Raw genomic sequence first — 143238 nt, forward strand, 5'->3', positions numbered from 1 at the left:
TCCTGATGCTGGGAGGGATTGGGGGCAGGAGTAGAAGGGGGCGACAGAGGGTGAGATGGCTGGATGGCATCACCAACTGGATAAGACATAAGTTTGGGTAAACTCCGGGAGTTGGTGATGGACAGGGAGGCCTGGTGTGCTGCAGTTCACAGGGTTGCAAAGAGTAGGACATGACTGAACGACTGAACTGAACTGAACTGAAGAGTTACCAGTTAAAAAATATCCCTGGCTGGTTTTCTGAGGCACAGAAGGGAATATTCAATCTGAAGAAAAGACCAGCATGGCTGGACAGGAAAAACTAAGGGCACAGTATACCAGGCTGATGAAACATGTAGAAATTACATTGTACAGCCTTGTGGGCTTTGTTAAAGATTTCAATCTCTTTTCTAAAACTTATTTGGGTATTCTTGAAGCAAACAATTAATGGTCATGTATCACTCCCCTATTATACTTTTCTCCACCCTAGCAGCCTTGTGGAGTGGTACTAAGTTCCTTCTTGCTGAGGGGTATTTAAGCAAGTTGAGAAGTTGAGCAGATATCCCTGTCTGATGAGGTCCCTGTGTGGCATCTGCCACTCCTCTGCAGCTCCCACTGTGCCATCCACCGAATCAGGCAGGGTTCTTCAGAAGGAACCAGGATCTGGGACTTCCCTGGTCCAGCAGCTAAGACGCTGAGTTCCCAGGGCAGGGGGCCTCGGTTCGGTCCCTGGTCAGGGAACTAGATTCCCCCATGCCTCAACTAAGACCTGGTACAGCCAAATAATTAAATAAATAAAAATAGATGTTATTTTTTAAAAGGGATTTATAACAAGTAGTATAAGGGTTATGGAATCATGGAGAAATGGACTGTGAGTTGTGTTTCCGGGAAGACCACAAAGCCACCCCATGTTACTGGGCCACCAAGAAAACTGCTGCCCTGTCATAATGAAGCTGCTGCCAGTTGAAACTGGAAGCAGCTGCTGTATTTGTTAACTCAAACCACACGCATCGGGGAATTAGACATCACGTGACCTGCCCCTGTCCCCCTGCACCTCAGCTGCAAATTCAAGGCCTGCACAAATGCATTGGGTCAGCAGAACCTAAATCACAACCAGAGCCTAGCTTGAGGGGAGGCTGGGGAAAGGCATTTTAAGTCTGTAGTTTCTGCAATAGGGAAAACCTGCTGGAAGGGGGGTTGAAAGAGATTTTGAGCATATAATTCATGGTGTTCATCACACCACGTATCAAAACAATAAAAGTGAGATCCCTGCTTTTGAAAATCTTCCAGTTCTCACTTTAGCTCTTTAAAATCCTGTCCTTATCTAGCGCCACCAAGAACTTCCCTGGTGGCTCAGATGGTAAAGCATCTGTCTACAATGCGGGAGACCTGGGTTCAATCCCTGGGTTGGGAAGATCCCCTGGAGAAGGAAATGGCAATCCACTCCAGTACTATTGCCTGGAGAATCCCATGGACAGAGGAGCCTGATAGGCTACAGTCCATGGGGTCGCAAAGAGTCGGACACGACTGAGCGACTTCACTTACCTAGTGCCACTCTCCTTGTCTTCCCATGGTCTTTTCCCCTATCAAGAATCAAGTCACTGTAAAAGTGTCTATTTCTCCACTTCTTTTGCATTTGGCCAAATCATGTCCTGGCCTTTCTATCCATCTATTCCTTGCTTTAGTAACATTAGAAGCTGTAAGAGGGCAAGTTCTTCATCACAAATGAGCTTTGTCAGAAGCTAGCACTGTGTAATGTAAATACACATGCTTACTATACAAATATTATTTGTCTAATTAAGTTTCTCTATAAGGAAGCCACTCCTGTTTGAGAATACTTAAAAGGAAGCAGAAGTAATGTAATTGGGATGAGCTACTCTGAGCATCCAGACTTCCCTGGTGGCTCAGATGATAAAGCATCTGTCTACAGTGTGGGAAATCCGGCTTCAATCCCTGGGTTGGGAATTTCCTCTGGAGAAGGAAATGGCAATCCACTCCAGTACTCTTGCTTGGAAAATCCCATGGACAGAGGAGCTTGTTAGGCTACAGTCCATGGGGTCACAAAGAGTTGGACATAACTGAGCAACTTCACTTTCACTGAGCATCCAGCTTAAGGACCAGAGGAGGGAGATACTTCAAACGTCTCTGTTCCTATATTATTTTCTGTAACTATTTGGACAGTGCTTTTATAACTCTAATTTTCTTTGTATTTCCCTTACCTAAGGCTGCTTTCGTGATCAGGCTATGTCTAGATAGAACTTCGAGTCTCAGAATTCTGTGTAAGTCTTGTTCTGGTGCTGGGCACAGAGATGGTGATATCTAGGTAAGGAAAATGTTCAGTTCAGTTCAGTTGCTCAGTCATGTATGACTCTTTGCAACCCCATGGACAGCAGCACACCAGGCTTCCCTGTCCAACACCAACTCCTGGAGCTTGCTCTACCTCATGTCCATCAAGTTGGTTATGCCATCCAACCATCTCATCTTCTGTTGTCCCCTCTCCTCCTGCCTTCAATCATTCCCAGCATCAGGGTCTTTTCCAATGAGTCAGTTCTTTGCATCAGGTGGCCAAAGTATTGGAGTTTCAGCCTCAGCATCAGTCCTTCCAATGAAATTCAGGACTCATTTCCTTTAGGATGCACTGGTTGGATCTCCTTACTATCCAAGGGACTCTCAAGAGTCTTCTCCAACACCACAGTTCAAAAGCATAAACTCTTTGGCGCTCAGCTTTCTTATACTCCAACTCTCACATGCATACATGACTACTGGAAAAACCATAGCTTTGAGTAGATGGGCCTTTGTTGGCAAAGTAATGTCTCTGCTTTTTAATATGCTGTCTAGGTTGGTCATTGCTTTTCTTCCAAGGAGCAAGTGTCTTTTAATTTCATGGCTGCAGTCAACATCTGCAGTGATTTTGGAGCCCAAAAATATAGTCTGTCACTGTTTCCATTGTTTCTCCATCTATTTGCCATGAAATGAAGGGACCGGATGCCATAATCTTAGTTTTCTTAATGTTGAGTTTTAAGCCAAGTTTTTCACTCTCCTCTTTCACTTTCATCAAGAGGTTCTTTGGTTCTTCTTCACTTTTTGCCATAAGGGTGGTGTCATCTGCGTATATGAGGTTATTGATATTTCTCCCGGCAATCTTGATTCCAGCTTGTACTTCATCCAGCCTGGCATTTCCTATGATGTACTCTTTCCAACATCAGGAAAATGTTAGGTGTATCTAAATCCATCTGGATACTTCTGAGCTCAAGCGGATACATTCTTCACATTGAAATTTTCCAATCAGGAAACGAGTTCCCTGTAGGAAATAACTGAGGACCAACAGCCCCACAATGGGAGTGAAGATACCATGGGCAGGCTTGTCACTATATCCTTATGGTAACTCTGCATAATAAGGGATGCATGGGTGGAAGATAATGAGAAAGGACTAAGTGTTAGGGGTCATAGAGAGGCCAGGAATGTATTGGCTGCACCCCAAATCCTGCACTCAAGACTGGTCTCTATCTTCTGTTACCTTGGGACCCCAGAGGAGCCTTGGGTACAAGCAGTGAGTGAGTGAAGGTCGTTCAATCCTGTCTGACTCTTTGTGACCCTATGGACTATACAGTCCATGGAATTCTCTAGTCCAGAATACTGGAGTGGGTAGCCTTTCCCTTCTCCAGGGGATTTTCCCAACCCAGGGATAGAACCCAAGTCTCCCACACTGCAGGCAGATTCTTTACCAACTGAGCCACAAGGGAAGCTGAAGAATACTGGAGTGGGTAGCCTATCCCTTCTCCAGCACATCTTCATGACCCAGGAACTGAACCATGGTCTCCTGCATCGTGGGCGGATTCTTTACCAACTGAGCTAAAATTGTTATTATTATAACTTCTATTTTACAGAAGAAGATATTGAGATTTACAGATTACAAATGTCTAGGATTACACAAAATAGTAGTTGAAAAACCTAAATATAATAAGGAAGACTTTGTTTGGGCAACGTATTTCAGCGCTTTTATTCTTTTGCCTACTATTTACCTCTACATTTCTACATAATACACTTATACTGTTATTTCAGCTTTAGATACTATATATGACTCTATGAAGACCTACAAGACCTTTTAGAACTAATAACCAAAAAAGATGTCTTTTTCATTATAGGGGACTGGAATGCAAAAGTAGGAAGTCAAGAAACACCTGGAGTAACAGGCAAATTTGGCCTTGGAGTACAGAATGAAGCAGGGCAAAGGCTAATAGAGTTTTGCCAAGAGAATGCACTGGTCATGGCAAACACCCTCTTCCAACAACACAAGAGAAGACTCTACATATGGACATCACCAGATGGTCAACACCGAAATCAGATTGATCATATTCTTTGCAGCCAAAGATGGAGAAGCTCTATACAGTCAGCAAAAACAAGACCGGGAGCTGACTGTGGCTCAGATCATGAACTCCTTATTGCCAAATTCAGACTCAGATTGAAGAAAGTTGGGAAAACCACTAGACCATTCAGGTATGACCTAAATCAAATCCCTTATGATTATACAGTGGAAGTGAGAAATAGATTTAAGGGACTAGATCTGATAGACAGAGTGCCTGATGAACTATGGATGGAGGTTTGTGACATTCTACAGGAGACAGGGATCAAGACCATCCCCAAGAAAAATAAATGCAAAAAAGCAAAATGGCTGTCTGAGGAGGCCTTACAAATAGCTGTGAAAAGAAGAGAGGTGAAAAGCAAAGGAGAAAAGGAAAGATATAAGCATCTGAATGCAGAATTCCAAAGAATAGCACGGGGAGATAAGAAAGCCTTCCTCAGTGACCAGTGCAAAGAAATAGAGGAAAATAATAGAATGGGAAAGACTAGAGATCTCTTCAAGAAAATTAGAGATTCCAAGGGAAAGTTTCATGCAAAGATGGGCTCAATAAAGGACAGAAATGGCATGGACCTAACAGAAGCAGGAGATATTAAGAAGTGGCAAGAATACACAGAAGAACCGTACAAAAAAGATCTTCACAACTCAGATAATGAAAATGATGTGATCACTCGCCTAGAGCCAGACATCCTGGAATGTGAAGTCAAGTGGGCCTTAGGAAGCATCACTATGAACAAAGCTAGTGGAGGTGATGGAATTCCAGCAGAGCTATTTCAAATCCTGCAAGATGATGCTGTGAAAGTGTTGCACTCAATATGTCAGCAAATTTGGAAACCTCAGCAGTGGCCACAGGATTGGAAAAGGTCAGTTTTCATTCCCATCCCAAAGAAAGGCAATGCCAAAGAATGCTCAAACTACCGCACAATTGCACTCATCTCACACGCTAGTAAAGTAATGCTCAAAATTCTCCAAGCCAGGCTTCAGCAATATGTGAACCATGGACTTCCAGATGTTCAAGCTGGTTTTAGAAAAGGCAGAGAAACCAGAGATCAAATTGCCAACATCAGCTGGCTCATGGAAAAAGCAAGAGAGTTCCAGAAAAACATCTATTTCTGTTTTACTGACTATGCCAAAGCCTTTGACTGTGTGGATCACAACAAACTGTGGAAAATTCTGAAAGAGGTGGAAATACCAGACCACCTGATCTGCCTCTTGAGAAACCTATATGCAGGTCAGGAAACAACAGTTAGAACTGGACATGGAACAACAGACTGGTTCCAAATAGGAAAAGGAGTACGTCAAGGCTGTATATTGTCATCCTGCTTATTTAACTTCTATGCAGAATACATCATGAGAAACACTGGGATGGAAGAAATACAAGCTGGAATCAAGATTGCCAGGAGAAATATCAATAACCTCAGATATGCAGATGACACCACCCTCATGGCAGAAAGTGAAGAACTAAAGAGCCTCTTGATGAAAGTAAAAGAGGAGAGTGAAAAAGTTGGCTTAAAGCTCAACATTCAGAAAACAAAGATCATGGCATCTGGTCCCATCACTTGATGGCAAATAGATGGGGAAACAGTGGAAACAGTGTCAGACTTTATTTTTCTGGGCTCCAAAATCAGTGCAGATGGTAATTGCAGCCATGAAATTAAAAGACGCTTACTCCTTGGAAGGAAAGTTATGACCAATCTAGACAACATATTAAAAAGCAGAGACATTACTTTGCCAACAAAGGTCTGTCTAGTCAAGGCTATGGTTTTCCCAGTAGTCATGTATGGATGTGAGAGTTGGACTATAAAGAAAGCTGAGCACCAAAGAATTGATGCTTTTGAACTGTGGTGTTGGAGAAGACTTTTGAGAGTCCCTTGGATGGCAAGGAGGTCCAACCAGTCCATCCTAAAGGAGATCAGTCCTGGGTGTTCATTGGAAGGGCTGATGCTGAAGCTGAAATTCAATCCTTTGGCCACCTGATGCGAAGAGCTGACTCAATTGAAAAGTCCCTGATGCTGGGAAAGTTTGAGGGCAGGAGGAGAAGGGGACGACAGAGGATGACATGGTTGGATGGCATCACTGACTCAACGGACATGAGTTTGGGTGAACTCCGGGAGTTGGCAATGGACAGGGAGGCCTGGTGTGCTGCAGTCCATGGGGTCGCAAAGAGTCGGCCACGACTGAGCGACTAAACTGAACTGACTTGTCTTCCTAGTAGGGCAGATGAGAATTTATTTTTGTAAACCTCTACAAATTTCCCCTTTCCACAGCCTTTCAACACGGTTATTTGGAGTTTAAATATAACATTACTATTATATTGTTACAGTTCTGTAAAATACTGTTCACAGCTTAACCATAAAGTATGCCAAAAATATGTACACATTTTTTCCATAATTAGTAATAAGTTCATTTTTCAGTAACAACATTAGTGAGATGTGAGTCACATAAAATACAATTAATGTGTACAATTTTACTGTTTTTAAATAGATTCATAGAGTTGTGCAACCTTTTCTACAGACAATTTTAGGCCAGTTTAACCACATCAAAACGAAACCTCCTGCTACATGTATATGGATAGGTGAGTCTCTTCGCTGTTACCTGAAACTATCACAACAATTGTTTGTTAATTGGTTATATTCCAATGCAAAAGAAAATGTTTTTAAGAAAAAAAAAAAGAAACCTCTTGGGATCTCCTGGATGGCCTAGTAACTAAGCAGGGGGCCAGGGTTCAATCCCTGATCAGGAAACTAGATTCCATATGCAGCAACTAAAGATTCCCAGTGCTGCAATGAAGACTGAAAATCCCACAGCCAAATTCCTCAAAACTGTTGACAAGTGTTTGTTTCTTTTTGCCTATCTTCTATTCATGTCTCTCAGTTTCTCTCTAGTCTTTTTATATCATAGATCAGTTTTCAAATGCCACAAATTATTTGATATGCCTTCTTTTACAGCGTGAAACTCCCTGCACTTAGAGTATGGACTGGACTTAGGGACTCACTTCTAACACCTGGAATAAGGCGGGAGGGATGGTGTGTGATCCGTGAATCATGTGCTCTGGCAAGTCAGCTGTGGCTTTGTGAGAATACATCAGGCAGCCTGTGAAGAGGCCCATGTAGTTACCTTCGAAGAGGAGGATACAGTGGGACAGCTTTCCCAGCTTGATGGCTTTGCTACTGTTATGGTGAGTGAAGTCGCTCAGTCGTGTCCGACTCTTTGCAACCCCATAGTCTGTAGCCTACCAGGCTCCTCTGTCCATGGGATTTTCCAGGCAAGAGTACTGGAGTGGGTTGCCATTTCTTTCTCCAGAGGATCTTCCCGACCCAGGGATCGAACCCACGTCTCCCGCGTTGTAGGCAGACGCTTTACCGACTGAGCCACAGTTAAACAATGTTGCCTCGGGCTTCTTGAAGCTGCTTTTTCTGCCCTGCTGTTGCTATCTCCCACTTTATCTGGACCTTCTCTCGCCTTTGCTCGTAGTATCTCTGTGCTACTCAATTTATTTACTTGAATAATTTAAAGAATTATTTCTGGCTGCACAGGGTCTTCGTTGCTATGCATGGGCTTCCTCTAGTTGTGGCGAGCCAGGGCTGCTCTCTAATTGCAGTGCGCAGGCTTCTCGTTGCAGCGGCTTCCCTTGTTGCGGGGCATGGGCTCTAGGCAACACAGGCTCAGTGGTTGCAGCTCTCAGGGTCTAGAGCACAGGCTCAGTAGTTGTGGCGCACAGGCGTGGTTGCCCCACAGCATGTGGAATCTACCCTGTATCCCCTGAACTGGCAGACAGATTCTTAACCGCTGGACCACCAGGGAAGTCCTGTGCTACTCCGTTTAGATTCTACCACCACAGATCCTTCTCTGTGAAGGACTCTGTCCTGGAAAGGAGATTCAGTTGGTTAGTTCTGAGATTTATCTGGACCCAGATTGTCCCATACCATCTAACCTTTCCTTTGCCTTCACCCTTAGAGCCCAGCTCTGGCACTGTTCCCAGAAAAAAAAAAAACAATTTTCTTTCTATACCAAGTGGGCATATTCAGCATTCAGCGTAAGTGCCTTTGGCAGTTTGATTCGAGTTTGCTGTTGTTCAGTGTCACCCCAGGACCCTTAGCCTGCTTTCTGCTTCCTCTTGCCCACTTGCTGATACCCTGTAGGTCTCACTGACGTCAGTTGATCAGCCCTTTCCTTGTATTTCAGAGTTCACAGGATATCGTACTACTTTCATAGTAGATGACGGTCATGCATTTGTTGTGATGATGTTATTGTTGAAGGATTAACTTGTTGTTTTATTCTGCTTTTTCCATTTATCCTTAATCTTGCGTGATTGTCTGCTCAGTCATGTCCCACTCTTTTGCGACCCCATGAACTGTAGGATTAGGTAGATTCAAAACTACAGGATGTCACTTTAATCTAGCACAGAAACTATCTCATTTTTAATTTCTAAAATTTCCTTTGTCCCCTGGAGCTCCCCTCTCGTTCATCTTCTGATTCTTGGTTTATGGACCCAAGAACTCTCAAAGTATAATAGCGATTCTAAAAAAATTCTTCTCCTTACACTGTCCTTATTTTCTCCAAGTTTCCTTTTTGTTACTGTTTCTGCGTCTCATTTTCTTCTCAGAGCCTTTCTTCAACTACCTCGAGCTCTTTGGCCCAACCCAAGCGTATACAGCATGAAGTGTGTGCGCTCACTCGTGCCCAATTCTTTGCAGCCCTGTGGACTGTAGCCCACCAGGCTCCTCTGTCCATGGGATTTCCCAGGTAAGAATACTGAAGTGGGTTGCCGTTTCCTCCTCCAGGGGAACAGAATGAAGGGCTGTGTGTATATACATAATAGAGTATTGGCTGCTCATGTCTGATTCTTTGTGACCCCATGGTCTGCAGCCTGCCAGGCTTCTCTATTCACAGTATTCTCTAGGCAAGAATACTGGAGTGGATAGCCGTTCCCTTCTTCAGGGGATTTTCCTGACGCAGGGAATGAACCCAGGTCTCCTGCACTGCAGGCAGATTCTTTACCGTATGAGCCAGCAGGGAAGCCCATAGGATGTGTCCATCAGTGGGCTTCTCTGTAATTGCTTGGACAGCTTCAGCTTCATTTAGTTAAGGGACTTTATCTACACAATCAATATCTGTGGGGTTCTTCTCTTGGGTTGGTCAGTTTCCTACATAGGTGTCCTTCCACCTACCTCCACTGGGTGGGGGAAGAGGGTGACTAAGTTTGGTTGCCAGTGTGTTCTTAGAGGACCTACAGGGGAAATAAGGAGAGATCTCATTTTTCTGTACATAGACTTTATTCAACCTCTGTATCCAATAAGGTACTCAAAACATGACCAGAGTCTCTGAATCCAGATCCTTTGTGTTTCAACTGGTTCTGAAAATAAACTTTGTCTATTCCAGGTTGGGAAAAAGAGCAGTCTTCGGTCTGCCCTGGGGTGAGAAATGGAATTGGATAGTTTAACTTCTTACACTTTTAAACTAATCATACTCTTTTCACCGCTACCCATACCCATGTCTTTCTTCAGAGTTACCTGGTACAATTGCTGGTACCCTTACTGAACCTTTGGGTTTCTGAAATTTGAAAAACTATAAACTATTTACCCCAGCCTTTGCAGGGAATTAAGTATAAAGTCAGGTAAACGCATCTTCATGCTCTCTAGATTCCAAAATTTTGTTGGCATCTATCCAGTTTTCTATATCCATACAGATTTCTTGAGACCATCCCCATGGAAAAGAAATGCAAAAAAGCAAAATGGCTGTCTCGGGAGGCCTTACAAATAGCTGTGAAAAGAAGAGAGGTGAAAAGCAAAGGAGAAAAGGAAAGATATACCCATTTGAATGCAGAGTTCCAGAGAATAGCACGGAGAGATAAGAAAGCCTTCTTCAGTGACCAGTGCAAAGGAATAGAGGAAAAGAACAGAATGGGAAAGACTAGAGATCTCTTCAAGAAAATTAGAGATACCAAGGAAATATTTCATGCAAAGATGGGCTCGATAAAGGACAGAAATGGTATGGACCTAACAGAAGCAGAAGATATTAAGAAGAGGTGGCAAGAATACACAGAAGAACTGTACAAAAAAGATCTTCATGACCCAGATAATCATGATGATGTGATCACTAATCTAGAGCCAGACATCTTGGAATGTGAAGTCAAGTGGGCCTTAGAAAGCATCACTACGAGCACAGCTAGTGGAGGTGATGGAATTCCAGTTGAGTTGTTTCAAATTCTGAAAGATGATGCTGTGAAAGTGCTGCACTCAATATGCCAGCAAGTTTGGAAAACTCAGCAGTGGCCACAGGACTGGAAAAGGTCAGTTTTCATTCCAATCTCAAAGAAAGGCAATGCCAAAGAATGCTCAAACTACCACACAATTGCACTCATCTCACATGCTAATAAAGTAATGCTCAAAATTCTCCAAGCCAGACTTCAGCAATATGTGAACCATGAACTCCCTGATGTTCAAGCTGGTTTTAGAAAAGGCAGAGGAACCAGAGATCAAATTGCCAACATCCCCTGGATCATGGAAAAAGCAAGAGAGTTCCAGAAAAACATCTGTTTCTGCTTTATTGACTATGCCAAAGCCTTTGACTGTGTGGATCACAAGAACCTGTGGAAAATTCTGAAAGAGATGGGAATACCAGACCACGTGACCTGCCTCTTGAGAAATCTGTATGCAGGTCAGGAAGCAACAGTTAGAACTGGACATGGAACAACAGACTGGTTTCAAATAGGAAAAGGAGTACATCAAGGCTGTATATTTTCACCCTGCTTATTTAACTTATATGCAGAGTACATCATGAGAAACGCTGGACTGGAAGAAACACAAGCTGGAATCAAGATGGCCGGGAGAAATATCAATAACCTCAGATATGCAGATGACACCACCCTTATGGCAGAAAGTGAAGAGGAGCTAAAAAGCCTCTTGATGAAAGTGAAAATGGAGAGTGAAAAAGTTGGCTTAAAGCTCAACATTCAGAAAATGAAGATCATGGCATCTAGTCCCATCACTTCATGGGAAATAGATGGGGAAACAGTAGAAACAGTGTCAGACTTTATTTTTTTGGGCTCCAAAATCAGTGCAGATGGTGATTGCAGCCATGAAATTAAAAGACGCTTACTCCTTGGAAGAAAAGTTATGACCAACCTAGATAGCATATTCAAAAGCAGACATTGCTTTGCCGACTAAGGTCCGTCTAGTCAAGGCTATGGTTTTTCCTGGTGTCATGTATGGACGTGAGTTGGACTGTGAAGAAGGCTGAGCACCGAAGAATTGATGTGTTTAAACTGTGGTGTTGGAGAAGACTCTTGAGAGTCCCTTGGACTGCAAGGAGATCCAACCAGTCCATTCTGAAGGAGATCAGCCCTGGGATTTCTTTGGAAGGAATGATGCTAAAGCTGAAGCTCCAGTACTTTGGCCACCTCATGTGAAGAGCTGACTCATTGGAAAAGACTCTGATGCTGGGAGGGATTGGCGGGCAGGAGGAGAAGGGGATGACAGAGGATGAGATGGCTGGATGGCATCACCGACTCGATGGACGTGAGTCTGAGTAAACTCTGGGAGTTGGTGATGGACAGGGAGGCCTGGCGTGCTGCGATTCATGGGGTCGCAAAGAGTCAGACACGACTGAGCGACTGAACTGAACTGTGTTTTTTAAAATCCTAACATGGGTAAACACAAGTTTACCTTTGCCATCTTTTTTTTTTTTAATAAATTTTCTTTTCTGTTATTATTTGCAAAACATATCACATTGTAATCTTTTAAATTTTTGTTTATTTTTAATGGAAGATAGTTGCTTTACAATATTGTGTTGTTTCTGCAATATATCAACGTGAATCAACCATAGGTACACATATGTCCTCTCCCTTTTGCCACCTTTTTAATAGAAGTGTTGTCATCCTTTTTAGTAAATCCCTTTCCTTGCTTAAGTTCATTGAGAATAGTATTATTAACCAATACTAGAAATGTATCTACAATAATACGTTTTCAAGACAAGAGTTCTGAACAGGGCTGAAGTAATAGGCCCGTTAGACAAGTGACCTAAGATACCGTGTGCCACCAGAATGCTTTAGAACTGAGTGACTGAGTCAGCTTTTTAAAATTACCTAGGAGTTTTATTTTGTATTTCTTAAAACCCATTTAGACATTTGGATTTTTGAAAATTATGCCATACTTGTAAATACATAAGGAGAAAACAGCAAAAAGTAATTAAAGCATTTTTAAAACATTTAGAGTCAGCCTTCTGAATTAAAATAAATTTTAATTTAAAAAATTTTAAAAACTCACAAAACAAAATTTAACATCTTAACCATTTCAAAATCTGCAGTTCAGTAGTGTTAAATATATTCACATTGCTGAACGACTGATCTCCAGAAATATTTTACCTTACAAAAATAAAACCTTGTACGCATTAAGATAACCCCCAATTTTCCTCTCCCCCAAGTCCTGGCAACCACTGTTCTACAATCTGTTTCTATACATTTGATTCCTCTATATATGTCATGCAAGGAGAATCATATAGTATTTGCCTTTTTGTGATTGGCTTTTTCCTCTTACATTCTCAGACTTCATTCATGTTGTAGTATGTGTCATGCTTTTTAATGAAATAAGTTTGGGGAAGAAAGAAAAACACATTTCCCCTTAACAAGCAACACTGAAAGTATGATTCACTCTAAAAACGTTGGATCAAAATTTTAAGGCCTTTGAAAGCATTCCTTGAAAATTTTAAATAAATGTTAAGCCAAAACCTAAGGATGGACAAAAGAAGAAAAAGATATTCCTCACTTTTGCAAAAATAAATGAAAATCACTTAAAAGTAAGAGAAATAATGTGTTAAATATGTATTATCCGTGGGGTTTCATGGCAAATAGCCTCACCAACTGATAATACAGTAAATTATCAACAATAATTACTCAACTAAATGCCAGCCATTGGTTTTCCCAAAGAGCTTTTAAGTGAATGCCTCTGATTCTGGGAGAAGAGGCAAAACCTCAGTTTTCTTTTGTGGCTATAGTCTAATTATGCTATGATCTGAAAAGTTGCCCAAATTCAGTTTCCAGGGTTTGTTTACCTTCACAGTGTAAAACCCAGCACAGAGATGAGGGGGAAGCCAGAGTTTGAGTTGCCTGAGTTGCTGTGAGAAAGCCTGAGAACGTTCAAGTTTGTATATAGAGAGGAATTTCCCAAAGACATTTTGAAAACATTTCTAAGCATGAGCATGGTAAAATGCTGCTCAGCCCACAGTGTATCAAGAAATAGGCGGGTGCTTTCCCCTTTACTCTCACAAGCCCGCCTTCCTCATACTTGGAATTTTTCTGGCTCCCTGTTAGCTCTCAGCAGCTCTCTTCTCCTTTCTGCTTTCCTCGTCCCCCACTGTGTGCTGTTTCCTCTGTGTAGTTTCTAGCCCTTCCTGGCTCCCGGCCCTTCCGTTCTGCTCTGTAGTGTCCCGTGGACACAGAGAGCCCAGCAGGGCCTCACCAGCTGGGCGGGGTTTCATGTGGGTAAATGACCACATCCTGGAGCACCATCCAGCAGTGTTTTCTTAAGACTTTGGAGTTGAAGTCACAACATTTAAGGAGGGGGAAGAAAAGGGGAAGCATTTACTGGGATGGCTCTCCAGAGAATGGCTGTGTATGTGCCTCCAAAAGGTGAGATTGAGCGAAAGTGACCACGGAGGTAAGCCTTGGGTGGGTGCCAGAGAAGCAGTAAAAGGAAAAGGGCCCTTGGGTCATGGTGGAATTGAAATGGGCAGGCATGGCTGCAGGTTGTGGCTGGATTCACAGGCTAAAGGTCTCTCCCACCTAACCTTCTGAGGCTTGGTCAGCTGTGGGGCTGTAGCTGGACAACTGTCTGGTCCCATGGCTGTCTGTTCCTGTGTAAACCTGGGCTGAATCCTGCTCTGGTTTGAAAAGACAAAAAAAAAACAAAAACAAACAAAAACAAAAAAAACCCTAGCTGTTACTTCTAAAATAGTACTCCAGGGGACTTCCCTGGCGGTCTAGTGGTTAAGACTCCAAGCTTCCACTGCAGGGGGCATGGGTTCCATCCCTGATCAGGGCCAAAAATAAATAAATGAAATAAAGTAGTACTCTAGGTATTAAGAACATTCCATCCCCTAGGCATGGAGGTAGGCTCTGCAAGGTCATTGAAGATCCCCTGTGTGCAAAATGTTTCTTGAACCATTCTGGAATGTAGTATTACAGAAAGACCCATTTTATAGGGAGGGAGCCATGAACATTGTTATTTCAAGAATATCTATTAGGCCCTAGCCTGAGGACAGAATGTAAACTTTAATAGCAGAATCTAAAATTCCATTTATAGTTTTATCCCTTTAGTTTAAGTCTTTAGTACTTAATTGCTTTGCACAGTTGTATCTGACTCTCTGTGGCCCCATGGACTGTAGCCTGCCAGATTCTTCTGTCCATGGGATTTTCCAGGCAAGAATACTGGAGTGGGTTGCCATTTCTTACTCCAGGGGATCTTTCCTACCCAGGGATGGAACCTGTATCTCTCTTGGGTTTTCTGCATTGATAGGCATATTCTTTACCACTAGCACCACCTGGGAAACCCTGTTTCAGTCTTTAATCCTCCCTTTAAAATGTAAGGAGATCCCAGGAGGGACGATAGATTAAACCTTCATGAATCTTGAGCCTGAAGTGACAGCAGACCCACCCCTAACCTCCATCCCCCACATCCCTTGCTCCAGGCACCCAGAATCCACTCTTAGAGGCAACCCCAGGCTCCTTTATGTCTTCATACCTGGAAGCTTTTGAGCCTGATTTTTCCTACCTGGGACACTTCTCCTTCTCTCTTTTTAACTATCTCAAAATCGAGGTAATGTCACTCATTGCTCAGAGTTATGCTCCAAGCCAGGCTTAGTCCAGTGGTGGGTTCCCTAACCACAGGGGTCTCTTCTCCCTGACGGCCCTTGTCCCAGGGTAATTGTTGGCATACAGAGCCATCTTTCTACCAGGTTAAGGATTAAGTAATGTGAGGTGTGTCTTGTTGGTCACTGACCCTCTTGTGTCAAGAACAGTATCTTGCCCAGAGTACGTTCACTTCGTGGAGTGAATTAATTCCTGACTGCCAATGTGTTTTTATGGAAACAAGTGCAGGGCTGAGTAGTGAAAGTGAAAATGCCAAGAGATGCACCTGGAGTCCCTGAAGCAGTCTCCTCTGGGTGACAGTTTGCAAAGGGCCAGGGAGCTTAGAGGCATGCCAACTTCTATACAATCTCTCTCAGAAGGTAACTATGACTGCTGAAATTTAAAAGGTATCGACACATTCAATGCACTTGTCGAAGAGGTGTTTAAAGAATCGTTTCTCACAATAAAATAGGGCAAAGTTTCAAACTCAAATTTGCTTTGGATTTGTTGAATATTTTAAATAATTTGCTCATTTTACTTTTAATTATCAAAAGTAATTATGTCGCAGAAAGGTTTAGAGAAAAATACCCAGTTTCATTTTAACACAAAGTGCTATCTCTTCAAGATTCTTTTCAGATTCTTTTCACATGCATATATTTATGGTCAACCAACCAGTCAACAAATATTGAGTACCTCCTACGTGCCAGTCGCTTATTAGAAATATAGCCACGCAAAAGAGAACCTTATGTACACAAGGGACAAAAAGCAGGCATACTTTTTGTGTGATAAGTCGTATGAAGACCAATAAGCAATATAAGGAGATAGCAAATGATGGGCTGGGGTAATTTTAGATGCAGTTGGCAGGAAGGCGTTTCTGATTTAGTAACAGAAACTCTTGAGCTGAGATCTGAAAGGCAGCCACGTAGAATGAATGAAGCCAGCCATATGGATATTTTAGGGAGCAGCTTTCCAGGCAAAGGGATCTGTAAATGCAAAGGCCCAATATGCGAGTGAGCCTGGAGTGCTTGAGAGCTGGCCAGGAGGTTAGGGATGCTGAAGCAGGATGAGAGATGGATAGAGGATGAGGGGAGTAGGGGACTAGTCAGGGAGGCAGCAGAGGCCAAACAGACATGGCTTTGTACAATTAGAAGAGCTTATAAAAGCCTCCTGAGCTTACATGGAGCTGTGATCCTCCTTCTGGGATTAATTATACTGTTCAGTGCTCACATGGTTACATGACGTTCATATGCCTACTTTTGACAGTGGCATAATATTCCATTCCATGCTTATGGCATAATTACTAAGTTCTTTTTTGCCCTTTGGTGAGTATCTTTGGCTTTCCCAGTCCCTTGTTTTCTCCTTCACTGTGTTACACTAAATAGCTGAAAGTTCCCAGCACAGAGATTACAAATTCAAGGGTTATGAAAATATTGCCACCCTCTCTCTAAAGTCATGACATATACAGTGTCATCAGTATATTATTAGAGTAAGTGTATTTTAAAAACATTTATACTTTTCGTGCAAACGCATGTAAAAGAGAGAACAGTATGAGTCCCCATGATTACCTCCCTCTAACAATTATCAACCCATGGCCAGTCTTATTTCATTTATACTTACCCCCACATCTGTCAGATTATTTGTTCCACTTTACCTGTGAGCAGTATCACTTTACCTGTGAGCAGTTTGAATACATTTTTGAAAGTAGAAAATTAAGAAGTCTGTCTTTAAAAGAAGGTAATCAGAAGGTTGTTGCTATTTGTTCTAAAGTATGATTTGGAGCTTTGGGAACATGGTTAATGGATACCCATGTAGTACTGCCCAGTCATGTCTGACTTTTTTGCAACCCCATGGACTGTAGCCAGCCGGGCTCCTCTGTCCATGGGATTCCACAGGCAAACACACTGGATTGGGTTGCCATTTCCTTCTCCAGGGGATCTTCCCAACCCAGGGATCAAACCTGCATCTCCTCTGTCAGCAAGTGGGTTCTTTACCACTGAGCCAGTGGATACCTATTATCATGATTAAATTAACAGTGCGGTCAGCTGGTTATCTCAGCTGGCGAACACCAGCCCCTCAAGATGTACGTGGCGTCTCCATGTTCATTTCTCCCCAAACTCAGTGGCCCCAGGAGTTACATGAATTGTCCCCCAAGTGGCTCTGGGACCTAGCTGGTCCTCTCTGTTGCTGTCCTGGCTTTCTTGTCTATTGCCTGGACTGCTGCTGCTGTTTCCTACCTGGTTTCTCTCCTCCTGGTCTTGCTCTCTTGCCAGCCTGTCCCCCACACTTCTGCCGGGTGCTCTTTCTAAACCACAGATGTCTTCCACCGGTTTGAAATTCTTCACTGAGTCAGTCTTGCCTTGAAGAGAAAGACTATATTCTCAAGTATGATCTTCATGGTGTTTGTGGTAAGCTGAATATCTCTTCATGGCCTCTGCCTTCCCCCAACCTCACATTCCTCCTCTACTGCTGATATTGTGATTTACCTGCAGTTTCCTGATCTGGCCACATTCCCCCAGAGCAGGTCCCTGTGCCAAAAAAGACCTTCCCTGTGTCTCTACCCTCCCTCTGCACCCCTCCCCCACTTATCCCTCCCTCCTGACCACCCACCTGGCTGACTCCAACTCATCTTTAAGGCGCAATTTATTTCACTTAGACTTCCCTGGTGGCTCAGACAGTGAAGAACTTGCCCGCAATGCGGGAGACCTGGGTTTGATCCCTGGGTTGGAAAGATCCCCTGGAGAAGGAAATGGCAACCCAATTCAGTATTCTTGCCTGGAGAATCCCATGGACAGAGAAGCCTGGTGGGCTACAGTCCATGGGGTTGCAAAGAGTCGGACATGACTGAGCGACTAATACTTTCACTTGGAAGCTTGCCAAGGCCCATCCCAAGAACTGAAGCACTTACTGTCTCTACCCTGGGCCACCTGGCACCCCTGCTGGCCTCCACCCTTGTACTTCTCTGTACTGTGACCGTGGCTCTTTCATCTGTCTCCTCCATCAGACAGGTAGCTCCTTGTTAACAGGAACTTGTTATCTTGATTCCCTGTACCGCACCACCCACGTTACAAACACACAATCATGTTTTACGAGAGCATTAGGATTCTTGGTTGTAAACAACAGAAGCCAACCTCTCCAGGTTTAGCTTGGAAAAGAACCTAATGAGAAGATCCTGCTTGGCTCACAGAATCTCCTGGAGAAGCAAGAACGTGGTTCAGCAGAACAGCAGCTAGAACAGGCCCTGAATGGCTCCACAGAGCCGCTCACATGTGGTCACTTTGCCCCCTCCACGGAGTGCCAGCCCTCCTCTAGCAACAGCCAACCTGTAGCAGATCTGACTCATTTGTTATATATACTGAGCTGTCACCTAAGATATTTTTTGAAGGAAGAGTTTCATAGATTCAAAAAAACATACATATGGTCTGTAAGGCGATGTGTGGGGGCCTCAAAAATGGGTACTCATATTTATACTTAGGTGTTTTGATAAATATTTATCATCTTGATTTTGGTAATTGAGGAACTATAAAGCTAGTATTCATTCATTCACTCATCTAGCTATCTGTTCATTCAACAATGTTTAAAAAGTATGTATCATGTCAAAGGTATTGTAGAGTCCCATCTTCCTGGGAAGGTTCAGCAACTTTAAGTCACTACACTCCTGATAAGTGAACCAGGTGGGAATTATAATTTCCATTTTATAGATGAGTAAACCAAGGCTCAGAGAAGTTAAATGACTTGCTTACCTGATGGTCACACGAGTTGATCTAGGTTTTCCAGTTGTGCTGCCTTGGACTTGCCAATCAATCATATAAAATATATATTACAGAGCACCCACGTAGGGTGTGGTCTGCAAAGGGATTTCAGAATCTGTCAGTTGGTTGGTTGTTGGGCTGCACCCCACTGGCCTGCAAATCTTGTAGTTGCCTAGACTTAAGACCAAAGAAAAAGCCTGGTGACAGCAACAGAGACATCAGTGTTCATTGGTTAGGGGCATCTTACCCAAAGGTCCTGGAGTCACACCCCACCATGTGTGACAGACAACGGGCAGAACATGGCAGCAGTCTTTGATATTCACCAGGAGGAGGAGGTTACCATTTATAGGGGAGGTGGGCTCATCAGTAACCAGGGAAACCAGCAGCTGGGGCAGGGGGCAAGCAGGCAGGCAGTTACTAATTAAGTCCTGTAATTAAGAGGATTGGATAGTCATGTGAGGGAAGCAGGGCCTGGTCAAGTAGGGGATGGATAGAGATCAAGAGAACAACCATCCTTAAAGGCCTGACCATACATACATCATTGGTGGTGGTGACCTTGGAGAAACAATTTATTTGGTCAGGTAAGTGTGGCAACCAGAATGTAGAGGACTAATTGGTAACAGTGTTGAAGAAGTGGGGCCAGCAAGCACACTCCTCTCTTTTCAAACATTTGACAGTAAAGGAAATGATTGACAGAACAGTGGCTTGAGGAGACAACAACAAAAAAAGAAGGCTTGGTGAAGCTGGAACTTGAGCATGGTTGTAGGTTGAAGCTACAGAGATAAAAAAGCTAAAAGACAAAAAGGAACGCAACAAGACACAATGCAGAGAAAAAAATTTAAGCACAAATATTTAAAAAGCACACACACATAATGGGCTTTGGAGCAGATTGTTCTGGGTTCAAATTCTGACTCTGCCGCTGACCAATTAATAGTCTGAGTCTCGGCTTCCAAATCTATGAGACAGTGTGCTTACGACTCCTTGCATCAAGTGTACACAAAATGTTCTGTCCTCACTGGCATAGAAGAGGCAGTCTGTCCTCGTCCCCCTCATCCATAACTCTCCTATGATCCACCCCAAATTAGGGTTGTCAGAAAAAGAAAAATACCTGCATTATTTGGGATGTACTTTTACTAAACAATGATTCTTTGTTTACCAGAAGTTTAAGGTTAACTGGACATGGTATTTTTGTTTTTCTTAAATCTGCAACCCTACCCAAAATAAAATACCTTGTATATAGCTTACTATAATAAAAATTGAAGGCCAGAGTGAAGAGGTAAACGGTGGGTGGATGATGCTGCCTCTTACTGGTAGAATGTGGCAACACCAAACATCCTAGGTTGGCCTGTAGGCGGTTTTCTTAAGAATGGCAAGCCACTAGACCCGCTGCAGAAGAGAGATGGAGTCTATTATCCTGCTAATATTTTAGTCTAAATTTACTAGTATGGTAATGCTGCTATCTTTTCATTTTCACCGGTGCCAATATATTTCTTTTTCTCTATATGATTTGTATACTTTTTTGTCAGGGTTAGTAGAGTATTACTGTACACTTGGAACTTATGCTTTCCTATTGGATTCCAGTATGCATACTGTTTGTATATGTTTTATTTATTTATTTGGCCTCACCACATGGCATGCAGGATTTAAGTTCCTTGACAAGGGATTGAACCTATGCCCCCTGTGGTGGGAGCGTGGACTATTAACTATTGCACCAACAGGGAAGTCCCTAATTAAAGTCACTGTCTGTACATGCTTATGCATTTTGTCTTACAAAAGTACAGTATGTCCTACATGTGGCTTACATGTTGACACATGCAGTAGTAGACAATAAAATTAATTATTAATTAATAAAATCAATATAGTCCATGGAGTCACAAAGAGTCAGAAGCATAAGTTCCAAATGTACAGTAATACTCTACTAACCCTGACAAAAAAGTAACACACACACACAAAATTATAGCTTTTTATTTTTATTTAATCTTTTTAAATGTTAGTGACATAGTGCAGCATTATTACAGAGGAACTTGGCAAGAGTGTCACATATGTCCCTAAAAAAAAAAAAAAGTACCTAGTAACAAAGACAAATGAGGTTTTCTGAATATATTCTCTGGCAGGAGTTGAGAAAATACAAAAGCTCTTGTAGGCACTACTGTCTGGATTTATTAGTTGAAGGGTCTAGGAAATGAGCAGCAAGTGCTCCACTTGCTCCTTTTAGCCATCTGAGGCTCATCAGGGGGGACTGCAATGTTCCCCCTCCTCGTCTGTCCTGTTAGGAGGCCAGCATGTGGGCACCTCCCCCAGCAGTGCGTTCACCAAAGATGTCTATGCATCCTTCCACCAGAGCTGTCTTAAACATGGTGCTAACAAGTTTACCGCTTCGTCTAGGAACATGATTCAGTCTCCATGCAAGAAGCTCAGGTCAGGCCATGAAAGAAAAGCCCCTGAGTTCCTCAGGCTCCACTGTAGGAAAAGGGTCCCTAGAGCAGCCAGTGTTGAGCACCAGCCACAGGGACAGAGGTCAGGTTTTGTCCCCTTCTGAGTTGAGGTTTCACAAAGGACTAGTTCACAGTTGTCTGTCTTCTCATGTGTCTCATCTTTATACTGTCATTCATAGCAAAGTCTTCTTTATTCTTATCATACAGCCAAGACTCTCACTTCAGAAACAGAACTGAGATCCAGGATGGAGGAAAATGAGCGGTTTCTGCAGAAGCTAGGCAGAAAGGCTGTCAACAAGTGTCTAGATCTGAACAACTGCAGACTGACAACAGCGGATGTGAGGGAGACGGGTCTGTATGGAGTCGACCTTATCCAGAGGCACAGAGGGCACAGAGGGCTGAGATGAGCAGGCAAAGCGCTGCATCCTCACTTGGTAACCTGAGGTCTGCAGGGTGGCCTAGAGAATTCGGGAAGAGCAGCTACATTGCTGTTTAAAAAAAAAAAAAAAGTCAATTGATTCTTCCTCAAGTCTCAAAGATTTGAGCCCAAATTTAGGTGGGAGGTTTGTTTTTTCCTGAACAATTTTACCTCTCTACTAATTACCTCTAACTCTCTGAAACTCATCTCCTCCTATATATGATATAAACTCGTCCATAAAAGTAAGCCCTGCTGGGAATTTAAAGGGGCATCATGTTGTTATCTGTGGGATGAAAAGTATCATTCCTAGGGATTATTGCTCACACTTTTTTTTTTACACAAAAGAACAACTACTGTTTGTGACACTCTAGCAAGAGTTTGATTGCAAACAACCTTCTCAACAACACCATCATCACCTTCTTAAAGATTCTCTTTTTTCGGACATCTTAAGTCAAGTAATTAATCACATTAAATGTGTCTACCAACAGAGGAATCAAAAGAACTGCATTTTGAGTGAGGAGGGGTGGGCTGGGGCTGTCCTTCACTATTTTAATTAAAATCCATGCCATTACATTTGAGACAGATCTCTTAACAGGAAACTGTAACCGTGCCTGTGATTCTCAAATGCCTATGTACGGGTCAGAATCTTGCAGAACCTGTGGAAATGCATACACTTGAGTCCAACCCAAACCCACTGAACTGAAATCTTCCAGAGCACGTCCCAGGAATCCTAGTTTTTTGCCTTCTAATGTGTTCAATAGACTTTCATACTTTGTAACACTTAAGATCATGGTAAACAAAATTAAATTGCTGAAGTGCTTTGGGCTTCCCTGATCATGGAAAAAGCAAGGGAGTTCCAGGAAAACACTTATTTCTGCTTTATTGACTATGCCAAAGCCTTCAACTGTGTGGATCACAATGAACTGTGGAAAATTCTGAAAGAGATGGGAATACCAGACCACCTAACCTGCCTCTTGAGAAACCTGTATACAGGTCAGGAGGCAACAGTTAGAACTGGACATGGAACAACAGACAGTTCCAAACAGGAAAAGGAGTACGTCAAGGCTGTATATTGTCACCCTGCTTATTTAACTTATATGCAGAGTACATCATGAGAAACATTCCAGCACAGCTGGAATCAAGATTGCCAGGAGAAATATCAATAACCTCAGATAGGCAGCTGATACCACCCTTATGGCAGAAAGTGAAGAGGAACTAAAATGCCTCTTGAAGAAAGTGAAAGAAGAGAGTGAAAAAGTTGGCTTAAAGCTCAACATTCAGAAAACGAAGATCATGGCATCTGGTCCCATCACTACATGGGAAATAAATGGGGAAACAGTGGAAACAGTGTCAGACTTTATTTTGGGGGGCTCCAAAATCAATGCAGATGGTGATTGCAGCCATGAAATTAAAAGACGCTTACTCCTTGGAAGAAAAGTTATGACCAACCTAGATAGCATATTGAAAAGCTGAGACATTACTTTGCCAACAAAGGTCCATCTAGTCAAGGCTATGGTTTTTCCTGTGGTTATGTATGGATGTGAGAGTTGGACTGTGAAGAAGGCTGAGCGCTGAAGAATTGATGCTTTTGAACTGTGGTGTTGGAGAAGACTCTTGAGAGTCCCTTGGACTGCAAGGAGATCCAACCAGTCCATTCTGAAGGAGATCAATCCTGGGTGTTCTTTGGAAGGAATGATGCTAAAGCTGAAACTCCAGTACTTTGGCCACCTCATGAGAAGAGTTGACTCATTGGAAAACACTCTGATGCTGGGAGGGATTGGCGGGCAGGAGGAAAAGGGGATGACAGAGGATGAGATGGCTGGATGGCATCACCGACTTGATGGGCGTGAGTTTGAGTGAACTCCGGGAGATGGTGATGGACAGGAAGGCCTGGCGTGCTGCAATTCATGGGGTCACAAAGAGTCGGACACGACTGAGCAACTGAACTGAACTGAACTGAACTGATGACTCAGACAGTAAAGAATCTGCCTGTAATGTGGGGGACCTGGGTTCCATCCCTGGGCTGGGAAGATTCCCTGGAGAAGGAAATGGCAACCCACTCTTGCCTGGAGAATCTCAAGGACAGAGGAGCCTGGTGGACAATAGTACATGTAGTCACAAAGAGTAGGACATGACCGAGTGACTAACACTTTGAACGCTGGTAAAAAAAAAAAAAAAAACTATAAACGTATTTTTTTTGCCCCTAAGTGTGTCTTCAGAATTTCTTCAGAATGGTGGAAGGTCAGAAATTGCTGCGCCTGTAACTCTAGAAGCTCACTATGTGATGTCTAACTGCTGCCACTATTTTGACATCCAAGACAACCATTTAAAAGCAAGCAAGCAAAGACACCTTCCAGCCTTGACTTTGGCATTTCCACTCAAGTCTTGTTGCCTCAGGAGATAAAGATAACCTCAGAGAATTTTGTTCACAGAGAGTAATTTCATTTTTCATGAGCAATGGAGGAGACTCAGAGAAGGTTCTGGTCAGGCTTTGTGCTTGTCTAAACCGCCACATGTTGGCCCATGTAGGTATAAAAGGAGGTTTGTAAGACGGTGATACCCAGGTGATCTAGATAAGAAAAAATAGTTAATGGGCACTGTCTGAGCAGTCCTGGCCAATGGAGTGCTCCCCGGGCCTTCGGCCTGAGGGTCCAATAGAATGACAGGGTGATGGTTGTTAGAGGGTTTGCAAAATAAAAGGACCAGTTTACACACTGTAGTGACGGCAGTAGTAACAGTGGTAGCTGAATTGCCGTTTCCACCACAGTAAAGGAGTTCTTATGGAATCTCACAGAAACACCACTGCCTCTTCAGAATGCAGTTATTTGGCAGAAATCAAAAAGGTCCCAAGAAATAGGATATCACGTCGTAATATCACGACGTCTCCAGTTGCACACCTGAGGGAGCCCTGCTGTGCGGAAAGTCAGCCCATCCATCCTCCTTCTATCCTGTTACAGAGCAACAGGCAGTATAGATGAATGCTGTTTACTACAAATCACAAATTCCACATATAAATCTGTCTTTTCTTGTGTTCACTTCTAGTTGCTTTGCTGCCTTCTCTCCCAGACTTGGAAAAACTGGATATTTCCTGGAATGATGTCATAGGCGGAAACCTCCATGTACTCACCCAGCAAATGCATCTTGTCAGCAAGTTAAAAATCCTGAGGCTGAGTAGTTGCAGACTTACCGCTGATGATGTTCGGGCACTGGGTATGATGAATGCTTCCCTTGAGAGAGTGCTTGCCTGGAAGGATCTCTGCAATCCAAACCCTCAAGGGCAAATCACCTGGGTGCCCACTCCCCTTGGAGTCCCGTGGACGAGGATGAGAGCGCTGTCCCTACAGGATGCAATGCTGTGTTGAGCATTTGCGTACTTTCTAGAGAACTGTGTAACCGGCACCCAGAATTGCGCTAAGCCCTGGGAGAAAGAGGGGAACAGGCTGACCAAGCCTCTGGTCTCAGGGAGTTTAAATGGAAATAATAATTGCAAAATTTGCTCTCTCTGGATCTGTTACCTCATCTGTAACACAGAGAAGTTGGGATAGATAAATTAAGATCCTTTCCAATCTCAAAATACTTTTCTCTTTTCCCATTCCTATTTTTTAAAAATTGATCAAAACAAGATTTTTCAAATAAAAGCAATGGTTTAAGTAGAACCAGAACCTCAATTAAGTTAGTTTTGTATGTTGAACGTTGAATAACCTAAAATGTAGGCTAAAATTTGCCATGCTGCTAACCCAGCTGCTTTACTGGAATGCTTGCTGATTTTAGATGCCAGACATACTTTTTTAGTCTTCTTTTCATCGCAAGTCTTTATTTCAATTATGTATTTTGATCATTTACATCTCAGCAAAGATTTCTGTAAAAGCAACAAAATTTATGCCAATGTCTTTTCTCTAAACTGGAGGAGGAAATGGCAATCCACCCCAGTACTGTCAGAAATATCCCATGGACAGAGGAGCTCGGTGGGCTACAATCCATAGGGGTCACAGAGTCAGACACGACTGGGTGTGCACAGATGCACTTCTCTCTAATCATTCCCTAGAAAATGGCCAGATCCTAGTTCAAATCCTGGTCCCACTTCTAACTACTTTTGTGACCATGGACAAAACAACCCTCCCGAGCCTCAGTTTTATTATCTCTGAAATGGGGATAATATCCACCTCAAAAAATTGTGAGGATTAAATAATTTTTATAAAGTACCTACTACATGCTTGACACATAGTAGGCACTCAATAATTGATAATTCCTTCTTTCCCTACTTCCCCATCCAAAATTACCTTTCTGTGGTTTTCTATGATCAATTTAGCCTCACAGGTTAGCAGCTGGTTATCATGTAGCAGAGTCTCAAATTTAACATACTGTTACTCAGGCATGAAAAGAAGTATAGTTTCTTTTTTTTTTTTTTTTTGACTAATCTAATCTTTTTCATGATCCTCCAACCTTAAGGAACCAGAAATTGAATTTTCTTTTTTTAATGTTTAAATTTATTTATTTTAATTTTATTTTTGTAGGCACTGGGTCTTCGTTGCACAGACTTTTCTCTAGTTGTGGCAAGCGGGTCTACTCTCTAGTTGCAGTGCGTGAATTTCTCACTGTGGTGGCTTCTCTTGTTGAGGAGCACAGGCTTTAGGGTGCTCAGGCTTCAGTAGTTGTGGCATAGGAGCTTAGTTGCCCTGAAGCATGTGGAATCTTCCCTGACTAGCAATCGAACCAGTGTCCCCTGCATTTCAAGGAAGATTCTTTACCACAGACCACAAGGGAAACCCAGCAAGTGGAATTTCTACCCTGGGACTCACTCCAAACTCATCTCGTCCAGGAGAGCGTCTGCAACCTCGTCACTGATGTTTTGTGTCCTTTTCCCTCTCGTCAAGAATTTATCCTCTCTGGAAGGACTTCTATATCCTCTTTACCAGGAGGAGCTTTCTTATCATCCATACTCTACTTAGCCTTAATGGCAGATGGGGCATAAGAAGGGTAGGAGAGTAAATGGTTTATTGTTCAGTTCAGTTCAGTCGATCAGTCGTGTCTGACTCTTTGCGACCCCATGAATCGCAGCACGCCAGGCCTCCCTATCCATCACCGACTCCCAGAGTTCACTCAGACTCACGTCCATTAAGTCAGTGATGCCATCCAGCTGTCTCATCCTCTGTCATCCCCTTCTTCTCCTGCCCTCAATCCCTCCCAGCATCAGAGTCTTTTCCAATGAGTCAACTCTTTGTATGAGGTGGCCAAAGTACTGGAGTTTCAGCTTTAGCATCACTCCTTCCAAAGAACACCCAGGACTGATCTCCTTTAGAATGGACTGGTTGGATCTCCTTGCAGTCCAAGGGACTCTCAAGAATCTTCCCCAACACCACAGTTCAAAAGCATCAATTCTTCGGTGCTCAGCTTTCTTTATTGTTAAGAAAACATAAATCAGGAGTCATCCCAACATTATTACACCTGTTAAAATTGCTTAGTGCAGGATGGCAAGTGTACAGTGCTCCAATATTAGATGGACTGCAGACAATCATGCCCTTTCTCCCTGATCCTGGGCATGCCTCAGGGCTGTTCAAAGCCTCACCCCATTGACTGGCAATGGCATACAAAATGACACCTGTTTAGTGGCTTATTTTGTTAAAATTCCTGAAGAATTTGCATGTTTAAGTGGGGCTCGCGTACTCCAAAAACCTTAAAGTGAAAGTTGCTCAGTCATGTCCAACTCTTTGCAACCCCATAGACTGTATAGTCCATGGAATTCTCCAGGCCAGAATACTAGAGTGGGTAGGCTTAAAGCTCAACATTCAGAAAATGAAGATCATGGCATCTGGTCCCATCACTTCATGGGAAATAGATGGGAAACAGTAGAAACAGCGTCAGACTTTATTTTGGGGGGCTCCAAAATCACTGCAGATGGTGATTGCAACCATGAAATTAAAAGACGCTTACTCCTTGGAAGAAAAGTTATAACCAACCGAGATAGTATATTCAAAAGCAGAGACATTACTTTGCCAACAAAGGTCCGTCTAGTCAAGGCTATGGTTTCTCCTGTGGTCATGTATGGATGTGAGAGTTGGACTGTGAAGAAGGCTGAGCACTGAAAAATTGATGCGTTTGAACTATGGTGTTGGTGAAGACTCTTGAGAGTCCCTTGGACTGCAAGGAGATCCAACCAGTCCATTCTGAAGGAGATCAACCCTGGGATTTCTTTGGAAGGAATGATGCTAAAGCTGAAACTCCAGTACTTTGGCCACCTCATGCGAAGAGTTGACTCATTGGAAAAGACTCTGATGCTGGGAGGGATTGGGGGCAGGAGGAGAAGGGACGACCCAGGATGAGATGGCTGGATGGCATCACCGACTCGATGGACATGAGTCTGAGTGAACTCTGGGAGATGGTGATGGACAGGGAGGCCTGGTGTGCTGCAATTCATGGGGTCGCAAGGAGTCGGACATGACTGAGCGACTGAACTGAACTGAACTAGCCTTTTCCTTCTCCTGGGGATCTTCCCAACCCAGGGATCAAACCCAGGTATCCCGCATTGCAGGTGAATTCTTTACCAGCTGAGCCACAAGGGAAGCCTGAAAAACCTTAAACCATAGAATAAGTAATCAGTGGCAGAAGTTCACGCCCAGTATCCAGCAGTAGAATATAGGTTTCTGGACTCAGTGGACCTTCCAACACTCTTAATTGGTGTTCAGATTGACTCCACATGTTGAGAAAGTATATTTTCCGTGTGTGCAGCTCACCATTCTGTTCTGCCCCCAAAGCAATGACAATCATTCCTAAGGGCTGACTCCTCATTCTCTCCCAGCTTCCACTCTGTAGCCCTCAAGTGTATCCTGTGTGAAGTGGTCCCAGAAATGTTAAGTTTCATCCCTGCTCACTGCATCCTTCTTTACCCCAGGGCTGTCATAAGCTGCTTGCATTCCAAGGCATCATGAGCTGCTAATGCCTAGTGCTCTCTTACTCATTCCTCCCTGCCATGGTTGGATCAGTTGTATGTGATATTCTTGATGTCAGAGTGAGCTTTTCCTCTGTGATGGCCAGTGCCCTGCTTTTGCTTCTACCTCTGGCTGAAATATAACAGTGGTTATGTTGGGGAATAAAATTATGGGCGATTTAAATTTTCGTGTTTTATTTTCTAAATCTTTTATATTTCTACCTCTGGACAAGCTTCTCAGCAATAATGATCCCTAAAGAGGGTGGATGAGAGAAAGTAGATGGACTGGTAGAAATATTTACTACCATAAAAACGATTTGGTAAAATCATGGTGGCTCAGGTAAAGAATCTGTCTGCAATGCAGGAGACCTGGGTTTGATTCCTGGATCAGGAAGATCCCCTGGAGAAGGGAATGGCAACCTACTACAATATTCTTGTCTGGAGAATCCCACATACAGAGGAGCCTGGCGGGCTACAGTCCATAGGGTTGCAAAGAGTTGGATACAACTGAGTGACTAAGACAGACACACACCCCTTACCAACAAGCGGATTTTTTTTTCCCACAATTTTTGCTTATGAGCATGGCTTCAGAACTCTGGCTATGCCTAGAAGCTCACCCTGCTGGTCGTGGGTAGGAACTGGGTCCTTTTCTCCTCCCTGTTCCCCGGCATCTAACCAGGACCTGGCCCGGCTTCAATACTTTATAAATGATGGTTGTATTGACTTTCAAATGAACTCCCTGCTTTGTGAACCTGGCAACCAACCTGATCTTTGGACCTTTTTTTTTTTTTTTTTAAAACAGGAGAAGCACTTAAAGTGCTGCCTGAACTTGAAGAGTTGAATTTGTCTTGGAACAGTAAAGTGGGAGGAAACTTGCCTCTGATCCTCCAGACGTTGCAAGAAGGGAGCAAGATACAAACACTTGAGCTCGTGGACTGTACACTCACATCAGAAGATGGGGTGTTTGTGGGTAAGTAGAATTTGGTAGAGTCTTTCCCAGGAACAATGTGAAGATGCCCATAATGGGAGAGCTTGGGAGTTGACATTGGGTGTGTTTCCTCTCACCCCAAATTGAAAAAGTAGCTCACTATATCCCAGGTCACATGAAGATGTAACACTCTCCCCATCACAGCCCCCGCCTGCCCCAACTTTCATGCCCACATCTGCTTTTTTGGCTGTGCTGGGTCTTCATTGCTCCAAGTGAGCTTTCTCTAGTTGTGGTGGGTGGGGCTACTCTTTTTGCGGAGCACTGGCTCTAGGGTGTATGGACTCAGCAGTTACAGCTTGTGGGCTCCAGAGCACTGGCTTTAGTATTAATCGTTGCAAGCTTAGTTGCCCCATGGCATATGAAATCTTCCCAGACCAGGGATGGAACTCGTGTCCCCTGCATTGCTGACAGATTCTTAACCACTGAACTGCCAGAGAAGTCCCACACCCTGCATCTTTACTGAGTTGTTCTTTGGATTTCTTTCCTTCCAGGTCAGTTGCTACCTAGACTGCAAAACCTTGAAGTACTAGATCTTTCTATTAACAGAAATATCGGTGGCAGTCTCAGTAGTATTGCTCATGGACTAAAAAGTACCTCAAACCTGAAAGTCTTGAAGTTACATTCGTGTGGATTGTCACAAAAGAGTGTCAAGCTACTGGGTGAGTTAGCAATGACTGAAGCTTCTATATAATTTTATTTTACGTTTAATTTTTTAAGCTGTTAGGAAATATAACAAACTAGAAACAGAGGTTAGGTTGGGGAATGAGATCATGGGTAATTTAAAATTAAAAGTTTTATTGATTTTCCAAGTCTTAACAGTGAGCATGTATTTTTACAATTACAAAACTAAATGGCCAGCTCCGAAAAGGCCAGGGTATTTTAGATTTGAGAGAGACAGTGAGCAAAATAAAAGTGTGCTACTAAAGCTCTCCATTTCTCTCTTACTTTTGAAATTACCAGCATTATTTTATGCTTAGTAGTAGGAGGGAATTGGTGCTGATAAAAATAACTTCAGTGACATCTGTAGTTAAAATTTGCTCTGCTATATAGAGTACCCCCATTACATGAGAATATAAAGTGCCATGTATTTTTATCCTTGAACCTTCTAGAGCCTGTCCTATCCTTCTCCTTGGCAGTTTAAGTCTAGAATGCTGCTAATGTATCGGTGCTGAAGGATAGTAGAGGAAGGACCATTAGTTGCAGAAATCTGAGCAAAATCACTAGCAATCAATGCAGGTCATAGGGAGAGTGTTCGAAGCCATTGTCAGGTCCAAAGGGGCTAGTGGTACAAAGCAGACTGTTATCCCTCCACTTGGGCTTTTGTCATCACAGTGCATCTATTTTCTTAGTCTCCCTTCTCCACGTCTGCCCCCTGCCCTGCTCTGCTCCTGCCGACTGTCCTGTAATATGTCAGAGTGGGATTTTGACCTTCTTTGTAGATGCCGCCTTTAGATATTTGTGTGAGCTGAGGACACTAGACCTTTCCTGCAACAAGGAGCTGGGTGGAGGGTTTGAAGACACCACAGGGCTGGCCACACTGGAGCACCTGGAGGGGCTGGATCTTCGCCAGTGCTCACTGACGGCTGACGACGTGTTGTCCCTGAGTGAGTAGGTGCTGCAGAGCTGAGGGAGTGCTCTCAGAGCCTTGGCATATGTTTGGGAAACTGGTAAATCTGAGATGTACTGTTTATGAAGTTACTGGGAGGATCACATCATAAAAGTTCTGTGAATGTCCCCATATAGTATTTGGCAAATATTAGGTGCCCAATAAATGTTGTTGTTCAGTTGCTAAGTCATGTCCAGCTCTTTGCAACCCCATGGACTGCAGTAGGCCAGGCTTCCCTGTCCTTCACTATCTCTTGGAGTTTGCTCAGACTCATCTCCACTGAGTTGGTGAATGTTAGTGAATCTAAACTCCTATAGACATCTGTGAAGGAGGAAGAAATTTTGAATTCCTAGGGCTGTTTAGAAATGAATCTATTAATATCACAAAGCATATTACAAAGAAGGATGTATAGGGAAAGCCAAAACGAAGGGTGTTGAGGCACTCTCTCTCGCAGGTTATGCCAAGACACTTAGATAAGGTGAAGTTACAGAAGCTCAGTGGATAGTGCATAATTACAATTTTAGGTCACTACCTTTACTTTCCTACCACAGATATAGTCCTGTTACAGGTAACGTATATGCAATTTCCCCTAACAGCAAGCACAGCCATAGAGATTAAGGGTTTTATTCATCTGCAGCCACAATAAACCTTCAGAATACATCCTGAGTCTGACCATGGCTCACTGTTTAGACCTCTACTCTCCTGCTCCAGCCCACTGTCAGTTCATGCCTAAATTATTGCAAGAGTCTAGATAGCTTTCCTGCTCCTCTGTCACTCTGACTGCAATCTCTATTTCTTTCCCGTATCAACTTCTCCAGCTACACTGTGCTGACTCCCACGCACACCAGCCATGCTCTGCTTTCTCTCTGAACGATGGGCTCCTCCTAGGTAGCGATGGTTTTCTTCAGTATCTCTCTACCGCTTGTGCACAAGTTCTGGCACAGAGCTGGCACCCAGCAAATGCTTGTTGAATGTGTGATTGAACGAATCAATCAATAAAGAACGAGAAAAAGAAAATTTTTGTCATTTTTCGTATAATTGGGGGAAGAAAACAGCAAAATAGGTCTTTGGGTCTAATATCAATCTTTTAGCCCTGCTAATTTGTTTCTTAGACTCTTATCCCTCAATTTGGGAAATTGAGGTGAGTTCAAGTCTTTCATGAAGATTTTAAAATAGTAAACAATAACTTTTTGAGCTTCAAATGGAAATTGTGATGGATCAGCATCTCTTTTACTTATGAGTGTCATACCTGCGGAGACACTCCTGAATTATCAGTCCATCAGATTCCAAATAATGAATTTCCCCTGCTACAACTGAATAACACAAACTTCATATCTCATCTTGCTGCTCAGATGAAAATTAAAGTGCTAGAGGACTTGAATTGTTACCACTAGTGCAACCAAGAGATTAGCCTCTATTATCTGGAGGCCACCAATAGAGTAAATAGCCCCAGAAAGGTAATGGTTATTTAATAAGAATTGCATGGTCCTCCTCCTTAATTTTAAAAAGGCGGAATTGAAAATACATCCTGTTTTCTACCTTGTGATATTAAAGAATTGAACATTCTTTTATCTGATCATTCTCAATGGCTTCAAAGAAAGGGAATTATGGATCACTTAGCCAATGACATCTGATTAATCATCTAATTGTTCGAGGCCCTGTGCTGCAGGCTAAGGGAAATTCAGAGTCAGGGGCTTCAGTTTGTGGGGGCGGAAATAAACCAAATACATGGTGAAGATCCCCTGGAGAAGGAAATGGCAACCCGCTTCCGTTTTCTTGCCTGGGAAATCTCATGGACAGAGGAGCCTGGCAGGCTACAGTTCATGGAGTCACAAAGAGTCGGACGCGACTGAAGTGACTTAGTACACATGGTGAATACAACGTGCTGTGGGCATCAGACGAGGGAGAAATGGTTGCATCTGCGGGGATCACAAGTACCTGCCCTCTTTTTTCCTTTCCTTCCCCTTCCTTTCTCCTGTCCTTCTCTCCTTCCACTAACATTTGAGCCTCAGATTTCTAGACTCTGATGCACATTCTGGGCAGGAAGAAGCCTCTACACACAGAGCTCACCTTCAGTGAGGGAGGGCAGAAGATTTGCGAATGAACAATAGATACGCAAACAAGTCATGTAACAGGGGTGCTGGGAGGAAAAGAGAATAGGGCGCTGTGATTGTGACCACAGGATTCCTGTGGCTTTGGTGGCCCTGGAAGGCTCTGAGGAGGTGAGTCAGCCCCACAGGGGTCCCAGGAAACTATATTTCCCACACTGGGAAGAACTAAGGCAAAGGCCTGAAAGCATGAAAAGCAGCAGAAAGACAGGGAAACGGGTCCCTCCTGGCACAGCAGGGGCCCTCAGGACCCCACTCTGGTGCTGTCACCAACAGACATCTGGTTATTATTATTATATTTTAACCAATGTACATACCTTAATTTTTTAAAAAAAATGTAGCCACATGTGGGATCTTAGTTCCCCAACCCGGATTGAACTAGGCCTCCCTGCATTGGAAGTGTGCAGTCCCGACTATTGGGCTGCCAGGGAAGTCCCAACAGACATCTGTTCTGACTGCTTGATTTCATTGCCTTCCTAGTACTCCTGACTTATATTCTGAGGAAAGAATGATCATATCAAACATTAACTGAGCAGTTACTGTGTGCCAGGCACTGTACCAGGCACTTTATATATACCAAGTCACTTTATCTTCCCATTGTCTCTATGGAGTAGTTATTGTTATTATCATCGAGAAAACTGAGGCTCAGAGAAGTTAAGCAATTACCCAAAGTCACACTGTTCTTTAGCAACAAACAGGATGAGAACCCAGTTTCCTCTGTCTCCGAAGTCTTTGCTCTTTACTTCCAGCCTGGAGAGAGGCTTAGAGAAGAGCCCAAACTGCATGCTGGGGAAAGTGGCTGGTGTGTGTGGGGAGGAACGGTGTGTAAGGAAGGGCAGGGGTCACATAAGCAAGACTCATGCTTGTTGATCAAGAAGACTGTGGCACCTCCCGAGACCCTTTGTGAGATGCTGCCTAAGCCATGTCACTCTTGATGTTTCAACAGCTCAGGTTATCCCTTTACTCGCGAGTCTTCAGGAATTGGATTTATCTGCCAACAAAGAGATGGGCAGCTATTCTGAAAACCTACTCAGCAGGCTCCGATTTTTACCAGTGTTGAAGTCATTGATAATCAGCAACTGTGCTTTGGAGAGTGAGACTTTTACTGCCCTGGGTAAGCGATTCTCCGGGTCCCTGCAGACACTGGCACAGTAACACCCGAGAGGGAGGCCTCTGTTTCCCTCCAAGTGAATTTCATTCCAAGGCTCAGCCATAGGCATATTGAAGTATCAATCTGTCCTCTTTTCAGGAAATATGCTCTTTTAAAAGTGACTTTCAAGGCCACATGGATGATTTCTGGCTTTTGAAAATTTAACCTTTAACATTTAAAGTATGCAGACTTGACCCTTTGTATCCAGGGGTTCCAAATCCGTGGATTCAACGAACAACAGGTCAAAAATAATTTGGAAAAAATTTCCAGAAAGCTCCAAAAAGCAAAACTTGAATTTGCCTCATTCAGGCAACTGTTTATATAGATAGAATTTGTATTGTGTTAGGTATTATATAGGTGGTGCTAGTGGTAAAGAACCCACCAACCAATGCAGGAGACATAAGAGTTGTGAGTTCGATCTCTGAGTTGGGAAGATACCCTGCAGGAGGTCATGGCAACCCACTCCAGTGTTCTTGCCTGGAGAAACCCATGGACAGGGGAGCCTGGTGGGCTACAGTCCATAGGGTTGAAAAGAGTTGGACACAACTGAAGTGACTTAGCACAGCACAGAAATGATTTAAAGTATATATATGGGAGGATGTGCATATATTATGTGCAAATACTATGCCACTTTACATAAGGGACTTCAGTATGGATGGGTTATGGAAACAATATCCCTGTCTATACGGAGGGGTGGCTGTATGACCAACTTTGGAGGTTCACATTTGTAGCACCTTGTAATTCCACTGAGGTCAATATAAATTGGGATTGCTGTGAGTCTGATGGGCCATCAGAAGGCATAAGTCTTTTCAATTATAGCTACACAATCAAAGAATCATAATCAAGTAGATATTACACTAAATTGCATCATGTGACATGAATCTACAGATAGTCCCTGACTTACAATGATTTAACTTAAGAGTTTTTGACTTTAAGATGATGTAAGGGCTTCTCTCGGAGAAGGCAATGGCACCCCACGCCAGTACTCTTGCCTGGAAAATCCCACTGACAGAGGAGCCTGGTGGACTGCAGTCCATGGGGTCACAAAGAGTCGGACACGACTGAGCGACTTCACTTTCACTTTTCACTTTCATGCATTGGAGAAGGAAATGGCAACCCACTCCAGTGTTCTTGTCTGGAGAATCCCAGGGACGGGGGAGCCTGGTGGGCTGCCGTCTATGGGGTCGCACAGAGTCGGACATGACTGAAGTGACTTAGCAGCAGCAGCAGCAGCAAGGGCTTCTCTCGTAGCTCAGCTGGTAAAAAAAATCCGCCTGCAATGTGGGAGACCTGGGTTTGATCTCTGGGTTGGGAAGATCCCCTAGAGAAGGGAACAGTTACCCACTCCAGTATTCTTGCCTGGAGAATTCCATGGACTATATAGTTTGTGGGGCTGCAAAGAGTCGTACATGACTGAATGACTTTTACTTTCTAAAAGCAATATACATTCACTAGAAATCACACTTAGAATTTTGATCTTCCCCTGGGCTAGTGATACATAATGTGGTATGATACTCTCTCGTGCCATCATAAAGGCAAACTTAACAACCTCTCTGTACCCAGACAACTCTGTTTTTCGCTTTCAGTATAGTATTCAATAAATAACATGAAATATCCAACACTTAAGTATAAAATAGGGTTTGTGTAAGATGATTTTGCCCAACTGTGGATGAATATAAGTGTTCTGAGAATGTTTAGGTAGGTTGTGTGCGTGTTTGCTAAGTCACTTCAGTTGTGTCCAACTCTTTGCAACCCCATGGACTGTTGTAGCCCACCAGGTTAGGCAAAGCTATACTGATGACCTAGGTGTATTAAATTCATTTTTTACTTAAGATATTTTCAACTTATCAGGATGCTGCTGCTGCTGCTAAGTCTCTTTAGTCGTGTCCAACTCTTAGCGACCCCATGGACTGCAGCCTACCAGCCTCCGTCGTCCATGGGATTTTCCAGGCAAGAGTACTGGAGTGGGGTGCCATTGCCTTCTCCATATCAGGATGCAATCCCACCATAAGTCTAGGAAGATCTGTTTTATTCCATTTGAATTAAGAAGTAAACCAACAATAAAAAAGAAGTAAATCAAGTAAATATATACATATTTCTGTATGTCATTTTAGAAGAAAAAGTTCAATTTCTTATTGATAGGTCTCTATCATATGAGTGGGAGGGGTGTTCTTATTAGATATTTTAAAAAGAATATATATCTACCCCTCAAACATTTCTTAGAAACGAAATGTAAAATGTAATTAATGACTATACCTTGTGAATAAGTTGCTCTGGTTAGTTTTAATGTTAGGGGGAACTGAGAACTAGGCAGAAAATCTTTCAATTTCCTTCAAACATCTTTCCAAGACACACTATTTCCCTTCCTTGTTTCTGTAACTGCAGTTAAATAAACACAATACATTTTGGTGTTTCAGAGTTCTAGGAAGGTTTGGCCTTGTCTCAGTTTCAGAAGCCACTGGGATATGTAAAACCAGGACACACTCTGGAAATCTTGACTAGATGAGAAAACTGTTTCTCTCTCTCTCCTTCTTAAACCTGAGATGAAGGAAAGAAATGCCAGTTGATAGTGAATTAACCATTTAACCAGGGGCTTCCCTGGTGGCTCAGATGGTAAAGCGTCTGCCTGCAATGTGGGAGATCTGGGTTTGATTCCTGGGTTGGGAAGATCCCCTGGAGAAGGAAATGGCAATCCACTCCAGCACTCTTGCCTGGAAAATCCCATGGATGGAGGAGCCTGATAGGCTACAGTCCATGGGGTCGCAAAGAGTCGGACACAACTGAGTGACTTCACTCACTCAACCATTTAACCAAGTTTTACTTTTCTATAGTTTCCAAAATATCTTCCAGATGAAAATAGACAACATAAATTGAATCCATGCATTTCAGGCAGGAGAAACAAGGAATTGTGGAGGGCTTCCCTGGTGGCTCAGACGGTAAAGCGTCTGCCCGCAATGCGGGAGACCTGAGTTCGATCCCTGGGTCAGGAAGATCCCCTGGAGAAGGAAATGGCAACCCACTCCAGTACTCTTGCCTGGAAAATTCCATGGGCAGAGGAACCTTGTAAACTACAGTCCATGGGGTCGCAAAGAGTCGGGCACGACTGAGCGACGTCACTTCACTTCTTCACTGCCCACACCCAGAAATGATGTCCCTCTTTCACCCAATTTAATCCAAAGACTGCTGGATCTCAGGACTCCCCTAGTGGTCCCTGGGCTAAAATTCCACACTCCAATGCAGGGGACCCACTGACCGACTAGGGTCGATCCCTAGTCAGGAACTAGATCCCACATGCTGCAACTAAGACGTCTCTGAAAGTGAAAGTGCTAGTTGCTCAGTCATGTCTGACTCTTTGTGACTGCATAGACGTAGCTCACTAGGTTCCTCTGTCCAAGGGGATTCTCCAGGCAAGAATACTGGAGTGGGTCTTCCAGGGGATCTTCTCAACCCAGGGATCGAACCCAGGTCTCCCGCATTGCAGGCGGTTTCTTTACCATCTGAGCCACCAGGGAAGCCCACAACTGTCTTAACTCAGTGATAATATGTTGCCCTAGCCTAAGTTGCTCTCGTTCAAAGTTTATGACCTCTAAGGAAGTCTAAGTTATTGCTATTCTTATCGCTGTCAATTTCAGCTGAAGCCTCCATTCACCTCCCTGCTCTGAAAATAGTCAACCTTTCTTGGAATAAGTGTATTGGCGGCAACCTGAAGCTGCTCCTGGAGATGCTAAAGCTTTCAACGTCTCTTCAAGTGCTGAGGCTGAGCAGCTGTTCCCTGGTGACAGAGGACATGGCTCTCCTGGGTTTGTATCTTCTGGTTCCAAAGCTGTCCTGACACTGAGCCCAGTGTGCCCGCCCTGCCAGCCTGGGGGAAGGAAGGTGGAGGAGGCAATGAGGCCTGGAGTTAAGCCCTCTGTGCACCTTCCCTGCTCCCTGACATCTGCTTGGGAGAAAGCTGGTTTGTGATCAGTCACTTCAGTCATGTTCAACTCTTTGCAACCCCATGGACTATAGCCCAACAGGCTCCTCTGTCCATGGCATTCTCCAGCAAGAACACTGCAGTGGGTTCCCATGCCCTCCTGCAGGGGATCTTCCCAACCCAGGGATCGAAACTGCCCCTCCTGTATCTCCTGCATTGCAGGTAGATTCTTTACCCACTGAGCCACCTGGGAAGCTAAATAGACACAGGAATTCTAAAACCAAATACACAGTAGAGACTGGTTCATAAAATGAGATGGAGGAATTCCTTGTGGTCCAGTGATTAGGACTTCATGCTTTCACTTCTGAGTGTGCAGGTTCTATTCCTAGCTGGGGAACGAAGATCCTGCAAGTCACCAGGTGCAGCCAACCATTAAAAACAAGAAAAAGGAGATAGATACAGATATGGTGGTGAAAGGAGGATTATCTGACATAGAATAGAATGTTGGAGCTGGATGTGGATGGGCAAGGCTCCTTGTCCTTGGGAGGGCTGTGCATGCGTGGATTTTGTTTACGCCTATTCCTGGCTTTGCTCAGCTGGGTGTAGTTTTTTCTGTTCACCTGGTGTTTCCTGTGGATGAATTATGTGTAAGCAAACAAGAAATTCGTGTTACATTCACACTGTTCTCTGATATTTCAATCTAGTTGGAATAAATACGTGTTTTCAAAACAAGTGTTATGGCCAAACACTGTAATTAGAAGATGGGCACAAATCACTGTGATTTTATTTTGGATTTCCCTAATGACTAATGAGGGCTTCCCAGGTGGTGCTAGTGGTAAAGAATCCGCCTGCCAATACAGGAGACACAAAAAACATGGGTTCAATCCCTGGGTCGGGAAGATCCCTTGAAGAAGGAAATGGCAACCCACTCCAGTATTCTTTCCTGGAGAAACCCATGGACAGAGGAATCTGGCAGGCTACAGTCCCTGGGGTTTCAAACTGGTCAATTGATTTTTGACAAAAATGCAAAAGCAATTCAGTGAGTCTTTTCAACTAACAGTGCTTCATTAACTGAGCTATCATACACAAAAATATTAACTTCAGCCTATATCTCACAACTTGGACAAAAATAACTTAATATGGATAAGTAAAATGTAACTGTAAAACCTTAGAATAAAATATAGGAAAAATACTTGGGAACTTGAATTTTGCAAAAAGTTTTTAAGATATAACACAGAAAGCTCCGCCCACCAAATTAGCAAATTGATAAACAGATCTTTATTAAAACTGTGAGTTATGCTGTGAAAAAGGTACTGTTAAGGGGGTGAGAGGAAAATGTAGGTAAGTTCTTTATCACTGAGCCACCAGGGAAGCCTCCATGGGTCTATGCATCTGTTCTTTTACCAGTTTCATACTGGCTTGGTTACTAAAGCTTTATAGTAAGCCTTGATGGAAATGGAGCATCCTGCCCAGTCTGGAAGCCATGATGTGTGACAAATGATTGAAGGACCAGGGTATGTTTAGTCCTAACAGGGGGACATTTGAGGGGACCTGTTGTCCAACACTGCATGGTTGGCATGTGGAAGGAGCTGAGATTCCCAGAAGATAGGCAGTGGCAAGGTCAGATGGGGCCCAGAGGCATGGCTTCCTCCAGCTGAGAGCTGCTTCCCTCTGCTGGGGCAGCCTGAAAGGCGTTTCAGGCAGATTTGGGCTGGTCCCCCTTAGAGAAGCTGTGAGAGGGATTTTTCTCTGATCATCCATCTAGAGGTTGAAAGAGGAGCCCTCCAGGGTCCCTTCCAGCTCTGAGAGTCTGCTCATCTCATCTTTTTAATCCATTCCTGCTTTTGGCTGAAAAGGGAAGCACATGTCGTCTGCTCTGGCTGTCCCTCCTTGCTCCTTTTCTTAGCTTCCTCATTAACAGTTATTTATTAAGAGCAATTTTAGGTAGCACTGTGATACTACCTAATGTGTACTATTCAAAGGAAAAATTGACCCATGTGTGAAAGGTTCTAACTGACCCATGAATTAGAAATTATCCAAGTATATTTTGTCCATGGAAAGTACTCAAATAGCTGTTGAATGAAAAGTGAGTAAATAAACAATGAATAATGAAACAGCATTAAACAGCAAGAAGACTATTCACAAATGATCCTGAGTTAAAGCCAGTGAGTAGTCACTCCTCACATTTAATTAGAGAAAGTCTGCAGCAAGAGCTGGGGCTCCAGGAGAGCAGACAGCATGAACTCAACCAGAAAAGACATTCTTTGGGTTGGAATTTGGAAGGAGAAAAAAATTCATTTTCAAGCTGTACATGGAATGCAGAGAGGTGTTACTAGAGTAATTTCAAATGCCCTGAAAAAAACTGCTAGCTAATAACATTCTATTACTTAGTGCCACTCTTATTACGAATCCTGGAGCTAGTGTGTTGTGTTATTGGAAGTGAGAAACAGTTGCACTCGAATGTGTTCTTGGCTTTTAGCAGAGTGATTTTGTTTTTCAGCATCGGTAATTCAGACAGGTCACCTGGCCAGGCTGCAGAAGCTGGACCTGAGTTATAACGACAGCATCTGTGAGGCAGGATGGACTGTCTTCTGCGAAAACCTGTGGCTCCTCAAGGAATTAACTGAGCTGGATATCAGCCTTCGGCCATCAACTTTTAGGAGATGCGGGCAATGGTTTAGATACTTGCTAAGTGCCGTGACCAAACTTCCCAAGATCACTGAGGTAGCAATGAAGAGGTGGCTTCTCCCAGCTTCACAGGAGGAGGAACTACAAGGCTTTGACCAAGATCACAGAAGCAGTGTTCACTTTGACCATGGTGGGTTTCAGTAAGCTGACTTTCCAAGGCTCGACTAAGCTACATGTCACCCAAAGGAAGAAGAAAAGAACGTGAGTGAATCCTGGTGAAGTCAAAGGAATACCAGCTTGTAGGCTGTTTAACATGATTTATGTTACAAGAGCTTTGTAAATATATGTTTAGGATAATCTAATATGAACATGCCTTTATGCTCTATTTTATGAAACAAGGGTGACATTTTTCAATGGGCTTTCATTTGTTTGGATATATAGTTAGTTCACTTTCTATTTAGAAGGCCTGACAAAATGTTTAGATTCCAGTAACACATTTCCTTTTTTTCTTTCCCTAGAATTTTCTGCCTCTTTTACTAAATGTTTTAAATATAAGGGTGTGTCTTTATGTGAGTATGTAAAATGTGAAAGGCACTAACTGTGGAACATTTTCATGTTATCTTTATCATTATATCTGTCTCAATGTGGTCTGATGGAAATGTAATTTTCATCAGAAAGAATGCTCTTCAGTTGTTTATTGTTTTATGTTCTCTTGCCTTTTATCTCAGATACAAACCATGAATACAAATAACGGTCACTGACATACAGATCTTCATGAAAAGTGATCAAAAATTCAAAACCCAGTATCAAAAATGTGCCTTGTTGAAATAAAGTAAAATATTTTGTTGCTAAAATAAACAAATTAACATATTATTAATACCTCTGAGCATTTCTTTGACATGGAATTTGCCTCATAAAACCTATTTAATTCATTAATTAAAGTTCCTGTGTTGCTGTCGGTGATTTGGGGAATTTCTGGTTTTCTCTTCCTACAGCATGAAATTCATTGCATGGCAGAGGGATCTGCTCACACATTTCTATTCTGATATATTCTAATCAGATCATGTTTTGCTTTCTTCTTGCTACAGTAATAATTCTTATTATAATCATTGCTTGAAGGACATGTTGAATTTGAAATCAATGTTATTCCAACAGAAAAAGTCATCAGGGTGAGGAGGTCTTGATTAGTATAAATGGGGATGTTTTAGGTAATGATTCTTCACTTCTCTGAGTAAATGTTCGGAGCAACTTTATTCAAACTAGCCCAAACATGGAAACAGAGAAACACCTTTCAATGGGTGAATGGTGAGCAAACTATGCAATACTACTCAGCAACCAGAAAGGAATGAACAATTGCTTCGTGCACCACTTGGATGGACTGGAAGTGAATTATGCAAAATAAAAGGCCAGCCCCCAAATGTTACTTACTATGTGATTCCATTTATATGATCCTCCTGAAATAACAAAATTACAGGTCAGGGACTGGAAGAGAGACAGGTGGTAGGTGGGACTAAGAGTAATAGCACAGTGGTGATAGAACAGTTCTATCTTGATTGTAGTGGTGGCTACACAAAAGCTACATGTAAGAAAATTGCACTGGACTACACACACACACACACACACAAACAAGTGACAAGTGCATGTATAAGTGATGGAATCTGAATAAGCTCCGTGGATGGTACTGATGTCCATTCCCATAGTCATGGAGGGTGTCAACACTGAGGAAGGCTGAAGGGTGCATGGACCTTTCTGTACGTTTCTTTGGAACGTGCTATGAATTGTTTCGTAAGTAAGAGTTTTAAAAGCAGACGTGATAGTGTAGTGAACCTTCATGTAACTACCACATGCTTTCACAATTCCCAGTTTATGGCTGATCTTGGTTCATTTTAGGGCTTCCCCAGTGGCTCAGACAGTAAAGCATCTGCCTGCAATGCAGGAGACCTGGGTTCAGTCCCTGGGTAGGGAAGATCCCCTGGAGAAGGAAATGGCAACCCACTCCTGGAAAATAATCCCACGGACAGAGGAGCTTGGTGGGCTACAGTCTATGGGGTCGTAAAGAGTCGGACATGACTGAGGGACTAAGCACACATATTGGTTCATTTGGATCATCTACACTTACCTCTCTCTGATATTATTCTGAAGCAATTCCCAGACATCAAAGCATTTTATCCATAAACAATTCAGTAAAAGAACCTTTATTTTTATATGTAACTGTAACTGTGAGTAATTTTTGTATGATAGGCATCTAATTCCTAGAGATTTTGCCTTCTTAATCCACCAGGTTTCATTACCTCAATTCATACATTTATAGAATTATTATTTTTTCTTTACAGGTTTTCCTTTTACATCTTTCTTTCCTTTCTTATCTTTTGGAGAATTCTTTCCCTTCTTTTGCAATTTTAGCAGTTCTTCAAATTTCCCAAGTCCTCTGCGTACCATCATTCCACGCCACCAAGCCTGAATCTGAAAATAAGAACAGCAGCAGCTCATATCACAATGCACTGGAGACGGTTACAGCTCTTTGTTCTGGTATGCAATCTGTGATTTTCAAAATATGGAGAATGGAATATAGCTAGAACTCTAAACCTTATCTTCCCTCTTTCTCAGTTGGCCAGTCATCCAGGCAAAGGATTTTTAAAGTGTTTGGTGCTTTTACATGCCAGGCATGGTTCTAGGGAAACAGCAGTTGAATTACCAGTATCACTGAGTCGGTGGAGCTCACATTCCAGTGAGGGGAAAAGACAATAAACAAGAAGCACGTGACTGTATAATTGACAGATGGTGCCAAGCGCCGCGGAGGTGACAGGGCACAGCTAGGGAAATGGGTGTGCCGGTACTCTGCCTTCTCTCTTGTTCTGGGACCACCTGTGCTCCCACCTACAGGTAATTGTCATTTGTTCTATTTTTTAAAATTTAACTTATTTTATATTGGGGACTAGCCAATTACTATTGTGATAGCTATAGGTAAACAATGAAGGGACTCAGCCAAACGTATACAAATATCCATTCTCCCCTAAATTCCCCTCCCACCCAGGCTGCCAAATAATATTGAGCAGAGTCCCCTGTGCTATTCAGCCCTCACTTGCTCTTGAGATCTTCTTTCCTAATACCCACTCAGGAACATCCCTTCTCTAGTAGACGCTTCATACCTGCCAGTGGCTCCCCATTTCTCTCAGAATAAAACTCAAGTCCTGGTCTCTTGCCTTCTGAGACAGCCCACGCTTTCTCTGTGGAGTGTTTCTCCCAAGGTCTTTTTCCCCTTTTGAGACCAACAGTATTTTGTCTGTGGAATGTGTATACGTGTGTGCTCAGTCAGTTCAGTCCTGTCCAGCTCTTTGCAACCTTGCGGACTGTAGCCCACCAGGCTCCTCTATCCGTGGGATTCTCCAGGCAGGAATACTGGAGTGGGTTGCTGTGTTCTTCTCCAGGGGATCTTCCCAACCCAGGGATTGAACCTGGGTCTCTTGTATCTCCTGCATTGGCAGATGGATTCTTTACCACTGCACCACCTGGAATGTGTATCTCTCTAAATAAATCCACTTCTTAAAAACACAAACAAAACCCCAAAATTCAAGTCCTTGCATTTGCTTACAAAGCCCTATCAATTTTCCCGCACCCTCCGGACCTCTTCACTCTCCCCTTGCTCACTCACTGCAGCCGTGCAGGCCTCTTTGCTGCTCAGATGCACGTAGGCACCATCTCAGCTCAGGGCCTCAGGCTTTGCTGCTTTCTCTGCCTGGAACACTCTTCCTAATATTCAGATGGTTCATGCCTCCACTTCTTCAAGAACCTGCTTGATTGTCGTTGCCATGAACTGAGCTATGTTTCCCCCAGTTCATGTGTTGAAGTCTTAAACCCCAGTGTTCTGGTATTTGGAGACTGGGCCTTGTAAGGTAATGAGGTTTAGATAAACTCCTAAGGCTGAGGTTCTCATGACGGAATCAGCGCTCTTACAAGAAGAGACAGACAGCTTGCTGTCTCTGTCATAGGAGGACACAGTGAAATGGCAGCATCTGTGAGGTGGGAAGGGAAGCTCTCACCATGCTGGCACCATGATCCTGGACTTCAAGCCTCCAGAATGTGAGAAAATAAATTTCTGTTGTTCAAGCCACCCAGTCTATGATATATTGTAATAATTGTCGAGACAGTCAATTTCCCAAAGAATCCTACACTGACCATCTCATTAAACTGAAACCACTATAAACCTTTTTTAAAAAAAGATACAAGTGAGCTTATTTACAAAACAGAAATAGATTCCCAGACTTAGAAACCAAACTTATGGTTACCAGAGGAGAAGGGTCGGGGGGAGAGATAGATTGGAAGTTTGGGATGGGCGTGTACACACTGCATATTTAAAATGGATAACCAACAAGGACCTACTGTGTAGCACAGGGAACTCTGCTCAGTGTTATGTAACAACCTAAATGGGAAAAGAATTTGAAAAAGGATATTAACACATGTATGTGTATAACTGAATCACTTTTCTGTAGACCTGAGATTAACACATTATTAATCAACTAGGCCCCGATATAAAATAAAAATTAAAAAAAAGGAAGAAGAAGCTAATAGAGCAAGATCAGATGGAAGGAGACTAAATAGATTAAGTGGCTACTTTAGTAGTCCAGTGAAATGGAAGAGCAGTCTGAACCCTACCAGGTATTCCTATCTAAATACATGTTTTGATCAAAAAATAAAATAAAACCCCTATAATACACACACACACACAACTTCTGGCAACCTCAGTTCCCCTTAGCTTGAACTTTTTTCCAATACACTTAAATAACCTTCTAACATATGATTATGTTAGAAACAACATAATCACTTTCTAACATCACTTAGAAATAACTTTCTAATATATATTATGTGTTACACTTCATGTTCTTACTCTCACCACATGAAGCTTTAAGCAATATGAGGACAGAAATATTTGCCCATTTTGTTCAGTATTGTATTTCCAGTGCCTAGAACAGTGCCGGGTACATAGTTGCAGCTCAATAAATATTTGTTGAATGAATGAATGAACGAGGTGGGTAGAGGTATGCTGTTTTATATAAGGGGGCTTGAGGACAGGTGTATGGATACTTGAATAGAGACTGAACTAAGTGAGGGCCACAGTCTTGCCCACACCCGGTGGGAAGCACCTCTGGACAGAGAGGCGGGAGCACGCATGAGCCTTGGAGTAAAGCGAAAATGGGAAGGATGAGATGGAGCCTGCAAGCGGCAGACCAGCTAAGGCGGTGACTTTCCAGGGAAGGAGCAGTGCCCAGGAGAGGGATTCCAGAAACTCGCAAGGCTTTTTGTGTGTTAAGACTCAACAGAGTTCAATTGTGTGCCACTTACTCTGGTCCACAGAGACTTTCCAAGCTTGTGCAGGCTTGGATGGGTTGGAAGCAACTCATTTCCAGAGCTTCAACTCTCACCCGTCCCCCTCCCTAAAATGTGTCTGCGGAGGAACACAACTGCTGACCCTCCAGTCCCACCGCGAGTCCCACCGCCCCTTCCCAACTGCCCGTTTGGCAGCCCTTCATCCATTTGAATCTGACCAGGGTGGGTTGCCCAAGACTCCAAAAACCTCGGGGTCACTGAAAAAGGGGTAATTCAAAATAGCAGTATTGATGTTGGCTCTAAGGACTGGGTAACCAATCCTTTATAAGAGAGGTGGTTTCCAGCTCTTTGCCTTCAAGAAAATTGAAGTTGATTTGTCAGTTGAGAGCCTACTATCTAATTTCGGGGAGCTATATCTGGAAGTTCAGAGATGTGTGAAGCACTGCCATTTAAAGCAAAACAATACAGGCAAACAAATTGTTTCCATTCTTTTCCTTGTCAACTTATGAATTTGAACAAGCTTTCTCAATAGTTCCTCTGTAAATTAAAAAATAGGAATGGAACTGATGCCAAACCCTATTTCATTCTAGCAATAAGTAATATTCATGCAAGGACATATAAACTCTTAAAAGTCCTTTGGACTGCAAGGAGATCAAACCAGTTAATCCTAAAGGAAATAAACCCTGAATATTCACTGGAAGGACTGATGCTGAAGCTGAAGCTCTAATACTTTGGCCACCTGATGTAAAGAACTGACTCATTGGAAAAGACTCAGATGCTGGGAAAGACTGAAGGCAAAAGGAGCAGAGGACAGCAGAAGATGAGATAGTTAGATAGCACCATCAACTCAATGGACATGACTTTGAGTAAGCCCTGGGAGATAATAAAGGACAGGGAAGCCTGCCTTGCTGCAGTCCATGGGGTCACAAAGAGTTGGACACAACTTAGCAATTGAACAACAACAACATATAAACTATGTGAAAAAAATCTTTCCAAAAATCCTATGTATCAAATAATTGAATACCAAATTTTATACTAGATTTTATATTGCTTTGGTCAATTTTATACTACTACTAATTGCACAAAGACTCAATCCAGAATGTTAAAATGCTATGATCATAGAAAAAAAGTTTAATTTACATAAAACTTTTGTAGCCTAGAAATATGAAAGGTGATCTATAAATTATTTAGATTATATATATACACACACATATTAAGGTCAATTCTAAAGGAAAAGTGGAATGGAAATACATGTTCAAGAAAAAAAATAAATGACAAAATTTTTGCCTGTAGAGTAAGAGTTTGTTCAAATATTTTGTAAATTGATGTTTACTGATATCAAAGTAAATCCTTTGCAATGACTAAACTTAATGGCACAAAAAGGTCTAATATCAATTTTAAAATGTGCAAGGGGGTACATTGTTCAAAATACTTCTAGGAAGTATCCTAAAAGTAGTAAGTAATTTCATTCTTCCAGTGTAGTCATCCCTGAGTATATACATACTAAAATTAATATTTCAATATAAACTTCTTTTGTATTACAGTTTGGGCATTATTTTGATTTATTAAAATTATGTTTATGGTAGTTTATGTTATCTATGAGTCTAATTTTAAAAGAGTAAGGGAAGTTTCACATAATACTTATTAGAGAAGGGAGGGTGTTGTTAGGTCTGATTTGATTGAGGGCTATTGATAAAGGTTCTTACAGACCAAAGACTAATTTTTATTCGGGGTAAAATGGAGAGTTGTTGATTTCAGCAAAGTACAGCAAGATCTGACCTAGGTTTCAACAGCGTAGGTCTGACTGCTCAGTAGAAGAATATATATGGAAAAAAAAAAAGAGAGAGAAGAATATATACGGTAGGGGAAGCAGGCAAGTAACAAGGGACACTAGTTGGAGGGCTAATGCAGTCATCTGGGTGTGAGATGCTGCAGGCTTGGACCAGCCGAATGGAGAATACTGAATACTGATTGTAATGGACACATTCCTGGGCTCTGGGGTATCCTTCTGTCTCCACCGGCTTAGTGGGCAATGAGGATCTTAACCCTTTGATGCTATGTTGGTGGCAGAGCAGAACTCTGGCCTCTAGACCTGTGCTCCACAATGCTTTCATTTTTAACTTTTCAGTCTTATCTGAGTTAACATAAGCCTTTCACTCCAGTGACTAGTCCAACAGTTTTAGATCATTTGGGGGTTTGAAGTTTTGGTTTCTTTTGCCTGTTTGTTGGCTTCTTATCTGACAAAGAGAAAAGAAACAGAAAAGACCAAAAAAAAAAAAAAGCAAGCTAGGATTTTTGTTTAAAAATCTCTTGCTTAGGCCTGGGGATGTAAAAGTATTCAATAAGTAAGAATCACAATTCTCAAAATGTAGATGTGTAAAGAGCAGCCCTATAGAATAATCTGGAAAGTTTAGCAATACCCTACTCCGAGCAACTGTGATTATGTTATCCAAAATCATTGCTTATTTTACCTTTGTTGCCAATTCTTTCATATTTCTCCTTTCTTTAAGGTATTCCCACACAGCCTCAGTGCCTTTGGTACACACTGACATTGGGGGCTCTTCCATGGGGTTGCCCGTTAGTGTCAGAACTTTCAGATTCACTAGACTATCCAAATTCTCCGGAAGATAAGTGATCAAGTTGTCCTCGAACCGTAATTCTTTCAAAGCTGAAATTATTTTTTAAAAAATAATGAATTTGTCTTAAAAACTAGCAAAATTAAAGCATACGTTGCTTAGTCCAAACACTTTGAAATGTTTATTTCCTGTTAGACCATGTAACCAAAAAATTTAATGTTTTATAACAACTCAGAGTTGTTGAAGTCAGTGTAAATAAGCGTCAGAGACAGGAAAATAGTAGATACTAAAAAATGTTGAGAATGTTCCATTCCTCCAGAGATTAAAGACAGAATCAGGAGATGACTAAGGAGTGTCACAGATCCAACCCTGTGGCCGTGCTTTTTTTTCCATTTATCTTTTGCTGCGCTGGGTCTTGGTTGCGGCATGTGGGCTTGCTCTTGCTGCAACCAGTGGGAGCTACACCCTGGTTGTGGTGTCTGGGCTTCTCATTGCAGTGTCTTCTCTTGCTGCAGAGCACTGGCTGGAGGGAGCTTGGGTTTCAGTAGTTGTGGTACATGGGCATACTTGTTTGTGGGATCTTCCCAGACCAGGAATTGATACCGTGACTCCTGCACCGACAGGTGGATTCTTAACCACGAGACCACCAGGGAAGTCCTGCTGCTAATCTTAGAATGTCCCATGAGTAGGCAACAGAATCCACTCATATTCCTTCATCTTTCTTTCATTAAATAGTCACAGTTTGAAAATATATCTATAAACCTGAAGATTCGGCACAATATGGCAAAGAAACATTTTTAAAAATCTGGTTCTAGGAGGATCTCAGCAAAAACCTGTTTAGGTTTAGCCTAGTGGAAAATCTTTGCATATTCAAATATGAATGATGTATGATTTTTCATGGCAATCAAATAGGTCCACTCCCAATCCCCCCAGCCCCAACTGCCTTGCTAATTTTATTACTCTGGGTCAATCCTTTTCCTTTCTTTTGTAAGTGACTTAGTGATCTAATGCAAATTTACTACAGGACCCCCAAGCCCAAATTCTGGCAGATAATAGGTATTCAGTAAGTTCTGGTTCACAGTATAATGGCTATGAGGATGAATGCCAATCTTCATAGCAGTTGATATTTTCTTTTCAATTCCCAATAAACTAACTGCCTTTGTGAGGCTTTTAGCTGTACCAATCAGGTACCTTGCCTTCCCTGTATCACCAACTAAGAAGCTCTGCAAGGAGATTACGGGGTAGGTCTAAGCTCTCAACATTGAAAAGTGAAGTTGCTCAGTCATGTCTGACTCTTTGCGACCCCATGGACTGTAGCCTACCAGGCTCCTCCGTCCATGGGATTTTCCAGGCAGGAGTAGTGGAGTGAGTAGCCATTTCCTTCCCCAGGGGATCTTTCCAACCCAGGGATTGAACCAAGGTCTCTCACATTGTAGGCAGAAGCTTTTACCATCTGAGCCACCAGGGAAATCTCCTCAACATTGAGACTGATCTTTAGTAGTATAAGGATGCCTTCCATCATGGGAAATGCTAGTCAAAGTCCACTGGGTTGTAGATCTACAAAGATTTCTCACCTTGTGCTTGGCAAATAGCATCCGGGAGTTGCTTAATTAGATTGCAGTGGCAATCAAGAATTTCCAAGTTAGGCATTGATCCCAAGGATACAGGCAGGTACTCGAGATGATTGTTCTCAATATACAGCTCTTTAAGATTCTGAATAACAGAAGAGTATGTTATCATACCATAATAAAAGAATTATAGTAACTAGAATCACCTGTGAGTTCCCATGTTCTTTCAATGGGAATATTATTCATTAGGATTAAGGCGAAAGCACATTTAAAGAGTCATCAAAAAAATATAATTATTCTTGAGATAAGCCATTAGTCATGGTTCCCAGGTATGTAGGGAAAAGAGAACATGGGAATCTAGTGTTTATTTGTTTCACTAGAACTTAATGCAGAAAAACAATTTGGATCATTTAACTACAAATATAATTTGTTCCCTTTTAATAGCTAATTATCTGTGGCAGTTGCTATAGAACTGCAATTGCCTCAGTTATCAATCCAACATCGTCCATGTGGAAGTAGCCAAAATGTACAGAGAATAGGTTGACTATTTTCAGATTCACTGGGTAAAAATTCAATGTTTGCATTTCACCCTAAGATTCTGGAGAGAGTGGCATGACACGTACAAGGAGCAAACTGATGAAAGGAGTTCTGTGAACACAGAGCAAAGGAATGAAGAATTAGGAAGAGGTGAGAAGGACCTGTGCTGTGCCTGTCATTACTCAGGTCCATGACTGGGAGCTATGTAGTGGCTTACAGCTACTTTATTATTATTAAAAGTGTAGCACCAGGAACATGAAAAAATCATGCTTTAAAGCATGCATACATAAAGACACATTGGTATAGCTACTTTGAATAATGTTATGTTGCTTTGCTGGGGTTTAGTGCTGTGGACCCATCTTCAGCATGAACCTGTTGCAATGGTTAAATAAACCATGATATGCTTTCCACCATGCAGGAAGGGGAATCAGACTCTCTCATGCAAAATGCAGATTCCTGGCCATATCATCTATATGACACTTTAACTTCAAAGTAGTACAACTTTCAGAGAATACTTTTAAAAAGTGGAAATTAACTGGAGAGTGGTATGGCTCAATTTTTTAAATAAAACATGCCAAGCCACACAGAAGGAATGAGTATGCCCTGACATATCCAAGACCAGTCACAATAAAATGTTCTTCAAGTGTGGATCCTGTGGTTGTTCAGGAAGACAGTGGAAGCCTCAAAGTGTAATAATGACTTCTTGTTGGGAGCTAGAAATCTAGTATAGATGATTCCACATGCAACCTGTGAGAATACAACCATGTTTTCTCAGTATTAGCCAAGGAATCGGTGGGCGTATACTTCTTTGCCTGCTCATTTGGGGAGGCTTACCTCTAGTCTCTCAATGCATTCTGGCAGATGGGTAAGTTTGGCTCCCTCATCTTGGCCAATGTATAACTTCTCTAAAGATGCTAAAGAAAGGATCTCTTTCGGAAATGAAGAGAACTGATTTCCCGTTAGTCCAAGAATCTTCAGTTTTGAAAGTAAACCGAAGTCTGAAGGTAACTGGAAATATTTCAAAAAGATGTTTCAGATCAGGATTATTTTTAGAAGAAAATAAATTGGGCTTTTAGTTTTGAGGAAGATTTTTTTTAAAGGGAGCAATTTAGCATCTCCTGCAGATGCAAAGCTGGCCCATATGTTTGCATCTATAGTATTTGTACTTGTAGATCCAAAGTCTGGAGTTCTATTTTTTTCCCCAACCTCTGTGCACTTTACTTTCATGCTCTGGATAAAGTTAGAGCAATTTTTAACCTATGTTATTGCAAATTTTTCAACTATGGTGTAGCAAATGCTTGACACTACTGAAAGAAAAAGTACAAAGCTTATTAGTATATTATTAACTATAATATTCATAATTAATTCAGTTATTGGCACTGATCAATTTAGTGATGTGATGTCCATCCTAAAAGGCTTTAGGTCAGCAATTTTGAAACTTTAGTTAAAATACCAGTTGGAAGGAAACAATGAAGACCATTATAATTATATCTTCTGCCCTGCAGTGAATCCCAAGGCTATGTGTATTAGGCAGGCATTGCACAGATTCTCAGACTTTCAGAGTTGGAAGGCCTTAAAAAGCTCCCTGTTCTTACCCTCTACTATGGTGGTTGGATATGTTCCATAGCTAGCCATCCAGCTCTTATTTAAACACTACGTCCTGGGATGAAAAGATCATTGGATGAAGGCCACTCGGATTTCCTTCTCCTGTCAAAATCTGTGTCACTAATCCATCCCCTATTGACATCTGGCTGGCCCTCTGGAACCACATGGAAAATCTCATTCTTTAAATACACGACACAATCACCCTACTGAATAAGTTACATAGATACCTATTTTCTTGTAGGAAAAAAAGGCCCAACTCTGAATGTTAATAACTTAATTCATTTTGAAACACTTCTGTTACCTGGCTCTATTCTTCACTGGGCAACCTTTCCTCACAGGTCCCTGCTTAAACCTTGGCTTTTCCTTCCACCCATTCCATAACCTGCCATTCTATTTTTCATGAGAATGGTTAGTAGAGTTCAGCTCAACCCAAACTCTCCCTAAATGGGTGGAATAGGTAAATAATTAGTGAATAGATTATCCCCATAGTAGGCTTTCTTTTGACCTATAGGCAAAAGTTTCAAACACTTGGAATAAACTGTAAGACATTTTCCTCTTTGTTATGTAAGGTGAGGGCTCATTTTTTAAAAAAAGTTATAAAACATTTTCAGTTTTATTTACATCTAGAAAAAGAAAACTCAGAACAAGTCAATGTCCAGAGAAACTGATGTTTAAGCTTTCCTTCTTGGCTATTTCAAAATTCTTCAACAGGCCCTTAGATTCCTTCAGTGCAAAGCATCTGCATTTAGTGCAGTCCTAAATAACAGGGAAAGACTTATCAACCTAACCACTTCATTATAACCCAGTTATTTCATTCATATTGCTATATTCTCAGCCCAGAGGATTAGCATTTACTTTTTCAAAAGCCCACTGAATATCTAAAGATTTTTTCCCCAGGATATTCAAGAGCCAATAATTAATACCATCATAGTCATATTATAGCAGAAATAAATTTGCATGTACAGAAAGCCTGCAGAGCATCAGGTGAGAACAATTATTGCTGACAGTATAACTGAGCTGTAGCCATTCTGAAACCTGAGTTTTCTGCCTTAATAGTGTGAATGTAAAATGCTGCCTGCCAAATCAGTAAACAAAGGGTACAGCAACCATTGAGCCACTGCAGCCACTGGACCATGAACCCTGAGGGGACTCAGGATGGGAAGAACAGAATACTGCCCTTAGATAGCTAAGGCTCATATCAAAAGAATGATTTCAATGACGTCATTGAAATACATGATTTCAATGAACCCAGACTCTTGCATCTTCCCATATATAGAAAAGTACTGAATTCATTAACTTGAGAATTTGGTTTTCTTTAGGGATGAATGTTTTTGTTTTGTTTTTATTTCTTGACTGCACCTGGTCTTAGCTGTGGCATGTGGGATCTAGTTCCCCAACCAGGGATTGAACCTGGGCCCCCTGCATTGGGAGCACAGAGTCTTAACCACTAAACTACCAGGGAAGTCAGAATTTGTTAATTAATTTCTTTAATTAACAGTTAAATCATTTGAAGTTCTGACTACGTGTTCTTTGTTGTGAAAAGTCCTACATCTCCTGGCTCCTCCCTTATCTCTGTGGAGCAGTCCCTCTGAGCAATCTGAGAGGCTGCTTTCTGGGCTTAAGTCCTCAGTTCTGTCCACCAAATAAAACACAGTTCTCAACTTTTAGGTTGTGCATCACTTTTTCAGTCAACAATAGGAATGGACCATACACATAAAATCCATCGAGGTATACATGAAAAGTCAGCTATTTTTGCCTCCAACCAGGCATGAAAAAGCTACTGTCTAGGCTTCAAGTGCCAAAAAATCCATCCGGTAAATTTGGGGGTGGAAGAGAGAAGAAGCTGGCTTAAAGGCCATGTGTCATTAGAGAGAGAAATGATTGGGAGGTTCCTAGAGGGACTGGAATAATAGGAAATTCAGAAAGGAAGACAAAAAACACAGTAATACCATCATAAGAACTGAAGAATCATAAGCACTGGTATATGGAAATTTCCATGTTCAACATAATAACACTGAACATATCCATGTTTTGGTGCAGTCTGACTTGCAGTAAAGCTTGGTATTGGATGAGGCTAATCTTTGGTGATGGACACGGAGGCCTGGCGTGCTGCGGTTCATGGGGTAGCAAAGAGTAGGACACAACTGAGCGACTGAACTGAACTGAATCTTTGCTAATCACACACACATCTGTGTGTGATTCTCTCCTCCACCCAGACCTCTTAAAAAGTCTCACAGGAGAGGATTAGGTATCATGCATGACTCAATAGGATTTAAGTGAACTGTGTTATACTTCCCAAGGGCACTTTATATTCTGATACTTTCACTCCCACTATGGAATGACAGACTGTGCTCACTGTAACAGGAATTTTTACATCGGAAGAGTTGGGGATGGGCAGAGGGCTTCTCATAGAACCTCTAAAATCCTCCAAGATGGGTTGCTACCTATAATAAGTTGAAATTAAGTACTAGATTCTCTTCCTAAATCTTAAAGTAATCATCAAAATATTTACTTCCAGTTTTGAAACTAACAATAAGGAAAACAAAACAAAAAAATCCCAAAGTTCTAAAAGTTGAAAATCAAGTAAAAGATTCAAAAAGAACAAAAATCAACTTTAAAGCTAGGACTTTTATAATGTAATGAGATACACATTGAGAGTGTTGCTCACAACCAGGAAAAACAGACATGATATTTGGTTAGCGTTGTTGGTTTCTAAACCTTCCATTCTTTCTCTCCAGAATAGTCTTTTGCTTTTAACAGAACTCTGTTCTTTCAAATTTGCAAATATTAAAAAACAATAAGGGGCTTTCCTGGTGGTCCAGAGGTTAAGAATCTGCCTTTCCATGTCGGGGACATAAAATATGTGTTATATGTTGTGTATGTAGTTTTGTGTGATTAAAGATTTCTATGTGGCACAATATTCTGCAATTAGGTGCCTTACTTTTTAATAAACATCACAATTTTGAGATCTATCTACATTGGCACATATAACTCCCATTCACTTAAATTATTGTATAGTATTCCATTTTATAAATATACCACAATTTACTTGCAAACTCCTCTCCCAACTGACATTCACATTATTGCCCATAAGCCATGATTATCAACAATACTATGATGAATATCTGCACACACCACCCTGCACACACATGGGGACTGCACACACAGCTTCTCTGGGGACTAATCCGGTTTTGTAGATATCTGATTTTGGAACATTAGGGCCTAAGGTTGCATGTGTCGGAACTCTGGAAGATGAACCCTGCAGTCCAATGCTATGGACTGGTTTTCTGACTCTATCAGGTACAGGTATATGGCCTTGACACATTAAAAGCCCCATGCCTCATTCTCCTCCTGTATCATTGAGGATAATATCACTCACATCAAAAAATCATTGTGAGTAATGGTTGCAATTTAAGAAAAAAATCATGCAGGAAGTCACAGGATCTCAGGAAGGAAAGCAGAGTGTGATAAGATAATATGACTGTATTACAAATGTATAAATTAATCTTCCTCCCAATAATCAATAACTCCAGTCTTATGAGAAAAAATTCAAACAAATTCCAATAATGGTGTTTTTCTTTCTGGCTTACTTCACTCTGTATAATCGGCTCCAGTTTCATCCATCTCAACAGAACTGATTCAAATGAATTCTTTTTAACGGCTGAGTAATACTCCATTGTGTATATGTACCACAGCTTTCTTATCCATTCATCTGCTGATGGACATAGACTGAATCGCCAGTCTATGTCTGACGCAGGATGCAGCATGCTTGGGGCTGGTGCATGGGGATGACCCAGAAAGATGTTATGGGGAGGGAGGTGGGAGGGGGGTTCATGTTTGGGAATGCATGTAAGAATTAAAGATTTAAAAAAAAAAAATTCCAATAATGGGGGCATCCTACAGCATACCTTGCCAGTACACCTCAATACTGGCAAGGTCATCAGATACAAGGAAAGCCTGAAAAACTCTCATAGCCAAGAAGAGCTGAGATGCAAAAACTAAATGTAATGTAGAAACCTGGATGGAATTCTGAAGGGAAAAAGATTAGATCAAAACTAAGGAAACATGAAAAAAGCAACAGAGTTCCAGAAAAACATCTATTTCTGCTTTATTGACTATGCCAAAGCCTTTGACTGTGTGGATCACTGGAAAATTCTGAAAGAGATGGGAATACAGACCACCTGACCTGCCTCTTGAGAAATCTGTATGCAGGTCAGGAAGCAACAGTTAGAACTGGACATGGAACAACAGACTGGTTCCAAATAGGAAAAGGAGTACATCAAGGCTGTATATTGTCACCCTGCTTATTTAACTTATATGCAGAGTACATCATGAGAAACAGCTGGGCTGGAAGAAGCACAAGCTGGAATCAAGATTACTGGGAGAAATATCCATAACCTCAGATATGCAGATGATACCACCCTTATGGCAGAAAGTGAAGAGGAACTAAAGAGCATCTTGATGAAAGCGAAAGAGGAGAGTGAAAAAGTAGGCTTAAAGCTCAACATTCAGAAAACGAAGATCATGGCATCTGGTCCCATCACTTCATGGCAAATAGATGGGGAAACAGTGGAAACAGTGTCAGACTTTATTTTTGGGGGCTCCAAAATCACTGCAGATGGTGACCTCAGCCATGAAATTAAAAGACGCTTGCTCCTTGGGAGAAAAGTTATGACCAACCTAGATAGCATATTCAAAAGCAGAGATATTACTTTGCCGACTAAGGTCCGTCTAGTCAAGGCTATGGTTTTTCCTCTGATCATGTATGGATGTGAGAGTTGGACTGTGAAGAAGGCTGAGTGCCGAGGAATTGATGCTTTTGAATTGTGGTGTTGGAGAAGACTCTTGAGAGTCCCTTGGACTGCAAGGAGATCCAACCAGTCCATTCTGAAGGAAATCAGCCCTGGGATTTCTTTGGAGGGAATGATGCTGAAGCTGAAACTCCGGTACTTTGGCCACTTCATGCGAAAAGCTGACTCATCGGAAAAGACTCTGATGCTGGGAGGGATTGGGGGCAGGAGGAGAAGGGGATGACAGAGGATGAGATGGCTGGATGGCATCACTGACTCGATGGACCCGAGTCTGAGTGAACTCTGGGAGTTGGTGATGGACAGGGAGGCCTGGCGTGCTGCGATTCACGGGATCGCAAAGAGTTGGACACGACTGAGCGACTGAACTGAAGGAAACATGGATAAATTGTGGACTTCAGTGAATAAAAGTGTATCAATATTGGTTTATTAATTGTAACAAATGTACCATAGTAATCTAAGATGTTAATTGTTGGGGAATCTCAGTGTGGAATATATGAAAATTCTCTGAAATATGTTCTCGATTTTACTATAATCTGAAGCTATCCTAAAAAAGAAAGACTTTAAATAAAAAGTCATTGTGAAGGTTAAATGTGATAATACACAAAAAAGCATTTAGCTCAGTGACTGGCACCTACATACTGCAAATAAACATCAGCTACCATTATGATTACTACTGCTATTCAGGCAGGAAAGGTAATATGAATGATGACCTTGGAGAGATCTGTCAATCCCGATTTTCACTCATCAACTCAGCTCGAATTTTCTGATTTTAGACTCGGAACCACACCAACGCAGGGCCGGGCAGCACAGTGACAGCGGGAGAGGAGTCAGTACCTGGCATATCTTATTATCGTCCAGGGCCAAGACCTCCAGGTTCTTCAGTGAACAGATCTGCAACGGACAATGTTCCAGAAAGTTCTGGCTGAGGTCGAGGAACCGCAGGTTAACCAGGCGCCGGAAGGAGCGGCGCAGCACCCGCAGGCCGGTGTTGCGCAGGTAGAGCAGGAACAGCGAGGTCCACCTGCAGAGGAGGCGCGGCATCTTTTCCAGGTGGTTCCCACTCAGGCCCACCTCCGTCATCTGCACGAGCTCGCCCAAGGTGTGCGGGAGGGTGTGGAGGCGGTTGTAAGAGAGGTCCAGCACTGATAGCCTGGTGCACCGGCCCAGCGACTCCGGGAGAACAGCTAGGCTGTTGTAGGCCACGTAGAACTTCTTCAGCTTCGTCAGGTTCCCGATCTCTTCCGGGATGACCGTGAGCTTGTTCTCATCCAGGTCGATGATCTCCAGGTTATAGAGACCACACAGCTCCAGAGGGAACGCTGCAAATTGGTTATGCTTCAGGTGGATTTCCCTCAGTTTGGTCTGGTTCACTATTTCCTTGGGTAGAGATTTCAGGCGGTTTCCGGCCAGTCCGAGCAGCTCGAGATGGTGAAGGAGTTTGCAGATGACTACGGGGATGTCCGCTAGGTCGGTGTGGTAGAGGCGGAGCTCGCGGAGCTGGCGGATGCCACTAAGCACAGGCAGGGACGAGGCTTCCAGCGGGTTGTCGCTCAGATCCAGGCCCTCTAGGTTGCTCAGCCTTCCCATCTCCGGGCATAGATTCTTCAGTTTGTTCTTGTTCAGGTAGAGAACCCTGATCTTCCTTAAATGCTGAATATCCTTGGGGATTTCTGCAATCAGGTTGTTTTCCAAATGCACTTCCTCTAATTCTCTTAATGCTAAAATGTCTGCTGGAATAGTAAGCAAGCTCTGATTTGAAGCGTCAATGAAAAATATCCTATCAGAGACCTGTTGTGGATCACTTTTCTGCTGAATTCTAGATGAATGTTCGCCTTTTGTGCTGTCACTTGACATTATTCTGATGGAAAGTTCAAATATTCAAAATCTGAAATATTGTGAAAAGAAAAATGTATCAGAGTTTTACCTGTCACCAGATTTAGTATCCTTAAGAGAAACAAAATTAAAATCTAGTTGATGAGTGCTCACCGTGACACAACATAAAAGGTAGGGTTTTGTGTTTCATGTTGGAAGATAAATCGAAGTGTAGATTCCTCTTTCTCCTAACCTAGGTTGACTCATATTAAGAAAGGACAGTCTGGTTTGTCTGATTTCAGTTTTTAGAAATGCATATTTTGATTCTATTTTCAGGTTGGAGGTATAGAAGGCTGCAAAAATCATTGCTCTAAAACACTGAGAAAACACTAGGATAAATAGCATTTTAAAATATTGCATTTAGGGGAGTTCCCTGGTGGTCTAGAGGAGAGAATTCCAGGTTTTCACTGCCATGACCCAGGTCCAATTCCTGGGTGGGGAACTGATATCTTGCAAGCCATGCAGCCAAAAAAAACAAAACAAAAATAGCATTTTCCCTTAAATCCGGCATAAAGTTGTAGATGTAAAGGCCAACATAATTAAATTCAAGAGATGAACTGTACTTCTAAATCAGGAGAGACCAGTGGGCACTTTCGTGCCTGGTGGAACTTTTAAGTTTTAGGACTGGAAGGTGGATGATCAGGCTTTCTGTAGGCATAGGTAACAGCCATGTGTGAGTTGGTATGATGGATTAGAATATGTGAAACCAAGGGTAGTTATCAGTTAGATCCATTAAACTATAACTTGCTTAATAAATAAAAAACTAACCTGTCTTCACTGACCAAGCTCACTTTGTTTTGTTTTTTAACAAAAAGCATTGTGTAGCCTAAATAATGTTAACAGACCCTTCACCACCACTATGGATAGTATCTCTCACCAAGAGTCTTGAGATGTTTGCCCAGTTTGTTTTTCAGGAACTTGGAGTCAGCTGTCCAGTTGGCACCCCAGCCAGTTAAGACTGGTTGGCAGTATTGACCATGTATCTGGGTATGTGTGTTTGGTCGGTGACCATTTGCCATCAGAAACTCGAGAACTCTGCCCCCAGAATGAGCTAATGCCACCAAATTCTGAGCATGTATCCCAGTTGTGCCTGCACAGAAGGACAATTATCTCACTTTTTAAAATCTACAATCACCTTTCCCCATGCTCCCCATACCTCAGGCCACCCTGCTTCTTTGTCTCATAAATATCCTGAGTCCCTTGTCTTTGGGGAGGTGGATTTGTGATTTGTTCTTTCACCTCACTTGACTGATTCACAATAAACCATTTTTTGCTGCAAACCTCCACCTCTCATTGTTTGGCTTGCTTTGTTCTCAGGCAAATGAACCTGGCTTGGTAACAATAGGTCCTCAGGGTTGCAAAAGACTTAGTGACTAAACCAAACCAAGCCCTTGGTTATGAATACATGTACACACACAGCCTAAGGGGGAAGGCAGGAAGGACTATGACATGATGGTGGCTGGGTTGATTGTGGCATCTCTGACTTGCCTTCTAGGGTGGGGTCTTTTCTGCTGGAGGACTAGACCTCCCATCCGGCATAGAGGCCCAGTCAAGACGGAGAGGGGTGAATTCCCAGCCCCACACTTAATGTTTTTGCTCCTTGCAGCATAGCAGTGTGTGATTCAGATCCTTGTTTCTATATACCTAGCCCCCCAAATGGAGAAGGCAATGGCACCCCACTCCAGTACTCTTGCCTGGAAAATCCCACGGACAGAGGAGCCTGGTAGGCTGCAGACCGTGGGGTCACGAAGAGTCGTATATGACTGAGCAACTTCACTTTCACTTTTCACTTTCATGCACTGGAGAAGGAAATGGCAATCCACTCCAGTGTTCTTGCCTGGAGAATCCCAGGGACGGTGGAGCCTGGTAGGCTGCCGTCTATGGGGCTGCACAGAGTTGTACACGACTGAAGCCACTTAGCAGCAGCAGCAGCAGCCCCCCAAAGAGTTATGAGATGGTGTGGCTCTTATTTAAAGAAAGAAGACGTGGAATTCCCTGGTGGTCCAGTGATTATAGGACTACTTGCTTTCAGTGCCATGCACCTGGGTTTGATCCCCTGTTAGGGTTTGATCCCCCAGTCAGGGAATCCCACAAGCCACATGGCCAAAAAAGAGAGATGATGTATCATGGACTAAATTATGTCTAGGACTAGTTGTCTCTAACATTTTTGTCTTTATCTAACAGTGTAGAGTCCTGCAGGTTAAAATCTCATTTCCTAAAGACAAATGACTGACAGTGCTGATGGCTTTTAGGCAATCGACGGTATTCAGACTGAGGTGATAATATAAATAAAAATAAGAAATTATAAATAAAAGAGAAATAGAGAATACCAAGGACAGTTACTTGTTCTAGGTTTTACTTTACCTATTTAATCCTCACAAGAACTCTAAGGAGGTACTGTTACAATCCCTGTTTCACAAGTAAAGAAACCACCGAAAGGCTCTTCTCAAGACACAGCAGGAAGTGGAAGAAGGAGCAACGGCATTTGACTGAACCTCAGTCACTTCCTCACCTGGGTTTGTAACAATCATTTGTTCTCCAGAAACCTGGTTTTAATTAAAATCTTCTTGGATGTGAAGGTTCAGGCTTGATTTTTCTATTTCAGTTTTCCAACAGAGCTATCTGGGGGAAATTTGTGTGCACTGGCCGCTCTAATTAAGGTTAGTTAGCACAAGTATGTCTGGGCTTCCAGACACATAAAAGAACTTATTTCTCTTAACATTCATCCTGTTCCATGTTGTGACCTGCCTAGAAGGTCTCTATGTGTGTATTAACTCACATGAATCATATCCCACATGTGTTTGTGTATTAGCTCACATGAATCATATCCCACATGTGTTTAGAATCAAGTTGATAGCCCTATGAAAGCTGTTTATATTGTATATGCATTGTTGTTAAGTTGCTTAGTCTTGTCTGACTCTTTGTGACCTCATGGAGTGTAGCCCACCAGGTTCCTCTGTCCATGGAATTCTCCAGGCAAGAATACTGGAGTGGGTTGCCATTCCCTTTTCTAGGAGATCTTCCCAACCCAGGGATCAAACCCAGGTCTCCTGCATTTCAGGCAGATTGTTTACCTTCTGAGCCACCAGGGAAGTCCAAAATGTCAATTCCTTTGAGCCGGATTCGAACCAGCGACCTAAGGATGCCTGAGAAACTTCACACTACAGTCCTCCGCTCTACCAACTGAGCTATCAAAGGAACTGCACTGTACATGCATTTTTAGTGGACTTAATAAAAGGAAGTTATAAAGCCAGGATTTACAACAGCTGCCAGTAAATAAGAATAGGGAAGATTGATTCTTTATTGGCTATTTTTAACTAGGGATTGTTCTCTGGATGTACTTTTACAACCCAGTATTACTGAGAAGTTTCTGAGTGGAATTACTCTTCAAAGGCCTTCCAAGGTGTCACTAGTGGTAAAGAATACACCTGGCAATGCAGGAGACACAAGATGCAGGTTCTATCCCTGGGTTGGGTCGATCCCCTGGAGAAGGAAATGGCGACCCACTCCAACATTCTTGCCGTGGACAGAGGAGCCTGGCAGGCTACATTCCACGGGGTTACAAAGAGTCAGACACGACTTAGTGACTAAACCGCAGCAGCACAGCGAAGGGAGTGTGCTGAACTGTACCTACACTCACATCTCAGAGTTTCCGGCTACCTTTCAACTTTGCTGGTAGCACATGGGGTAAATGAAAACATAATTGTCTTTTCTATCATCATGTTTAATCTGAAGAACTACCTGCAGTGATGCTTAAAATCTGTGGGTTACAGAGTGTTTCAAGAGACCTCTACCTTGCCTGGCACAATTTCTTGGCAATGGAGTATGGTCTGGAAATACCTGGCTGGGTAGTGGGAGGGAGAGAGGATTCAGATATTTTCTTCTTCACCTTTGAAAACAATAAACTTCATAAATGACCTGTTTTTACCTTGAGGATCTTCCTCTCACATTTTTCAGACAAGGAGTCTATGTCTCCAGAGTCGCCTGCAAGGCCCTTTCACTTCCTTCTCTTTGACCTGTGGCAACCCCAGACAGAAGGCCTTCCTTTCTTCCTTCCTTGTCTCCTCTCCCCCAGGCCCAAGTACCAAATCCTGACCCATTTACCTGGTAACTAACGCTGGGTTCTGTCTCCTCACTCAAACTCCTGAGATGTTTCAGACCTCTTCTCCCCTGGGCGTGTGTGAAGTCACTTCAGTCCTGTCCGGCTCTGTGCGACCTTATGAACCGTAGCCCGCCAGGCTCCTCTGTCTGTGGGATTCTCCAGGCCAGAATACTAGAGTGGGTCGCCATTTCCTTTTCCAGGGGATCTTCCGACCCAAGGATCAAACCCGCCTCTCTTATGTCTCCGGCATTGGCAGGCGGGGTTTTGTTTTTGTTTTTGTTTTTGTTTTTTAACTACTAGCGCCACCCTCCATCAGCTGTTCCCAATCTGAGGGCTCACTGCCCCATAACAGCTGTGCTTCTCAGAGGATGCACAGGACTCCACATGGATCCGGTCTGACTTGCTTCGCCTCTAAAACACACCCAGTCTGTTCATCTGGGCAGCCCTAAGTTCATGCTCATCTCCAAAACGCACAAAGCAGTTCCGTCCTCTGGCAAGTTCACCTGGACGGGTCAGGACGATACCTCCTCCAAGAAGCCCTCCCTGATGGCCCGGCCCCTCCACAAAATTGATCAACTAGCCCCTTTAAGTTCCCTTACCTCCGTCCGTCCTAGCTGTGGTGGGCAACTCAGCTTTTGCACCTACCCTCTGTAGGTATGAGCACAACTTGGGGGGCGGTCTGTGTCATAATCATCTTTGTATCCCCGGCCCTTAGTTCATCAGCCATGCCCCCTAAACCTGGAGAACTTCTCTCTGCAAAAGAACCGGGATGCCCTGCCTCCGTGTGTCTTTAACCCACGCAGGGGACTAGGACTCAGATGGTGAACAAGGAGTCTCCACCGCATTGGCGGTCACTACCTGCCCAGCCAGGCCTCCGGGACCGAGGGGGTAATGGCAGAGGTTCGCACAGCATGGGCGCTTATGATCGCGAGGTGGGGCCACACCTCTTGCAGCTCTTCGGCTGCAGCACACGGAGCAGGAGCACGCGCGTGGTCGTCATGACAACGCCGCCGCTGCCGGCCGGATTGTACGGAGCATGGAGCTCAGCCAGAAGCAGGCCGGGCCGGCGTCCGGGTCCCCACTTCCCGCTCCCTCTAAGACCCCGACTCCGGCTTGGGCTGCGGCAGACGGTAGCGGTAAGAAACAGGGGGTCCCTTCGGCGCCAGCCTAGCCCGGAGGAAATGCGCGAGGGGCGTCATGGCCAGGCCGAGTCCTCCGAGCAGACTTGGGGCCAGAGGTTGCCCGGCGGGAGAGGGCCCCTAGGAACCCCAGCTGAGCCCGGAACTTCGGGGCGCCCCCAAACGTGGTTGAGAGGGCAGCCCCAAGCTCCCGCGGTGGGTTGTCCTGAATTCAAGTGTGTGTGTCGCGTTCTCTGTCTCCATGCACTACTTGGGCCCCTTTTTTGTGAAGTCTCCAGAGAACAGGGCCCAGGTGGGCTAGAGGCTCTGGAGACCACTCTTTGCACGTTCACGCCTGCACGGTTTTAAGTATTTCTGCACCCGTGAATTATCTGGTAGCATGTTAAGCATTCTTGCCCGGAGAACTCCATGGAAAGAAGAGCCTGGCAGGGTACAGCCCATGGGGTCACAAGGAATCGGACACGACTGAATGACTCACTTTCACTCTCATGTTAAGCGGAAAGTGTACACCCGTCTCCCTTCACAATTTCCATTTAGGATGCTTGTGTGCTTGTAGATAGGGAATTGTGCCACAGGCCTTACATATTCCACACAGCACTGTGAGGTGGGCATTGACATGCTCTGCTTTTAGCATAAAAGGAAATTTAAGATAGAATTTCAGTAAGTTGTTTGACATCACACAGCCCTTCCGGATTAGCACCCAAGTCTGACTGACCCCTCAGTCCTCAATCTCCCAGCACTTGACTGTTTCAATAGAAGAGGGTGAAGGTTAAAGTGAAAGTGAATTCGCTCAGTCGTGTCCGACTCTTTGCAACCCTATGGACTGTAGCCTACCAGGGTTCTCCATCCATGGGATTTTACAGGTAAGAGTACCAGAGTGGGTTGCCTTTTCCTTCTCCAGGGGAATCTTCCTGACCCAGAAATTGAACCCAGGTCTCCTGCATTGCAGGCAGACACTTTACCCTCTGAGCCACCATAGAAGAGGGTAACCACCTCCAAAATTAGCCCTTATTTTTATTTTTGGGGGGCTTCAAAATCACTGCAGATGGTGACTGCAGCCATGAAATTAAAAGACGCTTACTCCTCGGAAGAAAAGGTATGACCAACCTAGATAGCATATTAAAAGCAGAGACATTACTTTGCCAACAAAGGTCCGTCTAGTCAAGGCTATGGTTTTTCCTGTGGTCATGTATGGATGTGAGAGTTGGACTATGAAGAAAGCTGAGCGCCAAAGAATTGATGCTTTTGAATTGTGGTGTTGGAGAAGACTCTTGAGAGTCCCTTGGACTGCAAGGAGATTCAGCCAGTCCATTCTAAAGGAGATCAGCCCTGGGTGTTCTTTGGAAGGAATGATGCTAAAGGTGAAACTCCGGTACTTTGGCCACCTCATGCGAAGAGCTGACTCATTGGAAAAGACCCTGATGCTGGGAGGGATTGGGGGCAGGAGGAGAAGGGGACGACAGAGGATGAGATGGCTGGATGGCATTACCAACTCGATGGACATGAGTTTGGGTGAACTCCAGGAGTTGGTGATGGACAGGGAGGCCTGGCGTGCTGCGATTCATGGGGTCGCAGAGTCAGACATGACTGAGCGACTGAACTGAAGTAATGTTTAAACGGGATATTAGGTAAAGATTATTTGGAATTCAAGTGTCAGGTGTGGATTAAAAATGAATCTAGGTCAAATTCTTGACATTTTCTTGTAGAATTGGTTATTCTTAGCTTTTTTTTCGATTTGAAAACCAGTTTATTATTTTCTCCTAATATGAATACAGTATAGGAAATAAATTGTTGGTGCCATAGAATCCTGACATGCAATACTTGGGTGAATTTTAAATAAAAGAGAGAGTAGCAGAAAAATATAGCTGATGCTCAAAAATACTTTAAATCCATGGCCAGGTAGTTAAATATACATATTCTTTGGCTTTGTCTGGCCTGTAATCTAAGATTCCTTCATGCCTTCACATAAACATGACTTGTAAGTCTACATCTGTTTGCATGTCCTGGATACGGTTCTGCCAGCTGAGGGCAGGCAATGAACCTGAGAAATTCTCAAGGCAGCCTTCTCTTCTCTTTGATGACATATTTAAAGCTATTTAAAAATCAAAATGGAGTAACTGTGGTTCAGGCATGCAAAATGGAGCTGGGTGGCTGTTGTGGAAATGATTTCAGATGCATTCCTTCATCACTGAGAACTTGAATTGGCTTCCCTGGTAGCTCAGCTGGTAAAGAATCTGCTTGCAATGCAGGAGACCCCAGTTCAATTCCTGGGTCAGGAAGGTCCCCTAGAGAAAGAATAGGCTACCCACTCCAGTTTTCTTGGGCTTCTCTAGTGGCTGAGATGACAAAGAATCCACCTGCAATGTGGGCGACCTGGGTTCTCTCCCTGGGTAGGGAAGATCCCCCGGAGAAGGGAATGGCAACCCACTCCAGTATTCTTGCCTGGAAAATCCCATGGACAGAGGAGCCTAGCGGTCTACAGTCCATTGGGTCTATACAGCACAGTGTCAGACTCAAGGACACTACTAGCTGTTTTCAAAATAGGAGCTGCTAGCTACATCCTTATAGTTTCAAATTTCTTCCCACCATTGCAACTTTGTAATCATTTCAGACTCCCAGTCATTCCTTGCTTAACAAGCAACCTCATTTCTTGCCAGCTCAAACCCCAATCCCAATTCTTGATGAACCATTTATGTAACTTCTGGGTTTTTTGCCTTTGTAAATCACCACCACTTTGTAGTCTGGTGGAACACAGTTCAAGTGCTTCTTGGATCTGTGTCTCCTGGGTTGCATTTTTAACAAACACCAGATAATTACCTCTGTTTCAGTTGGGTCTCCATTTCTGAGATTTTGTTTAACATTTTTAATACCAAGGAAGGTAGGAGCCAGAGCAGAGGGAACCCAGTGGGAGCCCAGCTCCAACAAGTAAATTCGTTTGAGGTCTACTTGTTTTATTTTCTGTTGAGGATGGTAAGGGAGCATTTTTTGGATTGTATTCCATGTGAACCATGGTCTCCTAAGTCCTAAGTCTAGGAGCATTTTTATCCTCCTTCCCCTCCGGGCTCAACAACTTGAGGAGTCCTTGTGTACCTGAGAGTTTTAAATGTCCCGAGAATTACTGTAGATAGGAATCTGTTTAGCATTATTTAACTCATCATTTCTCAAATTTATTTTAGGATAAACTCCATTCTATTTACAATATCTTTGATCATGCAGTAGATTAGTAGTCCACAGAACAGTTTGGGAAATACTGTGCTAAAGTATTATTTAATACATGAAATAAAGTATTATTTAAATATAAATAAATCCTAAAGTGAAAGATTTCTTAAAAAATTATTTTTAAATTGGAGTATAGTTGATTTACAATAGTGTTAGTTTCAGGTATACAGCACAGTGATTTAGTTATACAGAATATATATGTACTTTTGCAGATTATTTTCCATTATAGGTTATTACAAGATAGTGAATATATTTCCCTGTGCAATACAGTAGGTACTTATTATTTTATGCTTAGTAAGTGAAGATTTCTTATGTACAATTATGCTGTTAAAAATTTTCAGAGGGTAGCTAATGAAATGGGAAAGATGCTCATAATGTTAACTGAATAGGAAAAGGATACAGAAAAAGAAAAATAGTAGGGAACACTCCCAGACCTCAGTTGCAGTGGTTCTTTGGCAATGAGATTGCTGATCAATGTTTCTTTTATTTTCTTTTTGATACTGAAATTTCCAAGTTATTTGAAATAAACGTAGGTTAAATTTATTTATTTATTTATTTATTTAGGCCACACCATGCAGCTGCAGGATTTTAGTTTCCCAACCAGGCATTGAACCAGGACTCTTGGCAGTGAAAGCACAGAGTTCTAACTACTGGACTACTAGGGAATTCCCCTAAATTTGAGTTTATTTTTAAAAAACTGTAAGAAAAATTATTTGGTTTCACTTTTAACATAATGTTCTTTCTCTTTAATCTTGTTTTGCATATTTGTTTAGCAAACTCTTTAGTTCATATAGTGCAGAAATCCACTCATGAAGGAACATTTTTGAGATGAAGAGACTTAGAGAAACTGGATCCTCAAGATCTCAGGGTGGTTGAGTAGTGAGATTACTAAGCTCTCTTAAAGAGACATACAAACACAAAAGCTAAGACAGAAAAGAGACAGGGAGTGGTATGTGCTTATAAGAAAAGTGTCAGCATACCTTCTACCCTAGAAAGCCTGGGCCTGGAAAAAGATGCTTTTAAAATAACAAAGGGGAGGGGAGAAGGGATATATTGGGAGATTGGGACTGATATATACACATTTCTATTTATAAAATAGATAAGGACCTACTCTACTTGATACACTGTAATGAATTATATGGGTGAAGTGAAGTGAAAGTTGCTCAGTCATGTCTGACTCTTTTGAGAGCCCGTGGACTATACAGTCCATGGAATTCTCCAGGCCAAAATACTGGAGTGGGTAGCCTTTCCATTCTCTAGGGGATCTTCCCAACCCAGGGATCGAACCCAGGTCTCCCACACCGCAGGCGTCTTCTTTACCAGCTGAGCCACAAGGGAAGCCCAAAGCAACCAGTACCTCCTTCGAACCAGAAATGAACCAGTGACTGAAGCATAAGAACCTAAAAAAAGAGTGGATGTATGTATGTGTATGTGGCCTTCCCTGGTGGCTCTGATAGTAAAGGATCTGCCTGCAATGCAAGAGACTCAGGTTCAATCCCTGGGTCAGGAAGATCCCCTGGAGAAGGGAATGGCAATCCACTCCAGTATTCTTGCCTGGGAAATCCCATGGATAGAGGAGCCTGGTGGGCTCAGTCCATGGGGTCACAGAGTCGGACAGGACTGAGGAACTAACACACTACACAACATACAATATTTATGTATAACTGATTCACTTTTCTGTACACCTAAAACTAACACAACACTGTCGATCAACTACAATAAAAATTTTTTTAAAGTAGTATCGAAAATAATAAGATGATGCATCAAGGAAAGATGCTGCTGCAGGTGTAACAGAGGAAGAAGACTTCAACTCCTGTTTTGTTTGTCTTCCCTATTAGTGACTGACAGGGAAAAATCACCTTTAGAAACAGGAAATAGAAGACAATGGCAGGTAAAGCACTTCTATGAGTGAGGTCTCAACTTGGAGACCTGTTCTTCTAGGAAGGACAGACAGAGCTGTATTCAAAGATGCTATCAACTTACAGGGTATAGAAGGTCTTCAAGAAGCCTGTTGGACTTGATTTTTCAGATCCCTTTTGAGTTTAGACTCTATGATAAAACTGTCTTTATCTGAAGCTATTATAAGCAAACATGAGTTACCCTAATCCATTATGGCAGAATGGAAGAGGCTTTGGAGTCAAGTTTGATTCAATACTCTGCTGTATGATTTCAGGCAAAATACTTAATTTTTCTGGACGTCATTTTCCTCAGCTGCCAGGCCTGTTACTTAACAGAAGTTAGTTCTCCTTTTGTGTCACTTCCAAGTTAAGTGTCTGCCCATCCTCAGTGGGTACTTCTATGGCCCTAGTTCTCCAAACAGCATTTTTCTTCTCTCCCATTCCTTATTTTACTTTCTCTATTCTTCCTTTTCTTCCCCTCACTCCTAACTCTACACACACACACATTTGTATCTTTGAAAGAAATCTAATTTTGGTGGGAGGAAGCTCCTCGGATAATTTATATGTGATGAAAAGTATTGCATTTATTTTTCAAAAGTTTCAGCATCTATTGGTGGTCTCCAGGAATATTATAATGACTTATGTATGGAAAAGTCCAAGGAAATTAAACCTTTTATATTGCAAATACTCCAAGAAGTGGATAAAGAAATTGAAAAAGGGTAAGGAAGACATATACTTGATTACATCAGAACAGTCACTGATACTCATCTGTGTGAAAACTCTTGGAATACTGAGTGATTTGAAAGCCATTTGCAAATGCTAGATGAAATGGACATGCTTTTTTGATTCAGCATAGATGACTGACACAGGTCTTGGAGGTAGTTTAGTAAAAAAAAAAAAGGCACTAGACCAGCATTCTCCAAGTCTGAGTTCCAGATTGGTCATTAACTCCTGTGAGCTGGGTTTATTTATGCAAATCATTGAATGACATTCTTCAATGTCATTACCTATCAAGTAGGAATACTTTTTCTGTGCTTGAAAAATTAAATTATGCATATATTAAAGTGCTTTTCAAAAGCTGTAGTATATATTCAGTAGTTTTAAGTTACACTTAATAAAAATCTGTACTGTGGTACTTGGTTCCAGTAAATACTATCCAGTGATGTCACTAACCATGAAGGAAAAATATTTTTCCTTTACTGGATTTCCTTTTAATATTTTAACAGATCAGTAGGAATCACATTAAATATTGCTGGTAACAGTCGCTCACTATCAGGAGAAAGAGTAACAGGTGAAGATTTCTGGATTCTTTGCAGAGTTTTAAAGAATAACTCATATATTAATGGTATGTCTCCTTACGAATCGTTCCTTCCTGTTCTCATTCTGCTGATTAAGTATTCATTAGGAGGAATATCAGCTTCTATTCATCTGTATTCTTCAGGTTTGGATGTTAGATACAACCTCCTAAGTGATGTTGGCGCGTACTATGCTGCAAAACTGCTCCAGGTATTTTACTGCAAAATGTTCTGTTCTTTTTTTTCTTTCAGGACCAAGTTAAGAACCAGTCTTTTCTCTGGAATGTGCAGGGTTTCAGCAGCCCTAGCCTGCTAAACTAACCCTTTATTGTAGACTTCACTTTCGAGATACCCAAACTGAAATGCTGCTTTATGGTTGCATTTTATTTAAGAAAGGTAGTGTGGTCCACCAATAAGAACAGGTGTCCTTAAAGAAAAGGTTTTGTTTCAACCTCAGGAGATTGACATATACATGTGTGTGTCTGTATTTTCAGTTAAAATGTTTAAAGCAGCATATATCATTTGTTATTCTTCCCTTAAATTGGCTTTTTAATTTCTTAGCTATTTGTCCCATTCTCGTGTGCTGCAAGTGTCTCTACTGAGCCAAAAAAGATCTTAAAATTCGCATACCCATGAAATGGCACAGAATATAAGGATGGAGTGAAGATTAAAAAAAAAAAAAACAAAAAAACACCACCAAGTTATTTTCAACAACCACAAATCAAAAATCATAGCCACCATGTTCTCAGATCTGTTTATGGTGAAATCACCTAGTCTAGTGACATATACACAAAACATAGTTTTGTAAAATATCAAGGGTCTTGACTGTGCTATAACACTTGAAATACAGTAAAAACGCATTTGTGTATATGGTCTCAGTAGAGCTCATACCTAGAGCCTCTTGAGTCATCTTTTGCAAAGTGATACACTATGGTTTAGTACATGAAGCACATCCATACTTTGAATCATTGATAAAAAAGGAATATACTGGGAGGGAGGCTTAAGAGGGATATGTGTATACTTAATAGCTGACTCACACTGTTGCACAGCAGAAACTAACACAGCAGTGTAAAGCAACTATCCTCCAATTAAAAAAAAAACTAAAAAAATGAATATAGTCTTTTTCTTTATCCTGTAATTATATTTGTTTAAATGAGAATATTGTTTTTCCTTAATCATCCTTTGTTTTGCTGGAGACCTTGAACTTCCCTGGTTGTAAAGATTTTCTTTGCTGGTAAACACCTTTACTTAAAAAGCAGCTCATATATTCTTGATTGATTTCTGGTAATACATGTATAATAGCTTCTTTTCTCTTATTTTAGAAACAACATAATCTCATTTACTTAAATCTTATGTTTAATGACATTGGGCCTGAAGGTGGAGAACTGATTGCTAAAGCCCTACATGTAAGCATTCGTATACCTCAAACTAACAATTTGGGGATTTCAATTTCTTTAATTTTAGCTTGAAACCAACAGAAATAAATGTTAATGTCAATTTATTTTAATTTTGTGCAACTGTATATTTTTTGTTGCACTTCATTAACATTTAGATATCACATGAGTACTTTTGAACTCACTTTTAATACAGTTTTATGGATAAACCATAATGGAAAATATTTTAAAAATGTATATATAACAGTTTGCTGAACAGCAGGAATTAACGCACTGTAAATCAACTATACTTCAATTAAAAAATCAAGTTTTATTAAGACATAATTCACATAAGAATTTATCCTTTGGAAGTGTTCAGTTCAGTGGCTTTTTTAGCATACAATGGACACCTTGAAGAGCGCAGGTTTGAACTGCATGGGTCCACTCATATATGGGTTTCTTTCACTAAATACATGCTGCAGTATGATACAATGCACGGTCAGTTGAATCTGAGAGTGTAGGACTTGGATATGGAGGGCCAACTGTGAAGTTAAACTCATTTTCAACAGCAGAGGGTCACTGCTCCTAACCCCTGTGTTGTTCAAAGATCAGCTATATTCACAGTTTTGCAACCATCACCACTATCACTGTTGTTAGAACACCTCCTCCCCACAGAAGAGAGACCCTGTTAGTAATCCCTCTCTACGCTTCTCTCCCTCTCTCCAGCACCCTGCAGTCATATCTACTTTCTAACTGACTCTTCTGGCCATTTCACATAAATAGAATCACCATATAACATGTGGCCTTTATTGACTGGCTCAATGCTTTCAAGTGCCATCCACGTTGTAACATACTTCATTCCTTTTTATTGCCAAGTAATATTCCATTGCACATTTCATTCATCCATTAGTTAACGGGTACTTGGGTTTCCACTATAATGAATAACGCTACTATGAATATTTGCACACATTTTTCTGTGCACTTATGTTTCCAATTTTCTAGGGTATATACCTTGGAGTGGAATTGCTGGATCATTTGGAAACTCTATTTAACATTTTGAATGACTGCCAAACTGTTTTTCAAAGTGGTTGCCCCTTTTTATGTTCCACCAACAATGGGTATTCTGATTTCTCTATATCCTCACCAATACCTGATACTTTTTTATTTGAGCTATCCTAGTGGGTATGAGAAGGCAATGGCACCCCACTCCAGTACTCTTGCCTGGAAAATCCCATGGACAGAGGAGCCTGGTGGGCTGCAGTCCATGGGGTCGCTAAAAGTCAGACACAACTGCGCGACTTCACTTTCACTTTTCAGTTTCATGCATTAGAGGAGGAAATGGCAACCCACTCCGGGGTTCTTGCCTAGAGAATCCCAGGGACGGCGGAGCCTGGTGGGCTGCCATCCATGGGGTCGCACAGAGTCGGGCTGACTTAGCAGCAGCAGCAGCAGTGGGTATAAAGAGGTTTTGTGGTTTTGATTTGCATTTTCCTAATGATGTTGACATCTTTTCACATGCTAAGTGGTTATTTCTATATTTTCTTTGGATAATTCGCTTTTCAAATGTTTTGCCCTTTCTGGATACAAGTCCCTTATAGGATATAACTTGCAAATATTTTCTGACATTCTGTAGGTTGCCTTTTCACTTTCCTAGTAGTATCTTTAGAAGCACACAATTTTAGAAGTTCAGTAAAATGCATTTTGTGTTTTTCTTGTTGTTTATGCTTTTAGTGTTACATCTAAAGTCATATATGACCTAGTCATGAATATTTACACTTACATTTTCTTCTAAGTTTTTAACTCTTTCATTCAGTTATTTGATATTTTAATTTTTGTATATGAAGTGACGTAGGAGCAATTTCATTCTTTTTCATGTGGCTATCTAGTTGACCCAACATCTTGTGTTAAAACTGTTTTTTTCCCACTGATTTTGACATCCTTGTCAAGAGTCGATTATAAATGAGTTTATTTCTGTACTCTCTCTTAATTTATATATCTGTTCTTAGGCCAGTCCCACACTATCTTGGCTACTGTAGTCCTGTAGTTAAGTTTTGAAAAAGTGTGGGTCGTCTTTGTTCTTTTCAACGTTGTATTGGTTCTTCTGGGTCTCCTGCATTTTTACATGAATTTTAAGATCAGTTTATCAATTTCTGCAAAGTAAACAAACAAACTGGGATTTTGAGAGGGATTGCTTTAAATCTTTAGATCAACTTGAGGAATAGTGCCATTTTTACTGCAAGGAGATCCACCCAGTCCATTCTAAAGGAGATCAGTCCTGGGTATTCTTTGGAAGGAATGATGCTAAAGCTGAAACTCCAGTACTTTTGCCACCTCATGAGAAGAGTTGACTCACTGGAAAAGACTCTGATGCTGGGAGGGATTGGGGGCAGGAGGAGAAGGGGACGACAGAGGATGAGATGGCTGGATGGCATCACCAACTTGATGGACGTGAGTCTGAGTGAACTCCGGGAGTTGGTGATGGACAGGGAGGCCTGGTGTGCTGCAATTCATGGGGTTGCAAAGAGTCAGACACGACTGAGTGACTGAACTGAACTGAATATTGTCTTCTGATTCAGAAACATGGGATATGTTTCTTCATATATTAGTTCTAACAGGTCTTTTTTTGTTTTAGTGGATTCCTTAGAATTTTCCACATAAAAGATTGTCATATGCAAAAAGTTTTGCTTGTTTCCAACCTGTATGCCTTTTTTTCTTGCCTTATCTAGCCCCATCCAGTACAATGTAAAATAGAAGTGGTGAGAGTGGACATCCTTTCCTTCTTCCCACTCTTGGCGGGGGGGAGGGAAGTTTGACTTAATTTTAAAGATAATTACATGCACTTATGGTTCAAATATTTCATTAGGACAATGAAATGTCTGTAATTTTGTGGATGATTTATCAAAAGAATGAATTATGAGAAGGAATTAAACTTTGCAAATGTCTGAGAAATTGTGTCACTTTCAAAGTAATACAGGGAAATGTGAAGTGAGTGTTTAACGGGTATAGGGTCTCCCTTAAGGGTAAAGAGAATGTTTTGAAATTAGAGGTGATGGCTGCACAACACTGTGAATGTAGTAAAATCCAGTGAATTGTACTTTTTGGATGTACCATGTGGCTTACAGGATCTCAGTCCCCTGACCAGGGATTGAACCTGAACCCCTCAGCAGTGTGTGTGCAGAGTCCTAACTGCTGGGCCACCAGGGAATTCCCAAATTGTACACTTTATATTTTTACCTATTATGGGAAATTGAATGTTACCTTTATGGAATATATTCTATTCAATCTCCATGAAAAACTGACTGAGTCCGCAAATAGTAATACAGTCTCCTAACACGTAATCTGAAGAGAATTCTTTGGGTTAAATTTTTAATCCAGTTTTGCCTCTTTTCCTTTTCAGAAGAATAGAACTCTGAAACACCTAAGAATGACTGGAAACAAGATTGAAAATAAGGGTGGAATGTTTTTTGCTGCAATGCTACAAATTAATTCATCCTTAGAGAAATTAGATCTGGGTGACTGTGATCTGGTGAGTTAAACTGGTTATGAGAGTCACTCACAAAAAAAAAAAAAGAGAGTCACTCAAGTATTTGATCATTCTCCCTGGAAACTAGCACAGAGAAGTGTCAAGAGACCAGCTACATGACAGTCTTATGAATGATTTAAGCTCATCTCTAAGATCTAGTATCAGAGAAAAAAAATCTTTAAGTAAAAATCAGATTATAATAATTTTATGGAAGAATATCCAGTGTAATAAAAATCGTCCTAAATTTCCATCTATTACCCTTCTTAACTTGCATGGGATTTTCTAAAGAACCTTATGTTCCTTTTAATTAAACAAATACTTGATTTGTATAATGTAAATTTTTTATTTGTGGAAACATTTTTCAGTGAGTAGTTATAGCATAAAACCTAAGACAACTCTAAGAGCCTTCATCTGACCTGATATGGCTTCAAAGTCCAGGCTTCATTTTCTCAAACATGCCTTCAAACCTTCAGGCCTACTGTTAGGAACCTAGTTAAAAGGTTAATGCAACATCACTGGGACAGGATGTCAGTAAGATGGGCCAAGGAGGCTCTTTGGTATAATAGGCTCTAAAGTTTAAGTGGGTAGATACAGTAGAAGGAATGGGGAAAGCATTAATTCAATATACAGTTGACTCGACAACATGGGTTTGAACTGTTGGGTCCGGGTAAATGCAGACTTTTTACAACAGTAAATATTACAATTGCTACATAAGTCAAGGTTCCTTGAATCCATGGATACCAAGGTATACAATTGACCTCTGACCCTTTAGGGTCAACTGTATATTTTCTGCACGTAATAGTCACAACCCTAGATTCTAAGGATACAGGAGTGCATCACATATAGTCTCTGCCTTTATAAAGGTTACATTTTAATTGGGAAAATATCAGTAAATTAGAGCAAAGTGCTACAAAGATGGCAAAATACTCTGATAATGGGTAGGTAGGAGGTCATCTGTGTGATAGGATGGTTATGCCTAAGACCTGAGGAAGGAATACTAGGATGAAAAAAGCTGCCCCATCTGTGAAGGATGAGAAAGAGCTGCCTTCAAGAGGGACATGGCAGAAATATTCCAGGCCAGGGATCCAGAACATGCAGACCCTAAGAGAGTGCTTCCCCAAGTGTGGTATGGTGCTAAGAGAGTGCTTCCCCAAGTGTAACATGACTGACAGAGATTGAAGTAATTTTAATACTCATGTATTTATTCTTACAAATGCTTTCTATTTATTTCAAGGGTTTATGTTTCCCATTTAAAGAAGTGAAAGTTTTAGGAAGTTTCTGCCCTCATTCAGGTGGGTGGTGAGAACCTGGGTGAGGTGGTAGCTAGAGATGGACTAATTAGAGACATCTTTGGAAGCAGAATCTGTAAGATTTGCTTCTAAGATCTGGCAATCAACTGAGAGGAAGGTAAGAGGACGGGTGGAGTGGGAAGAGGCCCAGGTTTTCTGGTGTAACAACTAGGTATGTATCCATCACAGAGATGCGAGAGGATCAGGCCCTTCCAAAAGGCAGAGGGGGCCAACTGGAGTTGTGAAAAATGTGATTAGTAATGGTTTGCCGCCATAAACACCCATTTAAAGTGTGTTAGTATGAATATAAAAGGAGGTTTGCATTAAGGATATATAAGTAGCATAGAGCCCTAGCTGGGATCCACTTTTGTGTCCGCATGTCTGACGTCTGCATCATACAGAATCTTGAACATTTAGGAGCAAACCTAGAGGTAAACATCCAAGGAATCCTTAAGAAAGTCCCCGTGCATGTTAAAGATGGATTTTTTCTGAATTTGATCAACCTACATTCAAGGACTAGGAAATTAAACCTTTAAAAGCACAATTTTGATTTATCAGAGCCCAGTTTTACTCATCTTGAAATATTAGGGAGGTTACTTTTTAAAGTTTTTGTCAGTTTCCTTAATGAATTTATCTGTTTTTAGGGAATGCAAAGTGTGATAGCATTTGCTACAGTCCTAACTCAAAACCGAACAATTAAAGGATTAAACCTAAACCGACCCATACTGTATGGTGAACAGGTATGTATTCTAAGTGAGCAGTTAATAATGCTGTATGTGAATAAAATGAAGGTACTAACTTGAGGATTATGTCAAGGTTCATGAATGTGCTATATTTTTAGAATTGTAGACTACCATTTACAAATGAAAACTTGAATGGAAAATTTTAAATTCTTGGTAAGAGTATTATAATATGGTTTTAGAAGTTGCTTATTTAAACAAATATGTTGTCTTTTGTTCTTATAAACTCATTCTCAGTGGGTAAACCTGTTGAGGGGCAGAATGCTTAAGATGAACACACAAATGATAAAGGGCTAGAGAATTATAAAAGCCCAGTGTGAAATGTCTTGTCATTTGTTTGTTTTGTTGTATTGATGTAATGAGCCACTGCATCTCTGAAATCATAAGTAATAATGGCATACTGCCTAAGAATAGCAGTCCAGGAGGTCTGGACTTCATTCTGTACCTACGCTGCATTCTGTAGCTTGTGGGATCTCCGTTCCCCAACCAGGAACTGAATCTGGGCCCAGTAGTGAAAGCAACTGCTAACCACTGGACTGCCATGCTCAACTATGGTACCAATTATTGTGATTTGTTTTCCTTCTGGGATGACTGATATTTTTAAAATAATGATTTCTGTTGTTGCTGTTCAGTTGCTAAGTTGTGTCTGACTCTGCCAATCCCATGGACTGCAGCACGCCAGCTTCCCTCTCCTTCATTATCTCTTAGAGATTGCTCAAACTCACGCCCATTGAGTTGATGATGCTATCCCAACCATCTTATCCTCTGTTGCCCCCTTCTCCTTTTGCCTTCAATCTTTCCCAGCATCAGGGTCTTTCCTAGTGAGTCAAGCTCTTTACACCAGGGGGCCAAAGTACTGGAGCTTTAGCATCAGCCCTTCCAATAGTGAGAGCTGATTTCCTGGAGGATTGACTGATTTGATCTCCTTGCAGTCCAAAGGATGCTCAAGAATCTTCTCCAGCACCAACAAATAGAAAGCATCAATTCTTCGGCGCTCAGCCTTTTTAACTCCCCTCTTTTACATCACTTAGTCATTGCACTTTACAAGTGCCCGCTGCGTGTTTCTAAGATGGTAAAGGTTATCATTTGTGACAAAATGATTTCTTTTCAAAAGCCATGCTAAACAAATACAAATTGTAGACTAACAGTCTTAACTGATAAAGTCTTCTTAAAAAGCTAACTTAAATAACTGACCATGCTTGAAATAAACATGTACTGCTTTAAAATTATATTTTAGAAAAAAAGACTATCTATTTTTAGGAAGAGTCTACAGTTCACCTAGGCCACATGTTGAAAGAAAATCAATGCCTTGTTGAGTTACACATGTGTAAACATGATATAAAAAATTGTGGTATGAAACAGTTATGTGATGCACTGTATCTGAACAGGAGCCTTCAATACCTTGATGTAAGCTGGTAAGTGATAATCTGGAAAATCTGTGTAAAGATTCATAGTAGGTATGATTCTGTGTTAGACACTAAATCCAAAAATTAGGAAATAAAACCATTTTTATCTTTTTATCCTGAGCTTCACTTATTATTCAGTTTAAACCGATATAATATCTCCTAATAACTGGAGTGAGCAATTTAAATACGTAAACCAGAACAGAAGCAACATTTTATAGCAAATTTTCAGTAACATTTTTGGAAATTGAGTGACTAAAATAAATCTTAACTAAAATACAAAGTACTGCTTAAAAGTTTCTAAGCCTGCGATCTCTATGAATAAAAGGACACTTCATATTTTCAAATATAACTAGATATTTTTCCTTTCCCAGCAATAAAATAACTCAGGATGGAATGAAGTGTTTGGCCGATGTTCTGAAAAGCAATACTACCCTGGAAGTAATAGATCTTTCTTTTAACAGAATGGAAAATGCAGGAGCAAACTATCTCAGTGATGCTCTTGCTTCACACAACAGGACTCTTAAAGCGTTAGTATGGTTTTACATTTAATCAAAATAACAGAAAAAAAAGTTGTTTAGAACACTAACTTTAAACCTCTTACCACTTAAGATTCATGGTGAAATATGAAAACTCAGTTTCTAAACTAACATATTAAGTTACAGGAAACATTTCAGTATCTTCTATTTTCTTTTTAAAGGAATGTCTTTTTAAAATTAGATTGATAACAGTTATGAATGCTTAAGGTTAAAGAGAAAATTCTTATCATTTATATTATTTATCCCAAATTCTAACAGAAGAGTTATAATCATTCAATATGATAATGACTTTAAGAATGAATCAAGAAGAAAATATTGCTCAGGTGACTTTATCCTGAAAAATATGTCTGCAATCCACTCCAAACCTTTACTGAATAATAAGTAGAACAATAGTTTGTTTAAAACAATTTCCAAAATGTAGGTAGCTCTACTTAGGTACATGAAGAATCCAATTAGAAAAGTTTCTTGGATTTCAGGAATTGTAAGATCAGTATTTTAACTACTACATTGAATACATTTAATGCTAAGACAACAGAGTAAGATGTGTGTAATAAATGCTGTTGGTAGCTCATCCATTCTCTCTGTGGAACTGTTTCTAGGGTTATTACTTTTTGTTTCTCCACAGGTTGTCTGTGGTGAGCAACAACATAGAGGGAAAAGGACTTGTTGCACTTTCACAATCAATGAAAACAAATCCTACACTCTCTCATATCTACATCTGGGGAAACAAATTTGATGAAGCTACATGTGTGGTAAGTTTGTCTTCACTGAGGTTTTTTCCTGGGGCTTTCCCTACAACATCAGATGTTATTTACTGATGAGTTAGTCAGGATTACCAAGTACAGTGAGACACTTCAGTTTTGATAAATTTTAACATACATTCTAAAAATTAGCTACTGGAAAGTTCTGTGGTTGAAACAGTGAAAGATATCAAATACTACATGTTAGTATAAATATCACCAAGGAACTTTTCTGGTGGTTCAGTGGTTGAGAATCCACCTTTCAATGCAGGGGACACGGGTTCCATTCCTGGTCTGGGAAGATCCCACATGCCATGGAGCAACTGGGCCCACGTAACAAATACTGAGCCTGTGTCTGAGCCCATGTAACAAATACTGAGCCCGTGTGCCACAACTACTGAAGGCCATGCGCCTACAGCCTGTGCCCCACAAGAGAAGCCACTGCGCACACCGCAACGAAGAGCAGCCCCTGCTTGCTGCAACTAGGGAAAGCCTGTGCACAGCAACAAAGGCCTAGTGCAGTGGAAAATAAACAAATAAATAAAATGATAAATTATACAGTCCTAATTCTACTCCAAAGTTAATTTTTAAAAAATCACAATTGTTGATTCAGTATAAATTTGATGTGGCACAATCTCTAATCTGCTACCCAATAATTAAATCAAGACAGAATTCGAAAATACAGTACAAGTTGTCAAAATATGTTATGTTGCTTATGTAAATGTATAGAACCCTTAATACTGCTTTCAAAACACACAAAAAGCATCATAACGGAATAGTTTTCAGTTAGAATAAAAAGAAAAATAAGGTGTCAGAATTCTCAAAAACTGCCAAAAGACTAATCAGAATTCTATCACTAAAAAGATTAATAACATGTACACTATTTTTTTTAAAATAGCTTGATTTCAGAAAAACACCACATCCACATTCTATAACACTAGAAGCTGAATTGAGTTGGACTAATAATGACAAGCTATAGCAGAAAGCAACTAGACTTGAATCTTTTACTGATTTCTCCTTTTCTCTACAGTAGTCACAGCCTTACTGACAAATTAGTTTAACATGTTTGTATGACACCTTTATGTAGATGTCAATGATCCATACAAGATATACAAAGAAAATTCTACAATGAAGAAATAACTATGTGGCCAGCTATGCCAGCATCTAATACTAAAGGAATGGTCTCAGCCTAAATCTGTCAGTTACCTTCAGGGAGTCCATGAACTCAAAGTTTTAAGCCAAAATCTGTGGGTGTTTATTTTTCTAAAAAATGGATCCCCAGCTATCACTGGATCTTCAGGGGCATATACAATAGCACTCCACCCCCATTTATGAGTCACCTTGGGACTTGAAAATTTTCACTTGAAACCTCTGGTCCACAAAATTGGTAATATATATAGAATTGTTATCTCAGTGAGTCATAAGACAACAAAACATCCTTAATGTTAAAATGCAGAAATAAGTTTTATGAGATTGTAATTTACACAGTGTGAACAATACCTGAAAAATTTTTAAATTCAGCAGTTATTCAGAATATTTCAGACTATAAATTATCACATCTAAATGTGAATGTTGAAATTTGTAAAATGAATTAACTATTTTCTTAATGATACAGTTTTTCTTAAAAATCCTAGGCATATTCAGATTTAATTCACACAGGCCGTCTAAAATCGGACAATACAGATGTGGAGCCGTTTGTGGTGGATGGACACGTGTACCTTGCAGAAGTCTCCAATGGCCTTAAAAGGCATTATTACTGGACACCAGGTTATGGGGAAGCTTGCAGCCTGTCATCTAATGCAGGTTTTTTTCTTGCACCAGTAGGTCAACATCTATGAAAAACAAACTTTAATTTTCATCTATGTGTCTTATTACTTTTCAGATGTTAATATTTTTATCATCTATTAAATTCTTTCATAGATTATGTTACTTTTGTTAGACAGGTAAAAGATACTAAATTCTAAGTAACTGTCCATTGTGAAAAACTGAGTAATTTTTCAAAAAAATTTTACAAAATAGGGACCAAAATTTGAACACTTGAAGAAGGAAATCAAGGAACTAATTTCTTTTTATAAAGAAAATACACCCAAACAGTAAAGCAGTATAGAAGGAAAGGTCATTCTAGGTATCCTAACTGAAAGTTGTCATGAGGTAAAAAGGTTTCAGGGGGCAGATTCCAGGTACCATCAAGGGGTTTAGAGGTTGAAAAGGTATTTAAGGTATTTTATAGATGAGTTTTGGTTCAATTTCACAAATATAGGCAAATATATATAAACAGACACACATATAAATACATATAAATGTATACTTTCCAAACATGTCCAGTGCTGCCAGTGAACTTTTAAAGAGAATTCTCTTTTGGAGGATGCCACTAACATTTTAATGATTTGATGGCAAATAATTACACTTGTTTGTGGCCAATTGTTTTCAAATTAAGATTTATACAAAGAGGCAATAGACACTACAATCCTTTGATTACAGACTCATGTTCACAAATTTATTAATTCATATATACCACTTAACAGTTTAACTTGAATGACTTATTACTGCTAAAGCCAGGCAAAGTGTGAGGACGAAAAAAAAACCAACCCAACAACTGTGGACAATTTAAAGAGGTTATTCTAAGTTTTGCATCTAAAAGGAAAAACCATCTGTCTCTAAATATTGTAATGAGGTGAAATAAAGGTGTTCAGTTTTACAGTTGTCAAAATATTGCCTTCACTTTATTATGAATTCCTCATATCATAGCTGTATTTATTCCAAAAATTTAACATTACAAAAAAACCCCAAATCTGTTATTCTCCATTCCTTTAATAAAGAATTAAGATAGAAATTTCCTATTTAATGATTTTTTAAAATTTATCAGGCTTTTCCTTATATTCACCACCTAATACCCCATTTCCTTACTCCCTAGGGAAATGTGTGCACGCGTGCAGGGGTGCTGAGGGGTAGGCACAGATATTTTTCACTTAATGTTCTAGGGTTACTGAGTTACTAAGCCAGAAAAGACCTAAATGCCTTACCAAATCCATTCTCACACTTTCAGAGAGATGAACTTGAATCATCCAGGACAGATGGTTACTATCGGGTTGAGTCTGTACTGAAAAACAAAATCTTAAAAACATCTGCAATTGTTTGAGAAATACACTCATTAGTTGATGTTAATAATAACAAAATGTGTGAAATGGGTTTCAGGGCTTTTTTTGGAGTATCGTTCATATGTTATATTAAAAGAAAACTCCCTGTCCATCACCAACTCCTGGAGTTTACTCAAACTCATGTCCATTGAGTTGGTGATGCCATCCTACCATCTCATCCTCTGTCGTCCCCTTCTCCTCCCACCTTCAATCGTTCCCAGCATCAGGGTCTTTTCAAATGTCAGTTCTTTGCATCAGGTGGCCAAAGTGTTGGAGTTTCAGCATCAGTCCTTCCAATGAATATTCAGGACTGATTTCCTTTCGGATGGACTGGTTGGATCTCCTTGCAGTCCAAGGGACTTGAGAGTCTTCTTCAACACCATAGTTCAAACACATCAATTCTTTGACACTTTTACATTACATGCTAAATATAGCTAGAACTAAATAACTGTTATCTAAAAAAAAGTTGCATGTCAGAGGAAAGTCAGGTTTCTATATTGTTAAAAATGCAATAGGAAATAAAATTTTTTTGATCAAATCTGAAAAGCCACAGAATTCAATGTGTAAGAAAACCATGCTATAAGAAAAAATAAGACTCTGCCCCAGTTAAACCTTACTTCACCCTTAACGGCTCCAGGCAACCACTTGTCTGCTTTCTACCACCATGTGTTGGTTTTGCCTGTTCCAGAATGCCAGTCTTTCTCTAGAGTTACATACATAGAACATCCTGGAGTCCACCATGAATGGGCAGTTGGATCTGAGTGGGAAACTAATCATCAAAGCTCAGCTTGGGGAGGGTATTCAACGAATTCCCATTCATAATGAAGATATTACTTATGATGAATTAGTGCTAATGATGCAGCGAGTCTTCAGAGGAAAACTTCTGAGTAATGATGAAGTTACAATTAAATATAAAGATGAAGATGGAGATCTTATAACAATTTTTGATAGTTCTGACCTTTCCTTTGCAATTCAGTGTAGTAGAATACTGAAACTGACATTATTTGTTAATGGCCAACCAAGACCCCTTGAATCAAGTCAGGTGAAATATCTTCGTCGAGAACTGATAGAACTTCGAAATAAAGTGAATCGCTTACTGGACAGCTTGGAACCACCTGGAGAACCAGGCCCGTCTTCCAGCATTCCTGAAAACGATACTGTGGATGGTAGGGAAGAAAAGCCTGCTGCTGCTGATTCTTCTGGTAAACAGTCTACTCAGGTTATGGCAGCAAGTATGTCAGCTTTTGATCCTTTAAAAAACCAAGATGAAATCAATAAAAATGTCATGTCAGCGTTTGGTTTAACACATGATCAGGTTTCAGGGCCTCCCAGTGCTCCTGCAGAAGACCGGTCAGGAACTCCCGACAGCATTGCTTCCTCCTCCTCCGCAGCTCACCCACCAGGAGTTCAGCCACAGCAGCCACCATATACAGGAGCTCAGACTCAAGCAGGTCAGAGTGAAGGTCAGATGTACCATCAGTACTCGCTGCAGCCCAGCTATGGCACTCAGCAGCCACGGGCGCCCCCTCAGGCGCCACAGCAGTACGGTATTCAGTATTCAGGCTATAGTCAGCAGACTGGACCCCAGCAACCTCAGCAGTTCCCAGGATATGGCCAGCAATCAACTTCCCAGGCACCGGCACCTGCCTTTTCTGGTCAGCCTCAGCAACTAACTGCTCAACCTCCACAGCAGTATCAGGCGAGCAGTTACCCTCCACAAACTTACACTACCCAAACTTCTCAGCCCACTAATTACACTGTGGCCCCTGCCTCACAACCGGGAATGGCTCCAAGCCAATCCGGGGCCTACCAGCCAAGACCAGGTTTCACTCCACCTCCTGGAAGTACCATGACCTCTCTTTCAAGTGGGTCTAACCCATATGCATGTAGCCGTCCTCCCTTTGGTCAGGGCTATACCCAACCTGGACCAGGTTATCGATAAAGAGGCTCAGTTACACTGATGAACGTAGCTGCTAGCTGTTTGCCTCCCAAAAGACTCCAATACTACTATTTTAATTTGTATTGAAGTTCAGGAATTTAAAAAGCAGAGCATTTTTTTATGATACCATTATTGCTGTTAATTGAAAGTATAATTTGCTGGAAGAAAAAAGACCAAAATGGAAGTTTTTTTCCTCCCCTGCTTAAAAGTATAGCAGCTTCGTACTTATTTTGGAACACTACTCTTACATGTGTGCAAAGTGACTGATTTTCTAGCTTGCCTTGACCAGAGGATATTAAAATGCTAGGTTGAAGTTCAGCCCTCTTACTTGGCTTTTTATTATTAACACGATGTACTAAAGTAGATCCCTTTGAGAAGACTAGCTATTATGTATAAAATGTAACATTGATAGGTTAATAAAGATGATTGAATCCAAAAAAATAAAAAAATAAAAACATTTTTAACAATTGTCATTACATTTGGAAAACATTAAGCTGATGAGGAAATGCTATTCTTAGCAATTAAGACAGCCAATAAACTCAGACTTGTGTAACAGTATGACAGACTTCTTATGCTCGAACATCTGTCCAGTGTATAGTTTAAACTGAAGATGCTAAATCAGCATTTTTTAAAAAGTATGGAGAATGAGAATCAAATGGGGGAACTGTTAAAAATAGATTTTTAAGAGTCAGGACTATGGAATCAGAATTTCCAAACAGTCTGGGGAACCTGCATTTTTACAATCCAAGTCATCTTTAATCTCACTGAAGTTTAAAAACCAACACTCTGGTTTTCTCATTCTTCAAATTAATTTTTTTTAAAATATATACTTCTTTTAAATGGAAGTATCTAACAGTTAAATGAATTATCACAAAGCTAACCCATCTGTGTTAACCATGATACAGATAAAGAGTAAATGTCAGAACTGCCTCCAACCATCTTCCCCAACAGACAACCACCATCATGATGTCTACCACCACAGTTTTGTATGTTTTAGAATTTTATATAAATGGAATCATATGTATGTTCTTTGTATCCGACTACTTTTGTACATTAGTGCAATTCATTCATGTTGTTTAATGTAGCAGTAATCCATTCAGCTTTTGTTTTGAAATATTCCATAATATGCTGGGTAGTAGGGGTGTCAACTGGAGAAGGAAATGGCAACCTACTCCAGTACTCTTGCCTGGAAAATCCCATGGACTGAGAGGCTCCTTAGAGCCGGGTAGGCCACAGTCCATGGGGTTGCAAAGAGTCGGACATGACTGAGCGACTTCACTTTACTGTACTTTAGGGGTGTCAATAGGATTCTGAAAGAGATTCTCCCAGGCTAGGACACAGTCATATCAAAGTAAACCTTTGTGATGCAGTTTACTTTCCCAGGCTACTTTCTGTTCCTCTGTGCTATGGAGTGGACCCACAAGTTCCAATATTCTCCCAAGGGGAGACTCACAAGGTAGCTGAGTGGGAAGCAAATAGGTGAATGTGAAGACAGTAGGCCTATCTGGAGCCTGCAGTGGGGTGCCATGTACTAACGTGCAACCTTGAAACAAGACTGTTTGAGGCATTTATGCAGAAGTCTCAGGGCTCTCTTTTTTAACATCCAAGAGAACTAAAGTGAAGCCAGGTCAACCAAGAAGTACTGGGCTCTGAGCAGGCTAGGAAAAAAACCTGATCACATATTTTATAAGCTGCTGCCTACTGCATCAGAGGCCAGCAGCATGTCCAGAAAACGGAAAAGAAAGAACAACGTTTTCCCTCATGCCCCTCGGTTATATAAGCCTCTTGTCCTCCACATAGGTGGACACCATTTTAGAGAGAAGACAAAGGGTAGAGATAAGACAACAAGTTTTAAAATGTTTCAGTACTCCCTTAAGATATAAATTGTCTTTATATCAGACTAGGTTTTTAATTTTTTTCCAGACTTCCCACTGGGTGGGAGCTCAAGGGGACGAACATGTTAAATTCTGTAGGAAAACTCTACTTCTTCTGCACATCTGAATTGTAATGAGTAGATTTGCAACCATATACATGTCAAACATTTTCTTCCATTTCCTTCTTAGCAGTCGTCCTTTAAGATCCAATGCAAATCCAGACTTCTGTTACAGTGCTGCAGACTCTATTATGCTCATCACTTATCAATGTTTCAAGTTTGAAAGCAAAAGAAAGTGGTTTATACTTTTCAGATATTTCATAAAATGACTGCTGTACTCACTCTGTTTTTCAAACTAAGTAGTCTGAAAAATCCTTACATCTACTCAAGCTGTATCCACCTGGCTTCTACCCACGATTATTACTGCAGCTGCCTTTCTCAAAGGATCATCATGCTCCAGTTAGCCAACCCAATTTTGTCTTTGACTGGAATCCTATTTCTCTGTACTATGCGATCGGTACAAAGCCACTTCTGTCTTCATGAAATCTGCACCACCCTCGTTTTCTTCCTGTTGTCAATTTCCATCTCCTGTTCCGTCTTTTGCTTATTCTTAAGAATGTATTTTCCCCCATGATTCTGTCCTTATCTTTTGTTCTTCTATACCATCTCTCAGGGTTGCCTAAATCATTTCTGTCAAAATAATTATTAGCCTTATGCTGCAAGATCTATATCTCTAGCTTTAACCTCAACTGGGTTTCAGTCCCCATTGCCAACCTCTGCTAGACATTTTCATATAGATGTCTCACCACCAATCAAATTCAGCAGATAAAAAGTCTTCTCTTCCATAAACCTCCATCTTATCTCCCTATCATAGTTAACAGCGTCACCATCTACTCAATCACTAAGGAGCAAAACTTACGTTACTAAGTTGGGGATGCAGGAAGAGAAACTGGCTCAAGGCTGCTTAAGAAAAGGGGGATTTAGGGAATTTGCAGGTTCAATCTGCGGCTGGGGAACTAAGATCCCACAGGGTGCGCAGCATAGCCAAAAAAAGAAAGGGGGGATTTACTATAAGGATTTAATAGGCAAAAATCATGAGCATTCAAGGCACAAGGAAATGAAGCATAGCTACGCCACCTCGAGTGGGGGTGGGGACTGTAAAGTCCCAGGCCACTTTGGTTTCTCACAGGGTCGTGGTCGCTTGGTTCTGCAAACTTACTTCATCCCCTTGCTTTGTTCTCTAGATCAGCTTTCTCTGCTTCTTCACTATTTCCTTTAGATTTCTGGCTTGCTTCACTATGGACCAGATCTAAATGATCTTTTTTATGTACACATAAACCAAGTGTCTGAAGTAGCTTGTTTGGGCTAAGAACTGTTTTCTTCCTGGTAAGGTGTTCTATAATGTGTGATCACAAGCATGGAATCACAAGCATGTTACAAACGTGGCTGTCTACTCCCTGCCCTTTAGCATTCAACTGTAGTTGAGGGTGTGAAATCCTGGAGTGTAAACCTGGCTATCTAATCCCATTCTTCCACCACAAGTGAAAGGCAGAGGACTCTTTCAAGGTGGTAGGGGTATAATCCTAGATGTGTCTTTGATGACTGATCTCTGCCAATACCTTTCAGATTTTCTCTCCATTCCCCTACCTCAGTTAGCTGTGAACAAATCCCTCCCAATAGCCATCTCCTCTTGCCTGCCTATCCAGGAAAGCAACAGCTCTTTCTCTGTCCATTCAATTTCTATTGACTGCTTGACATTTCCTTTCCTGCCTTCCTCTGTTATAACACTTGGCATTCAGGCCTGTCTTTCCCATTTGACTGTAAACTTAAAAGAGGAAATCATTTTGTTCATCTTTATGGCCTTATGTATTCTGATTTCAATAATCTTCTAGCATTTCAAGTAATAGCCAGATATTTTAATTCAAATTCTTGATTCATATCCATGGTGTTTATTTCAGTATATACTTCTTGAAAATAAATACCCTATTTCTGAATGACTATGTTTACATGGTCATTATCCAAATCCCTTAAGCAAATACATCACATCTCTGCTGAATGAAGTGGGGTGGGTGTTGCAGAGGCCAGGTAAGTAAATTATATCACTGTCTCAAGAAATGCTCTGATAACTATCAATAATGTTCATAAATAATGAGTAAAAATATAGAATTTACAGAAATGGCATTAAAATACAATTTATTTGGTGGTATTTCTAGCCAAATTCCAAAGACTCAAAATCTGAGTAAAAAGTGGAAAGTCATATTAAGAGCTTCATTTATCAAGAGACAATACAGGAACTTCCCTAGAGTCCAGTAGTTAGGACTCCACACTTTCACTGTCAAAGGCCCAGGTTCAATCCTTAGTCACAGAACTAAGATCCCACAAGTTGTAGGGTGCAGCCAAAAAAAAAAAAATCAAAAAACGATACTGCCTACATACCACATATCAAGAGCCGAAAGAAAGAACACCCGGAAATGTTTAGGATAATCGTTTTCTATGTTTGGTACGCATTAAGACCACCCATGGAGCTTTTCTAGCATGTTCTGGAGACTGATTCAGAGGGCCCAAGGTGTGGTGGGTCTTGGACACAACTATTCTAAAAATGTTTTTGATGTGTATCAAATGTTAGAGCTATCGTACTAGGATATTTAAATGAGTACATGTAGATTAACTATCTTTATATAAGCACATTTCAACTATCATTTGTACAATTTCTGTAGACATGAAACATACAGAAAAGTGACAAACTACTGTTGCAACAACTGACAGGACCTTTTCTTTTGGAAAAAGATAAAACACTTTTCTAAAATCAAAATCATTCTATGAAATGAAACATAAAACATACCAGCAAAAAATCCTTTATATATAATCTATGGTTTCTTTTTTAAAAGCCTAAAATCTAACAATACAGAAGGAATTATCTAATACAAAACAAAATTAATTTAGAAAATAATTTCTTAGTAAGATCTTCAGCATTCTAAAAAGACTTTCAAAAAACATAGGAATACTTACATAATTTATAATAGACCTTTCCCGAAACACTGCACTGTAACAAATATATTTAAAGATGAACTTAACTGATAATTATGAGTGTTACAATGATAGCAGATACAACTAAAACATATGCATAGGATAGTAATACAACATTAGAAGAATGACAGGACAAAAACTCAGTCTTCAAACTTTCTTTACAAGTCGTTCTGGAAGAGCGTCATGCCATGGCAATTTAAAATAAAATTATTTTAGCTAAGAAGCAGACAATGTGATGAAGAAAAACACAATAAATCAACCTTAGCCACTCCAATCCTTTAATCTGAAAAATAATAAATGTAAAGGCTAATTTATGTAAAGACAAAATACTAATTATCATCATGTTAGAGGAAATCTGGTAACTACTACCCTTACACAATTATGACATCACTGTAGCAGTTTTTAAAAAGAAATTTTGTTCATTAGATGCTTGGATTAATGAAGATGTGAATTAAATATAACCTCTCCATTTCAGCAGACTTCTTAAAAAGGCTGAGTCTTAATTTTCTTTAATTTCTTCACATTCCAATAAATTCCTATTGAATTTAAGCCAGAATAGATTAGTTGAACATTTTTATAACTTTATAAATTGTATTTAAATCCTGTATATTAAATTAATACATATGAATAATTAGATTTCTTAGATAAGTTAAATACTAAGTTTGACGTACATTGTACAAAGGCAGTATTTCAAACTCTAAGTCAATCCCACTGGTGGCAATTTATTGTGAAAATGCTGAGTGTGCTATGAAATGGTGATCTGTACAGTTTATAAGAATTTGGTTTTATTAAGTCTTCTGGTTGGTTCCTATGACTAGGACCCCAGAGAAAACACAATTAAAGAAATCAATACCAATAGAAAACACATTAATTTTATTACAGGTGTAGTTTAAAAGCAGAAAACAAATGAGCCATAACTAATGCATGGGAGAAATAGGAAATAATGTCACAATGGTGTTTGATCAGTAGTATAAGAACAGACTTTGTGGAACTAAAAATTTAATGTCCAAAGACTAGGCAGTGAGATTAAATCAATACGTGGGGAAATAAAAAAAGCCAAGTGGTAGTAAGTATCAGAATAAATTTGAATTTTCTAAGTTCATTAAGAAGGAAAAGGACTAATGTGAAACTACAGCCACCACCAACTGTTATGGTTTAATCTATAAAAATTTCAAACTTGAAACTTATAAAAAACTCAAATATAAAATGTTTAATAAACTGGCTTTCTGATAACTCAAATGTCTACTTATAATTGAAGTTAATCTTTTAACTATTTATGAATATAAGTACCAAATTCAGAAGTCAAATGTTTTATACTATGCACTAAGTTTCTATTTAGAAAATTCTTTAGGATTTCATTTTTTTAAAAGTGCATAAGAAGTATAAGAGAAGCTTATCAAAAATTTTCAAAACTCAGTATATTTCCCTCATCTCCAATAATCTAGAAACTTATTAAAACAATCTACATCAAATTTGAAACTGCTTTTAATAAGATAAAAACACCAAATATCTATCTAAAATTCATTTTGAAAATGTAGTCTCAGATAACTCAAATCAAAAAAGTACTGACCACTGGTTTTCTCCAGAATTCTGAGTTCTACACAATAAAATTTATATCTAGTTTTCTAGTTTTTAAGAGAAGCACTTTTTGTTTCATTAGAAAAGTTACCTTCAGTGGACTATATTAATAGAGAAATAGCACAATTCTTACTCAGTACCTCAATTTTTATAGTAGAAATATGAATTTCCCCCCTCACAGTTTATATGTGAAAGTCTTCCCTTGTGGCTCAGCTGGTAAAGAATCCGCCTGCAATGTGGGAGACCTGGGTTCAATCCTTGGGTTGGGAAAATCCCCTGGAGAAGGGAAAGGCTACCCATCCCAGTATTCTGCCCTGGAGAATTCGCCAAAGAGTCAGACACGACTGAGCGAGTTTCATAGTTTATATACTGGTCTATGGAGCTTGCTAACAGCACTGTCATGGGCTGATACTATTATGGATTTTGTTTAAATTTTGAGAAGAAAAACATATTCCACAGGTCAAAACTCAATCATAAACTGATAGATTTCACTTCAGTAAATGAAAGGCAATTCTGAAATGAAAAATAGAAATGGAATTAAGGCAGCTCTGAAACAAAGTTATACTTATTCACCCCAATTAGTGCTACTGCAGTATAATTCATTCCTTTAAAAGCTGTGTGGATAACCTAGACATGAAAGCCAAACATCAAAACAAGCACTGCAGCTATGATGCAGCACCAGGTGCTTTTACTTCAGTGAATGAAAATAATGGTCACAACTCAAATGAATGGTCAATTTAATATGAATATATGCACCTTACCAGCGATGTTTATGTTTACTACCAGAGACGTCTTAGCAATTCCATATTCCTCACAAAGTCAATATAGCTGTTGTAAAAAAATCAACTGTGGCTCTGAATACCCATTCACGGCCGGCCTCAGCAACGCGTCTGGCGCAGGGGACTGGCTGTCTGTGACAGGCAGCAGCAGGTGGTGGTCCTCAGCCCCCAATGGGAGAGTCAGTGGCAAAGTCACATCAGAAGGTTTCACGTCCAGAGTTTCTGACAGAGGACTTTTTTGCATGGAGTCTTGTTCACTCAAGGGATGGTCCTCTATACTGGAATCTAGAATTTTATCTGCACCTGAAGAAGGGAAAAAATTCACTATCTTTCAAAACAAAACAAAAACCCTGAGGAAGACTCATCTACTTACCATTCCCATTCTAACCCCACCTTTAGTCACACTGTTTCTCTTCTGCTGATCTGCCCGTCTCATTACCTGCACAAATCCATCATGGGCCTCAAGACTAGGTTCACACATCAACTCCATTACAAAAATGGACTTAATCGCTCTAGACCAGGGTAAGCTGTTTCTTAATCACTCATTTGTCAATACTTCATATACCACCTTGGGACACCTAGCTATCTATCTTACTGCTATGTAACATCCTACTTAGGTATGCCTTGAATGCTCAACAGATGATATATTCCTTAGAGCAAATGTCTAATTATACTTCTCTACTTTCAAGTACTTCACAGTGCTACACAGATAAGTACTCTTTAATTCACTGAATGTATTAGTGAGTAATTCATATCATTCTGTGAGTTCAAGTTCAGAAGTATAGTACTTTAATTTATTTTCAGAAGAAATTCTGCACAACTCAAGGGATTAATTATGTGGCTGACTAAAGACACACTTTTCTCTTCAAATTTTCCACTAGCTTTCCCATGCTCTTGTCACTCCAAAAGTACTAACATGATTTCAATCTCACTACCCTCATTAGACAAACTTGCATACTTTTATAAACTTATAACTCTATTTTTGCCAAACTACTCTTCAGTTCAACCAGTCAAGAATACAACCTGCAGTTTCTTGTTGCAGTGACTCTCTTCACAATGTTCTCTCTGCCTGGATGAACATTTCCTTTCCCTTTTCCATCCTCCATGTTTCAGGTTCTCTAGGATTAAGCTTTCCCAATACTCATGTCAGAAGGACTTAATCTCTTCTTCAGTACTCTTATGTCTTTACCATATCCTACATTTTGTCTTGTAATCATAGTTATTTATTTAGATTCCTGGTTTCCCACACTAGACTGTAAGCTCTTTGAGGACTAGGACTACACTTTCCTAGTACCTGCATGGATACGTGTACTTTAGAGGTACTTAATAAATGCTCGTTGAATTTATGACTCACTAAAGTTTTCAGATGTTACTACCTTAATCTTTATGATGTTTACTACCAAAAACTTACTATCATCTCTACACAGTGAGGAAGATTAATTTTGTTTCTAGGCATGAAAGAATGGTAAGCATGTTGAAACTTTTTTAAGGTTTCATTTTTAAGCAACAGACTAAAAATTCTGTGGTATGGTTTTCCATTTCACATATTATGACAATTTGGGGATATCTGTTTCCCTATTTCCTCTCATACAATTTTTGGACTAGTGTTCATGGTGCTCCTTTCTCTGCATAACTACAATAAACCCCAGATAACCCAGACTCTAGTATGGGAAAGAGTGATAAACAGTTGTTTATGTATTCTTTCATTCTTGAAATTGTTCATACATCAGGTTTTTAAAGGAGAAAATATTTTAAAGCAATGTTTACTACAAGGTCAATATGGAAAGAGGGAACTCACCTGCACATTACAAAGCTACCTTCCTCATATGGGTACACCTTGTTTTAAAAAATATATATCTAATTTAAACTGTTAGAATGTGTATCTCAACATTTTAAGGAATAGCAAATGAGAGCTCCAAATTTTTAAAAAACACAAGCATTTACCAGAATGTACTTTTGTTTTGTGCTTCTTTAAATTTTTAATATCTGTGTAAGAATTTCCACATAATTCGCAGATAAATGGTCTTTCTCCTGAAAAATAAGTTAAAAAATCAAAGCTCAGTATTTCAGAAACTGCTAAGGCAAAAATACCAACGTTCATGAACACAGTGCTAACATTATTACATTATTTTAATTTCTTTCAAATTACCATTTTAATCTCTTGGCTCTAACATAGCAAAATAAAAGCTTCCATACATAGGCACTCCTTTCCTTTATGCAAAGCTTCCCTATTTCAAGGAAAAATCAAGCATTGTCACTGACAGAAACCTCAAACTAAAAAATTAAAACTCTATCAGACATTTAGTGAGTGCCAATAATATGCCAGACTCTGGCTGAGAGATGTAGCTGAGGGGGGAAAACGCACAATTATGGTTTCCACTCTCAGGTAGCTTATAAATTAGAAAACGCTTTCTATTATGAGGAATAACTTTTAGAAAGAACAGTACATTTTCAAAGTGGTCTTTTCCTTTGTTTTAAAAAACCCTGAACATTTAATATGTTCTTCATACTATCTGTATACTACCTTTTAGAATAACCTGTCATTGTTAGAATATATCCCTAAAACTTGCACACTGAATATTGTTTCCTAAGAAAATCTGATATTATCTTAGTATTACCCATCCCTTTTCATTTTTTGGCATATCTGTGCAATTTGATCCAAATCATTTAAAAACTACTGATTACCTGGAATATGTCTTAGAATCTACATAATTCTCAACCCAATTTAATCCATACTCCAAACAATAAAAAAACAAACAAATAAAAGCTGATACTCATACATTAAAATATAGCTATAGCTAGAGTATGACTAGATACCATATAGTCCATAATGGTTTAAAGTCAATGTTTACATAAAAAGAAATTAGAGAGAACAAAAAATAATACGTTCTCCCTAAACACAGACCTGTATGGGACCGAAAGTGTTTGTTGAGCTCTCCTGAGGAAATAAAACTTTTCCCACAAATACCACATATGTATGGTTTTTCACCTAGATGGAAAATAAAAGATAGCGAAGTGGTGTACTATACCAATATAATATTTATCAATTACAATAATCTATAGTAAGCTGTTCTAAAGTATTATTTTAATTAAGACCTCTTTATATTGTATTTAGAGGTATTTTCAGTGTGATCCAACTGAAATGAACATTAGTAATTATTTTACACTGTTCATATAACCTGATACTTTTTCATATAATAAAACTTTCTCCAAATATCCTTCCAGTAGACTAAAAATGGGCAAGAAGTCTGACTTTTATAAAATTAAAAACATGAAAATTCATCAATCCATATTTTAATTCTTGTTATCTACAAGATTATTAAAGGGGAATTAAAGTCACTTAGGAAGATCTATTAAAAATTACCCTATTAAAAAAGTGAAAATCTTTGAACAACAGATTTTGCTTCAAAATTGATACTTTGGGTTTTAAGTATTTATTTAATTTACAAATCTTAGAATGTTTTGTAGAAAAAGTCCTAAGAAGTTACTAAATTGATGTTCTATTGAAACTCATCCCAACCCCTTAACTTTACAGCTTTATTCCCGGGAAATGAAGCTTCAAGAGGCTAAGGAGTTTTTCTAACGCCATAAAAAATGTCTTAACTCAAACTTACATACTGTCAAAATTACCTAATTTTCATGTACATAAGTTACATGATAAAAAAAATTTCACCCACTGTTTATTATTCTAGTAAATATGTCTGTTTTTACACCTAATATTTATGTGAAAATCAGAAACATAAAAAGCTTTAAGAAGCACAAACACAAAAGCCTGTAACCTACTTTTTGTAAAGGCTCAATTTCCCTTTTTCTTTCATTTACAACTGTCCTTATTTTAGGCAATCCCTGTGTCACATTCTTACCTGTATGTTTCCGAGAATGAGTGATAAGAGAACTAGAGACAGCAAATGCCTTCCCACAGGTATCACACACATAAGGCTTTTCTCCTGTATGCCTTCGAACATGGTAGGTCAATGTGCTGGCTTGGGCAAATCGCTGTCCACACCTATCACAGACATATGGCTTCTCTCCACTATGCTTCCTATTAGTAAATAATTATAGAGATATATGATGGCAAATAAAACAATCTGAAGATCATGCTACATAGCAAACTTTTCTGTACAATTTTTCATGCAGCATTTTCATTTCATCTGAACAGATCTAGAAAATGTATTTTAAATCAAGTTTTCCCCAGAAATAAAGCCACACACCTATGATCAATTAATCTGTGACAAAGGCGGCAAGACTATACAATATTGGAAAGACAGTCTCTTCAACAAATGGTGCTGGAAAACTGAACAGCTACATTAAAAAAATGAAATGGATTAAAGACCTAAATGTGAGACCAGACACTATAAAATTCCTAGAGAAAAACACAGGCAGAACACTCTGACATAAATCTCAGCAATATCTTTTTCGATCTGCCTCCCAGAATAATGGAAATAAGCACAAAAATAAACAAATGGGACCTACTTAAATGTAAAATCTTTGGCATAGCAAAGGAAACAATAAACAGAACAAAAAAGACCACCCACAGATTGGGAGAAAATGTTTGCAAACGATGTGACCAACAAGGGATTAGTCTTGCTTAACAGCATCAAAACCACCCAATCAACAAATGGGCAGAAGACCTAAATAGACATTTCTCCAAAGCAGATACACAGATGGCCAAGAAGTACGTGAAAAGATGTTCAATATCACTATTATTAGAGAAACGGAAATCAAAACTATGACATAAAAAGAAAAGAACTACAACATATCACATCACACCAGCCAGAATGTCTTATTATCAAAAAATCCATAAAGAAACGCTGAAGAGAGGCTGTGGAGAAAAGGGAACCCTCCTGCACTGTTGGCAATGTAAACTGGTACAGCCACTAGGAAGAACAGTATGGAGGCTCCTTAAAAAACTAAAGACAGAGCTACCATGCCCCTGCATGCCACTCCTGGTCATACACCCAGAGAAAAACAAGATCCAAAAGGATACATGCACCCCAATGTTCACTGCAGCACTGTTTACAACAGCTGAGACATGAAAGCAACCTAAATGTCCATCTACAGGGGAATGGATAAAGACGTGATACTTTTATACAACAGAATATTACTCAGCGATCAAACAGAATGAAACGCCTTTTGCAGCAACAAGATTGGACCTAGACACTGTTACACAGACTGAAGTCAGTCAGAGAAGGAGAAATATATGAAATCCCTTATATGTGGGATCTAAAAAGAAATGATACATATGAACAGAAAGAGGCTCAACATACTTAGAGAAAGAAATTATGGTTGTGCGGGAGGGGGGTTGAGGGGAAGGATGGGAAGAAATAGGTAAGGAGTTTGGGATGGGCACGTACACACTGCTACACTGAAAATGGATAAACAAAAAGGACCTACTGCATAGAGCATGGAACTCTGCTCAATGTTATGTGGTAGCCTGGATGGGAAGGGAGTTTAGGGGAGAATGGATATATGCATATGTATGGCTGAGTCCCTTCCCTGTTCACCTGAAACTATCACAACATTGTTTATTGGCTATATTCCAATACAAAATAAAAAGTTTTAAAATAAATTTAAAAATAAAATCAACAGTTTCGATGTATAATGTCAAGAATAAATGTTTCAGTTGTTATGAAAACATTAGTTCTGAGATCAGTTCAAAGTTTTCCCATCAGCTATATGTGGTAGTCAAGTATGCCCACCATACTACAGGCAATGATTTTTGCTTGTCCATTCCCTTTCCTTAAACCTTTAGCACCCATCCTCACTCTTAGCTGATGTCCTTGCTTCTTGTTTTGCTAAGAAAAATCTTAGCAATCAGAAAAAAATTTCTACATCACAAACCTCCACCTATAGGCATCTACAGAGTTTGCTTTTCTTCAGAATAGTAGTTCTTCCTATTTGTACACGTAAGACACTATCCCCCTTGCCTACTCCAGGTTCACTCCTGAAATTTCTTCCATCCTGTATCAATTCCCTCCCCACTTTGGATTATAAAATACAAATATACTGATACATCTCCCATCTTAAAAAAAAAAAAAACCCGACCCTACCTGTTCCTCTATTTTTCTGCTCTCCTTTTGGTAAGATCCTGAGTCTCCAAGAGTTCTACTTTCATTTCTTCCCCACTAGTCTCTGCTAACACTGCTTTTGTCAAAACCACTGCTAACCTTTTACTTTGCCGAATCCAACAGTCAATTCTCAGTCCTAATCTCCCTGTCAACAGAATTTGACACAATGACGGCTCCCTTCTGAAATCACTTCCTCCACCTGGATTCTAAGATTGCCCACCATTCTGGTTTGCCTCTATTTTTGCTGTTCCTTCCTAGTCACTTCAGCTGGTTCAGCTTGGCTATCTCTCAGAACTCAAAGTTAGTGTGCCTCATGGCTCCATCTTTTGATGTCTTTTCTGTCCATCTTCATTCTCCTGGTGACCTCATCTCTAACATTATGACTTTAAATACTACCTACATGCCAATGACTCCAAATTTATGCTGCTGCTAAGTCGCTTCAGTAGTGTCTGACTCTGTGCAACCCTATAGATGGCAGCCCACCAGGCTCCTCTGATCCTGGAATTTTCCAAGCAAGAATACTGGAGTGGGTTGCCATTTCCTTCTCCACCAAATTTATGTCTTCAGCTCAAACCAGTCCCCTGACTTCCAGACTGAACCACCTCTTACACATTTCCATTCATGTATCTAAGTCATCTCAAATTTAACATGATCAGAACTCTACTCCTAAACTCCCACACCGAAACTTAAACTGCTCTATTCACAAATTCCCATTTCAGTTAATGGTAATTCCATCTTTTCATATGATCAAGCTCAAAACCTGCGTATCGTTTTTAATTCTACTCTTTTTTATACCCCACATCCAAATGTGCTGAGAATTCTGTTTGCTATACCTTTAAAGCACATGCAGAATCTGACTACCACTTGTCTCTCCCACTACTACCTTTCTGACCTGAACCATCATCCCTCTCTCGGGTTTTATCTATAGCTTCCTAACTGGTAACTTTGCTTTTACTCTTGCAATCTTACAATCTTTTGCTAACAAAGCATCCACAGTGATCTTAAATGCACATAAGTTCACATCACTTATTTCTCATTCTTAAACATAAAAGTTTCATAATGGCCTACAAAACCTTCACCTTCCGAACACCGTAACACCATTCAGACCTTATTTCCCTCCCTTACTTATTCCCCTCCAGGCATTATGGCTTCCTTCTGGTTCCTTCACTGTGCTAATAATATTGTGTGACAGTACCACAATTAGAACTCTACTGTCCTGAATTCTCATATAATAGTCTATTTAATGCTACAGTGAATGACAGACTTAAAGATCAAATGTCTTTTTTTGCTTTTATTTTTACCTTGCATGAATCTTGAGATTGCTAGAAGTTGCAAATTGTAAATTGCATACATCACATTTATAGGGTTTTTCCTCACCATGATGCATGCGACTATGGAAGACTAGCTGGCATTTCTGAGCAAATCCTTTATCACATAATTCACATTTGTATGGCTTCTCACCTAAAAGAAAAGTAAATAAAATTTGTATTTAGAAGGAAATATTGTTTTAGTTGCTTAATTCATACAAGCTTTCAAAAGAGTTCAACAGTATTAGTTTCAGTATTCAGAAAATATTAACTGCTAGAAGTAAAAAAGCATATAGGATCTTCTTCCAGACTGATTATTGAAAACACCAATAGAGTTAAAAGAAATTAGTGTTTCTTATTTCCTAAGTGAAAGGTGATAAGAGAAATATATAATGCTTCTAAAAAGTACAAATCTAGCATACCAATAAAGGTTGAGGAAGCAATGTACATACAATTTATGTTCAGAAGTTGACAAAGTCTAAGGAAGTAGGTAGTGAGATATGTTGGCAAAATCTGATAATCAGCCTGAGTTGTAATTACTTTTTCTCTTTATCAGTTTTAATATATTGTCTGTTAAACAGTCAGCAAGCTAGAACTTAATTTACGCTTATTTTAACTGTGAGGAAAAATGGTTTAGAGTTCACACACTGGGACTTCAGAGTATCAATTACAACAAAACAAAGAGCCATTAAATATTTGGTCACAATTACGAAGGTATTTTCAAGTCTAACATGCTCAATATTTTTATGAATCTAAGTGTATACTAAATTTTGGACATAAATAGTCAACAGTATATATTAATGTCTATATAAACATTTCAGTCACAATATAAAAACTGTACTTCCCACAGTCTTACCTGTATGAGTTCTTACATGAGTTTTCAGCTGGTTACACTGGGTAAATGCCTTTCCACACAAGTGGCAGACATAAGGTTTGACTCCTTTATGTATTCTCATGTGCCTTCTCAAGCTGCTGGCTTCTGAAAACACTTTCCCACATGTGTTACACATTGGTTTGGCCTTGGAATACCTCTGATCCAGCTCTTCTCCAGAGCTTTCCAGTTCATAAGAGTTCTTGACACTGGCTATATTAGACATAGAGTGTTCTTTCAGAGCACAGTTTGGCTGTGATTTTCCACGTTTCCGTTTCACTGTAACAGTCTGCACAATATCTTGTGCTGGGAAAGTATTTTCCACAACAGATGTCAACTCAAGTTCTGAATTACTTCTTTGTGCAACTTGTTCTATTATAGGTGTGGACAACTTATTTGCATCGAGAAATAATTCAACAGACGCATTCTCTAAAATGTCACTGGGATATTGCACTGTTTTATTCTGCCCTGTTTTCTGGGAGTTGAAGGCCTTCTTCTTCTTTTTAGTTTGAGATGACTTCTTTGTTAAAGCTCCTTGCTTAGGATTTGCCTGAACTAAATCTGTAGACACTTCTGATTTCTCCCGACTGTTATAATCTCGCAGAGTCAGGAGACAAGTCTGTTGATTCAACTCAATGTTTCCAGTAATACTAGATATCTCTGTAGAAGAGGGATTAGCAATAAAAGCAAAATCTTCCATCTTTATTTTACATTTAGTGACCACCTCTTCCACTTTGAGATAGTCAGCAGCCTGATGGATTTCTTTAACATTCCAACTGTAAGGAAACAAGGCTAAATGACAATATTCTGATCAAAGAAAAAACGTTTCTGAAACACAACTACACAGATATTTCTGTCTTTTAAACATCTAATGAAGTAGAATGATGAAAAATGATTAACAGAACAAATTTTTAAAATTTATTCACTCAGAATGTTTAGGAAAAAACTTCAGTTTTACAGAACTTAAAAAGATAAAAGATAATGGATCATTCATATGTACAGCCATGGAAAAACAAAAATGTTAATATCTCTACTTGTTAAAAAAACACTTGGAACACAAAAATAGTTGTTGGCAACCTACTGCCTCCTCCCATTTATCCTGAGGCCTCTTCAGATAGCAACCAACTTTTCTTTATTTGTAATTAGAAGAGTCTTACAACTATTATCTTCCTCTGCTCCCCTATGAGGAACCTGAACAGTATTTCTTGAAACTTCCTGTGTACTTGAATTACCCAGGCATTTGTTAAATGTAGATTCAGATTCAGTAGGTCTGTTTTGGGGCCCAAGCATGTGCATTTCTAACACACTCCCTGGTGATGCCAATGCTGCTGGCCCATGGATCACAGCTGAAGGAACAAGGTTTTAGAATGCACTAAGCTCTCTCTAGAAACATTCCCACCTTTTTTGTGTTTGATATTCAGCATAAACTAGCTGGAAAATTTGTCATATTAGAGTTATGTAGAAAAATTTAATGTTCAATTTGAATGTTCAACATTCAAATCAATATTTATTGAGCACCTACCATGTGTGGTACTCAGAGGGATATTAAGACATATCAAATAGACTCTGCCCACCAGAAGTTTACAATGCAGGGGAAGGCTGGCTGTTCACTTACATTAACAATGGCTCTGTGCTACCAGCTGACTTAATTAGGGTAAGTCAGCATCTTTGGGGGCTTCAATTTTCCTAGTTGTAAAGTCAGAAAGCTGAGTTGGTATTAATACCAAAAACATGCCCATTTAATTATTTGAGAATGAATATATACTTAACACACACACACACACACACACACACACACACATATATACACCCTCAAGTAACCCTCCTATTTGTCCTTTTCCCCAGAAAGAAATTTTTTTCAGAAAACATTAAGTAGATTTATAGACTAGTCTGGAAACCTAATCACCAGTTTTAGTGAACATTTTATTCTGGGAAAATCCATCCCAAATTCCTAAATATACTACAAACTTTTGGACAATTATATGTTTGCAAAATGACTTCCTTAGCTAAGAATACATTACTTACTCTATTCTTATGGCCTTTGGCTATAATTTTGGAACAAATAAGGGATGATCTCTGTAATCAAGTTAACTCTCTGTGTGCAAAGGTACAGTATGAATGCCCCCAAAATAAATACAATCTTATTAGTCTTCCATATGAATTTCTTTGCATGTATATACCACTTAGTCTGTAAAAACATTGTTTCTTAAGCATTTTAATTGATTTTGTTACACATTCTATTATTAAATTACAAAAAGTGAGAGACACTATTAGAATGAAACCCAAATTTATTCTATCACTTAATATACCAAGGTCTCAAATTACAATTGTTCTTAGTAAATGAACCACAAACTAGGTGAGATAACCTTTAAGACCACTACAAACTTGTACTGAATCACACACGAACTGTTCAGAACTGAAACTGTAATTCATACAAATTATTTACCTATTTCATTGATAGCCTATAAGCTCAGTTACAGTTAAAAAAATCAATTAGCATTTGTTCATGTCAATAACTGATTTGTTTTTGTTTATTAGCATGAAGTTAAAAGTGTTTGCAAACTTGATTTCATCTTTTGAACAGTCACTGAAAATCATTTATTACCTATGCCAGATATATGGCTAACTGCTTTATATGAGTAACTATTTTACATACAAAGGATCAGAGGTTCAAAGTAACTCATCTAAGATCACAGAGCATTAAAACTAAGATTTGAGCAAGGAAACTAGCTCCTGAGTCCTCTTAATTCTTTATTATTCTGTTTTCTTAATAAGTTGTACAGACTTTCTATTTTTGGTCTATATCTTCTCTTACATTTGTAGCTGGGCTCAAACAATTAACTCCCCAGCTCTCCAGGAAAGATGTATATCAAAAAAGACTGAACCAAACATCTGGCTCTTCTTCACACTGGTCCTCTGCATGAAAGCTCAAAGTAAGCTGCCCTTCAGTGTGTTCAAATCAATTCAAGATTTTCTGGCAAAGTTAACTGAGAAAAGGTAATCACTAAATTAAAGATCAACCAAAATTCACTGGTTTTGTGATTGTTTATTTTATATTACACATTCTAAACTTCTAGATCAAAGACGCTTCTATAGCCAAATATTCAGTAAAGTTAATATCATGTGACATATATCTGTGACACTGCTGTTCCTTTAAGCAACTTATACAGAAGTGACATAAAAATTCCATTACATCAAAATTTAAAAGTAATCCCAAACAGCATGAATGATTCCTTTTTAATAGGATTAAGGAAAATCCTGATTCCAGCTTTTCAGAGAAATATATTTTCATGATAAGCTGCAATGTAAAAAAAGGGAAGGATTTTGTTTAATGTGAACACATATGTATCTATAGAGATCGTCTGGAAAACAATGTAAGAATATTTATCAAAGTGTTAAGAGTGATTATCCATGTGTGGCAGAATTTCAGATGTTTCCTTTTTTGTTTTTTTCCTTAATTTTTCTCCAATAAATGTGGATTCAAAGGATTTGGAGAGTAGGATAGAAAAGAAGAAATAAAGGAAGGAAACTAATGTTCACTGGGAGACAGTAAATCCTAAATTTTCACAGTTAACAACCCATGTAGTTATTATCATCTCATTTTTTCAGATGGAGAAACTGAGGCCTAGGGAGGATGTATATTGATCCAAGAGACATAGTGACTGACAGGCAAGATCTAATTCTAAAGTTCATAGCTGTGCTATGTCAGATGGTGACCTATTCATGTTTACACTTTCAAAAAAGCTGGAGAAAAGAAGGCGAGAGTAATTTGATGGGTTTCCCTTTCCTTTTATCCCCATCGCCTTTCTCTACAACAACCAGTAAACATATTAATTAGTATTAATCTAACTACACAGTTCATCGAAAATGAAAGACAAAATGCCTGAGTTACAAAATGTTCTTCAGAACCTACTTCTTGTCAGTGCAGTGACAGCATTCAACATCTCAGAGAAGCATTCTAGCCAACTTAAACGTTGTATTTTTCTGAATCAAAATCAGGAAGAGGTCCTGCATGTTGCTATTTACGGCTAGAAAAGAGGGCACTATTAAAGAACAGACTTTTTCTTCTTTCTCCACCTATATCTCCCACCCAAACATCTTATGAGGTAGAGGATGAAGAGTAAGAGAGAAGACCAGAGGGAACCTAAAGACCAAAAAGCAAGGGGAAACTGGAATTAAATGAAAATTCATATTTCTATTTCGATCTTTAAGTTTCCATTCCTCAAAATACATACCTTGTTTCAGTAGATAAGTCAAATCTGTCAAAAAACATGCTGTAGTTCTATGAACATCTCTACTTTTTGTGCTTATGAAATGTAGTCTGTTTACTGCAAACCAGTGATATTGACCTCTTTATTAAAAACAACACTGGGCACATCAGTATTTGAAGACTGAGAGTTCAGGGACTGAATGGAAAAAATACTAATCTGCTTTAGCTCAAGACTATTGACCAGCTTTTGTAAGTGGAAAGAAATAACATAGGTACCTTACCTGTCAAGATTTAAAGTTCCTGTGTATATAAACTCCAACAGTTTCTGAAATCCATCAGCCTTCACCTGACTCTGATCAAGAAAGACATTGTTCTCAGAAGTGCTCCTGTAGATTGCACCAAAATATTCACTAAACGAGGCAAGCACATTCCTGTGAGCTTTAAACTGGAATTCCCCAATGACTATGGTGCAGTCACAAAGAAAACCTGCTTCCCGTTGTTTGTTCAGTCTCTCTAAAAGGTGCTCACAGTGGTGCGAATACTGCATTTTGATATCGGAATCGAATTCTATCCTTGTTCTAAAAAAACAAGAGAGAGAGTAAATCAGCACCACTAAATTTTCATCAAACTTTTCTCCCAAGCCATTGGTGAATAAAGAGACATAGAATCCAAACAAGAACAAAGCCTGTTCTCATTTTACGTCCCCAGAAAATTCTTACCAAGCAAATACGGATAAAAATGCCGAAGGGACAAAAATCCTTCCTAGTTTTTATTTCATCTTGGTCAACTAACACAAACCTTTGGACACGTCAACAAATGACGATGTGTGAAAACATTTCCACAAAGTGAAACAAAAAAAAGCACCGCAAAATTTCACACTTCTACATCACAGAGTCGGACACGACTGAGCGACTGAACTGAAGTGAACTGATCATCAGTTGAACCTTCAGTTTCAAGCTCAGTGGGCACATGTAAATTACGAAAAAACAACAAAAAAAATTAATAAACCACTAAGAAATGATTCCTTGGGACAAATGGTCAAAGGACATGGTAGGAATTCGTTAAAATTTTATCAACTGCCTCTCTGCCTTTCGACTAAGTGTAAAACTGCTCTCAAATTGCCGAAACCCGTTACCTTCCGCAGAGCATACAGTAGCTTAAATGAAAGGCGGGTGCCGGAGGGGGCGGAGAACCAGCACAAGGGCCAAAAGTTTTCAAAGATCTGGTCACCCGCCCCGAGGAGGCCACGCTCCTCCCTACCACCACCCCGGTCTACTGGAGGCCGCAAGGGAAAGTGACAGTAAAAGCCGGTCTCTCCCGACTTCCGCCTTCCTGCCCTTAGCCCGGCTCCCACTCCCCCAATTCCCACGGCAGAGGTTGTGGCCAAGGCCAACATCGGGGCTGCCTCGCCCTAGCTTTCCACCCTAACACCTTCACTCCGGCCTGAATGCGAACTCCACGGAGCCTGCCCTCCAATGCCCCAAGGTCTGGAGAGAGCGGGAATAGCAGCCTGGGGGCAAAAATAGAACTCACCTATAGAAACCCGAGGGGGAACACAGTTTCTTCAGTCGCTCTCCGCCATCTTGGAAGGACGTCACCACGCCACGCTCCGCCTTTTCCCTGCTTCCTCCACGATGACGTCACATCCGGCTCCGGGCGATCCGCGTGTACGCAGTAGGCTCTAAGACCCTGGAGGTCCAACAGCAGCCTGAGAGTAGCAGGCTGGTACATAGAGACCCCGCTACTTCGCACACCGGGAACACCCGGAAACAGGGAGAGTCTTGGCTAGGAGACTAAGGGCTCTCTTACGGAACCAAGCCTGTTGTCCTCACCTTGAGCATTCTAGATAGTCAGCATCTCGCGCTCGGCCTGCGTTTTGCGCGGAGGCTGAGCCGCGCTGCCCTGCGGGCTGCTTTCCAGGAGCCAAATTGTGCATTGTATGCTGGGGTTTATAGTTAGTTGCTCGTCTTCTCCCATTATCCTCCACTTCCTTGAGGCCCACGAGTGGGAATAGCTATCTTGTGTACTCCGGCTCTCGGCCATGGGAATTTTGTAGCTGAGACTGATCACCCCTTTTTATTTTAGGTACTGCCGGAAAGCTCTTGGGAAACTATGAGTCTTGTTTGCATCAGCCAACTGGAGCCCAGTATCCAGGATACCCTTACCTGGTGATAGAAGTCTGAGATGCAAGAAAGCGGCGCAAAGCAGTAGGGCACACTGGGCATGCGCTTGAGGAAAGGTGGGCTTTATACCGGAAAAGGTTCTGCTTGTGGACTACTGCTGCTGTTGCTGCTAAGTCGCTTCAGTCGTGTCCGACCCTGTGCGACCCCATAGACAGCAGCCCACCAGGCTCCCCCGTCCCTGGAATTCTCCAGGCAAGAACACTGAAGTGTGTTGCCATTTCCTTCTCCAGTGCGTGAAAGTGAAAAGTGAAAGTGAAGTCGCTCAGTCCTGTCAGACTCTTGGCGACTTATGGACTGCAGCCTACCGGGCTCCTCCACCCACGGGATACTGGAGAGTGGGCCTGTAGACTAGAAAACATTTAATACAATTATTTGCATTCTATGCAGATTTTTGTACAGTGAGGGAAGCTTGGCCGGCTACATACAGTCCATGGGGTAGGAAAGAGACAGGACTGAGCACGCGGTCAACCACAGTGACGGAAAGGTTATCTCCGTGATTTAAAAAGACGTACAAACGGTACGTGCTGATATGTTAGGGTGAGTTCTTTCATGCTACTCGCGGACATCAAAAAATCTAAGGAAACCCAAAACTTCAGCTTTTTTTTTTTTCCTTGTTAAAAGTTGTGTCAGGACCATGGGAAATTTGCTCACGACTTTATTTTAAAGAACATTGTAAACTTGAATTTATTCTTTTTTTTTCTCGAGATTTGTTTTACAACCAGATTTTGTTTGCTCTCTTAGTAAATTATTTCGACTCGGTAAGAACCATGTTTATGGTGGGGGGGTTGGGGGGGGGGAAGTCCCACAACCGTTAGGTTTATAAGGGAAAAAAATGAGGCTGGTTCTTTCTTGATTTCGTCTTGTCTCTGAGAAATTTTCTGATTATTTATTTTTGTCGGAATCATTTTTCGTAATTTATTAATTGAGGGATAGCTGTGAGTCTATACTAGGTGTCAAACAGGAAGTATATGAAAGACCGCAAAACATGGTCTCTGGCATTTAGAAAAATCAACAATCTCAATGGGAAAACTAATGGAAAACCGAATGACTTGTAATACAAAGAGTGCTGAGGTGACAGGGATTACCAGTTTTTACCCTGCGTTTAATTACTCTTACTAGGCTGTACATTAGTTTTTCAGTATCAGGTTGTGAATTGAATTTAAAAACAGTTGTTTAAACTCTGGAACCCTTCTTCCACGTGCAAGCCATTAATAAGAATATTTGTCAAATAAACTCCACGTAGAAAATTCAAATTCCCAAGGTACTGCAAATATTCATCAGAATTTTGCTTTTTAAAAGGGTAAGAAAAGAAGGATCACAGTCTCTTGTTAAAAGAAATGAGAAAAGGGGAAATCACAGGCTCCTGTTAAAAAAGAAATGAAAACTGTTTCCGCCCGGTTTCGAACCGGGGACCTTTCGCGTGTTAGGCGAACGTGATAACCACTACACTACGGAAACCTCTCTGTAAAAAGGGCTTGAGAAACTCCCTCATAGTTCTTCATAGCTCTGCTGTACCATGCAGTTCACAAAGCTAGCCGTAACTTTTAACAAAAGAACAAAGAAACCCCAACGGAAAATAACCGTAAGTCCAGTTAAATAGTGCTACCATTTCAAAAGTTGGAATTTACGTACATTGTTTTCAAAGCCCCTAGTTAGAAACTGAGCATCCGTTAGTTGGCCCTTCTTTGAGCTTTACTTTCTTCTATGGAAAAGAAGTGTATTAGCTTCTTTGTTGCTGAGTGTCTTGGGTGTGTTTCGGGGCTTGGGCTGGCTAGGAAGAGGCTACTGCACTTGGATCCTGGAGTCCTCGCTCACGCAGGGGCGGGGGGGGGGGGGGGGGGGGGGGGGCATCAAACTCCCTAGCCCTGAACTTAGCTTTTAGAGAGAAAGCGACGCTTTCAGCCTCTGGTGGAAGGATGTGTAGTTTGGTTTTGAATTTCCTTCCTTGCTTCTGCACTAGTTTTAGAGAGTACTTAGTTTTAAAATCTTCTATCAGTTCAGTGCAGTTCAGTCGTTTAGTCGTATCTGACTCTTTGCGACCCCATGAATCGCAGCACACCAGGCCTCCCTGTCCATCACCAACTCCCAGAGTTCACTCACTCATGTCCATGGAGTCAGTGATGCCATCCAGCCATCCCATCCTCTGTCGTCCCCTTCTCCTGCCCCCAATCCCTCCCAGCATCAGAGTCTTTTCCAATGAGTCAACTCTTTGCATGAGGTGGCCAAAGTACTGGAGTTTCAGCTTTAGCATCATTCCTTCCAAAGAAATCCCAGGGTTGATCTCCTTCAGAATGGACTGGTTGGATCTCCTTGCAGTCCAAGGGACCCTCAAGTCTTCTCCAACACCACAGTTCAAAAGCATCAATTCTTTGGCGCTCAGCCTTCTTCACAGTCCAACTCTCACATCCATACACGATCACAGGAAAAACCATAGCCTTGACTAGACGGACCTTAGTCGGCAAAGTAATGTCTCTGCTTTTGAACATGTTGTCTAGATTGGTCATAACTTTTCTTCCAAGGAGTAAGTGTCTTTTAATTTCATGGCTGCAATCACCATCTGCAGTGATTTTGGAGCCCCCCAAAATAAACTCTGACACTGTTTCCACTGCTTCCCAAACTATTTCCCATGAAGTGATGGGACCAGATGCCATGATCTTCGTTTTCTGAATGTTCAGCTTTAGGCCAACTTTTTCACTCTCCACTTTCACTTTCATCAAGAGGCTTTTTAGTTCCTCTTCACTTTCTGCCATAAGGGTGGTGTCATCTGCATATCTGAGGTTATTGATATTACTCCCAGCAATCTTGATTCCAGGTTGTGTTTTTTCCAGTCCAGCATTTCTCATGATGTACTCTGCATATAAGTTAAATAAGCAGGGTGACAATGTACAGCCTTGACACACTCCTTTTCCTGTTTGCAACCAGTCTGTTTTTCCATGTCCAGTTCTAACTGTTGCTTCCTGACCTGCATACAGATTTCTCAAGAGGCAGGTCAGGTGGTCTGGTATTCCCATCTCTTTCAGAATTTTCCACAGTTTCTTGTGATCCACACAGTCAAACACTTTGATAGTCAATAAAGCAGAAATAGATGTTTCTCTGGAACTCTGTTGCTTTTTCCATGATCCAGCGGATGTTGGCGATTTGATCTCTGGTTCCTCTGCCTTTTCTAAAACCAGCTTGAACATCAGGAAGTTCACAGCTCATGTACTGCTGAAGCCTGGCTTGGAGAATTTTGAGCATTACTTTACTAGCATGTGAGATGAGTACAATTGTGTGGTAGTTTGAGCATTCTTTGGCATTGCCTTTCTTTTGGAATTGGAATGAAAACTGACCTTTTCCAGTGCTGTGGCCACCGCTGAGTTTTCCAAATTTGCTGACATATTGAGTGCAGCACTTTCACAGCATCATCTTTCAGGATTTGAAACAGCTCAACTGGCATTCCATCACCTCCACTAGCTTTGTTCGTAGTGATGCTTTCTAAGGCCCACTTGACTTCACATTCCAAGATGTCTGGCTCTAGATTAGTGATCCCACCATCATGATTATCTGGGTCATGAAGATCTTTTTTGTACAGTTCTTCTGTGTATTCTTGCCACCTCTTCTTAATATCTTCTGCTTCTGTTAGGTCCATACCATTTCTGTCCTTTATTGAGCCCATCTTTGCATGAAATGTTTCCTTGGTATCTCTAATTTTCTTGAAGAGATCTCTAGTCTTTCCCATTCTGTTGTTTTTCTCTATTTCTTTGCATTGATCACTGAAGAAGGCTTTCTTATCTCTTCTTGCTATTCTCTGGAACTCTGCATTCAGATGCTTATATCTTTCCTTTTCTCCTTTGCTTTTCGCCTCTTCTTTTCACAGCTATTTGTAAGGCCTCCCCAGACAGCGATTTTGCTGTTTTGCATTTCTTTTCCATGGGGATGGTCTTGATCCCTGTCTCCTGTACAGTGTCACGAACCTCATTCCATAGTTCATCAGGCACTCTATCTATCAAATCTAAGCCCTTAAATCTATTTCTAACTTCCACTGTATAATCATAAGGGATTTGATTGAGGTCATACCTGAATGGTCTGGCGGTTTTCCCTACTTTCTTCAATTTGAGTCTGAATTTGGGAATAAGGAGTTCATGATCTGAGCCACAGTCAGCTCCTGGTCTTGTTTTTGTTGACTGTATAGAGCTTTTCCATCTTTGGCTGCAAAGAATATAATGAATCTGATTTCAGTGTTGACCATCTGGTGATGTCCATGTGTAGAGTCTTCTCTTGTGTTGTTGGAAGAGGGTGTTTGCTATGACCAGTGCATTTTCTTGGCAAAACTCTATTAGTCTTTGCCCTCCTTCATTCCACATTCCAAGGCCAAATTTGCCTGTTACTCCAGGTGTTTCTTGACTTCCTACTTTTGCATTCCAGTCCCATATAATGAAAAGGACATCTTTTTTGGGTGTTACTTCTAAAAGGTCTTGTAGGTCTTCACATAGAACCATTCAACTTCAGCTTCTTCAGCATGACTGGTTGGGGCATAGACCTGGATAACTGTGATATTGAATGGTTTGCCTTGGAGACGAACAGAGATCATTCTGTCGTTTTTGAGATTGCATCCAAGTACTGCATTTTAGACTCTTTTGTTGACCATGATGGCTACTCCATTTCTTCTGAGGGATTCCTTCCCACAGTAGTAGATATAATGGTCACCTGAGCAAAATGATAGGATACTGAAAGAGGAACTCCCCAGGTCAGTAGGTGCCCAATATGCTACTGGAGATCAATGGAGAAATCACTCCAGAAAGAATGAAGGGATGGAGCCAAAGCAAAACATCCACCCAGCAGTGGATGTTACTGGTGATAGAAGCAAGGTCTGATGCTGTAAAGAGCAATATTGCATGGGAACCTGGAATGTAAGGTCCATGAATCAAGGCAAATTGGAAGTGGTCAAACAAGAGATGGCAAGAGTGAACGTCGACATTCTAGGAATCAGCGAACTAAAATGGACTGGAATGGGTGAATTTAAATCTTCTATATGGTGTGCAAAATTCAGGGTTGTTTTTTTTTTAATCAGACACCAAGATGTACTTTTTGCTGCACAGCGTGCATATATCTTCTAAGCCTGAACTTCTTATGACCTAAGTAATATCGTTTATTCTGAAAAGAAGCAGATACACCCTTAAAAATCAGTAATTTTTAGGGAATGAGAGTGAGCTTCCATTTTACGCCGGGGGCGAGGATTGGAGGAGTAATCTGATGGGATTACTAAAAAAAAATTAAAAGTGAGATGGTACTATTTCGGTTTTGAGTACACTTTGTTTAGAAACCACGGAGAAAGAAACAAAGTATTGCCGATTATGTATAGATATAATTTATGTTAAATACACTTTAAATCCTGGCACTTTTCCCCTTTCTCCTTTTAGAAATTGACAAAGTTCTCTTTCAGGAAGTTGAAAAGCGTGAATCGTGCCCCGCCTTATACAAAACTTTCCCCGTTCAAATCTCTGCACCTTTTGTCAATTTCAAGGGAGCATCTGAGAACTTCCCGCAGGACCCTGGACAGGCATGTATTAACCAGAATCTACATTCTGGTAAAGACCCACTCCAGCGTTCTTGCCTGGAGAATCCCAGGGACGGGGGAGCCTGGTGGGCTGCCGTCTATGGGGTCACACAGAGTCGGACACGACTGAAGTGACTTAGCAGCAGCAGCAGCAGCAGCAGATGGTAAAGAGTCTGCCTGCAGTGCAGGAGACCCGGGTTCGATCCCTGGGTCAGGAAGATCCCCTGGAGAAGGAAATGGCAACCCACTACAGTATCCTTGCCTGGAAAATTCCATGAAGGCGCCTGTACAGGCCATGGGGTCGCAAAGAGTCGGACTCGACTGAGTGACTTCATCTTAATGACGTTGAGAAATAAAAGGTTTTTACAGCTCATGGAGATATTAGAGATAGCCCTTTGTGAAGCCTTTTTTTTATTAAGCTTTTGGGGAAGAAAGTCAGGTTTTCCTGATATTGGTATTCCTGGATTCCAAGGGGGTGAGGAGTGGTCCAGGCCTACGCAATTGTAAGTTGCACTTTAGAGCGCACCTTGCATCCATTAAGCCCTCTGCCTGGGACTCTCTTGCCCCCAACCCCTCCCCCGCTCCCCCCGACCCCTTCCCTAGCCCGCCCGGCTCAGACCCATGGGGCGGTGCCAGGGCCTCTATGACGCGGGGTTCCAGGAACTGAGACCCCGCACATCACTCTCCTCGCTCCCCGCAGCCGCGGCAGTCCGAGCAGCCGGGAGACAGGAGGTGGCGGCGGCATGAGCTACTACCAGCTACCAGTGGTGATCGACAACGGCTCAGGAGTGATCAAGGCGGGCCTGGCCGGGTCCCGGGAGCCTCAGTTTGTCTACTCGAACATTGTGGGCCGCGCCAAAGGCGTCGAGGGCGCGCAGGAAGTGTGCGTGGGAGACCAAGCGGAGCAGCGGAGAAGCTCACTTTCCATCAGGTACCGCCTTCTCCCGGCGGGCAGGACCGGGTGGAGGGGAAGGCGGGAGAACCCAGAGGAGGGACCGAGGCTAGAGAAAGGATAAAAAGCGAGTAACGAGAGTCTCTGCCAGGCAGCGTTATTGCAAACGCTTGAGCACAAATCTCTGAGTGTACCACATACCTAAAGAGTGAACATTACTTGCTCTTCGTATCTATTCGAATATATTCAAATATATAAACATCGTTCATAAAATACAAGTTCATTTAGAAATGTTAATTCCTGGTACCTTTGTCATTTGGGCTTTTTGTTTTCAGCTAACTGATATGAAAACTACTATTATGTGAAGATCTCCCTATTTTCTTTTTAATTAAAAAGGGTATTCCAAAGGGACAGGGAAGATGGAAATCAACAAAAAATTTCAGAGGAAGGTAGCTAGGCTATCTTTTGCTGGCAGTCACCACCCATAAAGAGATACTGTTAATAAATATGAGGATTAACCCAAGTTTGAAGAGAGTGAAAACTGGAAAAATTTAAAGCTCCCATATATCTTCTTGCTCTTCTTACAGCTACCCAGTGGAACGTGGTCTCATTACTTCGTGGGGGGACATGGAGATCATGTGGCAGCATATCTATGATGACAACCTCGGGCTAAAGCCCTGTGATGGCCCAGTCTTGATTACAGAGTCAGCACTGAACCCACTGGCCAACCGGCAACGGGTCACTGAGGTGTTTTTTGAGCATCTGGAGGTTCCTGCTTTCTTTATGTCCATCCAGGGGGTGCTAGCTCTCTTTGCAGCTGGCTTCACAACTGGCTTTGTGCTGAATTCAGGTGCTGGGGTTACCCAGTGTGTACCCATCTTTGAGGGTTACTGTCTGCCTCATGGTGTCCAGCAACTAGATCTGGCAGGTCTTGACCTCACCAACCACCTCATGATGCTGCTGAAGGAGAAGGGCATCATGCTGCTTCATGCTTCAGACAGAAAGATCATCACAGACATTAAGGAAACCTATTGCTATGTGGCAATGAACTTTGAAGAAGAAAAGGCCAAGAAAGCTGCCTGTATAGAGAAGATTTACCAACTACCTGATGGGAAGAAGTTCAAGCTCCATAACCAGCTCTTTCATTGTCCAGAGGCCCTCTTCTCTCCAAGTCTCATGCACCTTGAGACCCCTGGCATTGATAAGATGTGCTTCAGCAGCATAATGAAATGCGATACAGATCTGAGGAATGCTTTTTTCTCCAATATTATCCTTGCTGGGGGATCAACCTCTTTCCCTGGTTTAGATAAACGTCTAGTTAAGGATATAGCAAAGATGGTGCCTGCCAACACCCCTGTGCAGGTTATTGCTCCCCCAGAAAGGAAAATATCAGTGTGGATGGGAGGCTCTATTCTTGCATCCCTGTCTGCCTTCCAGGACATGTGGATCACTGCTGCAGAATATAAAGAAGTTGGACCCAATATAGTACACCAGAGATGCTTCTGACTACAGATAACATGGTTAGGAGAAAATGTTTTGGGTATATGTGATAGAAAACTTTGGATATTATATGTTTCTGGGAAAACAAAATATTTCAGTTATTGGAATGTCCATGTCTCTCTTGTATTTCTATAACGGGGGGAAATAATGGAGAAGCAGTCAAATAACAGATGCTTACTGAGTTGAACCAAATTAAATGCTCGTGCTAAGTTTCTTCAGTTGTATCTTCACTCTTCATGACCCCATAGATTGTAGCCCACCAGGCACCTCTGTCCATGGAATTCTCCAGGCCAGAATACTGGAGTGCGTTGTCATGCCCCACTCCAGGGTATCTTCCTGACCCAGGGATTGAACCCATGTCTCATTTCTTTTGCATTAGCAGGCCAGTTCTTTATCACTAGCGCTACCTGGGAAGCAAGTTAAATGCTAGAGGAGACATTATTCTTGACCTTGGAGATCTCACATTTCCTTTAGAGGAAGAGAGCAATTTGTGGTACAACATAGTATATGCCAAATGAGTGATATAGCTTTCAGTTTGTTGAAGTTTATGAAAGGAAGGTTGCTATGAGGGAAGATTTCATAGCAGAGGGAAGCCTTCCCTGCTGGCTCAGATGGTTAAGTGTCTGTCTACAATGTGGGAGACCCGGGTTTGATCCCTGGGTAAGGAAGATCCCCTGGAGAAGGAAATGGCAATCCACTCCAGTACTACTGCCTGGAAAATCCCATGGACAGAGGAGCCTGGTAGGCTACAGCCCATGGGGTCACAAAGAGTCAGACACAACTAAGCGAATTTACCTTTACCTAGGATGGGCATGGCAGGGTGAAAAAAAAGGGCAGATATTCAGAAGAGCATAATGGAAATGAGTAAGAGTCTAGATATGAGGATAAACAAAGCATATTCAAGGCATGTTTAATACACTGGTTTAGTTAAAATGAAGAGCTCTTATTGAACAGACTAAGAGCAATGACTAGGATTGTAAATTAAGGCCAGAGGCTGGAAGGCTTTGTTTTAAATGTTGTATAGGTAAAAGATTTGAAAACAGGAGACGTAAAGAAATTAAGATGAATGTAGTGGTAGTTGGGAGGATAAATTGCCCTGGGAAAGGCCCTGTAGATTCAATGATCAATTAAAAAGTTATTAGTCTAGATATAAAGAAGTCTCACACTCAAGATTATAAGCAAGAAATGAAAAACTGACAAGTCTTGGCACTTAATTAGTTATGAAGGGGAAAGAAGGGTCTGAAATGACCAAGATGGCTGAGAGAATGTTGGCAGTGTTAACATGACACAGAGTGTATTATCTGCCCTGTGCAAAGCACTGTTTTAAGTGCAGTAAGTGCTAAATCAGGAGTCAGATTGTATCCTGTGGAATCCTGCAGTTCAGTGTAAGAGATGAAATTCATACCTACTACAATAAGATGCAAAGTGGGTTAGTGTCTTAAGAGAAATGTGAAATGGGGTTTCATAGGAGGGAAAACACCTTGAGTGCTCAGGAAGACTTTCTGATAGATTTGGCTTTGGGGCTGAAGTTGAAGCTGGAATTTAAATCTAATAGATTGCCCTCCCTCCGAATTTAGGGGCAATATATGTGGATTCAGGTCCAGGCCCTGCCAGCCTACCAGCTGCATTTCAACAAATTGTTTAAACATTTTGAATATCAATTTCCTCATTGGTAAGTGGGGTTGCTAATCCTAATCCCTATCTGTTTCACATGGTCCTTATGAAATACAAGTGAGATAATGATTCTATAAGCACTTTCAAAATGTTACTTTGCTTATAGAATTAGACAATTTATAGATCCAGTTCATGCTAATTCCTCTGCAGAGTCAAAAATCAATTGTGTCCTTCAGCACACATGATATTACTTGAACTTTTATTGATCACAATTTATGCAGGCTTTTCTTTTGGTTTGCTTGTCTTTCTCCCTTACTAGATACATTCTTAGAAGACGAGTTGTGGGCTTTCTCTTCTTCATCTCTGTCCCCTTCCCTCATGACTTCTGTGGTAGGTATGCAGATATAGAGAACTGACGAAAAGCACACATTAGGAATATTAGGGCAAAGGCTCCAAAGTGTACAAATGATGGTATGTACAAGCAGCAGGAAGTAATTCAGTTTGGCCTGAAAGAAACATTTGTGAAGAGGCGCATTTCATTTTTTGACATGTTTCCCATTTAATTAATAGTGACTGTAAGCCAAACTACTAGATTGCATATGGTGTAGAAAATGATTATCTGAGAGCAGTTTTTGAACATTTCGTGAGGTACTCAACTAGATCCACAAGCACTGTAGAGAGAATGATCCCAACCCCCTCATTTCAGAGTTCTTAGAGTGCTTTTTTCCTATAAGAAATCTCAGCCAACACATTACCTAAATTTAAACTTCAACAGCTCAGAGAGATGGGCAAGACAAGTAGTATTCCCATTTACAAATTAAGAAGCTGAGATTTAAAGAGATTAAGAGATAAAAATTTAAACTGATTCCCAAAGTAGCTTACTGGGTTAACTAACTTAACTAATTTAACTGTGGCTTCTTAGGCAGTTAACCCAACAACTAGCCTGGAATAGACTCCAGCCTCTTAGGATTATGGATGATCCTTTTCAGGAAATCTAGGGAAGGGAAATGTGAAATTTTTCGTTTGGTAGTTTTTGTTGTTCCCGTATCAAATCAAATCCCCATGACATTTTACTTTTCTCTCATATAGAGATGCCAATAGTGGCAGCTCCATGGAGTTTACCCAATTGAAAAGTTAAACTTTTAAGATCAGCCAATTATATGAAAAACAGCATCATACCAGCGAATATGAAAACCTGCTACAATTTATGGCGCGTTGTTCTTTCTTAATGTGATCATGACACATTAAAGCAAAGTCCATGATTGAAAAGCCTTTATTTCCTAATAAAAGGGAGATTCAGTTCTTAATGTTAAGATCAAGAATGAAGTAGTTAGTTATATGTAATAAAAACATCCTCTGCTCAAAAAGTTGAGAGGACAGTCTAAGGAGGAGGGAACAGGTAGGATCTCAGAGGCAGCCCAACGAGCCGAACCAAGATTCTGGTTTAGTCGGTACTGCTAGGGAATCTATTAAAGTTCTCCATCAAATGTGATGATCAGAACTGAGCATCACTGTATTGGCCCTACATTTTTTCTAAGAACTGTATTTGTTTAAGATGATATCGTGCGCCGTACCTGGTGGGAGGTGGAAAACAGCGCTCAGAAGCACTCAAGTTAATTTTCAAGTCACAAGGTCATACGTCCGAAATAAAGATTCAAATCTGCAGATAAGAAACGTGGGGTGGGGCGGCGACTATCCTTTTGACCGGAAACAGAACTTCGGAAAAAAAAAAATTGTAAGACCGGTTATCGCGAGAACCGCGGTGGACAGGCTCAGCCAATCCGCGTAGGCGCCGGCTGCTGCATTCATAAGGAGACGCAGCCGGCGGCGCGGCGGGATGCGGAGGGTGGGCCCCGGGTTGGTGGCAGCCATTTCTCATCTAACCCTAATTGAGACAGGCGTAGGTGCTGTGCTTTTGGTTACCGCGCGCTGTTTTTCTCGCTGACTTTCAGCGGGCGAAAAAGCATCGGCCTACCGCCATCCACCATCCAGTCTGGAACAAACAAAAAATGTCAGCCGCTGGCTCGCTCACCTCTCCCGGGAACCTGCGGTGGCCCGCTCGCCCAGCCCCAGTGCCCCGCCTGAGGCCGCGGTCGGCCGGGTGCTTCTCTGGAGGTGCCCATTGCCGCCGTGAAGAGTTGGGCTCTGTCAGCCGCGGGTCGCTCGGTGGGCCGAGGCATGGCTGTAACCGCAGGGAAAGGAACGGAGCGGGGTCCCCGCGCGCGGTGCGCTTCCCTGAGCTGTGGGACTTGCACCCGGGACTCGGCTCAGACACCTGCAGCCTGAGGGACTGCGGAGGGCGGGAAGGGGAAGGGTAGCGGAGGGATCTGTTTTCTCCTTGAATGGAGGGGGTCCGTCTGTGTGCGTCTGTTTTCTCCTGCTATCAGTGAACCTCGAATTTTGCAGATTAGACCGGAGAGCGTGCAAATAGACTGTCAGAAGGACAAGTGGAGGCAGCTCCATAATCCGTCCAAATGAATGGGCAATGAGCCGAGTAGTCGGCTATCTTATAGGGCTTTTTCCTCCTCCCCTCCTTTGGTTTTATTGCCCTTTATCAGTGTATCTCAACCTAGTTCCTGCTCTGCAGATTTTGTCCAGGTTTTTGCCTCTGTCGAACTTGATCCTGATCAGTCCTGGGATTTGGAACAGCGGTGATTTTTTCTGTGTGTGAGATCATTAATTCGTATTTATTAACAGGAAGATCTAGTGTGTTCTCAAAACAGTGGAAGTCATGTCCTTTAATGGTCGTCGCTTTTCATCTTTGTCTCCATCTTTGGATGCAAAGTATTAAGGGGGCGATAGGAATTTAAGAAGAAATCTATGCCCCCATCCGCAAGAATTAGGTTTCTTTGCCAAAAGGGAAGGAAAAAAAGGCCAATTAGGAAACAACCAACAAGTCATTCTGCCCTCCTTTCATAAAACCTAACTTTCAAGTTCTGTGAGGATTCATCTGAAGTCAATGCCTTCACTTTCTTCTATAATAATGAAAACATTTTAATTGGCGAGTAATTGCTTTAGTGTTGTAGTGGTTTCTGCTGTCCAGGAGAAGTGAATCAGCCATATGTATAGATCAGTCCCGCTCTATTGAACCTCCCCCAGCTCCCCACATGCCACCCATCTAGGTCACCACAAAGCACCAAGCTGAGCTCTCCGTGCTATTCAGCAGCTTCCCACTAGCTACCTATTAATGTTTTATACACGGTAGTGTGTGTATATCACTGCTGCTCTCTCAGTTTGCACCCCCCACTCCGTCTGGATTCCTACCCTGCAAATAGGTTCAGTACCATTTTTCTGGGTATCATACATATGTTAATATATGACATTTGTTTTCCGCTTTCTGACTTAACTTCACTCTGACAGACTCTAGGTTCATCCACATCACTACAAATGACTCAATTTTGTTCCTTTTTATGACTGAGTAACATTCCACACACACACAGACACACACACACACATATATATATACCACATCTTTATCCATTCATCTGGACATTTAGGTTTCTTCTATGTCCCGGCTATTGCAAATACTGCTGCAATGAACATTGGGGTACATGTGTCTCTTTTGAATTGTGGTTTTCTCAGGGTATATGCCCAGTAGTGGGATTGCTGGGTCATATGGTAGTTTTATTCCCCATTTCACAAGAAATTTCCATACTGTTCTCCATAGTGATGGTATCAATTTACATTCCCACCAACAGTGCAAGAGGGTTCCCTTTTCTCCACATCCTCTCCAGCTTTTGTAGACTTTAATGAGGGCCATTTTGACTGGAGGCCTTCACTCTCTTAAGACAGCTATTCTGGTAGCAGTTGCTGGGAGAGAGAGTAGCAGGCAGCCTGAATTACAAAGGCAATCAGTGTGATACCCTGTTGGGATCTTGACCCTGGAAGATAGATCGGGAGGACCATGGGAGTATATGTATTTATGAACGTGTCTAGCATTTCATCTTGTTGCCTGAAGTATTGTCCAATCAGTGTTGTCCAATACAATTCTTATCCTTCAGTTAAGAAATGTGGAAAAAACTGCACCGTTGTTGGGAATGTTCTCTGTGTAAGAAGGAAAAAGAATCTTCCCATCAGCATGGCTTTGTGGAAAGAACATGGAGTAAATTAGTGAATAAGGTTCTAGTTCTGATTTTGCTAAAGATTTTTCTAGGTTTTTGAGGTAACTCAGCTAGCTTTACTAAGCTTGCATTTACTCAGAAAGGGATCTCTTAAGATCGCTTTTGAAGACTGCCAGTGTTCCTTAAACTATAAATAAATAGATGTCTTTTGTTCCTGCTCCATCTAGTGGTACTTTTGCTTCTCCACATTTACAAAATCTGTGGTGGAGGCTGGTCTGTAATGAGCCTCCTGCTGGAGAGGCTCTTTCTCTCTCTCGCTCTCTCTTTTTTTTTTTTTCTGTTTGGCTGCTCTGTAAATCAGTGGGGTTCCCCTAACCCATGCCCCTGCAGTGGAAGTGCAGAGTCTTAACCACTGAACAGTTAGGGAAGTCCCTCTCTCTCTTCTTTTTATTTTCTTTCAAAAAATTTTTTACTTTTTAATTGAAGGTAATTGCTTTACCAAATTTTTTGTTTTCTGTCAAACCTCAGCATAAATTGGCCATAGGTATACATATATCCCCTCCCTTTTGAACCTCGGTCCCATCTCCCCCACCCCACCCTTCTAGGTTGATACAGAGCTCCTGTTTGAGTTTCCTGAGACATACAGCAAATTCCCATTAGGTATCTATTTTACATATGGTAATGTAAGTTTCCATGTTACTCTTTCCATGCATCTCACCCTCTCCTCCCCTCTACCCATGTCCATAAGTCTGTTCTCTATGTCTGTTTCTCCACTGCTGCCCTTCAAATAAATTCTTCAGTACCATTTTTCTAGATTCTGTATATATGCATTAGTATATGATATTTATCTTTCTCTTTCTGACTTACATCGCTCTGTATAATAGGCCCCTCATTTTTAAAAAGGAAAGTAGTGATTTAATAAGTACAGTTCAAAAAATACTACAGCTATTTTCTTGTTCTTATACTTGAAATCCTTTCCTTGACAAATGTCTTATAAACATTCCAAAGGATAATTCTCAGTAGTATGACCGTTTGTTATCCAATGAGAGAATTTACATGGCAGTGTTTTGTAGATAATAATTATAACAAGTATGACTTCTTATTCCTACAAGATTTTAGTCCCTTCACCAGATGGAGAAACTCCCTTATCTAAGTTTATTTTTTGCTGAGTTGGGACCAGCAACTAGCCCCTTGAACTGTTCAAGTCCAGTGTTGTATTTACTATGTGCCACCTTAATGCTTCATTGGCTTGCCGGCAAAGATTATTAGTGTTAGCCCCACCATCGTTTTCTGACTTGAAATAACATCCTTAAAGATTACTTACCTGTGAGCTTAGTTTTAATTACTTATGATGAATTTCAAGTTATAAAGGGGAATGTGAGAATTTAAAATTACTGAGAAACATGGGTTTTGTTTTGTCTTTAGAAAGAGAGTCTTCTTTCTAAGGTTGGCTATAGTTTGAAAATTTTGAGTTTTGCCCCTTTGTTAGCTACTTGGAAAAGTAAGCAAAATATTTGTATTTTGTTTCCTTAGTCTTAAAAAAAGTCTCAATGAAAGCTGAAAAATGTCTGATTTTAATAGTGAATGACAGATATGACAAATATATGTTACAGAATATACTGATAATTCCTGAAGATTAGGCCACCAAATGCATATTATTAATCATAGCAATGGCAGGCCATTGACTACCTCTGTTGTAGATTTCATTCCTACCTGGTATAAAATTAAAGTGTTTAAAAGGGATAGGAACTTCTGATAGCATGGAATTTATATTACAGGTATGTTTTATGTCTGTTTTTCAAATGTTTTAACCATTATCCACAGTAATAATCATTTACATGGCAATTTGTCATACACACATAACTAAAAAGATTTCCCAAATGACATTTAGCCTTACTAGGTATGATGCAGAAGCAAGAAATGGCAACCCATTCCAGTGTTCTTGCCTGGAGAGTCCTGTGGATGGAGGAGTCTGGTGGGCTGCTGTCCATGGGGTCACATACGACTGAAGCAACTTAGTAGTATAGTATAGTTTTTTATTTGAGGATGTCATGAGTTTTAATTTAGTTTGTCCTGGTTCTGCAGTCAAAAATTTCACATTGGCCTGCTGCTGCTGCTAAGTCACTTCAGTCGTGTCCGACTCTGTGCAACCCCATAGACGGCAGCCCACCAGGCTCCCCCGTCCCTGGGATTCTCCAGGCAAGAACACTGGAGTGGGTTGCCATTTCCTTCTCCAATGCATGAAAGTGAAAAGTGAAAGTGAAGTCACTCAGTTGTGTCCGACTGTTCGAGACCCCATGGACTGCAGCCTACCAGGCTCCCCTGTCCATGGGATTTTCCAGGCAACAGTATTGGAGTGGGGTGCCATTGCCTTCTCGATCACATTGCCCTGGCTCAAGATATAAGAGACAAACAGAAGATACCTGCACCCACACTCACACAAAGTGTACAGAAAAAGTGGTTTTAAATTCAGATGAGAATGAAAGGACAAAAGGTAATTGCCATTCCTTCCCCATTTATTCTTTTAAGGTAATAATGTGTGATGGAAGTTAAAAACAGCAAAAATATCCAAGACTTAGGCCAAGGTTCGCAATTTGAATCTCTGCAGTGCCCCAGAAGGAAACAAAAGGAATGAATCACATCAAGGTTAAGAAAATAGACTGTGGATATAGTGGGGAAACTATCCCTTTTAAAGGGGAGGTGGCCTTGTGGGAATGGAGTCCCCAAATTGCAAATATTTCAGGGGGAGACAAAAAGTAGAGATATTTATGTGAAGACTGATTTCAAAATGTTGATAGCTAATTTAAAATAAAATTTAAATATTGCTACTGAAAGAGTGTGGGGTCCAGCTGTTCACTACTCAAAAACTCATAAACAGGCAGGTTGGTGGAAAGGAAAATTTGCTTTATTTCATATGCTGGCAACTGGGGAGGAAGGCAGGGAAGGCAAATATCTGTCCAAAGGCCAACTCTCGCTCTGGCAACCCGTGGGGCAAGAGCTTTTTTTTTTTTTTTTAAGACGGAAGGGGCTACCTGCAAAAACAGAACAGTCAGCTCTGACAGTCATCTTCAAATTGGCCATCGGTGGTCTGACCAGAGTAATCTTGGTTGTTTTAGGTACAGTTAATATCTTCAGTTCCAGGATCCATTTGTTCCCATTTCTTTGAAGCCAGTTCTCAGAATTGTGGCAGCTCATGTCGTGGGTACAGTCTGGTCATCTTGTAGTTAACTTCTCCACCTGGTGTTTTGCTATCTATAAGACAGCTCACAAGATATAGCTCAGAATATTATTTATAGCCCTTGAGAAAGAACTAAAGGCCCTTGACTATGCCTAATGACTACATTATTATTACTTGGTCTTCTTTCTCTGTTTTGTGCATTTTTCACTCTCTGAATAAACTTATTTTTTGACTATAGTTTTCCACAGACAAAAGGCAAGCAGAAGACATGGAGGGGTGGGTAGTCGGGGGAAGGACCATAGGGTCCTGCTCCATTTCAGTATGGTTGTGTAAAAAACAATTTGTTGTTGTTATTGTTAATCTGCTAAGTTGTATCAGCCTCTTTGCTACCCCATAGACTATAGCCTGCCAGGTTCCTCTATCCAAATACTGGAGTGAGTTGCCATTCCCTTCTCTAGGAGATCTTCCCACCCAGAGATGGAACCTGAGTCTCCTGCATTGGCAGGCAGATTCTTTACATCTGAGCCGTTGGGAAAGCCCCAATAAAGAATTTGGATGGCTTTTATTCCTGAATCCTGAGAAGTAGCTCCTATATCCTTGGGATTTCCTAGGAATGCCTTTCTTATTCATGGTGGGCCCCTTAGACCACACCTGATAGCTTATGGGATGACCTAGCATGGACGCTGGTTATACCAGCAATCCCAAACATGTCCTCATCAGCCAGACCTCTCAAGAGAGTAGTGGGGTTAGAGACTGACCAATGACTCAACTGGTCATGCTGACATAATGAAGTCCCAATAAATACTCTGGACATTTTGAAGCTTGGGTGAGGAAGCTTCACTTTGGGGACCCTCCCAGACTTCACCATACACATCGCTCTCTTTGGTTTGGATTTGAATCTTTTTTCTATAATAAAACTGAAATCGTAAGTATAGCACTTTTCTGAGTTCTATGAGTCACTCTAATGAATTATCTAACCTGAGGAGTAGTCAACTGAATTGCAGCCAGCTCGTCAGAAGTGAGGATGGCTTGGGGAACCCCTGTATCACCCCTTATATCACTAAGGGCAGCCTTATGGAGAACTGTGCCCTTAACCTGTGAAATTTGGCCTAACTTGGATGTTGGTGTCAGAAGTCATTGCAATGGACCACTCAAAAACATTTGGAGGAAACATCTGGCCCACTGTACCTACTTATCTGTGACCTTTGGCCTAAGTAAATTCAATACCAAAGGAGAAAACAGAAAAGGCTCTATCTTGAAAGCAGGACTCCATCTTGGGCCGGACTGTGTGTGGACTTTGAACTATATGCCCAGTATCTATGGAAATGACATACCAACTGGAAAACCAGGCCCTGGGAAGGGAGAGCCCCAGGGCTCTCCATTGCTAAAAGAATACCCTAATTATCTGTGTAATGGAATAGAATCATACATTCTATTATGCTTGTTGGGGTATGACCACAGGCCTATTGATAATTGTCCACTGTTAACTACCTAGGCTTAAGACATGTGAATCACAGGTTAACTTTTATTGTCAGGGAGTTTGGGGAGGTGGATTTGTGCATGTACACTTAGGGTATATAAGGTTTTCACAAAAACTGGTTGGGGTCCTTGGCTAAGAGGAGACTGCCTTGAGCCCGCAGGTGTAATAAACTGCACTCCACTATCTGCATTGTCCTTCTGAGTAAGTTTGTTTCCTGGAATGCATGGCTTACAACAATACCAGAAGTTAGGAGTGATTTTCCCAGAAGTAGGGCAGTTTGGGCCATCCCACCAGTTAAAGGCCTATGCAAGATAATTGTATTTGAGAGGAGGCTATGCTCATGGCAACTTTCATAGGCCCCCGAAATATCACTAAAGACAGAAATTTCAAAATAAAACCTTAATAACATTGTGAAAATATAATTGGAACTCCTTCCCCACTTTTAGGACCTAGGACACCTAGGACATTTGTTTCGTGAATCAGCCTGAGGGAGAGGCCTGTCCTTCAGTGTCCATTGGTCAGATCCTGGTAGGGTGTGAGGAGGCTTCTACCATCTCTTGGTGAGGTTGAGGCCATTTCCCCCCATACCCTTCTCCACCTTGGTTTAGATCTCCCTTCTTAGAAAGTCATCAAAGTGTCCAGTATTGAAACTGAGTAGAACCCTTTGGGACTCCCAGGAACAACTCCTCTCTGGCTCACCCTTTTTTAACTTGTAGGAAATAGGCTTCATTCAGCCTCTGTGACCTTCCCTGAGCTTCACAGGGCTAATCAGGGAGGAGAGGGAATGCGGAAACATTGGAGAGGCAGTCAAGAAACAATAGTTTAGCCAGGAGGCAGAGATCTGTAGCCATGGGGCAGTGTCCTCGAGGAATATTTCTAACAATATCTTTAGATTCTTCTGCAGTCCCCACCCAGGTGGAGGGTGGAGACTTCAGGCTCACCACAAGATGCCTGGAGTACTGCCCTGTTACCTCACCAACCAATCAGAAGAAAGTTATACACCTTGCAGCCCTCACCCCAAATTTGTCCTATAAAAACTTTCCCCCCATAACCATCGGGGAGTTTGAGGTTTTTGAGTGCAAGTCACCCATTCTCTGCTTAGCCTTGTAGTAAACCTTTCTCTGCTCCAAACTCTGACATTTTGGTTTATTTGATCTCACTCGGCATCAGGCACATGAAACTTTTTCAGTAGCATTATCTTCAAATTCTCATTTCTTCCCCAAGAGAAGAAGGAAACAGGAAGAAATACTCAAACACTTTAAGCCTGGGTTCTAACCTGGTGGAAAGAATCTAGTATAAGTCATTTAACTGCAGACTCAACATTTATCAAATGGATATACTAAGACTTAACTTAAATGGTTTTACTTAAGAGGAGAGACGGGTCTTATTCTCATAGTTTGCAAAGAATGATTTTATAGCACTCTTTGGAGAGCATTGTGTCCACTCCAGCAGAAAGTGGTTTTGATTTGTGTTGAGTATACAGGTAAAGGATGTATGGATAAGGTTGGAAGTGCTAATGTCAGGTTTTTTATATCACACTGATTATGAGCTTGTAATTACAAACTGATTATGAACAGTAATAAGACATACTGTTCTAGGGACTTTCCTGGTGGTCCAATGGTTATAACTCCATGTTTCCACTGCAAGGGGAATGGGTTCAATCCCTGATTGAACAGGGGGAAGTAAGATCCTGCATGCTGCATGACCAACAAAAACAAAGAAAATAAAAGAAAAGAAAAAGGTGATTCTAGAAGATGTTTGCTATCCTATGTTTTGTCTTGAGGGCTGTAGGTCTTTACTTTGATGATATTTATGTGTGCATCATGGCTGTCTATGTTAGAAATGTTAAAAGAATAATTATAGCTATTAAAACCAATTTTAGGAGAACCCATCAGAAAAAAAAATACAGCAAATGAAGAAATAAAAATACTGAATTTTTATATCAAGTTTTGAGTGAGGATATTATAGCTAAAATGAAAAGCATTATTTGTACATATCATTTGCAGAAAATTGTTGAATTCATCTCATAATTATTTAAAATGTAAGTAGCTTACTAAAGTGAACCATTGACTTATTTTCAACCTTGGGAGAAAAACTCAATTAAAGCTGCAATTGAACTGCAATGGCACCAAGTTCAACTTGACCTCGTATGCCAGATGATAATCATCTTTCAAGTGTACAAACAAGGAAGCACAGTTATCAAAGAATGAGAAATACATTTGTTCAAAGACCATTTACTGCTTTAACAAGAGGTGAAAGCTTGCCAGAAATGTATAAACACCTAACACAGTGCTATTCATAGGCTTAACATGTTCAAAGACTTGGGGGGCAATTTAAAAATATCTTTGAAGTTGTGGGTATTCATCATCATATGTAATAATGCTTACTTTCTAGAGCCCCTCTCTAAGGAGGGCAAAGCAATTTATCTGACTTATTTTCATGACATCCTTGTGAGATAAGGCAACTACCATTATCTCCCTTTTGCAAATGGAGAAAACTAAAACACTGGGAGGTAAAACTCACTTGAAGAAGGTCAGTAGCAGGCCCAAGAATTTAAACATACACACTAAAGCTTTTAACTCCCATTTTAGTTTAACTACAGAAAACTAAACAAACAAAGAATTACAAAAATAAGCATCTTAAACTTTTTCTTCTTCAATTAAAGAATAATTAATGGTCAACCACTTTTTCCTTGTCTGCCTTGGTAAGGGAAACTGTCTAAAATCAGGCTTTTCACAATAAGTAGAATTTTATTACTCTGAAAGGAATGAAATATTTGCAAAACTGTGACATTCATTTCACACTTACTAAATACTTTGTCTGTAACATGTTGCATTGTTGAGACTTCGAAGGTGAGAAACATATTCCCCTCCTCAAAGTTCTTCCTGGAGGGTAAGAGTATGTAAACAGGTAATATATTGCATCTTTTTTTTTTTTTTGCCATGCCACATGGCATGTAGGACCTTAGTTCACCAACCAGAGATTATACCCATGCCTCTTGCATTAAGAAAGAGGAATCTTACTCATTGGACCACCAGGGAGTTCCCACAGTGTTATCTAAGTTTGACTAAATTCTTCGTTTTATTTCCCTAATTCTTACTCACTTTCCCCATCTCTGTAAGTGCCATTGCTGTACACTCAATTGCTCAAACCAATAATCTGGGCCTCAACCCTGACTCATTCTCCCCTCACGTCACCATATCTTCTGGTCTATCTCTAATTCATTCCATTCAGTTCAGTCACTCAGTCAAGTCCAACTCTTTGTGAAGCCATGAATCGTAGCACGCCAGGCCTCCCTGTCCATCAACAACTCCTGGAGTTCACTCAGACTCACTTCCATCCAGTCAGTGATGCCATCCAGCCATCTTCATCCTCTGTAGTCCCCTTCTTCTCCTGCCCCCAATCCCTCCCAGCATCAGAGTCTTTTCCAATGAGTCAACTCTTCACATGAGGTGGCCAAAGTACTGGAGTTTCAGCTTTAGCATCATTCCTTCCAAAGAAATCCCAAGGCTGATCTCCTTCAGAATGGACCAGTTGGATCTCCTTGCAGTCCAAGTGACTCTCAAGAGTCTTCTCTAACACCACAGTTCAAAAGCATCAATTCTTTGGCACTCAGCCTTCTTCACAGTCCAACTCTCTCATCCATGACCACTGGAAAAACCATAGCCTTGACTAGACGGACTTTTGTTGGCAAAGTAATGTCCCGGCTTTTGAATATGCTATCTAGGTTGGTCATAACTTTCCTTCCAAGGAGTAAACGTCTTTTAATTTCATGGCTGCAATCACCATCTGCAGTGATTTTGGAGCCCCCGAAATGAAGTCTGACACTGTTTCCACTGTTTTCCAAACTATTTCCCATGAAGTGATGGGACCGGATGCCATGATCTTCGTTTTCTGAATGTTGAGTTTTAAGCCAACTTTTTCACTCTCCATTTTCACTTTCATCAAGAGGCTATTGAGTTCCTCTTCACTTTCTGCCATAATGGTGGTGTCATCTGCATATCTGAGGTTATTGATATTTCTTCTGGCAATCTTGATTCCAGCTTGTGTTTCTTCCAGTCCAGCGTTTCTCATGATGTACTCTGCATATAAGTTAAATAAGCAGGGTGACAATATACAGCCTTGATGCACTCCTTTTCCTATTTGGAACCAGTTTGTTGTTCCATGTCCAGTTCTAACTGTTGCTTCCTGACCTGCATACAGATTTCTCAAGAGGCAGGTCAGGTGGTCTGTATTCCCATCTCTTTCAGAATTTTCCACAGTTTCTTGTCCACGTAGTCAAAGGCTTTGGCATAGTCAATAAAGCAGAAATGGACGTTTTTCTGGAACTCTCTTGCTTTTTCCATGATCCAGTGGATGTTGGCAATTTGATCTCTGGTTCTTCTGCCTTTTCTAAAACCAGCTTGAACATCAGGAAGTTCATGGTTCATGTATTGCTGAAGCCTGGCTTGGAGAATTTTGAGCATTACTTTATTAGCATGTGAGATGAGTGCAATTGTGTGGTAGTTTGAGCATTCTTTGGCATTGCCTTTCTTTGAGATTGGAATGAAAACTGACCTTTTCCAGTCCTGTGGCCACTGCTGAGTTTTCCAAACTTGCTGGCATATTGAGTGCAGCACTTTCACAGCATCATCTTTCAGGATTTGAAACAGCTCAACTGGCATTCCATCACCTCCACTAGCTTTGTTCGTAGTGATGCTTTCTAAGGCCCACTTGACTTCACATTCCAAGATGTCTGGCTCTAGGTGAGTGATCACACCATCGTGATTATCTGGGTCGTGAAGCTCTTTTTTGTACAGTTCTTCTGTGTATTCTTGCCACCTCTTCTTAATATCTTCTGCTTCTGTTAGGTCCATACCATTTCTGTCATTTATCGAGCCCATCTTTGCATGAAATATCCCCTTGGTATCTCTAATTTTCTTAAAGGGATCTCTAGTCTTTCCCATTCTGTTCTTTTCCTCTATTTCTTTGCACTGATCACTGAAGAAGGCTTTCTTATCTCTTCTTGCTATTCTCTGGAACTCTGCATTCAGATGTTTTTATCTTTCCTTTTCTCCTTTGCTTTTCACCTCTCTTCTTTTCTCAGCTATTTGTAAGGCCTCCTGAGACAGCCATTTTGTTTTTTTGCATTTCTTTTCCATGGGGATGGTCTTGATCCCTGTCTCCTGTACAATGTCACAAACCTCATTTCATAGTTCATCCGGCACTCTATCTATCAGATCTAGGCCCTTAAATCTATTTCTCACTTCCACTGTATAATCATAAGGGATTTGATTTAGGTCATACCTGAATGGTCTAGCAGTTTTCCCTACTTTCTTCAATTTAAGTCTGAATTTGGTAATAAGGAGTTCATGATCTGAGCCACAGTCAGCTCCTGGTCTTGTTTTTGTTGATTGTATAGAGCTTTTCCATCTTTGGCTGCAAAGAATATAATGAATCTGATTTCGGTGTTGACCATCTGGTGATGTCCATGTGTAGAGTCTTCTCTTGTGTTGTTGGAAGAGGGTGTTTGCTATGACCAGTGCATTTTGTTGGCAAAACTCTGTTAGTCTTTGCCCTTCTTCATTCCGCATTCCAAGGCCAAATTTGCCTGTTACTCCAGGTGTTTCTTGACTTCCTACTTTTGCATTCCAGTCCCATATAATGAAAAGGACATATTTTTTGGGTGTTAGTTCTAAAAGGTCTTGTAGGTCTTCATAGAACCGTTCTACTTCAGCTTCTTCAGTGTTACTGGTTGGGGCCTAGACTTGAATTACTGAATGGTTTGCCTTGGAGACGAACAGAGATCATTCTGTCGTTTTTGAGATTGCATCCAAGTACCACATTTTGGACTCTTTAATTGTCATGTGAGCTAAATTCACCCATTCCAGTCCATTTTAGTTCGCTGATTCCTAGAATGTCAACATTCACTCTTGCCATCTGTTGTTTGACCACTTCCAATTTGCCTTGATTCATAGACTTGACATTCCAGGTTCCTATGCAATATTGCTCTTTACAGCATCGGACCTTGCTTCTATCACCAGTCACATCCACAGCTGGGTATTGCTTCTGTTTTGGCTCCATCTCTTCTTTCTTTCTGGAGTTATTTTTCCATTTATCTCCAGTAGCATGTTGGGCACTTACTGACCTGGAGAGTTCCTCTTTCAGTATCCTATCATTTTGCCTTTTTATACTGTTCATGGGGTTCTCAAGGCAAGAATACTGAAGTGGTTTGCCATTCCCTTCTCCAGTGGACCACATTCTGTCAGACCTCTCCACCATGACCTGCCCGTCTTGGGTTGCCCTGCAGGCATAGCTTGGTTTCATTGAGTTAGACAAGGCTGTGGTCCTAGTGTGATTAGATTGACTAGTTTTCTGTGAGTATGGTTTCAGTGTATCTGCTCTCTGATGCCCTCTTGCAACACCTACCATCTTACTTGGGTTTCTCTTACCTTGGGCGTGGGGTATCTCTTCACTGCTGCTCCAGCAAAGTGCAGCCGCTGCTCCTTACCTTGGACGAAGGGTATCTCCTCACTACCGCCCTTCCTGACCTTCAACGTGGGATAGCTCCTCTAGGCCCTCCTGTGCCCCTGCAGCCAACGCAGTAATTCATTCCATTACCACCACCCTAATCCAGTTCACTGTTTCTCCTACAGAGACCTTCTGACTAGTTCTCTGCTTCTTATCACGTCCCCTGCTGCTGCTGCTAAGTCGGTTCAGTTGTGTCCGTCTCTGTGCGACCCAATGGATGGCAGCCCACCAGGCTCCGCAGTCCCTGGGATTCTCCAGGCAAGAACACTGAAGTGGGTTGCCATTTCCTTCTCCAGTGCATGAAGGTGAAAAGTGAAAGTGAAGTCGCTCAGTCTCATCCAACTCTTAGCAACCCCATGAACTGCAGCGCACCATGGTCACCACCAAATCATTCTTTACAAAGCAGCCTGAGTGAACTTATTAAAATGCAAACCAGACTATGTTTCTTCTCTTCAATAGTTTCACATTGCACTTGGAATAAAATCCAAAATTTTTATCAAGGTTTTGCATAAGCTGATCCCTCCTTGCCTTTTCCACCTCATTTTCTCCCCTCTTCTCTCTTTTTCTGTGCTCCAGCCCCCCAGGGCCTCCTCCTTTCAGTTCCCAGGACTTGCCAAGCTCTTAGTCACCATAGTTCCTCTGCTTGCATTGCTCTGTCCCTGCACTTGGAATTTTGGGCACCTTCTCATCCTCATCTCGATTTAGATACTAATTCCTTGGAAGCCTCTGACCCCCTTTTCAAGCAGCTTCCCCTTCCTTGTATGACATTTTGTTGGTTACCTTCATAGCATGTTTTCCTGATTTGTAATAAATTATTTGCTTATTGTCTGTCTTCCTCACTGGGCTGTAGGGATGGGGCAGGGAGAAAGTCATTTCCCTCACTAAAATATCCTTGGTGTCTAGTACACAGCAGGTAGTGAATAATTACTCAGCAACTGTTGAGTAAGTGAATGAGCGCTGTTGGGACAGACCACAGACCACCAATTGTAACTGCTCTTTTATCAGCACAAAGGCCAAATGCTAAGTAGATTTCTGCCAAGTAATAATGCTTTCTAATTTTTTTTCAGTTATAAATGAATGTAACAGTATCCACAAAAAACATTGAGAACTAGATAACAGTATTTCAGTAAAACTCAAGTACCATTCAGTATATTTCTTTTTATTCTCTTTTTGACTGTATACTTTACATAATTATATCTGACATGTAAATTTTAAAGAATTATTTTTCAAATTCTGCTTTTTAGTACTTGGTGGAAAAGCCATCACAGGCATTGCTTTTTGATATTGCAGATCTTTCAGAACTGTTATTTAATACTGTTACTTAATGTTCCATTGAAAGGTTGAACTGTAATCTACATGACATTTTATCTACTGATGTATATTTAAGTTAATTTCAACTATTTTCCTGCTATTGTGAATAATTATTATGCACATTTGCCATATTTTGATTTTTTTCTTTAATTCTTTTTGCCACACTGCACTGCATGTGGGATCTTAGTTCCCCGATCAGGGATTGAACCCATGTCCTCTGCATATGGAGTCGTAACAATTGGACAATCAGGGAAGTCCCTAATTAGTTCAGTTCAGTTCAGTCGCTCAGTTGTGTCCGACTCTGTGTGACCCCATGAATCACAGCACGCCAGGCCTCCCTGTCCACCACCAACTCCTGGAGTTCACCCGGACTCATGTCCATCGAGTCTGTGGTGCCACCCAGCCATCTTATCCTCGGTCGTCCCCTTCTCCTCCTGCCCCCAATCCCTCCCAGCATCAGAGTCTTTTCCAATGAGTCAACTCTTCGCATGAGGTGGCCAAAGTACTGGAGCTTCAGCTTTAGCATCATTCCTTCCAAAAAAATCCCAGGGTTGATCTCCTTCAGAATGGACTGGTTGGATCCCCTTGCAGTCCAAGAGACTCTCAAGAGTCTTCTCCAACACCACGGTTCAAAAGCATCACTTCTTTGGTGCTCAGCCTTCTTCATAGTCCAACTCTCACATCCATACATGACTACAGGAAAAACCATAGCTGTGACTAGGCGGACCTTAGTCGGCGAAGTAATGTCTCTGCTTTTGAATACACTATCTAGGTTGGTCATAACTTTTCTTCCAAGGAGTGAGCGTCTTTTAATTTCATGGCTGCAGTCACCATCTGCAGTGAGTTTGGAGCCCCCCAAAATAAAGTCTGACACTGTTTCTACTGTTTCCCATCTATTTCCCATGAAGTGATGGAACCAGATGCCATAATCTTCAGTTTCTGAATGTTGAGCTTTATTTTTGCCTATATCACACAGCTTGTGGGGTCTCAGTTTCCTAACCATTGATTGAACCTGAGCCATGGCAGTGAAAGCCTGGAATTATAACCGCTAGGCCACCAGGGAACTTCTTGACATATTTTTAGATTATTCATTTACTTAATTACTGAGAGTGCATGACTAACACAAGCAATAGAATTGGTTTGAAGCAGAATTGTCCAAACTGGTATAATAATCTACCTATTTTGCTTTCTCGTCTAAAGTTTCCATAATAAATTTTTTTCTGGATCACCACACACTTTGCTAATGTAGGGCATGAGTTCGGACCACAGTTTCAAACTTTGGGTAGCTGTGTAGATTTAATCTTTCATTTCTCAAGTCTAGAAGTTTTCTAGAGTCCTTCTACTAAAATGAAGGACGTATTATATTTTTTTTGTCTTTTCCTCGTCCCCTTTCCCACTTTGCTGTCACTGCCAATCAGTTTTCATAAGGCAGAAGGTCATGATGATACGGAGAATGAGAGAAAGAAAGAGAGGGAAAGAGTGGAAAGAAAGAGAGAGAATAACCAAGAACAGAGTGCGTCTCTTTCTTGGACGGCTCTGACGTTCTAAGTTACAGGGACAAAGAACATTAGTACAGAGGCTGGATAAGGAGACAGTGATGCCATTCCTACATCAGACCTGACTCATGCATTTAGCTGCAGCCATGCATTGCAGGTGGGATAGACTGACCCTGGCCTCTTTCTGGAACGGTTCTATTCCCATCTCCCTTGTCATCATGATGGTTCTAGGATGGTCCAGCTGATACAAGTCCCACACTTCAGTTTAGTGGTTAAGTGAAGTAAGGGTCTCTTCCGATGGGAACGAAGAAGCAAGAAACTGATGTTGCTTCTCTTGGCAACAAAGAGGGAAGCCATTCTGAGGACAGAGTCAACACATAAAGAAAAGCAGAACCCAGAGACACACACAGAGAAAGGTGGAGTCCTTAATGGACTGTATTGTAAAGCTTGCCCTGCTTCTGGACTTTTCAAATACATGAGCTGATAAATCACTTTCTTCTTCAAGTCAGTTGGAGTCAAGGTTCTTGTTGCTTCTACTAAGCTCAGTGTAATGATACAGGAGGACTGGCATGACTGCAGTATGATTGCTATCTTGCCAAGTAATGGAACTGTGTTCCTGTTCTAGGTGGCTTCTGTCCTAGAAGAAGATGTTCTCCATGACATAGGAGGCCTGCCTCGGAGATCTCTGGGGCCTGTTCTTCTTCCACTGGGAACTCCCACAGCCTGGATGCCTAGTGATGAGGGCATTGCTCTTTCTAAAGACAGGACTTGCAACTTTCAGATACTATATTTGCAAGTAGATTTTCTCCTGTTAGGGATGTTTTGTAACTACCACTACCATGGATGTGGCATGTGATTATTTATAATATCAAAGAGCAGAGGCACAGATGCTGGAATGCAGAGGCAGCACCAATCTTGACAAGAGACTTATGCTATTCAGGGATATAGGCCCAAAGATGAGGAAGTTAGAGCCAACTTCCTAAGAATGCTTAGACTGCTTATTCTAAGAGAAGAAAGAATCTTTTCTTCTATGTGTGTGTCTTGTGTGTTGATGTGTAGCTTTTCAATAATGAGATATACAGTAATGAAAACTTGAATTTTTCCATCTCCCAATCCCATTCCTTCCTTTTCTCAGAATAGGCTCTCCCTTTATTGGCTGGTTGTTTATTATAGAGAAGTTCCTTTGAATAATGTTATATCTGAAGTCAGAGATCCATCTACTTTAATTTTTACCTAAAAGTTAATGTTTAAGACTTCCCTGGTGGTCCAGTGGTTAAAAGTCCACCTGCCAATGCAGGGGATACAGGTTCGATCCCTGGTCTGGGAAGATTCCACATGCTTCGAGGCCACTAAGCCAGTGTGCCACAACATCTGAGTCTTGCTGCTCTCGATCCAGTGCCATGCAACAAGAGAAGATACTGTTGCAGGAAGGTGGACCCCTTCCAGGGCCCGAAACTGGGCTCTTGCCTAACACTCGGAAATAAATTGTCCAAAGGAGATCAGCCCTGGGAGTTCTTTGGAAGGAATGATGCTAAAGCTGAAACTCCAGTACTTTGGCCACCTCATGCGAAGAGCTGACTCATTGGAAAAGATTCTGATGCTGGGAGGGATTGGGGGCAGGAGGAGAAGGGGACGACAGAGGATAAGATGGCTGGAAGGCATCACTGAGTCGATGGACGTGAGTCTGAGTGAACTCCGGGAGTTGGTGATGGACAGGGAGGCCTGGCGTACTGCGATTCATGGGGTTGCAAAGAGTCAGACACGACTGTGCGACTGAACTGAACTGAACTGAGGAGACACATGTGCTGACAAAGCAAGAGATTTTATTGGGAAAGGGCACCTGGGGCGGAGAGCAGTAGAGTAAGGGAACCCAGGAGAGCTGCCCTGCCATGTGGCTTGCAGTCTCAGGTTTTATGGTGATGGAATTAGTTTCCGGGTGGTCTTTGGCCAATCGTTCTAATTCAGAGTCTTTCCTGGTGGTGCACGCATCGCTCAGCCAAGATGGGTGCTAGCGAGAGGGATTCTGGGAAGTGGACGGACACGCGGTGTCTCCTTTCGACTTTTCCTGGACTCTTCCAGTTAGTGGTGGCTTATTAGTTCCGTATTCCTTATCAGGCTCTCCTATCATAAAACAACTCATGCAAATGGTTACTATGGTGCCTGGCCAGGGTGGGTGGTTTCCACCCACCTAACAATTCCCCTAACAATTCCCCACTGAGAGACTTCATATTCAAGATACTCCTTGGGATTTGGGGCGGAGTCTCTTTCTTCTATAACTTAGTCCTGCTGTGCATGGGCATAGGCCTGCCTAGCAGAGCAGAAGTCTCTCTCTGCCTGATCTGATCTAAGTTGGGGTGTTCCACATCTGAAACCAGCTTCCACCCTTGTAGTAACAGCAACTTAGTTTGAAACTGTTGGCCCCTCTCAGAGATGAAATAGACAAGGGCCAAACAGGAGACCTAACAGGATGGTCATCTCTGGTCCTCGGAAACAGAAGGCAACATTTGGTGTGAGGGTTGCAGGGTTTGTGACCCTTTTTGGTTGGTTGGTGGTGAGGCCACAGAGCTGTGCTCCAGGAATCTTGTGTTTAGTCTGAAGTGACCATCCTCCACCTGGGTGGGGGCTCAAAGACATTGTTATGCACATTTCTTTGAGTAGGAACCAGGACTCTGTCTGGAGGCTGTACCAACCTTTGATTGTTTCTCCAATTTCTGTATCCCCTCCCTTCCCTCATTAGCAATTGTTTGAATCCACCCTTTGGAACTCAGGGAAGGTCAAGGAGGCTGAATGAAGCCTATATCCTACAGGCAAGAAATGGAGAACACAGAACAGATCTCTACTCCAGAGCCCCACAGTCTTGCTCAGTTTTAATTTAGGGAACTAGGCAACTATGACCACAATGAGAAGCCTGAGCACGGCAGCTAGAGAGCAGCCCATGCTCGCTTCAAATGGAGAAAATCCACACGCAGCAACAAAGACACAGCACAGGTTAAAAAACAAAAGTTAATGTTTAAAAAGAAGTAATACGTGCTGTTGGATGATCGTCTAATTTCTGTGTAGAACAAATCATCCGTTGGCATTCATCACAACAACCTGAGTCTAAAGAAGAGTACTGTTGATGATACTGCTTCTGAATCGTTGACTTTCAAGTCAACACATCTTCCCTTCTCTATCAGACAGGACGGTGTTCCACAAAAATTGTTCTTACATATTCAATAGTGTAATTTTCTCTGCTAGCACAAGATATGGAATTAAAACAGAGTTATATGGAGGGCAAAGGAGAAAACTAGAGGGGATGGCTGTTTCTTTTTTTAAACTTAAAAAGCTATTGTTATGGGAAAAACCTAATTGAAATTTCTGGCCAACCCAATAAAAATAGAGTTGCCATATGATCCTATAATCTATTTCCTAGGCATATGATCTGGGGAAAACTATAATTTGAAAAGATGCATGCACTCAAATGTTCTGAAGCACTATTTACAATAACCAAGACAGGGAAGCAAACTAAATGTCTGTTGATAGATGAATGAATAAAGAATATGCGGTACATTTATACAATGGTCTACTACTCAGCCATAAAGAAAAATGAAATAATGCTTTTTGCAGCAACATGGATGGACCTTAAAGTTATCATAGTAAGTAGAGGGAATGGTTTGAATTTACCAGTTCTCTCTGCTTTTCTCCTCTTGTCTTCTTTCTTGCCTTTTCCCACTTAATTGGTTGGTTGGTCTTTGTCTTAGAGATTCAAATGCTGAGTTTTTAATAGGGCACAAAGACAGCTATATTATTTTGAATTTCACACTATTTATGCTAATATTACTTGAAGGTGTTTTGCAGGTATTTGCCTATTTTTTTGCATCTGTTTATTCATGTCTTCATTAATCCAATAAATATTTATTGAGTATCTGCTATGTGTCATCATCATGCTAGGTGCTAGGAATGCCAGGCACTGGGTGACCAAACTGCAGGGTCCCAGGCAGTAAACTAGGGAAGACAGACAGTGACAAATAAACTAATAAATATTTAATTGCAGAGTGTAAAGAAAATGAAGAGGGTGTTATGCTAGAGAATAATGAGTAGGGGAGAAGGACTTGGGTAGTAGATGGAGGAGGAGAGGACTGTATATTTTCAGATGATATTTTGTAGATAGGTCTGTGATAGGGATTTTATGACATGCATATGAGAGAAGGGAAGGGGGAATTGGTCATGATTCTTAGGTTTCTGCCTGAGCAAGTGGGATGAATGTAGATGAGTTTTAATATTATGAGGAAGGATAGGTTTTGTAGGAATGTCAATGATTCAGTGTTTTTATGTTGAGTGAGATGCGAAACATCCAAGTGAAAATATTTAGACAGTTGTCATTAGTTTTAGTTTGTGTATAGGACAGGCCCTGCTTGTTTCTACCAACCATTGTAATTATTTTTTAATTAATTAATTTTAATTGGAGGCTTTACAATATTGTGCTGGTTTTCACCATACATCAAAAATTATGGAACACTTCATGAATTTGCATGTCATCCTTGCGCAGGGGCCATGCTGATCTCTGTAAGTCCCAATTTTAATATATGTGCTGCCAAAGTGAGCACCATCCAGTCTAATTATTAATGTTACCTTCCACTCTCAAAAGTTTTTGGTTTATACAGTATTTACACGGTCATCCCATGTATTGGTGAAAGTAGTTTTGGTGGATTAGGGAAGTATGATATTGTAATTTATAATTAGAAATATATATTTAGTCTTCTTTCCTCTTCCTGCCACAGAGCTCTTAAAACCCTTGGAATTTCCTAAGTGGTAAGAATGACAAAGATGTTTTGATATTCACAAGAAATTCCTTTCAGCCACACCTGAGGTTATGTTAATAAGTCGATCTTTGGAAAGCACCTAAAGTTGCTACAGGAATCAACCAGGTGATTAGGGGGTTGAAAGTTTCAGTCCCATCACCCTCGACTCCTCCATAAGATGTCAGAGCCTAGGTTATGTGCAAGGATTCCTTCATTCTTCTCATACTCAAACAACAGTTTGTTGAATACTTTAAAACAATTGTTTTGTTAGTATAAGACTAATGGTTGTTGAATACTTTTAAATGATTATTTGTACAAAAACTACTATTGTAACTACTACTATCTGGAGTTTATATAGGATAAAATTGAGGGTGAGCAAGGTCTGTGATCTCACTTAACTAATGCTGCCTCTGTACTTCCAACATCACTATTCCCCACGTAATTTATTTAACTTTTCTCCTTTTGACTCCTTTCTTTTTTGGCTCTGCTGCACAGCATTTGAGATCTTAGTTTCAGCCCAGGGTTGGAAACTGTGCACCTACCATGGAAGTGAGGAGTCTTGACCACTGGACCACCAGGGAAGTCCCAGGCTAGGCTATTATGGCAGGTCTTTAAGCTCTTCCTGGCTAGAACTAACACCTAAAGGCACAGGGCTTCACAAAAGCAGCACACAGCAGAAAATAGATAAAAACAAAAAGCTTATGTTCTAGAATCAGATATTCATCCACCTCACGTGCTTTATCTATTCTGCGATCTCCTGATAGTCGCTTCTCATTGCCTAGGTATATTTATGCCTTTTTTGCCTCTGCTGGCCTCCTTGAACTTGGCTGTATGTTGTCAATTTGACCTCTGCTTCAATTTGACCCCTCTGTCTAGACTCCCACCTAGATCTGGCCCCTCTTAAATAATCATGTCATCAATGCTATCCCCACCAGTTCAGTTATTTTTTATCTTAGCTTTAAACCATATATGGAACATGAGTCATACATTCTGTTGATGGGAATTTCCTGGTGGTCCAATGGTTAGGACTCTAAGTTCTTACTGTCAAGGGCACAGATTCCTGGTCAAGAAAGATCCCATAAGCAGTGTCTCATGTCCAAAATAAATAAAATAAAGTTTGCTCTATTGATCATACATACAAATATTTTTTCTTCCCCATTGCTTCTACCCCTGAATTCCTTACAACACCTGTAGCTTAAAACACCAGCAGTCACAGAACCCTCCTGGACTGTGTGTCTTTCATTAAATCACACGTGTGCATGCTAAGTCACTTCAGCCGTGTTTGACTCTGTGACCCCATGGACTATAGTCTGTCAGTCTCTTCTATCCATGGGATTCTCCAGGCAAGAACACTGGAGCAGGTTGCCACGCCCTCCTCCAGGGGATCTTCCTGACCCAGGGATCAAACCCACACTTCTTATGTCTCCTATATTGGCAGGCAATGGTGGTTCAGAGGTTAAAGCATCTGCCTGCAATGTGGGAGACCTGGGTTTGATCCCTGGGTCTGGAAGATCCTCTGGAGAAGGAAATGGCAACCCACTCTAGTATTCTTGCCTGGAGAATCACATGGATGGAGGAGCCTGGTGAGCTATATTCCACAGGCTTGCAAAGAGTCGGACATGACTGAGGACTTCACTTTCACTTTCTTTACCACTAGCACCATCTGGGAAGCTCTTTTTTTTTTTTTTTCTCCTGTGTGTCTTGAGACTGGGCTTTTCTAGATTCTCTTTCAGTTGCCCAGTTATGAGTTAGCCAACTCCTCATTCTCCTTTCCTGTCTGTCTCCAACACACTCCCCGCTCATCTTAAATAAAAACTGACTCATCTTCTCTAGATTCTCAGTTGCATTCAGCCCAGCTTCTTTTTTCCTTACTTGATAATTGGCACACTTATACATTTCATACCTAGGAATTCTCAGTTCAGTTTAGTTCAGTCGCTTAGTTGTATCTGACTCTTTGTGACCCCATGGACTGCAGCACACACCAGGCTTCCCTGTCCATCATCAGCTCCTGGAGCTTGCTCAAACTCATGTCCATCGAGTCAGTGATGCCATCCAACCATCTCATCCTCTGTCATCCCCTTCTTCTCCTGCCTTCAATCTTTCCCTAGGAACTCTACCTGTCTGGTATTCAAGTAAAGCGGGAAATTATCAATCTGGTGCTATTCCGAAGCCATCCGAAGATTACAGAAATCTGCACATGAGAGAAAATGACATATAAATGTAGCACAGTTAATTACTTTACCAAGTTTCACAGTTGATGATGTCAGAGCCATATTGAATCCCAAGCCTATTTGTTCTAAAGCCTGGACTGTTAATTACCATGCTTATTTCTTACTTTCAAAAAGTTAATAAAATTATATTGAAAGATAACTCTTAAAAAACTAAACATACTTACCATATGACCCTGTAATTACACTCCTAGACGTTGATACCAGAGAAATGAAAGCTTATGTTTTTTACAAAAACCAGTACATGTGTTCATAGCAGCTTTTTTTTTTTTTTTTTAAAGAAAACCCTTTTGTTTTGTATTGGGGTATAGCTGATTAAGTATTCTTGCTTGGGAAATCCCATGGACAGAGGAGCCTGGCAGACTGGAGTCCATGAGGTCACCAAAGAGCTGGACCGACTTAGCGACTAAACACAACAAATAGCTGGTTAACAATGTTGTGACAGTTTCAGGTGAACAGGGCAAGAACTCAGCCATACATATGCACGTATCCATTGTCCCCCAAACTCCCCCCACCCCATCTGGCTGCCACATAACACTGAGCAGATTTGCATCATAGCAGCTTTATTTTTGAGAGCCAAAACATTGGAAAAAAGCTAAAATATCCTCCACTGGGTGGATGATTAAACAAACTGTGGTACATCCATACCATGGGATGTTACTCAGCAGTAAAAAGGAACCACCAATACTTGCAACAATTTGAATAATCTCAGACATTATTCTGAGTGAAGGAAGCCAGCAACACAAGGTCATAGAAATATGATCCCACTTACCTGACCTTCTAAAAATGACAAAATTATAGAGGTAGAGATTCGTGGTTGCCAAAAATAGGGATGATGGAGGGAAGTAAGGGTAGATGTATCTGCAAGTGGGTAGCATGAGGAACATCTTTGTGAAATAGTTTCAGGTCTTGATTGCACTGATAGCTACACAAAATCATATTTGATAAAATGACAAATTATTATACACATACATTATGGATATCAATTGCCTGGTTTTATTTTATTTTATTTTTTAAAGT

General features: G+C 41.0%; 6 protein-coding genes, 1 long non-coding RNA gene and 4 other non-coding genes across 22 annotated transcripts; 5 read left to right on the plus strand and 6 right to left on the minus strand.

The window, feature by feature from the left end:
* The first annotated feature begins 13846 nt into the window (after positions 1-13846).
* LRRC31 (leucine rich repeat containing 31) lies at positions 13847-41978 on the plus strand. 4 transcript variants are annotated; one of them, XM_027958543.2, is made up of 9 exons: positions 13847-13992; positions 21574-21717; positions 24827-24994; positions 29512-29679; positions 30189-30356; positions 31137-31301; positions 34358-34525; positions 38194-38361; positions 40978-41978. In XM_027958543.2, exons 1-9 carry the CDS (start codon positions 13950-13952, stop codon positions 41307-41309), a joined length of 1524 nt encoding a protein of 507 aa, XP_027814344.1. In that variant the 5' UTR covers positions 13847-13949; the 3' UTR covers positions 41310-41978. The 4 variants fall into 4 exon arrangements, with proteins under 4 accessions (XP_027814344.1, XP_011955029.2, XP_011955047.2 ...); XM_012099639.4 differs by having other exon boundaries at positions 13847-13964; XM_012099657.4 differs by lacking the exon at positions 21574-21717.
* Positions 41979-42324: 346 nt separating this feature from the next.
* LRRIQ4 (leucine rich repeats and IQ motif containing 4) lies at positions 42325-63997 on the minus strand. The gene is given in 10 exon segments (XM_027966187.3): positions 42325-42393; positions 43437-43568; positions 48902-49098; positions 50581-50719; positions 51946-52119; positions 58362-58514; positions 58516-58761; positions 58763-58855; positions 58857-59412; positions 63504-63997. Coding segments are annotated over 9 exon segments (1728 nt in total). The 5' UTR covers positions 59382-59412; positions 63504-63997.
* On the minus strand, positions 54106-54178 carry TRNAG-CCC (transfer RNA glycine (anticodon CCC)). Its single transcript has one exon. It is a non-coding gene; the product is annotated as a tRNA-Gly (tRNA).
* Positions 62508-62597, minus strand: TRNAY-GUA (transfer RNA tyrosine (anticodon GUA)). The gene is given in 2 exon segments: positions 62508-62543; positions 62561-62597. It is a non-coding gene; the product is annotated as a tRNA-Tyr (tRNA).
* A 307-nt stretch (positions 63998-64304) lies between the features above and the next one.
* Positions 64305-83369, plus strand: LRRC34 (leucine rich repeat containing 34). Of its 5 annotated transcripts, XM_012099580.5 has the most exons (11): positions 64500-64637; positions 70356-70476; positions 70984-71102; positions 71199-71263; positions 72375-72458; positions 75823-75951; positions 77882-77977; positions 79238-79392; positions 79755-79910; positions 80545-80671; positions 82294-83369. In XM_012099580.5, the coding sequence occupies exons 1-11, from the start codon at positions 64538-64540 to the stop codon at positions 82495-82497; spliced, it is 1356 nt and encodes a 451-aa protein (XP_011954970.1). In that variant the 5' UTR covers positions 64500-64537; the 3' UTR covers positions 82498-83369. The 5 variants fall into 5 exon arrangements, with proteins under 5 accessions (XP_060250010.1, XP_011954970.1, XP_014948051.1 ...); XM_015092565.4 differs by lacking the exon at positions 79755-79910; XM_027958573.3 differs by lacking the exon at positions 72375-72458.
* A 1031-nt stretch (positions 83370-84400) lies between these two features.
* LOC106990437 (protein TFG-like) lies at positions 84401-90058 on the plus strand. Its single transcript, XM_060394032.1, has one exon. It carries the CDS (start codon positions 84536-84538, stop codon positions 85736-85738), a length of 1203 nt encoding a protein of 400 aa, XP_060250015.1. The 5' UTR covers positions 84401-84535; the 3' UTR covers positions 85739-90058.
* Positions 89785-107044, minus strand: MYNN (myoneurin). Of its 5 annotated transcripts, XR_001022604.4 has the most exons (9): positions 106982-107044; positions 105730-106026; positions 101224-102014; positions 100362-100521; positions 96856-97034; positions 95898-95981; positions 94937-95023; positions 92975-93295; positions 89785-91171 (listed from the first exon to the last, which is right to left on the minus strand). XR_001022604.4 is itself a non-coding variant. In XM_042234732.1 (8 exons), exons 3-8 carry the CDS (start codon positions 101936-101938, stop codon positions 93033-93035), a joined length of 1488 nt encoding a protein of 495 aa, XP_042090666.1. In that variant the 5' UTR covers positions 101939-102014; positions 105730-105800; positions 106982-107044; the 3' UTR covers positions 89785-93032. The 5 variants fall into 5 exon arrangements, 3 of the variants coding, with proteins under 3 accessions (XP_042090666.1, XP_004003228.2, XP_011955094.2); XR_009595106.1 differs by lacking the exon at positions 95898-95981; XM_042234732.1 differs by having other exon boundaries at positions 89785-93295; positions 105730-105800.
* Positions 107045-107090: 46 nt separating this feature from the next.
* LOC132657246 (uncharacterized) lies at positions 107091-108884 on the plus strand. Its single transcript, XR_009595111.1, has 2 exons — positions 107091-107173; positions 107534-108884. It is a non-coding gene; the product is annotated as an uncharacterized LOC132657246 (long non-coding RNA).
* Positions 108885-109016: 132 nt separating this feature from the next.
* TRNAV-AAC (transfer RNA valine (anticodon AAC)) lies at positions 109017-109089 on the minus strand. Its single transcript has one exon. It is a non-coding gene; the product is annotated as a tRNA-Val (tRNA).
* A 4751-nt stretch (positions 109090-113840) lies between these two features.
* On the plus strand, positions 113841-119455 carry ACTRT3 (actin related protein T3). The gene is made up of 2 exons (XM_027958582.3): positions 113841-114098; positions 114647-119455. Exons 1-2 carry the CDS (start codon positions 113911-113913, stop codon positions 115563-115565), a joined length of 1107 nt encoding a protein of 368 aa, XP_027814383.1. The 5' UTR covers positions 113841-113910; the 3' UTR covers positions 115566-119455.
* A 20237-nt stretch (positions 119456-139692) lies between these two features.
* Positions 139693-139795, minus strand: LOC114111152 (U6 spliceosomal RNA). The gene has a single exon (XR_003587257.1). It is a non-coding gene; the product is annotated as a U6 spliceosomal RNA (small nuclear RNA).
* Positions 139796-143238: the final 3443 nt, after the last annotated feature.

The sequence above is a fragment of the Ovis aries genome, chromosome 1, assembly GCF_016772045.2.
Source record: "Ovis aries strain OAR_USU_Benz2616 breed Rambouillet chromosome 1, ARS-UI_Ramb_v3.0, whole genome shotgun sequence".
NCBI lineage: Eukaryota > Metazoa > Chordata > Mammalia > Artiodactyla > Bovidae > Ovis > Ovis aries.

What these genes read in the sequence shown, in the direction of transcription:
- LOC106990437 (XM_060394032.1), top strand. Translation starts at nt 84,536, where the DNA reads ATGAATGGGCAGTTGGATCTGAGTGGGAAACTAATCATCAAAGCTCAG.
- MYNN (XM_004003179.5), bottom strand. Translation starts at nt 105,995, where the DNA reads ATGCAGTATTCGCACCACTGTGAGCACCTTTTAGAGAGACTGAACAAA. An exon ending in TCATTCTCGGAAACATACAG is followed by an intron (nt 95,982 to 96,855) that starts GTAAGAATGTGA and finishes TTTTCCATCTAG; the next exon opens with GTGAAAAACCATACATATGT. An exon ending in ACACTTTCGGTCCCATACAG is followed by an intron (nt 95,024 to 95,897) that starts GTCTGTGTTTAG and finishes CTTATTTTTCAG; the next exon opens with GAGAAAGACCATTTATCTGC.
- LRRC34 (XM_012099580.5), top strand. Translation starts at nt 64,538, where the DNA reads ATGGAGCTCAGCCAGAAGCAGGCCGGGCCGGCGTCCGGGTCCCCACTT. An exon ending in CCATACTGTATGGTGAACAG is followed by an intron (nt 77,978 to 79,237) that starts GTATGTATTCTA and finishes ATCTATTTTTAG; the next exon opens with GAAGAGTCTACAGTTCACCT. An exon ending in CAATACCTTGATGTAAGCTG is followed by an intron (nt 79,393 to 79,754) that starts GTAAGTGATAAT and finishes TTCCTTTCCCAG; the next exon opens with CAATAAAATAACTCAGGATG.
- ACTRT3 (XM_027958582.3), top strand. Translation starts at nt 113,911, where the DNA reads ATGAGCTACTACCAGCTACCAGTGGTGATCGACAACGGCTCAGGAGTG. An exon ending in AGAAGCTCACTTTCCATCAG is followed by an intron (nt 114,099 to 114,646) that starts GTACCGCCTTCT and finishes CTCTTCTTACAG; the next exon opens with CTACCCAGTGGAACGTGGTC.
- LRRC31 (XM_027958543.2), top strand. Translation starts at nt 13,950, where the DNA reads ATGTGCCTCCAAAAGGTGAGATTGAGCGAAAGTGACCACGGAG. An exon ending in AGCGGATGTGAGGGAGACGG is followed by an intron (nt 21,718 to 24,826) that starts GTCTGTATGGAG and finishes GTTCACTTCTAG; the next exon opens with TTGCTTTGCTGCCTTCTCTC. An exon ending in TGAGACTTTTACTGCCCTGG is followed by an intron (nt 34,526 to 38,193) that starts GTAAGCGATTCT and finishes TGTCAATTTCAG; the next exon opens with CTGAAGCCTCCATTCACCTC.